This window comes from Anomaloglossus baeobatrachus, chromosome 8, assembly GCF_048569485.1.
Source record: "Anomaloglossus baeobatrachus isolate aAnoBae1 chromosome 8, aAnoBae1.hap1, whole genome shotgun sequence".
Classification (NCBI taxonomy): domain Eukaryota; kingdom Metazoa; phylum Chordata; class Amphibia; order Anura; family Aromobatidae; genus Anomaloglossus; species Anomaloglossus baeobatrachus.
In genome coordinates this window covers 56,469,363-56,582,959 of record NC_134360.1, presented here as the reverse complement: position 1 = coordinate 56,582,959, position 113,597 = coordinate 56,469,363, and the positions used below count along the sequence as shown (strand labels likewise).

The following is a 113,597-nucleotide window of genomic DNA, read 5'->3' as shown; positions in this document are numbered from 1 at the left end:
GACACACCAAACGTGGAAGAAGGTGCTCTGGTCAGATGAAACCAAAATCGAACTATTTGGGCACAATGCAAAACGATATGTTTGGCGTAAAATCAACACAACTCCTCACCCTGAACACACCATCCCCACTGTCAAACATGGTGGTGGCAGCATCATGGTTTGGGCCTGCTTTTCTTCAGCAGGGACAGGGAAGATGGTTAAAATTGATGGATGGAGCCAAATACAGAATGATTCTTGAAGAAAACCTGTTGGAGTCTGCAAAAGACCTGAGACTGGGATGGAGATTTGTCTTCCAACAAGAGAATGATCCCAAACATAAAGCAAAATCTACAATGGAATGGTTCACAAATAAACGTATCCAGGTGTTAGAATGGCCAAGTCACAGTCCAGACCTGAATCCAATCGAGAATCTGTGGAAAGAGCTGAAAACTGCTCTTCACAAACGCTCCCCATCCAACCTCACTCAGCTCCAGCTGTTTGCAAAGGAAGAATGGGCAAGAATTTCTGTCACTCGATGTGCAAAACTGATAGACACTACCCCCAGCGACTGCAGCTGTAAGCGCAGCAAAAGGTGGCGCTACAAAGTATTAACTTAAAGGGGATGAGTAATATTGCACGCCCCAATTGTCAGTTATTTATTTTTTATAAAAAAGTTTAAAATAAGCAATACATTTTGTTCAACTTCACAACTCTGTCCCACTTGTTGTTGATTCTTCACCATAACATTAAAATTTTTATCTTTATCTTTGAAGCCGGAAATGTGGGAAAAGGTTGAAAAATTCAAGGGGGCCGAATACTTACACAAGGCACTGTATAGTCTGGTCCCAGTGACCGGGTTTGGCACAGATGTAGATGTTTTGTGTGTTTTTGATCCACTTCACAGCTGCATTTTTATGGCTGCAAAACCTCCAACGTGGTTCTTTACAGATGAGTTGTCGGACCCTTGATCTGGCAATGTGGATATGGGCGCAGTAGGAAATATCTTGTGGGTTTTGTAAGAAAAACGAAATCCATGAAGAGTGTAGACAGTGACGATGCGCATATTGTAGAGCTAGGACGGCCTCATACTTACATGAAGTCTTCTGCAAGGACCGGCTCTCACACTCTGTCCATTGACTCTTTTCATGGCTCTGTAATAAATAAACCTGCATGATGTGGACACCATCATTACCCACTATTTTGGAGGGATAATCTTGATTGTAGGCTCCTGATAAACCCCGTATATGAAAGAAGTGTGCTGACCAGGAGCAGTGTGGCCCGAAGAGCTCCACGCACTGACCCAAGGGGACATGTAAAGGTATTCTGCCACCACTAAGGGTACTTGCTCACGATTGGTGTTCAGAGCGTTTTGGATGCAGCATGGTTCAACTGCATCCAGATTGCAAGTGGTTGGGATTTCTAGAAATTCCATGCCCGCTGTGCTTGTTTTTTCCACAGCAAACACTGAACTGCAGTACGGTGCGACGTTCCGAGCCGCAGCATGTCAATTGTTTGCTGCAGAGTCATAAGTGTTCTCCACAAGGTGAACAGAAGAGAGAGACTGCAACTGCCCATGCCCGGATCGTGGGCACACGCAGCTACAGTCTCCCGAGGAGACTTGCGGCCCCACATGTCAGAACCCACCAGATCCAGGACGCAGCGGGTCCTGATCATGAGCACGTACCCTATGTCTGTGATTGTGAAGTCTAAGGGCCAGTGGTCTGTATGTAGATTAAGAAGGCAGCTCTGCCGATGGTCAGTAATGTATATGAGTTTTGTATATCAAATGTCAAACATTACTTGATACTGTATATAAAAGATAGTGGACTAATAACTTTTTAGGGACTTTTTTGTGTGATTAGCGGGTCAATTATCGTGGCGTGGGGGTGCCATATATATATAATATATACAGTAATATATATATATATATTACAGTGCCTACAAGTAGTATTCAACCCCCTACAGATTTAGCAGGTTTGATAAGATGTAAATAAGTTAGAGCCTGCAAACTTCAAACAAGAGCAGGATTTATTAACAGATGCATAAATCTTACAAACAAACAAGTTATGTTGCTCAGTTAAATTTTAATAAATTTTCAACATAAAAGTGTGGGTCAATTATTATTCAACCCCTAGGTTTAATATTTTGTGGAATAACCCTTGTTTGCAATTACAGCTAATAATCGTCTTTTATAAGACCTGATCAGGTGATATTAAAACTTAACCTTTAATTGGGTTATTTAAAATAGATATACAAACTGTGATCCAAACACCATTAAAAACCTGGAAATGATGGGACCAATATGTATTGTGTGTATCTATGGCACCATGATTTACAGAAAAGGGGGGAACGGGTAACGTTCACCTAAATGAACAACACCGGAGACGTGCTGAGTTTTGCAACACACAAATAGCTGATGTGATATCACTGATTAGACGGATGCTGTGTAAGTGCAGCCTTCAACTTTGAAGGCTGCACTTAAGCTGGGGTCACACTAAGCGACAACGACGTCGCTGTTACGTCACCATTTTCTGTGACGTAACAGCGACCTTGTAAGTCGCTGTTATGATCGCTGCTTAGCTGTCAAACACAGCAGAAGCAGCGATCATAACGTCGCTGTGCTACATGTGCAGAGAGCAGGGAGCCGCGCTTAGCGCTGGCTCCTTGCTCTCCTAGGTACAGTACACATCGGGTTAATTAACCCGATGTGTGCTGCAGCTACATGTCACACTGCAGAGAGCAGGGAGCCGCGCGCACTGCTTAGCGCTGGCTCCTTGCTCTCCTTGCTACAGTATACATCGGGTTAATTACCCGATGCGTACTGCAGCCACAGGGTGCACAGAGCAGGAGCCAGCACTGGCAGCAAGAGCGGAGGCTGGTAACCAAGGTAAATATCGGGTAACCAGGGAAAGGGCTTCCCTTGGTTACCCGATGTTTACGCTGGTTACAGCTTCGCAGCTGCCAGACGCCGGCTCCTGCTCGCTTCATTTCGTCGCTCTCTCGCTGTCACACACAGCGATGTGTGTGTCACAGCGGGAGAGTGACGACCAAAAAATGAAGCTGGACATTCAGCAACGACCGGCGACCTCACAGCAGGGGCCAGGTCGTTGCTGGATGTCACACACAGCGACAGCGACGGGACGTCGCTGCAACGTCACAGAAAATGGTGACGTAGCAGCGACGTCGTTGTCGCTGTGTGTGACACCAGCTTTACACAGCATCCGTCTAATCAGTGATATCACATCAGCTATTTGTGTGTTGCAAAACTCAGCACGTCTCCGGTGTTGTTCATTTAGGTCAGGGGTGGGGAATCTCCGGCCCGCGGGCCGTATACGGCCCGTGACGACTTTTTATGCGGCCCCCGGGCACATTCCCGGGGACCATTGTGCTTTGGTGGCAGCCGCGCTTTTCCCGGCTGCCGGCCCTTTAAATCCCACAGCCTGATGCCCTGTGGGTAGATGCTAGAATGTACGGGCTCTCTCCAGATCCTGACTTCCAGGACCTGACTGCAGCCCATACATTCTAGGCTTATCCCCGGCCTGTGTGCTCTGGTGGGCGGGTAAGCAGCAAGCTGCGATAAAGTCACACAGAAGAGCTGCAGCAGGTTTACCAGCCTCCTGGACCTGCTGTGTGTGTGTGTGACTCTCCCTCCCCCTCACTGCGAGTACTCAACCCATCGCTGCCCCCCCCCCCCCCCCCCCCCGCTCAGTGCTGTGTACACCCTCGTACTGTGTGTACCCCCCAATGCTGTATGTACCCCCCAATGCTGTGTGTACCCCCTCGTGCTGTGTACCCCCTCGTGCTGTATGTACCCCCCAATGCTGTGTGTACCCCCTTGTGCTGTATGTACCCCCTAGTGCAGTGTGTACCCCCTAGTACAGTGTGTACCCCCTAGTACAGTGAGTACCCCCTAATGCTGTGTGTACCCCCTAATGCTGTGTGTACCCCTTAATGCTGTGTGTACCCCTTAATGCTGTGTGTACCCCCTCATGCTGTGTACCCCCTCATGCTGTGTACCCCCTCATGCTGTGTACCCCCTCGTGCTGTGTACCCCCTCGTGCTGTGTGTACCCCCTCGTGCTGTGTGTACCCCCTCGTGCTGTGTGTACCCCCTCATGCTGTGTACCTCCTAGTACAGTGTGTACCCCCCAGTGCTGTGTACCCCCAGGTGCTGTGTGTACCCCCTAGTGCTGTGTGTACCCCCTAGTGCTGTGTACACCCCAGTGCTGTGTGTACCCCCTCGTGCTATGTGCCCCCTAGTGCAGTGTGTACCACCTAGTGCAGCGAGTACCCCCTAGTACAGTGAGTACCCCCTAATGCTGTGTGTACCCCTTAATGCTGTGTGTACCCCCTAATGCTGTGTACCCCTTAATGCTGTGTGTACCCCCTCGTGCTGTGTACCCCCTCGTGCTGTGTGTACCCCCTCGTGCTGTGTACCTCCTAGTACAGTGTGTACCCCCCAGTGCTGTGTACCCCAGGTGCTGTGTGTACCCCCTAGTGCTGTGTGTACCCCCTAATGCTGTGTACACCCCAGTGCTGTGTACCCCCTCAGCGCGGTGTAACCCCTCACTGCTGTCCGTGCCCCCCCTAGTGCTGTCTGTACCCCCTGGGTGATGTCTATGCCCCCCCACCAGTGCTGTCCGCACCACCTAATGCTGTCCATGCTGCCACCAGTGCTGTCCATGCCACGGTGAGTGCTGCCTGTGTCCCCCTTATGCTGTCCATGCTCCCCAGTGCTGTGTGCCACCCCTCAGTGCTCTTAACTCGCTACTGCTGTCTGTACCCTCCCACTGCTTTCTATGCTCCCCAGTCCGTGCTCTCCTATTGATGTCTATGTTCCCCCAGACCTGTCTGTCTCCCTAATGCTGCCACCCAGTGCAGTCCGTGCTGCCACCCAGTGCAGTGCGTGCTGCCACCCAGTGCAGTGCGTGCTGCCACCCAGTGCAGTGCGTGCTGCCACCCAGTGCTGTGCGTGCTGCCACCCAGTGCTGTGCGTGTCCCCAGTCATGTCTGTGCCACCGCCAGGGCTGTCCATGCCCCCTACCGATGTATATGCCCCAGCCCCTCCTGTGATGTATATGCCCCAGCTCCTCCTGTGATGTATATGCCCCAGCCCCTCCTGTGATGTATATGCCCCAGCCCCTCCTGTGATGTATATGCCCCAGCCCCTTCTGTGATGTATATGCCTCAGCCCCTCCTGTGATGTATATGCCCCAGCCCCTCCTGTGATGTATATGCCCCAGCCCCTCCTGTGATGTATATGCCCCAGCCCCTCCTGTGATGTATATGCCCCAGCCCCTCCTGTGATGTATATGCCCCAGCCCCTCCTGTGATGTATATGCCCCAGCCCCTCCTGTGATGTGTACTCCCAGTGTCTCCTGTAATTTATGCGCCCTGGCCCCTCCTGTGATGTGTATGCCCCCAGCATCTCCAGACAGAGACAAACCTGGAAAAGCAGCTGTGAGAAACAAGATGATCAATATCACCGAACATTACAATCGCACCAAAGAGAAGCAGCTCCGGCCACCACAATAGGGGTGAGTTAATCGTTTGACCAAATATAGCAGGGTTATTTTTCAGGTTGATAATGTTGTGCGGCCCCCAAAGGTTAGTAGGAAATTCCAAATGGCCCCCGGCAGTAAAAAGGTTCCCCACCCCTGATTTAGGTGAACGTTACCCGTTCCCCCCTTTTCTGTAAATGATGGTGCCATAGATACACACAATACATATTGGTCAAATCATTTCCAGGTTTTTAATGGTGTTTGGATCACAGTTTGTATATCTATTTTAAATAACCCAATTAAAGGTTAAGTTTTAATATCACATGTTGCTATATCTAGACTAATTGTACATGTTGGAATTCTTTTCTAATACCTATTGGTTTTGAATTGGTGCTATATTCAAGACCTGATCAGGCCGGCACAGGTCTCTGGAGTTATCTTGGCCCACTCCTCCATGCAGATCTTCTCCAAGTTATCTAGGTTCTTTGGGTGTCTCATGTGGACTTTAATCTTGAGCTCCTTCCACAAGTTTTCAATTGGGTTAAGGTCAGGAGACTGACTAGGCCACTGCAACACCTTGATTTTTTTCCCTCTTGAACCAGGCCTTGGTTTTCTTGGCTGTGTGCTTTGGGTCGTTGTCTTATTGGAAGATGAAATGATGACCCATCTTAAGATCCTTGATGGAGGAGCAGAGGTTCTTGGCCAAAATCTCCAGGTAGGCCATGCTATCCATCTTCCCATGGATGCGGACCAGATGGCCAGGCCCCTTGGCTGAGAAACAGCCCCACAGCATGATGCTGCCACCACCATGCTTGACTGTAGGGATGGTATTCTTGGGGTCGTATGCAGTGCCATCCAGTCTCCAAACGTCCCGTGTGTGGTTGGCACCAAAGATCTCGATCTTGGTCTCATCAGACCAGAGAACCTTGAACCAGTCTGTCTCAGAGACCTCCAAGTGAGCATGAGCAAACTGTAGACGAGCCTTGACATGACGCTTTGAAAGTAAAGGTACCTTACGGGCTCGTCTGGAACGGAGACCATTGCGGTGGAGTACGTTACTTATGGTATTGACTGAAACCAATGTCCCCACTGCCATGAGATCTTCCCGGAGCTCCTTCCTTGTTGTCCTTGGGTTAGCCTTGACTCTTCGGACAAGCCTGGCCTCTGCACGGGTGGAAACTTTCAAAGGCTGTCCAGGCCGTGGAAGGCTAACAGTAGTTCCATAAGCCTTCCACTTCCGTATGATGCTCCCAACAGTGGAGACAGGTAGGCCCAACTCCTTGGAAAGGGTTTTGTACCCCTTGCCAGCCTTGTGACCCTCCACGATCTTGTCTCTGATGGCCTTGGAATGCTCCTTTGTCTTTCCCATGTTGACCAAGTATGAGTTCTGTTCACAAGTTTGGGGAGGGTCTTAATTAGTCAGAAAAGGCTGGAAAAAGAGATAATTAATCCAAACATGTGAAGCTCATTGTTCTTTGTGCCTGAAATACTTCTTAATACTTTAGGGGACCCAAACAGAATTCTGTTGGTTTGAGGGGTTGAATAATAAATGACCCTCTGAATAAACTTTTCACAATTTAAAAAAAAAAAAAAAAAAAAAAAAGAAATAACATTCTTTTTTGCTGCAGTGCATTTCACACTTCCAGGCTGATCTACAGTCCAAATGTCACAATGCCAAGTTGATTCCGAATGTGTAAACCTGCTAAATTTGCAGGGGGTTGAATACTACTTGTAGGCACTGTGTGTGTGTGTATAATATATATATATATATATAATTATACACACACACACACACACACACACACATGAGGGTCAGCACGGTAACTCAGTGGTTAGCACAGTACAACAAAGTTGGGGTCCTGGGTTCAAATCCCACCAAGGACAACATCTGTAAGTAGTTTGTATGTTCTACCCGTGTTTGCGTGGTTTTCCTCCCAGACTCCAAAGACATACTGATAAGGAATTTAGATTGTGAGCCCCAATGGGGACAGTGATGATGTCTGTAAAGTGCTGCGGAATATGATCGTGCTATATAAGCAATGCATAATAAATCTTATTGCCTAGAAATGGTCCTAGGATGTTTTTGAAATTTGCTGACATGGTCGCTAAATCGGACCTGACGTAAAGTCACCCAGACATACAGTATAACCCCACTATTGGCAAAAATGGTGATCGGTCCCCAAGGCTGAAATGTCAATTTTTCGAAATGAGAAGCAGTTGAGGTTTCTGATCATAAATTATGATGGGTAAATTAGTTTAACGTATACCCCTTGTCAGAAAGATGGCGTAGGATGGAGAAGAGAGGTGTACATCAGGGGAATTCACCTTCTACCTACTCTCAGTGGTATAATGGGAGTCTCCGGACGGCGCTGGGATCACCTTTTTTAATGTAATCACCATTTCTCCACCACTGACATTTTACAGATGGTAAGGAAACTCTACGTCAAAGGTGGAGGGGCCACTGGCAGAGAGGGGATGAAGAGACACCCATAGCATCACTCGGCACAGATTTGCAGGCAACATTGGACTTTCTATAGAACTATTTTTCAAAGCAATAGTGCACTACTGTGGACATAGAGGTTGTAGGGCTGTGCACCGAGGTTTCGGCATCCGTATATAAACAAAAATCTACAGACTCTCTTTTAAAGAAATTGTCCAAGATAAAAAAAAATAAGTCAGTCATATTTTATTCCTAGCTTTCATACCCTGTAAATCGATAAACCTTTATTGTCTTTACACAGCATTTGTGTGACCACGCTGCCACCCACTGTCTGTATACCGTCTACCTTGCATACAGCTTCTCACCAGAACCCACTAGATATAATGATTCTCACCTACACTTGTGGTTTTCAATTTTTACCTGTTTTTTTTCGTTGTTTTTTATTATTAAATCTCCTTCTCAACCTCCTTTACCTATTTTACCTTTCTGTTGATCTTACAAGGAGTTCCACATTCCACTTTAAGACTCTGATATCTCAAAAGCCTCAGATGAACAGTGTCGCTCACAATCCTACATCACGGTATTGTGAATAAGATATGTGAGATGTGCGTCCACTTTCACCACTGTCGGGTAATTCAGGACGACCACCTGGGTTCTTTTCCAGAGATGAAGCTTCTTTTTAATTAACTAACCCCAATGTGATGGTCGGAGCTGCTTCTCTTTGGTGCAGCGTGTGGTGTTAGGTGGGTACTAATGATGTTGCTAATCACAACAGCTTTTTCAGGTTTTGTGTCAGTCTGGAGCGGCTGACTCTTTGCAGCAGTAATTTGTTCCAAGCACGGATGCATATCTTAAGGCAGGACTCCTCAAAGTGGAAAATTCATCACTACTCACATAATATCTGAAGAACTCAAGAAGTTTGAGGACTGCATTATACAGCAGTCTTAGAATCTCCTATGTGTTGTATACAGCAGTCTTACTGTCTCCAATGTAATGTATATAGCAGTCTTAGAACCTCCTATGTGATGTATACATCAGTCTGTCTCCAATATAATATATATAGCAGTCTGACTGTCTCTTATGTGATGTATACAGCAGTCTAAATATCTCCCATGTGATTATACAGCAGTCTCATTATCTCCTTTGTGACGTTTACAGCAGTCTGTCTCCAATGTAATGTATATAGCAGTCTGTCTCCTATGTGATGTATACAGAAGTCTGAATATCTCCTATGTAGTTATACAGCAGTCTCAGTATCTCCTATGTGATGTATGCAGCAGTCTCTTGCTGTCTCCAATATAATGTATATAGCACTCTTACTGTCTCCTATGTGATGTATACAGCAGTGTTACTGTCTCCTATTTGATTTATGTGCATCAGTCTCCATGTGATGAATACATCAAGTAGGAAACATCACAAAAGGAGCTCTATAAAAGACTGCACTCTGACATTGTGTGACCAAAATAATGGGACCGACGGTGTGAAACCCAAGAGCAAAGGCGGGTTGATGGGAGAGCCTTAAGAGCAGAGGACGCCTCTACCACACTGTTTAGGAATATGGATGTTTCCTGTGATCTTCTGACCTTAGACTCTGAAAAATAAGCGCCATTCTTGACTGAAATCATTGTAACAGTAATCATCTGTTTAAAATATGTGTCCGTAGACGTTTGAGAACAGGGTTTCGAACAATAAAATATACAGTATATGTATCTATATATATAATTGCCTTATTCTGTCTGTCTGTCTGTCATGCTCCAAAATTGTGTCCTTACGGTGACATTGTGTCCTTACGGTGACACAAAGCTGATTAGCCGCTGGGCTCGCCATGGCCCCGCCCCCCCACACGGATTGGCCGCTCGCCCAGGCTGCGCCCCCACACGGATTGGCCAGCCGCTCGCCCAGGCTCCGCCCCCCCCACAGATTGGCCTCTCGCCCCGGCACCCTGCAGGCATTGGCAACTCGGCCACGCCCCGCCCCCCTCACGCAATGCACGCTAGCTCTGGCCCCGCCCCCCCCCCGCGCATTCCCCGAACTGACACGGTCCGGAGCCACGACTCCCAGGTGAGTACTGTACTCCCCCCCCCCCCAACGGGAGCCCACATCAGCGTACGCCGCCAACCCAGCCGACACTTACCCTCGCATTGCTGGCCTTGCCGCCGTATGCTGGTGTGGGCTCTCGTGCGAGCGGGGGACGTGATACGTTGGTAACCATGCTAGCATAGTTACCAGCACATCAAGGTCCTGCAGCGGCGGAAGATCCACACGCACACACATAACAGCACACACACACACACATACACACACATCAGATCACACTCACTCTCACAAACACCTCACACACACATCGCATCCACACACTCACAGCATCCGGCGATATCGCTTGCTTCTCGGCCTCGATACTGTGCTGTTGTGACCTTCCAGGACCTGCCGGAAAATCACATGGCCAGAAGCATGTGGTATCTCCGGATGTTGTGAGTATCAGCGCGTATGTGCAATATCGTCAATGTGTGTGTGCGTGAGTGTATGCGATCGGGTGTGTGTGAGTGTATGCGATCGGGTGTGTGTGAGTGTATGCGATCGGGTGTGTGTAAGTGTATGCGATCGGATCTGTGAGTGTCGGCAGAGGAGCATGGCGTGCTGGAGGAGGCTGGGAGGAGAGAGGCTGATCCTGGGGAAGGCTGGGATGGGGAGGCTGATGCTGGGGACAGAGAGGCTGATGCTGGGATGAGAGAGGCTGATGCTGGGATGAGAGAGGCTGATGCTGGGATGAGAGAGGCTGATGCTGGGGACAGAGAGGCTGATGCTGGGGACAGAGAGGCTGATGCTGGGATGAGAGAGGCTGATGCTGGGGACAGAGAGGCTGATGCTGGGATGAGAGAGGCTGATGCTGGGATGAGAGAGGCTGATGCTGGGGACAGAGAGGCTGATGCTGGGATGAGAGAGGCTGATGCTGCGGACAGAGAGGCTGATGCTGGGGACAGAGAGGCTGATGCTGGGGACAGAGAGGCTGATGCTGGGGACAGAGGGGCTGATGCTGGGGACAGAGAGGCTGATGCTGCGGACAGAGAGGCTGATGCTGGGGACAGAGAGGCTGATGCTGGGGACAGAGAGGCTGATGCTTGGATGAGAGAGGCTGATGCTGGGGATAGAGAGGCTGATGCTGGGGACAGAGAGGCTGATGCTGGGGACAGAGAGGCTGATGCTGTGATGAGAGAGGCTGATGCTGTGATGAGAGAGGCTGATGCTGGGGACAGAGAGGCTGATGCTGGGGACAGAGAGGCTGATGCTGGGGACAGAAAGGCTGATCCTGGGGACAGAGAGGCTGATGCTGGGGACAGAGAGGCTGATGCTGGGGACAGAAAGGCTGATCCTGGGGACAGAGAGGCTGATGCTGGGGACAGAGAGGCTGATGCTGGGGACAGAGAGGCTGATGCTGGTGCAGCTTGGGGGATGGAGCACGATGGGGGGTGCGCAGCATAGGGGATGGAGCACGTTTGGGAGTGCGCAGCATGGCGGATGGAGCACGTTTGGGAGTGCGCAGCATGGCGGATGGAGCACGTTTGGGAGTGCGCAGCATGGCGGATGGAGCACGTTTGGGAGTGCGCAGCATGGCGGATGGACCACGTTTGGGAGTGCGCAGCATGGCGGATGGAGCACGTTTGGGAGTGCGCAGCATGGCGGATGGAGCACGTTTGGGAGTGCGCAGCATGGCGGATGGAGCACGTTTGGGAGTGCGCAGCATGGCGGATGGACCACGTTTGGGAGTGCGCAGCATGGCGGATGGAGCACGTTTGGGAGTGCGCAGCATGGGAGATGGAGCACGATGGGGGTGCGCAGCATAGGGGATGGAGCACGATGGGGAGTGCGCTGCATGGGGGATGGAGCACGATGGGGAGTGCGGAGTATGGCGGATGGAGCACGTTTGGGAGTGCGCAGCATGGCGGATGGAGCACGTTTGGGAGTGCGCAGCATGGTGGATGGAGCACGATGGGGAGTGCGCTGCATGGGGGATGGAGCACGATGGGGAGTGCGCTGCATGGAGGATGGAGCATGATGAGTAGTGCGCTGCATGGGGGATGGAGCACGATGGGAAGTGCACACCTCCCCCCAACACACACGCGCGCACTGCACAACACACCACACACACACACTGGGAACCACAAACAACTGCCGTACACAGACACCCACACCCACAGACAACGCTGCACACACACAACACCCAACACACAAACACCGCGGCACACACAAATATACGCACATACCGCACAACACACACACATTGCACAAAACATACCTCCCCCCAAAACACACCACACACACACAAACCGCGCAACACACACACACACACAACGCCACAGACACACAGCGCTCCACAAACAACGCAACAAACGCAACACACATACAACACCGCTCTCACCCCCCGCCACACCCAGACAACACCCAGAACATGTACAGCGCCCTACACAAACACTTGGTAACTACACACAACAACATCTATATATATATATATATAACAAAAATCATACATGAACTACAAAATACGTAAATTCTAGAATACCCGATGCGTAGAATCGGGCCACCTTCTAGTATCTATATAAATGAGGAACATAAGTATTTGATATACTGCGAATTTTGCAAGTATTCCCTTCTACAAAGAATGGAGAGCTCTGTAATTTTTATTGTAGGTACACTTCAACTATGACAGACAGAAAAAATCCCCAAAACTCCAGAAAATCATATTGTATGATTTTTAAATAATTAATGTGCATTTTAATGCATAAAATAAGTATTTGATAAAATAGAAAACCAGAACTTAATATTTGGTAGAAACCTTTATGTGCAGTTACAGAGGTCAGACGTTTCCTGTAGTTCTCGACCAGGGTTGCACACACTGCAGCAGGGAGTTTGGCGACTTTTGCAGATCTTTCAGGTTTGGGGTCTGTCACTAGCAACATTGAGTTTCAGCTCCTCCAAAAAATTTCTTTTGGGTCCAGATCTGAAGACTGGCTAGGTCACTCCAAGACCTTGAAATGCTTCTTAAGCAGCCACTCCTTGGTTGTCCTGGCTGTGCGTCTTGGGTAATTGTCATGCTGGAAGACCCAGCTGTCACGCTTCCCGGTCCCCGGCGCCGCCTGCCACTCACCTCTTCGGTACGGGGTCCCTCTACCCGCGGCTGCTCCTCTCACTCCCCCTCCTCTGCGTCCTCAGTGCCTCCCGCCCACCGGCTCCGGCGTCCCCCTGCGATCCAGGACACGCTGTCTGGCTCCCCTGCATCTCCTTCACAGCGTTCTGTACTGGCCTCCGGCACCCAAGCCTCACACATGCGCATTAGGGCGCGCGCGCGCTCACTCACCTTGTCTTAAAGGGCCAGCGTCCCGGGAACAGGATATGACAGATACAGGTACAGGGTATATAAGACTTCCCTTTTATGGTGGGCGGTGCCTGTTCAACGTGTTCCCTAAGCTAGGTGCTCAGGTCCCCTTGTGCTTTGTCTCTCCGTTAACACTGTCTCGTCCACAGACTCCGTCCGCTGGTCCGGACTACCGATTCTCCAGGAAGTGTCCCAGTGACTGTCTGCTGAGGATCCCGTCATCTTCCGTCAGCCTATTCCCGTCACTGATCCCCGACTCCACCTGGAACATCCGCCTGCACTGGACCCGGGCCCTGTCTGCTGTTGCTACCCGGCAGCTGAACCTGGTTCCCGCCATCCGTCCTGCCCACGGTGCCTTTGGACTCAGAGACATTCCCTGCAAATTCCTGAAGGACTCGTAACCCTAGTGTTCCAGCTACTGTGCATCTAGGCCCTCTGGTGGGGTGATAGGACAGTCCCTGTATAGGGCTTAGCTCCGGGTTGCCTCACTGGGGGAGTCCGGTGCACAGCCTAGTGAATCCACCACCAGGACGTTACACCAGCCAAGACCCATTTGTAATTCTCTTACTGAGGAAAGGAGGTTATTGGCCAAAATCTCACAATACATGACCCCCATCCTTCCTCCCTTCAATATGGTGCAGTCATTCTGTCCCCTTTGCAAAAAAGTACCCCCAAAGTATCATGTTTCCACCGAATCTGTAACAGTATCCAGGGACCAAACGACGAGGCAGCAGCCAAGAGGCACACAAGCTACTGAAGAGCAACATTGCAAAGGCCTCTCCCAAAGCAGAGGGAGCCTTCAATACCTGCTACTCCCCAGCAATAGGCTGAGGACACATCAGGTGTCGTACCTGGTACTTCACAGCACTAGGCTGGGAACGCCTCAGATGTGTGTTCACTGCGCCTTTAAGAAGTGGGGAGTACATGCGCATCCAGGAAACCCACATGCAGTGCATGGGTCCTAGATGCCGGGAGCCGCGGCAGACACAGAAGCTGGTGACACAGGGGCGGAGAGTGGTTTGTTGACGTCTCAGCCGATTAATGCAGGAAACGCCTGCGTTACAATATGGAGCCTGAAAGTCTAAAGTTCAAAACACTGTTTTGTGTATATCTGTGACCGAGGGATACAATTGCTTGTGGGGCCTTGGGAATTTTCGGCCTTGGGAAACCACAAATATAATATCAATTCGAACTATGGACATATAGTCGTAGTTGGCGTCTCTAGAATGGTGAAAGTCTGCTCGGAAATATGCTGCTCATATTAGTCACTAGGACCTTCCTATTGGAAAATAATCTAAAATAGAATTATGCCCTGCACCTACTTAAAAAAAAAAAAAAAAAAGTTTCAGCCTTCTGAGAATGTTCTTTGAAATGTTATATATAATATAAACAATTCAATGGCCATCATCCCCCCCAAAAAATTGAAATGGATATATAAATAAAAAAATTCATGCCATCAAAAAGGAAACATATGGTCAATGGTAACAATTTTTGTGTGATAACTAAATATTTGTAATTAGTTTTTGTTTTTTTTTTTCAATAAACTTAAAGCACCACTGATGGTTTTGTTTTGATTGCACCGTTGGGAGTAGGGCTTTAAATTTATGTCCCCTGCCTCCTGTCTTATACTGGACTTCTGGCATCTTCATCTTTTTCCAGCGTCACTCCCAGTGGTCTCCTGTGATTTGTGACCTGCTGGCAGCTCCACTATTTCAAGTAACACACCGGAGGCCACAAGTCCATGTAACTCTATGACAGCCTCATTCCGGCTCTTAGAGATGCATTGAACACTTGTGATGTAACGTTTGACTTTCAGCCAGTCAGAAGCTACGGGCACAAGATGGTGCCGTGGGACCGGAGCAGCATCGGTAAAAGGTGAAGACGCTGGAAGGTGAGTATAAGACAGGAGGCAGGGGGCCTAGATTTATATATAGCACCATGCTGACGCTGAAAAAAAAACACGCTGGAGTGATGCTCTAATTCTGCAACCACAACAGAGTGACTGTTTACACGAACTACAGTCCCTGACAGAAGTTCTGTCGCTTATCCATGTTATGTAAATAAAAGCCTATAACCTGACTTTAAATTCATCCATTGGTTTTATAAATTACTCTTTTGAAAGCTGAAACCCTCCCAAATTTGGTTTAGGTTATGAAATAAAGTTGCTGCAAAGCTGAAATATTGATCATTTAATGAACACAGAAAGGTCAGATTTAGGCAAGACAAAAGTTTTGTGGCCTTGTCATATAATGCACCCAATCCTAGTTTACATCCTTACCTGTGCTCAATAAATGATCGGTTAATTAGCGGGTGTGTATAAAAAGAAACCCAGCACCCCAGACCACTTGAAGTGCAACTTGACCTCTGACAACATGCCAAAAATCCACCCTGTGACCAAAGCCTTGATTATCAAGAGGCTGAAGACCAGATCCACTGCAGAGGTGGCTGGCACCTTTAATGTGTCTCAGCGTCAAGTACAAAGAATTCAAAAAAATATTTGAAGAGACTGGAGATGTTTTTGACAAGCCCAGGTGCGGCAGACCCCGCAAGACAACTGCTCAGGAGGAAGGTTTGTTGGTTAGAAAATCCAAAGCCAGCCCCTCTTCCACTGCAGCAGAGCTCCAAAAGGCCTGGTCATCTCAAATCCCTGTGTCAACTAGAACAGTTTGTAGGATTCTGTCTCGAAATGGCCTCCATGGTCGAATCAGTGCCCAGAAGCCAGCACTAAACAAAAGGCAATTAAAAAACCGTGTGGCATTTGCCAAGTCCCACGGCCTGCTAAACAGATGGACGCTGGAAAAGTGGCAGAAGGTGGATTTCTGTGATGAATCTTCAGTTGAATTACACCACAGCCACCGCAAATGCTGCAGGAGACCTACTGGAACCCGTATGGATCCAGAAAACCGTTAAGTTTGGTGGTGAAAAGATCATGGTCTGGGGTTACATTCAGTATGGGGGTGTGTGAAATATTTGCAAGGTGGAAGGCAATATTAATAGCCTAAAATATCAAGAAGTATTAGCTACCTCTTACATTCCCAATTATAAAAGGGGTTAAATTCTGCAGCAGGATGGTGCTCCATCTCATACATCCATCTCTACAACAAAGTTCATCCTGGCAAAGAAGATCAAGGTGCTCAAGGTCTGGCCAGCCCAGTCACCAGACATGAACATCATTGAGCATGTTTGGGGTAGGATGAAAGAGGAAGCTTGGAAGACAAAACCAAAGAATCTAGATGAACTCTGGGAGGCATGTAAGACTGCATTCTTTGCTATTCCTAATGACTTCATCAATAAATTGCATGAATCATTGTTGAACCGCATGGATGCAGTCCTTCAAGCCCATGGAAGTCACACAAAATATTAAATATGGCTCTAATAGCACCACAGCTTCATTCACCAATGTTATGCAACATATCTTTGTATTAGAAGTTAATTATTTGTTTGAATTTCACATTACTTTCTGTGGGCGACTAAACTTTTGTCTTGCCAAAATCTGACCTTTCTGTGTTCATTAAATGATCAATATTTCATCTTTGCAGCAACTTTATTTTCATAACCTAAACCAAATTTGGGAGGGTTTCAGCTTTCAAAAGAGTAATTTATAAAACCAATGGATGAATTTAAAGTCAGGTTCTAGGCTTTTATTTACAGAACATGGATAAGTGACAGAACTTCTGTCAGGGACTGTACAGGCTCACAGGGCATCATGGCACAGCCAGACAGTTCACTACACCATCCCACCTATTTGCTTTCATGTTTCTTCCTGTCTCTGGCTCTATAAAGCCAGAGCTGTTAATCAAAGAAGGGGTGAATATAGAAAGGAAAGTTATGGGTGGGAAGCGGCACTTTAAGGAGTTGTCTACTTCTTTGACATTGATCATCAATATCTGATCGGCCGGCGTCCGACATGCCGCAACCCCGCCGATCATTTTCCCGGTGGAGGCAGCAGGTGGCCAGTAATGCTCAGGTCTGTAGCTGCTCCACCTTCTGATAGCGGCCGCGGCCAGGTATTGCACATCTGCTTCCTATTGATTAGAATGAGAGGCGGATGTGCAGCACCTGTCCGTGGATGTTATTAGAGGACGGAGCAGTGCCGGAGATGCTTTTCCGGCCACCGCCTGCCGCCGCCGTGACCGAGATCAGCTGATCGGCGGGGTGCAGTGTGTCAGACCTCAGCCGATCAGACATTGATGACCTATCCTATCAAAGTAGTGGACAACCCCTTTAAATGTTTGGTTTGAACAGTCTTTCTGTGGTGACAGAATCCCTTTAATATATACGGTCATATGAAAAAGTTTGGGCACCCTTATTAATGTTAACCTTTTTTCTTTATAACAATTTGGATTTTTGCAACAGCTATTTCAGTTTCATATATCTAATAAAGGATGGACTGAGTAATATTTCTGGATTGAAATGAGGTTTATTGTACTAACAGAAAATGTGCAATCCGCATTTAAACAAAATTTGACTGGTGCAAAAGTATGGGCACCCTTATCAATTTCTTGATTTGAACCCTCCTAAATACTTTTTACTGACTTACTAAAGCACTTAATTGGTTTTGTAACCTCATTGAGCTTTGAACTTCATAGGCAGGTGTATCCAATCATGAGAAAAGGTATTTAAGGTGGCCACTTGCAAGTAGTTCTCCTATTTGAATCTCCTATGAAGAGTGGCATCATGGGCTCCTCAAAACAACTCTCAAATGATCTGAAAACAAAGATTATTCACCATAGTTGTTCAGTTGTTCATCTGCTGCAGATGGTGTCAATGTGCATCGGTCAACAATACAGCGCACTTTGCACAAGGAGAAGCTGTATGGGAGAGTGATGCGAAAGAAGCCGTTTCTGCAAGCACGCCACAAACAGAGTCGCCTGAGGTATGCAAAAGCACATTTGGACAAGCCAGTTACCTTTTGGAAGAAGGTCCTGTGGACTGATGAAACAAAGATTGAGTTGTTTGGTCATACAAAAAGGCGTTATGCATGGAGGCAAAAAAACACGGCATTCCAAGAAAAGCACTTGCTACCCACAGTAAAAATTGGTGGAGGTTCCATCATGCTTTGGGGCTTTGTAGCCAATGCCGGCATCGGGAATCTTGTTAAAGTTGAGGGTCGCATGGATTCAACTCAGTATCAGCAGATTCTTGACAATAATGTGCAAGAATCAGTGATGAAGTTGAAGTTACGCAGGGGATGGATATTTCAGCAAGACAATGATCCAAAACACCGCTCCAAATCTACTCAGGCATTCATGCAGAGGAACAATTACAATGTTCTGGAATGGCCATCCCAGTCCCCAGACCTGAATATCATTGAAAATCTGTGGGATGATTTGAAGCGGGCTGTCCATGCTCGGCGACCATCAAACGTAACTGAACTGGAATTGTTTAGTAAACAGGAATGGCCAAATATACCTTCATCCAGGAACTCATTAAAAGCTACAGGAAGCGACTAGAGGCTGTTATTTTTGCAAAAGGAGGATCTACAAAATATTAATGTCACTTTTATGTTGAGGTGCCCATACTTTTGCACCAGTCAAATTTTGTTTAAATGCGGATTGCACATTTTCTGTTAGTAAAATAAACCTCATTTCAATCCAGAAATATTACTCAGTCCATCAGTTATTAGATATATGAAACTGGAATAGCTGTTGCAAAAACCCAGATTGTTATAAAGAAAAAAGGTTAACATTAATAGGGTGCCCAAACTTATTCATATGACTGTATAAGTATTTCAGAATTATTGAAGATGCATGTCAGATATAAAAATGGAGGAGCGTCCTGATAACAAAAAAGCTGCACCATTAAAGGGAACTTGATGGTAGATTCATGCTGCCCGAACCACAAGCAGCATGAATCTGATGCTGTTGTTGCAGCTGTTTATATTGTTAGTCTCAAACACTGTGGTGGTACAGAGAAGACATACTAAGACAAGCCAGTCACGCTGAGTCTCAGATGACTGATCCGAGGCATGCCTCTTGCAGACTCTCCCTGCCCCACTACCCATGACTTGCAGGTATTGCTTTATAAACTCAGGTTCTCTTTGCCCCTGCAGTCAGTCCGACCACTTTGTCATGGGATTTCACCTAATACTACAACAGTGAAGGTGCTACCAGCGTGTGAGCTAATAAGTCTCAGGTGTCGTGTACAGCATGGCTCAACACTTGCATCATTCCTGCTCGCTCAGTGCAGAACGCACGTCTGATGTTTACAAAGTGGAATTACATACGATACCGTCACATTGTAAAATAGAAAAACGCCCCAGAATCACAAGTGACCCAAGAGTAGAAAGTCAGCCAGGGATCGGTTTGGTCATTTCCAAGTTTCAGTCACTCAGCTTAGAACTAGGCCCATGTATCCGGCCTCGGTCACAGACTTGCCCATCTGAGCGGCAGACTTTTGCCTGGCTATCCAATGCCACATCCATCAAACTCGTGTCGCCGCGTAATAGGTTTTGATGTTGAAGAGTCGTGGAAAGTTGGGCTGTAATGGGGAAAGAAAACCATTCTTTGTGAGCATCTGGGAAAACTTCATGATAGGGAACAACCCTTTAAGCTGATATATCTAGGTTTTTTTTTCATATTTTCCTGAGCATTTTTCTGATTGTTTTGGCTGCCATTGGTTTATTGGTGGATCTTCCCATGGTTTTTGTAAATAACAATGTTATCGTTTTTTTCCCCACTACATTGAATAATGAAGATACAGTTAGCGGTTATTTAAAGGGAATCTGTCACCAGGTTTTTGCTACCTAATCTGAGAGCAGAATAATGTAGAGGCAGAGATCCTGATTCCAGCGATGTGTCACTTACTGGGCTGCTTAGTGTAGTTTTGATTAAACCACTATTTAATCAGCAGTAGATTATCATTACAGGACTACTTGGCGTGCTGCAGGTAGCCCAGCATATTCATGAGTTCTGTATAACTTCTAGATCTGCAGCAGAGAAAATATCGATTTTATCAAAATGACAGCAAACAGATCAGTAAGTGACACATCACTGGAATCTGAGTCCCTGTCTCTACAATATGCTGCTCTCAGATGAGAGGGCAAAATCCTGGTGATAGATTCCCTTTAAGCAAAACCTCTATAAAACACATCCGGGTGTCTTTTGTGCTTTCCCCTTGACTTGTAAAGTACGGAGCATCTTAGGAGCATAAAACGCCAGAAGAATGGCGATGAGACATTCAAAAGCCTGAACATATGCACAACGAGTCATGTATATGTTCATTATTCTGAGAGTTTTCTGATTTTCATTTCAGAAGTTTTTCAGGTGGAATCTGTCTGAAAAAAGACGTTGTGTGCACAAACCCAAATTGTGCAGCGTTTGTGATAATACAATCCTCTCACTGACCATACACCCCACTAAATACTCTGGCTGCTATACAGAGATCCTAGTACGACTGCCTACAGCAGACTGGAAAAGGCACTGAGTACACAGGGCGTGCGGATCTATGCGGCTTCTGAAGATTATGTAGCTTGATTTTACTTTTACTTGGTGGAATCTTCTGCACTGAGACGACACCAAGGAACATCACAAATCGCACAATCAACAGAAACCGCACACAGCTCATCTGGTTGTCCTGATGTAGAAGACTGTTCTGATATAAGACCCAACTGCCTCCATATTACATAGTTAAAGATGCTGTTTGGAATAAAATGTAGCCATCGCATTGTAGCTGCAGACAATCACAAACACGGCTTTACTCAAATTCTCCACGTCTACTGCTGCCTCTCCATTACTGCAGCATATGTGACCGCTGCAGCTAATGACTGCTGAGCCCACTGATTGGCTGCAGTGAGCACTCAGCAGCTTCTCAATAAAGACCAGGTCAATGGTAAAGAGGCAGCGCTGGACCTGGAGAGAGTATGGCCGAATTCACACCACTGCGAAACGAGTATGGTGTTAGGTTTTTAATATATGGACCTACCGGTGGGTCTCCAACCCTGAAATGCCTTGTATACCAATAAGAACGGTATTAATGGAAGGGAAGTAATACGCATGAATATAAGATTTCTTCTTCTTTAGTGAAAATCCATTAAAAATTACATACAATCAGCTCCATGGAAAATTAATTAAAGGGAACCTGTCACCAGATTTGGCCCCTATAAGCTTCGGCCACCACCACTGAGCTCTTATGTACTGCATTCCACAATACTGTATATATGAGCCTAGACCGTGCTGTAGAACATAAAAAAACACTTTTATAATGCTCACCTAAGGGGCAGTCCGATCCGATGGGTGTCGCTGCGCTCTGGTCCGGTGCCTCCTCTCTGCTGCGCTCTCCGTCCTCCTCCTACCTAGTGTAGGTTTCTATCTTCCCTAGGTTTGGCATTAATCCTATCTAATCCTGCATTAATGAGAGATTTATTATAGCCTCTATCCGTCGGTCTATCTCATATTATTTTAGTCTCCTGAAAATATGTCTTTATCTGAACAAATATTTTTAGCTCATATCAATTCTCTATATGGAATTGATCTGCTGGTGTGAGGTGGATGGCAACTGCAAGACAATAATATAATGTTCCCTGAGACATCTTTTCTGTACAAAAACAAATGTACTGTGGCATGTAAAAGTTTGGGCACCCCTGGTCAAAGTTTCTGTTATTGTGAGCAATTAAGCAAGGTGAAGATGAAATTATCTCTAAAAGTCATAAAGTGAAAGATGACAGATTTAATTTGTATTTTAGGCAAAAAAAATATATATTTTCAACTCTTACATTTTAAAATTAACAAAAAGGAAAATGGGTCGATGCAAAAGTTTGGGCACCTTGCATGGTTAGTATCTAGTAGCACCCCCTTTGGCAAGTATCACAACTTGTAAATGCTTTTTGTAGCAGCCAAAAGTCTTTCATTTCTTGTTTGAGGGATTTTCATCCATTTTTCCTTGGAGACATCTTCCAGTTCTGTGAGATTCCTGGCTCGTCTTTCAGTTCTGTGGGATTCCTGTCTCGTCTTCCAGTTCTGTGAGATTCCTGGCTCGTCTTCCAGTTCTGTGAGATTTCTGGCTCATCTTCCAGTTCTGTGAGATTCCTGGCTCTTCTTTCAGTTCTATGAGATTCCTGGCTCGTCTTCCAGTTCTGTGAGATTCCTGGCTCGTCTTCCAGTTCTGTGAGATTTCTGGCTCATCTTCCAGTTCTGTGAGATTCCTGGCTCTTCTTTCAGTTCTATGAGATTCCTGGCTCGTCTTCCAGTTCTGTGAGATTCTTAGCTTGTCTTGCATGCTCTGCTCTTTTGAGGTCTAGCCACAGATTTTCAATGATGTTCAGAGCAGGGGACTGTGAGGGCCATTGTAAACCTTCAGTTTTTGCCTTTTCAAGTTCTCTAAATTATTATCATTTATGTAGGAAACAAAATTGGCTATGGCAGATGTGTCACCGCCCCATATAAGGAGCAGGTCATCCACATATCAGCCATACCATGTGAGATTGTCAAAAAGTGGGTTGTCACTAGTGCAAATGAATTTCTCCTCCCACCCTGCCATAAACAAGATTGCACGTGAAGGTGAAAATTTTAGCTCATCGGGGGTTCATTCTGCCTGTAAAAAAAACTCAAAATTGAATGAAAAATAGTTATGGCCAACTAAATATTTTAGTGCAGTGATCATAAATTGTTCAAGTGTATAGTCACTGTATTGATCCAAATGATACTGAATAGAATCAATAGCTAGGTGGTGGAGAATGGTAGAGGATAAGTGTGCAACATTTCAGGTAACAAAAGAAAAATCATTACTTCAGGTAAAATGGTCAAAAACCCGCAGAACCGCAGAGCTACCTTTGCAATAGCCCAGAATTTTGCACAGCAGTGGCTGTAGATGGTCAGTCACCCGCTCATTCAATTTTTCATTGAGAGACCCAATCCCTGAAACAATGGGACCCAAATATTTTTTGTGGGTTTTGGCTAGACTGTTAGGGGCACTTTGCACACTGCGACATCGCAGGTGCGATGTCGGTGGGGTCAAATTGAAAATGACGCACTTCCGGCATCGCATGCGACATCGCAGTGTGTAAAGGCTGGATGATACGATTAACGAGCGCAAAAGCGTCGTAATCGTATCATCGGTACAGCGTCGGCGTAATCCATAATTACGCTGACGCAATGGTCCGATGTTGTTCCTCGCTCCTGCGGCAGCACACATCGCTGTGTGTGAAGTCGCAGGAGCGAGGAACGTCTCCTACCGGCCTCACTGCGGCTTCCGTAGGATATGCGGAAGGAAGGAGGTGGGCGGGATGTTTACATCCTGCTCATCTCCGCCCCTCCGCTCTGATTGGCCGCCTGCCGTGTGACGTCGCAGTGACGCCGCACGACCCGCCCCCTTAACAAGGAGGCGGGTCGCCGGCCACAGGGACGTCGCACGGCAGGTGAGTGTGTGTGTGAAGCTGGCGTAGCGATAACTTTCGCTACGCCAGCTATCACCACATATCGCTGCTGCGACGGGGGCGGGCACTATCGCACTCGGCATCGCAGCATCGGCCTGCGATGTCGTAGTGTGCAAAGCCCGCCTTAAATATGGGGAAAATTGCATGTTCTGGTAGTATTTATTTTTTCTCCTTGCTCTTTATCACATCAAGAACGACACCCTCATCTAGACATTTAGACAAATTACCGTATATGCCGGCGTATAAGACGACTGGGCGTATAAGACGACCCCCAACTTCTGCCCTAAAAATATAGAATTTGGGATATACTCACTGTATAAGACTACCCCGCTCCCAAATGAAAAAAAGTCTGCTTTGATTGCAACATGTTAATTTTAATTCCGCGAGAGCCGTACAATATGTTTTTAAAGGGCCATTGACAGATCAATTGCTCCAATGTTCACTTAGTACAGCAAGGAATGCTCCTCCCTGCTGTATAAAGCCACATCTGGACTGAAACAATGGTACTACACTCTGCTACAAACAGACACACACAACTCTACTACAAACAGACAAACACACACAACTCTGCTACATACAGACAAACACACACACACAACTCTGCTACATACAGACAAACACATACAACTCTGCTACATACAGACAAACACATACAACTCTGCTACATACAAACACACACAACTCTGCTACATACAGACAAACACATACAACTCTGCTACATACAGACAAACACACACAACTCTGCTACATACAGACAAACACATACAACTCTGCTACATGCAGACAAACACACACAACTCTGCTACATACAGACAAACACACACAACTCTGCTACATACAGACAAACACACACAACTCTGCTACATACAGACAAACACATACAACTCTGCTACATACAGACAAACACATACAACTCTGCTACATACAGACAAACACATACAACTCTGCTACATACAGACAAACACATACAACTCTGCTACATACAGACAAACACATACAACTCTGCTACATACAGACAAACACGTACAACTCTGCTACATACAGACAAACACATACAACTCTGCTACATACAGACAAATACACACAACTCTGCTGCTCTGTGGGGCCTGCACCCGCGGCTCGGCGGGTACAGCACCCGCGGCATCGGCGGGGGGGGGATTGGCAGGGCATACATCTGGGGGGTTAGAAGCAGCTCACCGGGGCCCATAATGGGCACAAGTCCCCCTGTGTTAGATATCTCCCCCATAGTGCTGCCCATGGCCCCTATATAGATCGCACAAGTCCCCCGTGTCAGATATCGCCCCCATAGTGCTGCCCATGGCCCCTATATAGATCGCACAAGTCCCCCTGTGTCAGATATCGCCCCATAGTGCTGCCCATGGCCCCTATATAGATCGCACAAGTCCCCCTGTGTCAGATATCGCCCCCATAGTGCTGCCCATGGCCCCTATAGATCGCACAAGTCCCCCTGTGTCAGATATCGCCCCCATAGTGCTGCCCATGGCCCCTATAGATCGCACAAGTCCCCCTGTGTCAGATATGGCCCCTAGGCTGCTGCCCAAAGTAAAATAAAACCCTCTTTCCTTATCTCCTCCAGCGCTGAGCTCCCTCCTGTCTGGCTCCGTGCCTCTGTTCTTCCACTTCCTGGTTCTCAGTGCGGTCATGTGATCGGCACAGCAGCCTGAGCTCTCTGCCTGATCACAGTGGAAGCAGGGACACGGGGAGAAACGCTGCAGGGGGTAAGTAAGGCTATGTGCGCACTAGGCGTTTTTTTCACGCTGCGTTTTTATGTGCGTTTTTGTCTAAAAAACGCACCCGCGGCTAAAAAACCGCGGCAAAAACGCATGCGTTTTTGCCGCGATTTGGTGCGTTTTTTGCTGCGTTTTTACTCACTGCGTTTTTAATCAGTGCACAATGCCATTAAAGATTGTTGATGAAAAAAAAAAAAAAAAAAGGTCTGATGTCATTTCCTTCTTCAAAATGTTCATTGTATGCAGGAGAGCAGACAGCTGCAGAACTAGTGTATGCAGGAGAGCAGACAGCAGCTGCAGAACTACAAGTCTCAGCATCCTCCATTCACTAGTGTATGCAGGAGAGCAGACAGCAGCTGCAGAACTACAAGTCTCAGCATCCTCCATTCACTAGTGTATGCAGGAGAGCAGACAGCAGCTGCAGAACTACAAGTCTCAGCATCCTCCATTCACTAGTGTATGCAGGAGAGCAGACAGAAGCTGCAGAACTACAAGGCTCAGCATCCTCCTTCCAGGACTGTATGCAGTTTTTTGCCCAAAAAGAAAAAAAAAATGACATGGGCTTCGCCATATTTTTGTATGCTAGCCGGGTACAGCAGGCAGGTACGGGCTGCCCCCAACCCCCAGCTGCCTATTTGTACCCGGCTGGGAGCCAAAAATATAGAGAAGCCCTTTTTTTTAATTATTTCATGAAATAATTAAAAAAAAAAAATGACGTGGGCTTCGCCTAATTTTTGAGTCCAGCCGGGTACAACTAGGCAGCTGGGGATTGGAATCCACAGTGCAGGGTGCCCATGCTTTCTGGGCACCCCCACTGCGAATTGCAGTCCGCAGCCACCCCAGAAAATGGCGCTTTCATAGAAGCGCCATCTTCTGGCGCTGTATCCAACTCTTCCAGCTGCCCTGAAGCCGGGTGGCTAGCCAGGTAATAATGGAGTTAGGGCTAGCTGTATATTATCAGCTGGCCCTAAGCCCGAAATTCATGGTGTCACGCCAATATTAGACATGGCCACCATGAATTTCTAGTACAGATAAAAAAAAACCACAACACACAGAAAAATATTTTTATTAGAAATAAAACACAACACAATTAGTGACTCCATCTTTATTGAAATAAACCCCCCTCCGCAGTAATCCTGGGTCAGGGTCCCGCGCCGTCCAATCAGGATCCAATATCATCTGATCGGTTTGCTGGAAGGCAAAGCGATCAGATGATGTGTCAGGATCAAGTGCCTGAATCACATCACACATCAGCTGATTGTATAAAAGCCGATTATACAATCAGCTGATGCATCAGTAGAAAAAAAAAAAAAAAATAATACTCACTTATGTGCTGTGGTGATTACCGGCAGCTCCTGGAGCGATCGATTGGACAGGAGTCTGATCCTATACGATCGCTGCTGGAGCTGCCGGTAATCAGCTGATGAAGTCCCCTGACGGCAGGATCAGCTGATAGCCGGCCGGGCGCGAAGAAGCCGGCGACACCGCGATCAGCTGATGCGTCAGGTGACTGCATCAGGTGATCCACCGCCAGGTCCTGCAAGCAAGGTCCTGCCCCGGGGAGACTGCACACAGCCAGAGCGGCGGGACCGGGAGGAGATGGGAGCGGGCATGGCACCGGGACCCTGCGGACAGGTGAGTATATGACATTTTTTTTTTTTTTTCTACTGTTCACTTTGGTTTTCGCCGCTGCCTCCACCTCCCGCCCAGACATGGCGCCGCACGGAGCTGACGTGCACAGGACGGGAGGTGGACGCGGCGGTGACGGTACCGGGAGGATTCCTGCTTCTGTGTTTACCAACAGAAGGAATCCTCTTCCTGTACACGTCACTGTAGTACCCACCCCTTGCGTTTATAGCTGCGTTTTTAGTCATAGAAACGCGGCTATATGCGTTATTCATTGCGTTTTTAACATCTCATTGAATTCAATGAGTGAAAAACGCAGTGGAAAACGCAGAAATAATTGACATGCTGCGTTTTTGTGGTCACCACAAAAACGCAGCTAAAAAAAAACGCTGTGTGAGGACAGCACTTCTGAAAACCCATTGACATTGCTGGGGAAGCAATGTCACTGCGTTTTCAGCACAAAAACGCGGTAAAAAACGCCGCTAAAAACGCGGCAAAAACGCCTAGTGCGCACATAGCCTAAAGGTTTTTTATTAGAATGAGCAGCAGCCTGGGGGCCAAATCTAACACAGGGGGGGCATGTGCGATCACACTGGGACGCAGGCTCATATAATATGCACCGCTGCCCCAGCCCCTCACTGCGTGCGATTTCAGCACCATTGGAGATGGACAGCGGCTGTGCATATTATATGAGCGGGTGCAGGAGATCAAAGGATGCAGGCCGCAGCGTTCCCCTGTGCTCCAGAGCTGCTGCCCCCACCTCCCCTGGACGCTGCAGTGTACATATATATATATATACACACCCCCCCCCCCGTATATCCGGCGTATAAGACGACCCCCCACTGTAGCCATTATTTTAAGGGGGTAAAAAGTCGTCTTATACGCCAGTAAAAATTGCAGTGAGATGAAAAATCAATTGTCTGCAAAGTATTTTCTTTATAAAGAATGGAAAGTGCCTGTTTTTTTTCTTAATGTGTATAGGTTGTTTGCATATATATAAGAGCCTATATGGGGCTCATAATTTCTATACGAGCCTATGTGGGGCTCACATGGCATATAGGAGGCTGTGCGCAGACTCATAATGTATTGGAGATGTGGGGGCTCCTTCTGTATATAGGAGGCTATGTGGGGGCTCACACAGTAAATATACAATATATAGGGGCTGTGTTAGGGCTCATCCTGTATGTTGGAAGCTATGTGAGGGCTCGTGCTGTATATAGGGGTACTGTAGATGGGCTTATACTGTGTTTTACGAAGCTATGTGAGGGCTCATACTATATAGAGGGGCCAGGTGAGGGCTAACACTGTACATATATACGTGCTATGTGGGGGCTCTCACTGTATAAAGAGGGTCTATGTAGGGTGCTCATAATGTATGTTGTGGGCTCATACTGTATGAAGCTGGCTGAGTGGGGGCTCATTCTGTATATGGGGGGGCTTTCTGTGGGCTCAAACAGTATATAGCGGGGCTGTGTGGGAGCTCATCTTGTATGTGGGGAGCTATGTGAGGGTTTATGCTGTATATAAGGGGAGCTGTGTGTGGGCTTATACTGTATTTTAGGAAGCTATGTGAGGGCTCATACTGTATTTAGGAAACTGTGGGGGCTCACACTGTACATAGGGGCTATGTTGGGGGGTCATACTGTATATAGGATGGCTATGTGGGGGCTCACATTGTATATAGAGTGGCAATATGGATGCTCACACTGTATATAGAGGGGCTATATTGGGCTTCATACTATATGTAAGGTGCTATGTGGGGGCTCATACTGTATATAGAGGTTATATGGGGGCTCATACAGTGTGTAGGGTGCTCATACTGTATATAGAGCCTGTGTGGTGGCTCATGCTGTATATAGGGGGGCTGTGTATGGACTCATACTGTATATAATGGGATATCAGTATACTTCTGTTTATTATTAAGATATAGTTATTATTTTAATATTAATCAGAATTAATTTCAGCCCATTGATTCGGCCCTCCACACCAGCCATGGTCTCATGTGACCGCCCACCCCTGCATTATACTCATCATTACTGAGGTTTTTCCTGTGTGGCCGGTATTCGACATTGTCATAAAGTGATTTTAAAGCCTGTTCAACAAATGATTGCAATAAATCTTTTCTTGTTTTCACTTTCAATAAGGAAGTTAGATTATGTTTGGAGGCCCCCGGGCCACGGACGTGTAAAGTCAGCCAATAGAAAAATAAAGTAATAGCTCTAGAAATGGGATTGGGGAAAAATGAGACTGCAAAAAACTAGACAATCACCATGCCTAGAGCAGATTTCTTTTTTTTTTTGCCTGTTTCTGGTCATTCCTTGAGCACGTGCTTTGTTTTTGGGTTGTATTTTTTTTAGCGGTGGTTTCCAGCTGCCATTTTTTCTTTATACATCAATGAAGAAATTGCTCAAAAAGACATTGGCACGAGTCTCCAGTTTCCTTATTGACTTGTAGGATAAGATAAGAGCAGAATCTGCCCAAAGAACAGACCGGACACATATTATATTGAAGTCTTCTGAAACCTGAAGTGGTTAAAAGTTGCTCAAAAGCCTGAAGATGTGAACGAGTCGTGTTTTCGGGTAAGTGCAGATGTTTAGTCTTTAGAGCGTTTTGTCAGGCAGAAGTCACCTGAAAATACTTTGCCTGCACAAAGATTCAAAGAAAGAGGGTGACGGGCGCACTACCACAGCGAGGACTCAACCAAACCAACAGGAAGCTTGTGGTCAACGGATATGATGCTTTACAAAATTGTGTATTTCACAAAGAATCTGTGACCTTAGCCGTGTGTGAAGTATCCCTTAGACTAGCGTTATGTGACCATGCTCTGCACACGGGGCCGCTCTCTCTATACGAGGCCGCACTCTCTACATGAGGCCGCTCTCTGAACATGAGGCCGCGCTCTAAACACGAAGCCGCGCTCTCAACATGAGGCCACGCTCTGCACGCGAGGCCGATCTCTGAACACGGGGCCGATCTCTGAACACGGGGCCGATCTCTGAACACGGGGCCGATCTCTGAACACGGGGCCGATCTCTGAACACGGGGCCGCTCTCTGAACACGGGGCCGATCTCTGAACACGGGGCCGATCTCTGAACACGGGGCCGATCTCTGAACACGGGGCCGATCTCTGAACACGGGGCCGATCTCTGAACACGGGGCCGATCTCTGAACACGGGGCCGATCTCTGAACACGGGGCCGATCTCTGAACACGAGGCCGCGCTCTCAACACGAGGTCGCGCTCTCAACACGAGGCCGCTCTCTCAACACGAGGCCGCGCTCTCAACACGAGGCCGCGCTCTCAACACGAGGCCGCGCTCTCAACACTAGGCCGCGCTCTCAACACTAGGCCGCGCTCTCAACACTAGGCCGCGCTCTCAACACTAGGCCACTCTCTGCACACGAACACAAAGCCGCGCTCTCTACATAAGGCCGCGCTCTGCATGCGAGGCCGATCTCTGAACACGGGGGCCGATCTCTGAACACGGGGGCCGATCTCTGAACACGGGGGCCGATCTCTGAACACGGGGGCCGATCTCTGAACACGGGGGCCGATCTCTGCACATGAGGCCGACCTGCAGAGCTTTCTTGTGGGCAAATATCGGGCGGTGAGCACGCCTCCAGGTTTCCGGCAGCCGGATATGTGTGCGGTCCGTGTTTCGCACCGATGTGGACTCACCCGTAATCTCACGTACTGAGATTTGACGCAGTTGTTCCGACTTTTTTTTGAGGAATAAAAATCTGACATTTTTCAAGCTGAATCTGATCCTTTTACCTGTTGGTTTCCTGAAGCATATTGAAGAATTTTTGTAGCGTTTTCTGAAGCACTTCTCACAGGTTTTTTTGGCTTCTCCGGCATCTTAGGCGCAGCCGCCATCACTGGGAATCACCTTGGGGAGACGCTGCTCACCAGTCTCCTCCACAATCTGCAGAGGGAATTTACCATTGAAGCAAATTGGAACCGTGTTGGAGAAGCAGATCTGCTCCTGTCTGTGTGAACAAAGCCCTACAGGTGCGGGATTGTACCTGCGTTACCTTAGTGTGTGACACATGTGTCCGGTCACAGCTTTATCACAGCTCGGATACTTATTTAGGCTACTTTATCATTAGGGCCACACAAATACGAACTACAAGTCTCAGCAGAGACAGGGGTCAGAGGCGGTGACGGGGTCAGAGGCGGTGAGGCGCAGGCAGCAGCCTGGTCCTGTGTCCGTCCCGTCAGGAGGTGTCACTTCGATCTTCCCGCCTTTCTTAGTCAGCGCGCGGTCACCTGATGCGGTGACGTCAGAGGGCGGTCACATGACCGTGTGTGGCAGGTACGGGCAGAGCGGGGACAGGTAGTGACAGCCGCGGCTCCTGCTCCGCTCTCAGCCTCCTCTCGCCGCTCCCCCGCCGTGTCCGGGATGGGCGCTGTCCCGGAGTGGGTGCTGATCTCCCTGATCGCCGCGCTGGTCGCCCTCCTCCTCCTCACGCTCTTCGGGCTGGCCGTGTACTCTGGGCTGCTGACTGAGGTGGAAGTGAGAGCCGGGCCGCCCCCCATCCGCGGGGTGGTCGTGGCCTACAAGTTCCGTGTAGGGCCGTATGACGAGAGCGGGAATCTGTACACGGAGAGCGTCAGCCTGGCGCCGAAACTCGTGTCCCTAGGAGTCTACTACGATAACCCCATGAAGGTGAGGGACGGGGGCTGCCACACTGTGTGGAGGGGGGACGAGAGCTACCACAGCCTATGAAGGAGGGGGGATGGGGGAGACCACTGTGTATGGAGGGGGCTTCTGTATATGAGGGGGGATGGGGGAGACCACTGTGTATGGAGGGGGGATGGGGGAGACCACTGTGTATGGAGGGGGGATGGGGGAGACCACTGTGTATGGAGGGGGGATGGGGGAGACCACTGTGTATGGAGGGGGGATGGGGGAGACCACTGTGTATGGAGGGGGATGGGGGAGACCACTGTGTATGGAGGGGGCTTCTGTATATGAGGGGGGATGGGGGAGACCACTGTGTATGGAGGGGGGATGGGGGAGACCACTGTGTATGGAGGGGGGATGGGGGAGACCACTGTGTATGGAGGGGGGATGGGGGAGACCACTGTGTATGGAGGGGGGATGGGGGAGACCACTGTGTATGGAGGGGGATGGGGGAGACCACTGTGTATGGAGGGGGCCTCTGTATATGAGGGGGGATGGGGGAGACCACTGCATATGGAGGGGGGGTGGGGGAGACCACTGTGTATGGAGGAGGCCTCTGTATATGAGGGGGGATGGGGGAGACCACTGTATATGGAGGGGGATGGGGGATGGGGAAGACCACTGTGTATGAGGGGGACATGGGGGAGACCACTGTATATGAGAGGGGATGGGGAGACCACTGTGTATGAAGGGGGGACACCACTATGTATGAAGGTGGGGACTGGTGAGACCACTGTGTATGGAGGAGGGGACGGGGGACACTACTATGTACGAAGGGGGGACACCACTATGTATGAAGGTGGGGACGGGGGAGGCCACTGTGTATGGAGGGGCATGGGGGAGACCACTGTATATGAGGGGGGATGGGGAGACCACTGTGTATGAAGGGGAGAGACCACTGTGTATGAAGGGGAGAGACCACTGTGTATGAAGGGGGGACACCACTATGTATGAAGGTGGGGACGGGAGAGACCACTGTGTATGAGGGGGATGGGGGAGACCACTGTGTATGTAGGGGGGACACCACTATGTATGAAGATGGGGACTGGGGAGACCACTGTGTATGGAGGAGGGGACGGGGGACACTACTATGTATGAAGGGGGGACACCACTATGTATGAAGGTGGGGACGGGGGAGTCCACGGTGTATGAAGGTGGGGGGGATGGGGAGACCACAGTGTATAGAGGGGGGGGTGTGGGAGGCCACTGTATATGAAGAGGGGAACAGGGGAGAGACCGCTGTGTATGGAGGGGAGACCGCTGTGTATGGAGGGGAGACCGCTGTGTATGAAGGGGAGAGACCGCTGTGTATGAAGGGGAGAGACCGCTGTGTATGAAGGGGAGAGACCGCTGTGTATGAAGGGGAGAGACCGCTGTGTATGAAGGGGAGAGACCGCTGTGTATGAAGGGGAGAGACCGCTGTGTATGAAGGGGAGAGACCGCTGTGTATGAAGGGGAGAGACCGCTGTGTATGAAGGGGAGAGACCGCTGTGTATGGAGGGGAGAGACCGCTGTGTATGGAGGGGAGAGACCGCTGTGTATGGAGGGGAGAGACCGCTGTGTATGGAGGGGAGAGACCGCTGTGTATGGAGGGGAGAGACCGCTGTGTATGGAGGGGAGAGACCGCTGTGTATGGAGGGGAGAGACCGCTGTGTATGGAGGGGGGGGATAGGGGAGACCGCCGTGTGTGGAGGGGGGGATGGGGGAGACCGCCCTGTGTGGAGGGGGGGATGGGGGAGACTACTGTGTGTGGAGGGAAGACCACTGTGTATGGAAGGGGGGACTGGGAGACCACTGTGTATGAAGGGAGAACAAGTGAGACCACTGTGTATGGAGGGGGACTGGGAAGACCACTGTGTGTGGTGGGGGGAATGGGGAAACAACTCTGCCCTGTCCCTCGTCTCCCCTCCTTCCTGCGGCCGCTCTGCCCCGTCCCTCGTCTCCCCTCCTTCCTGCGGCCGCTCTGCCCCGTCCCTCGTCTCCCCTCCTTCCTGCGGCCGCTCTGCCCCGTCCCTCGTCTCCCCTCCTTCCTGCGGCCGCTCTGCCCCGTCCCTCGTCTCCCCTCCTTCCTGCGGCCGCTCTGCCCCGTCCCTCGTCTCCCCTCCTTCCTGCGGCCGCTCTGCCCCGTCCCTCGTCTCCCCTCCTTCCTGCGGCCGCTCTGCCCCGTCCCTCGTCTCCCCTCCTTCCTGCGGCCGCTCTGCCCCGTCCCTCGTCTCCCCTCCTTCCTGCGGCCGCTCTGCCACGTCCCTCGTCCCCCCTCCTTCCTGCGGCCGCTCTGCCCCGTCCCTCGTCTCCCCTCCTTCCTGCGGCCGCTCTGCCCCGTCCCTCGTCTCCCCTCCTTCCTGCGGCCGCTCTGCCCCGTCCCTCGTCTCCCCTCCTTCCTGCGGCCGCTCTGCCCCGTCCCTCGTCTCCCCTCCTTCCTGCGGCCGCTCTGCCCCGTCCCTCGTCTCCCCTCCTTCCTGCGGCCGCCCTGCCCCGTCCCTCGTCTCCCTTCCTGCGGCCGCCCTGCCCCGTCCCTCGTCTCCCTTCCTGCGGCCGCTCTGCCCCGTCCCTCGTCTCCCTTCCTGCGGCCGCCCTGCCCCGTCCCTCGTCTCCCTTCCTGCGGCCGCCCTGCCCCGTCCCTCGTCTCCCTTCCTGCGGCCGCCCTGCCCCGTCCCTCGTCTCCCTTCCTGCGGCCGCCCTGCCCCGTCCCTCGTCTCCCTTCCTGCGGCCGCTCTGCCCCGTCCCTCGTCTCCCTTCCTGCGGCCGCTCTGCCCCGTCCCTCGTCTCCCTTCCTGCGGCCGCTCTGCCCCGTCCCTCGTCTCCCTTCCTGCGGCCGCTCTGCCCCGTCCCTCGTCTCCCTTCCTGCGGCCGCTCTGCCCCGTCCCTCGTCTCCCTTCCTGCGGCCGCTCTGCCCCGTCCCTCGTCTCCCTTCCTGCGGCCGCTCTGCCCCGTCCCTCGTCTCCCTTCATGCGGCCGCTCTGCCCCGTCCCTCGTGTCCCTTCCTGCGGCCGCTCTGCCCCGTCCCTCGTCTCCCTTCCTGCGGCCGATCTGCCCCGTCCCTCGTCTCCCTTCCTGCGGCCGATCTGCCCCGTCCCTCGTCTCCCTTCCTGCGGCCGCTCTGCCCCGTCCCTCGTCTCCCCTCCTTCCTGCGGCCGCTCTGCCCCGTCCCTCGTCTCCCCTCCTTCCTGCGGCCGCTCTGCCCCGTCCCTCGTCTCCCCTCCTTCCTGCGGCCGCTCTGCCCCGTCCCTCGTCTCCCCTCCTTCCTGCGGCCGCTCTGCCCCGTCCCTCGTGTCCCTTCCTGCGGCCGCTCTGCCCCGTCCCTCGTGTCCCTTCCTGCGGCCGCTCTGCCCCATCCCTCGTCTCCCTTCCTGCGGCCGCTCTGCCCCGTCCCTCGTCTCCCCTCCTTCCTGCGGCCGCTCTGCCCCGTCCCTCGTCTCCCTTCCTGCAGCCGCTCTCTGCCCCGTCCCTCGTCTCCCCTCCTTCCTGCGGCCGCACTGCCCTGTCCCTCGTCTCCCTTCCTGCGGCCGCTCTGCCCCGTCCCTCGTCTCCCCTCCGTTCTCCGGCCGCTCTGTCCTGTACTTTGCCTCCCCCTCCCTCGGGGCTATTTGCCGTGCGTTCTCTGTGTTGCGTGTGTAATTGCGTGTCATTAGGCTTTTTCTGGTGTAATAATTTACACTCGGTTGCACCCAGGACTGGTGGGTACAGAGCAGAAATTCCAGCTCGTCCGCAGGGGCCTCCGGCTTATTATAGCAGCAGCTCTTCCCATGGGGCTGATGTACAAGGTCTCCAGGGCAGCATGAGGCACAGCGCAGGAGCACAGGTGCACAGCACTGCTAAGATGTAGATATCACCACGACTGTCACCCCAGATATGAGGGGTGATGGGGAATGTGGCCCTGGGCCCCAGCAGCTGCAGTAGACCCCTCAGAGCAGAAATCTCCAGATCACTTTCTGCAACCTGTACACCACTTGTCTTACCTACAGTTACCTTATGTCTTCTGTTCTAGTCACATCCACAGCTGCAGTCGAGATATATATGTTATATGTAAACATGTTATATGTAAACATGGGGAATATGGCAGGGGTCGAGGCTCCTCACTGCTCCATCTGTCATCAGCCCCAGGAGGTGCACTGCATTAATCTTTTATACAATTTATTACTCCCTGTTATCAGCCATTTCAGGCTGACAGAGGCGACTGTAGGTTTACTCTTACCAATTATGGAGGCGCAGTGTCCATTGTCTTCTCTGGGTTGTCGTTAATGTATTATCATTTTTTGGCAGGTCCCGGTGGAGTTCTGTCGGTACATTGTTGGCAGCATCCTCAGCGAGGGCGATGAGAAGCCGCTGCCCGATCACGTCCGAATATTTCGGAAACATGGCTTCAAGTTCTGCGTGTTGCCTGAGGTTAACCACGCTGTGATGGCCACGTTCCCCTATACGACCCCTTTCTCCATACAGTTGGCCACCACCAGGGTGCACCCCGCGCTGGAGAAATACGTCAAGGTAGGAGCGGGGCGCAGTGCATGCACATACATGTGGGGTACGCTTGTACATACAGCTGCACCTGACATGCACAGTTGTGGCCAAAAGTTCTGGGACGGTTGGTTTTCACATTTTGCAGCTTCGTGTTTACGCTCCTTTAGTTCGATGTTTCTATGGTTACTGAAGTCCAATTATAAACATTTCAGAAGTTTTTACACTTTTGTTGATAAATATACATGAAGATTTTGTAAAGACTGAATATTTCCAGCGCTGACCCTGATGTCTTCACACTTATGGAAAAAACTTATGAAATACTGATAATTTTACTTCTGTAACCATAGAAACATTCAATTAAAAGATAGAAAAATATGAAGCAGCAAAATGTCAAAAACAAAATTTGACGGTCTCAGAACGTTTGGCGACAACTGTGCATCATACGTTGGGCGCGTCTGCATGTGATGGTCTCGGGAACTAAGCTGGCTCCATAAAGGGCAGGTACCTGCTGGGTTATACAGCCGTCACCTGCTTCTAAGAGCAGCTCCTTATCACTGATGTGAACAGTAACATGCTGATGTCAGTCTCTATTGCAGCATTTCACTGATTGCTAAGTGGTTGTAGGGGGCCAATGTGCTATTATGGCAGCCAGGGGTCTTCTGAAGAGCTCCTGTCACTATCATCCTGGATAAGAGATGATAAATTATATGTATAGCAAGGTGAAGATGAAATAATCTCTAAAAGGCATAAAGAGGACACATTTCCTTTGTATTTTAGGCAAAAAAAATATGTTCCTCTTTTACATTTTAAAAATTACAAAAAGGAAATACGGCCAATGTAAAAGTTTGGGCACCCTTGGAGATTTGTGGGGTCAGATAACTTTGACCAAGGTTTCACACCTTAATAAGCCTGTTATGGCTTGTTCATAGTTAGGAAAGGCCAGGTCATACAAATTTCACAACTTTATAAAATCCCGGCCTCCTCTAACCTTGTGCCAAAACCAGTGCCATGGGTTCTTCTAAGCAGCTGCCTGGCACTCTGAAAATGGTGGAGACTCACAAAGCAGGAGAAGGCTATAAGAAGATGGCAAAGTGTTTTCAAGTTGCCCTTTCCTTATTTGAAATGCAATTAAGAAATTGCGGTTACCAGGAACAGTGGAGGTCAAGATAAGGTCTGGAAGACCAAACAAAATTTCTGTGAGAGCTGCTGGTAGGATTGGTAGAGATGCAAATCAGAATCCCCGCTTGACTGCAAAAGACCCTCAGAAAAAAATTAGCAAACTTTGGAATTGTAGTTACATTGTTCTGTTCAGAGACACCGCACAAACATGTCCTTCATGGAAGAGTCTATCAGAAGAAAACCTCTCCTGCATCCACACCATAAAATTCAGAGTCTAAAGTATGCAAAGGAACATCTAAACAATCCTGTTGCATTGTGGAAACAAGTCCTGTGGACTAAAGAGGTTACAAGAGAACTCTTTGGTCACAATGATCAAAAGTATGTGTGGAGAAAACAGGGCACAGAATTTCAGGAAAAGGACATGTTAATTGTCTCTTCAGTGAGGAACTCTAGTGCCACCCGCAAAGTATGAGATCTGATCTGGCTGTATGAGAGGCTAAGACGGGGTCTAAAGGGAAAACTATTTCCCTTGCGGACACTGACACACCATTCCAGCATGCCAGTGGTGAGGAGACTTTAAGCCACAATGCTCCTCTGGGAAATATGTAAATTGTCTCTTCAGTGAGAATAACTTCCCCTTTAGGCTCTGTGCGCACTGGGAAATGGAATTTTCTTGTGAAAATTCCGCATGTCCTCAAAGATTACCGCATCCGCGGTAAAAAACCGCGGGAAACCGCATCCGAAAACCGCATGCGGTTTGCCGCGGTTTTACCGCGGTATTATTCGCGGTATTGCCGCGGTTTTGCCGCGTGCGGGTTGGGATGTGCTTTATTGCATTCAATGCAATAAAGCACATTGAAGAAAAAAAAAAAAAGTCCCTTAATTCTGAGATAGTAGATAGACAGAAGAATAGATAGAGGGATAGATAGATAGATAGACAGATAGATAGAGGGATAGATAGATAGATAGACAGATAGATAGAGGGATAGATAGAGAGATAGATGACAGATCGCTGCATTTCCCACGGTCGGCAGTGAGTTCACATTACCGGCCGTGGGAAATGACCGGTAATTACCTCTGCTGTCTGCTGCATTCAGCCTGTCTGTGACAGTCGCGGCTGGATGTCAGCAGTGCAGGACCCTGTGGATTACGCCAGAGCTTTGTTTGGGGGGGGTTAATAAAATGGTGAACGAGGCTTGTTTGTTTTATTTAAAATAAAGGATTTTTCGGTGTCTGTGTCTTTTTCACTTTACTTACGGGTTGATCATGTCAGCTGTCACATAGACGCTGCCATGATTAAGCCTGGGGTTAATGGCGGTGTTCCCCCATCACCATTAACCCCTTGTATTACCTTGCCACCACTGCTACACGGTGGCAAGAAGAGCCGAGGACACGCCGGTATTGTCGCATAATACATGCGACAGTGCCGGGGCAGCTGCGGCTGATATTCTAGGCTGCGGGAGGGGGAGTGAGGCGGGGGACATTATCCCTGCCCCTCTCCCTCCCCAGCCTGAGAATACCGGGCCGCCGCTGTGTGCTTACCTCGGCTGGACGGTGAATATGCAGCGGAGCCCACGTTCTTTTTTTTTTTTCTATATTTCCGTTTTCTTTCTATGTGTGTTCTGTGTGTCTGTGTCTATGTGTTCTGTGTCTATGTGTCTGTGTCTGTGATGTGTGTGTGATCTGTGTTTGTGTTTACTCTCTGCACGGCTTCCTCTTCCTGTAATAACATCACTTCCCTGCAAAACCGCAAGCAAGTGATGCACATTACCGGAGGTAAACCGCGAAATACCGCAGGGAATAACGCAGGAAAACGCAGTGAACCGCACAGAATTTGCTGCCTGCGTTATTCCCTGCGGGATTTCATGATTAACATTGAGTCAATGGAGGGAAATCCCGCAGCGATGTGCGGAAAAGAAGTGACATGCACTTGTTTTTGCTGCGGGATTCCCGCAGCAAAACATGCAGCTGTCAAATTCCGCCCAGTGCGCACAGGATTTTTTTTCTCCATAGGATTTGCTGGTGATTCACTGCAGAGATGTTATGAACATTTTCTGCAGCGAAACATGCAGCAAATCCGCGAAAAATCCGCGGCAAAATCCGGTAAGTGCGCACATAGCCTTAGACAGAGTCTTAGCTTCTCATACCACCAGGAGTCACCAACCCGTCGCTCACGAGCCACATGTGGCTTGCCTGCTCCTGACATGTGGCTTGCCGACGGTCCCTAGAAATGTAGCTGTACAGAGCCGCGGTCTGTCTGTTTCTCCGGGACAGCGGTTATTGGTGGGCATCTGATTCAGGGCCCCCACGCTCTGAGGGGGCTTCAGCCTTTCAATCATAAACTTCAGTGATCGTACAAGTTCTGTACGATCACTGAAGCTTCTACAGTTGCAGAAGGACCTTTTGGTGACATCACAATCATGTGACTCACCTAAGGTCCTAGCACTGCTCTGCGGGAGTCCCCACACCTACACATATGCGGTGTCAAGGACCTGGAGACCCCGTCTCTATTCAAATGTATGCGTGTCCTTCAGGCGTGCAGACATTTGAACAGTGCGATGGCAGGACTGAGGCAGAGGAGCTCGTCTGTCTGTGACATATCGTCATCACCGGGGCTGCAGAGAAGAGGACGACGCACAGGTAAGCACTCCAGAGGAGCCGAAGAGGACATGTAGGCAGGGGTGTAACTACCGTGGTCACAGAGATCGCCACTGCGACCGGGCCCAGGCCTGCCCCAGCCCCTGATTCAGATGGATCTGTGTCCACGGGCATGCATGCAGCTGAAATACATCTCAGCACAGAGACCTGTTGGGTCTCTGCACTGCGATGTGCCGGCAGCCGATTAAGGCCATGAATATTCATTGTTCCCCACCCACACAATCGTGGGCATAGGGAGCAGAGAATATACTGACAGCTGCCAGTACTGTAAGTGGCCGCGCATCACAATGACGTCATGTGCTGCGCCGATTACACGCTGGTCAGTTGCCGGCATGCCAGTGTGGCAGGATGATGCTAGGAAAGCGCAGGGTAGGTGAGTATAATTTTTTTTTTTTTTTAACCGTGTGCTGGGGTGGGACTATGTACCAGGAGGATGGGGAGGCTGCGTACCAGGAGGATGGGGAGGCTGCGTACCAGGAGGATGGGGAGGCTGCGTACCAGGAGGATGGGGAGGCTGCGTACCAGGAGGATGGGGAGGCTGCGTACCAGGAGGATGGGGAGGCTGTGTACCAGGAGGATGGGGAGGCTGTGTACCAGGAGGATGGGGAGGCTGTGTACCAGGAGGATGGGGAGGCTGTGTACCAGGAGGATGGGGAGGCTGTGTACCAGGAGGATGGGGAGGCTGTGTACCAGGAGGATGGGGAGGCTGTGTACCAGGAGGGAGACATGATGGGGCCATATATCCCAGAATGGGGCCATATATCCCAGGTTATATCCATGATCGGGGATATGATATGTGATCTGTTTATAGTGTTGCGGTTTTTCTCCCTTGTATGTGGTAATATTTGGTTACTACATGGTCTAATTATGGTGTGGTGGGTTGTATTTGACCACTGTGTTGGTAAAATGTTATCTGTCATAGTGTTGCGGTATTTCTCCCTTGCATGTGCCTGTATTCGGTCAATATGTGGTGGTAATATGTTGTCTAGACACGGTGTGGTGGTATTTCTCCCTTGTATGTGGCATTATTGGTCTTGGTATAGTGGATTGTGTTGTGTCTGGAGGTCACTTTTTCTCTCTATCAATATGGGGAAGATTCTTTATTTCCAATTGTTTTTTCCTGTTTTCTACTGCTAAATTGGCTTCGACTATGTCTTCATCTCTACAATGTGGTTCTCGACCAACTTTCAAAGTCGAATGTGGCTCTCATGGTCAAAAAGGTTGGAGACCCCTGCTTTACACTGTCGAGGAACAACCATCCCGAAATGCCATGTCTGCAAATTGAGGTTCTGATCTGGCATAAATCCTAAGTTGTGATAACTCGTTAAAGAATCAGTTTTGACTTTTAGGATTGCTACCTCCAATAGGTGGCACTAAAGTTTGTTTCCTTCCTCACTGAAGAGACAATTTGCATATTTCCCAGAGGAGCATTGCGGCTTAAAGTCTCTTCACCACTGGCATCATGGAATGGTGTGTCAGTCTCGGCAAGGAGAATAGCTTCCTCAGGAAAAGAATATAACATTAAGCATTGGGGTGGATTAATCATGCTTTGGGGTTGTGTTGCAGCCAATGGCACAGGGGACATTTCATGGAATCCATGATTAAGCCCTCTACAGGGTGAAACGCGTAGGAAAGAGCTCCTCTGTCCTCATGTCTCCATGTACTATTTTATTTGATGGTAAGAAGATTTTTATATGAATAAAGAATTGTCATTTTATCTTCTGTAAGACGCTGGAAATATTTTTTCTATTTGCCTTCGTGATTACACACCCGGGCCAGGGTGTTTCCGTGCGTCGGGGGTGAGATCTGGGAGTGAAGAGGGGTGAGCTGAAAATCCTTGTTTCTGCAGAATTAATGACGTTACACATGTTTATTTCTGTTGTGTGTGTATTAGAAGAACAAAAAAAAAAAACTGAGAAAAAAAGACAAATTGTACCTCATTTCACACACAACTCCAAAAATGGACCAGACAAAATTGTTGTCCCTCTCACCTTTAATATTTGGTTGCACAGCCTTTGGAATAAATAACTGCAATCAATCGCTTCCTATAACCGTCCACAAGCTTCTTACTCCTCTCACCTGGAATCTCGGACTCTTCTTTATAGACTGGACCAGGTCGCTCAGATTTGAAGGCGTCTTCTCCCAACAGCAATTTTAAGATCTCGCCACATTTCTGCACCAGTAACCATGGTCCTCCCCAGATTGATTATACCAGACCCCATTTGTCCGCTTTTATCTTGGCTTGGTATCAAAATTGGGGGGAACTGCACTCTGTATTTTACAATTATTTATTTAAATAATAAAAATATGATGGGGTCCCTCGTATTATGATACACAGCCAAGATGACACACACACAGCTGGGGGCTGCAGCCTGTAACTATCTGCTTTATCTGCGAAGGGTATTAATATACAGGCACCCTACACCATTTTTTCCAATTATTTATTCATTTTTTACACCCCACAATCAATCACAGATGACTGCTCTCTGGCTGCAACCAATCACAGACAGTGTCAAGGAGGGTGGGCTGGGGAAGCAGTGAATATATATCAGAGCTAATGAGCGCACCTGGAAGTACTGTGAGAGCTGCGCGGAGACTCAGTAACTGTCCTGTTTTAATCTCTATTTTGCTTCCTTTCAACATTATATTTTTTTATACGTTTATCCAGACGTCCAAACAGTAATATGGACTTCCCTGAGCAGTCCATGTGTGGTTTGCAGTTCAGGTTCGCCCATCACTACACAAGACCCTTTCCCAGAAGGATCTTGGTTACTTGATGCCATTTTGGCAATCGGCAGTTTAGCTTTTTTCTGTCTGTGTCAGCAGCGGGGTCCTCCTGGGTCTCCTTCTCTATAGGTTTTCATTCATATGTCGATGGATAGTTCATGCTGACCCTGATGCCCCCTGACCTGCAGGACAGCTTGAATTTTTTTGTAACTTGATTGGGGCTTATCCACTTCCGCACTATCCCATGTTGCAACCTTTCATGAATGTTTCTGTGCCGTCCACATCCAGGGAGATTAGCTACAGTGCCATGGGTGGTAAACTTAATTATGTTGCAGCCCATGGACAAAGGAATATCAAGATCTCTGGAGATGGATTTGTAACCTTGAGATTTGTTGATATTTTTCAACAATTTTGGTTCTCAAGTAATCAGACAGCTCTCTTCTCTCTCTGTTCTCCATGTTTAGTGTGGTGCCCACACAATGCAAAGATTGAATCAACAGTTTTGGCAGCCCATTTTTGAGTGTTTGTGTGAAATTATATTCAATTTGCTTTTTTTTTTTCTCCTGTTGTTGTGTTTTTTTATTTTTTGTTTTTGTTCCAATACACCCTAAGGAAATAAACGTGTATGATAAAATATGTGCAAATGCAATAATTTTCTGAGAGAATTATCTTATTTTCTGGAACATTTTTAATGGTGCCATCTTTCGGCCGTGTGTGTATGTATATGTATGTATGTATGTATGTATGTGTGTGTGTATATACATGGTGGTTAGCACTATTATTTTGTCATGAGCAAGCACTCTGCTGCCTCCAGTCGTCAGGACAATTATACAATTGGCTGCTGATTAATGGACGAGGTGACAGCTGCTTTCGCTACTAAGTAGGTTATTGGGCACTTGACAGTGAGTGTGTAGTATATAAATTCCTGATTCCAACACACAGGTAGGTGGTCACTGCCAAGCTCTGCAATAAAGGAAGGAAAGCTATCTGCCACCACCAATAGTTTATACAGGTCAATTGGCTTGGCCTCGTGTGGCTTCAGGGATGCAGTTTATAGAGCAAGAGGAAAGACGCTATTACATTTTATATATTCAATCCAAAAGAAGGCAGTCTTTTATAAAAGATATACAAAAGATATTACAAAGGGGACAAAATAATACAGTATATACACTGCTGGCCAAAAGTATTGGCACCCCTGCAATTCTGTCAGATAATACTCAGTTTCGTCTTGAAAATGATTGCAATCAAAAATTCTTTGGTATTATTATCTTCATTTATTTTGCTTGCAATGAAAAAACACAAAAGAGAATGAAACAAAAATCAAATCATTGATCATTTCACATAAAACTCCAAAAATGGGCCAGACAAAAGTATTGGCACCCTTAGCTTAATACTTGGTTGCACAACCTTTTGCCAAAATAACTGTGAACAACCGCTTCCGGTAACCATCAATGAGTTTCTTACAATGCTCTGCTGAAATTTTAAACCATTCTTCTTTGGCAAACTGCTCCAGGTCCCTGAGATTTGAAGGGGCCTTCTCCAAACTGCCATTGTGAGATCTCTCCACAGCTGTTCTATGGGATTCAGGTCTGGATTCATTGCTGGCCACTTTAGTAGTCTCCAGTGATTTCTATCAAACCATTTTCTAGTGCTTTTTGAAGTGTGTTTTGGGTCACTGTCCTGCTGGAAGACCCATGACCTCTGTGGGAGACCCAGCTTTCTCACATTGGGCCCTACATTATGCTGCAAAATGTGTTGGTAGTCTTCAGACTTCATAATGCCATGCACACTGTCAAGCAGTCCAGTGCCAGAGGCAGCAAAGCAACCACAAAACATCAGGGAACCTCCGCCATGTTTGACTGTAGGGACCATGTTCTTTTCTTTGAATGCCTTTTTTTTCCCTGTAAACTCTATATTGATGGCTTTTCCCCAAAAGCTCTACTTTTGTCTCATTTGACCAGAGAACATTCTTCCAAAACGTTCTAGGCTCTCTCAGGTAAGTTTTGGCAAACTCCAGCCTGGCTTTTTTATGTCTCAGGGTAAGACGTGGGGTCTTCCTGGGTATCCTACCATACAGTCCCTTTTCATTTAGATGCCGACGGATAGTACGGGTTGACACTGTTGTAACCACTGCGCACCGTAGATACAGGAACTTTCAGGTCTCTGGAGATGGACTTGTAGCCTTGAGATTGCTCATGCTTCCTCACAATTTGGATTCTCAGGTCCTCAGACAGTTCTTTGGTCTTCTTTCCTTTCTCCATGCTCAATGTGGTACACACAAGGACACAGGACAGAGGTTGCGTCAACTTTAATCCATATCAACTGGCTGCAAGTGTGATTTAGTTATTGCCAACACCTGTTAGGTGCCACAGGTAAGTTACAGGCGCTGTTAATTACACAAATTAGAGAAGCATCACATGATTTTTCAAACAGTGCCAATACTTTTGTCCACCCCCTTTTTATGTTTGGTGTGGAATTATATCCAATTTGGCTTTATGACAATTTTTTTTTTTTTTCATTGAAGACAAATTATATGACGATAATAATACCAAAGAATTTGTGATTGCAATCATTTTCAAGAAGAAACTGAGTATTCTCTGACAGAATTGCAGGGGTGTCAATACTTTTGGCCAGCACTGTACAGTTACATAAAATGGATAAAGAAAGTACTAGATCTGTGGTCTCAGGAATGGTGCTCATCATTATATAAGGGAGCTCTCCAATTGAAAATGGAACAATCCTACAATGAGCTGTATCCTCCAGCACTGAACAATGATTATAATTCACAAATCTGTATTTATTATATAAGAGTCGCCCCCACATACCTCCCGTTGGTGACCTCAGATTAGGGCAAGTCAATGGGATATGCTCGAGTTCCAAAGATTGACATCCCCCAACCTTAACCCCATTACGACCTAGAATGTACTTTTATGCCCTAGGTCACCTCCCTCCATTTAATACTGGCTCGCTCAGCGAACCCCCAGTATTCCCCGAACATGTCTGCTCATCTGATAAGAAGAGATGTGCAACTAACAGGCGCAAGAGGATCTCTGATCCACCCGCACCTGTTAACCAGTTACATTGCACTGTCAAAATCTGACAGCGCAATCTAACGCGCTCTGGCGGGGATTGCGCCATATCCCTGCCGCAATTGGTGGCCCCGTGACACGATCACTAAGCTCCAATAGGTTGTCATGACAGCGTGGGGTCATCTGATGACCCCTGTCACTGCCATAACTCACTTCCTTTGAATGCTGGCAGAGCGCCGGCATTCACAGGCGAACAGCATTTTTGCTTTCTGGAGGGATGCTGAATCATCACTATCAACAGCGAGAGAGCAGGCATAACGTCCCCTAAGGTGTCACAGGTAACAGTCTTGTGGTGTCCGGCTATAGAAGGTCACAGCGTATGGCTGTGCAAACTGCTCTCTGACCTTCCATTATTCCTGCTTGTTGTGTTTGGTATCCTATGTATCTCCTCTGCTTGGTTTTCATCCCTTTCCTTTAAAGGCCCTGTGGATTTCCTCACCTTTTCAGCTGTTTTTCATCAGCACTTCCCTTGGTGTCTTTATATACTCTCATTCCCCCTTACTCCGTGCTGGGGTTAGATATAATACCCTTAACAAGTCTTCAGTGCAAGCAGTTGGCTTGTATACATCTGGAGAATCTTTGTGGTTGTTTCAGTTCCTCTCCCTGAGTCATCTATACATAAGTTATTCGTTAACTTTCTCCCTGTTTGTGATCCCTGTGTCTTCTCTAGAGCTTAGTGGGGTTGACTAAGTGCTCATCCCATCTGCTTCCTACCTAGGGTCAGGTATCCGTTTTGGCACATAGGTTCGGAATCTATTTAGGATGGTGAGAGAATCCAGAAGCCAGCGGTAGGTTTGGTTAGGGGTCACCATCTCCCCCTTCTCTAGACACAGAATTTCCTTTCCCTGTCGCCATTCACTTCGTACTTACCCATACCTAGCGTGACATAAGGGGACTAGTAAAATCAATAAAAAATAAAAAGTTTTTAAAAATGTGAAAAAAACAAGCAAACCCTAAGTTCACATCACCCCCTTTTGTGCTTCATTGAAAATAAAACCATAAATTAAAAAAGCAGCAACTCATATTTGGTACCAGAAGTATCCCATCTATCAGAATATAAAATCAATGTGATCGGTAAAGAGCATAGTTCGAAAAAAAAATAAACCGCCGGAATTAATTTTTTTTTTTTTTGTTCCGCAACATTACATTAAAAAGCAATAACAGGCGATTAAAACTTTGCATCGCCCTAAAAATGATGTAATTAAAAACCTCAACTCAAGATGCAAAAAAAAAAACTCACGCAGCCCCAGATCCTGAAAAATGAAAATGTTAATTTAATTTAATTTTATTTATTTTATTTTTTTTTTTTTTTTACAAATTTCTGATTTTTATTTTATTTTTTTCACCACTCAGATAAAAGTAAAACCATGTTTGGTATCTATGAACTCATACTGACCTGGGGAATCATACTGCCAGGTTAGTTTTACCATGTAGTGAACATTGTAAATGAAAAAACAAAAAAATAATTGTGAAATTGCACTTTTTTTTTTCCTTCAATTTCACCTCACTTGGAATCTTGTTCCTGTTTTCCAGTGGGATATAAATAGGAGTAGGGAGGGGTGATTTAATGCCGCCGCGCCAAATGATCACTGTTCAAATGTCAGATTAACGTGGCTTTATTGTTGGCATAGGTCTACGCTTTTCAGGAGCTCTGCTTCCTTCCTCAGGACTTAACAGAGAGGAGTAGAGAGGGGTGATTTAATGCCGCGCCAAATGATCACCGTTCAAATGTCAGATTAACGTGTCTTTATTGTTGGCATAGGTCATGTCCTGAGGAAGGGAGCAGAGCTCCTGAAACGCGTAGACCTATGCCAACAATAAAGACACGTTAATCTGACATTTGAACAGTGATCATTTGGCGCGGCGGCATTAAATCACCCCTTCTCTACTCCTCTCTGTTAAATCTGCCATTTGGGTGGCTACAGCCTTGATCAAAGTTATACACGCGAGTAAAGTAGTTGTGACTGTCACAACTGCATCTGGTGAGTATATTACTCCCCTCTCCTCACCCCGCATATATTGGGGTAATACCCTATCTGCGCTTTTATTTCCACAGTTTTTTCCTGTTTTCCAGTGCAATATAGGGCAGAGTGAATGGTGTAATTCAAAAGTACAACTCGTCCCACAAATAACAAGCCCTCATATGGCTATATTGACTGAAAAATAGTTATGGCTCTTGGAAGAAGGCGAGAGTAAAAACGGAAATTGCCGGGTGGTTTACTACATATCATACTGACCAGACATCGATCTGAGCCTCATAAAGAAGGCTTTTTTCAAATACCTTGTTTTGTCAATTTTGCCTTTGAGCGGCGCTATTGTGGCCCACTCATCCTCATCATGTGACCTCAGATCTGGTGATATCAAGTGAACTTTCAGTTGACTCTACATCATGGGCGGGCCCCAGCCTTCCTTGGTGACTGGGCTGTGGCCGAGTTTCAGTGCTCATCACAGCCCAGCATCTTGCGCGCTCTCTCCTTCGCCACAAGGCTCCGTGATGCTGGCCTGTGACGAGCGGTGAAACTTCACCCACAGCCCAGTCATTCAGGAAGACTGGGGCTGGCCTCAGTGATATCGTATCAACTGGAAGTTGACGTGACCTCACCAGATCTCAGAGGTCATTGAGCCCGGGAGTCACATGATGGGGATGAGTGGACCACAATAGCGCCGCTCAGAGGCATAATGTACTACACCAAGTATTTGAAAAAAAGCCTTTTCTGTGAGGTTCACATCATTGTGTGGCCACTATACGGAGTAGTAAACCACCCCTTTAAAGATATCTGACCTCTGGAAGTCCCAGGAGGGAGGCATTAATTCCATGTTTCCTATTATGATTTTAGCTATCCATATATATGAAACATGGTATATACAACTCCATCCATCTGGGTGTTATTAATTTGGGACTGGTGCGCAGGACACACTGCAATGAAAGAACATGCATTTCGTTCGTCATGGGGTCACAATGTTGAAAATGTACGGTATCCCCCATAACAATAGAACATACCGATCACAAAAATCTAATTATATCTAATCTTATACCGTATATGCAAAAACAAGCTCTAATAAAGCTGAGGAGAAGGAGAAAATATGGTTATGGCTTTTAGAATGAGGGGATGAAGAATCTAAAACAAAGTGCCCGGTCTTAAGGGTGGTTTTGGGGAGAAAAAAACACACGTGTCAAAAAATAGGAATATCCTTCTAAATATAAGGAATGTTTTAAGGGTTTGCCATAATGTCTGACTGAAGCAGATCTTCCACGACCACGAACCATGTCATTCGCTGTCCGTGTGCCCTGCACTTTCCAATTATTTCCAAAACATCACTGAATGCAGCAACGATTTTAAGTTGTTAAGTGAAAGGTTATTTTTCATTTTTACACTTTGGTTTTTGCGCTTTTGGTGATGATCCTGCACCAGTTATATTGGCGACGTGGTGATGATATTGGCGACGTGATGATCCCGCTCCAGTTATATTGACGACGAGGTGATGATCCCGCACCATTTATATTGGGGACGTGGTGATGATCCTGCACCAGTTATATTGGCGACGTGATGATGATCCTGCACCAGTTATATTGGCGACGTGATGATGATCCCGCACCATTTATATTGGGGACGTGGTGATGATCCTGCACCAGTTATATTGGTGACATGGTGGGGATATTGGTGACGTGGTGATGATCCCGCTCCAGTTATATTGGGGACATGATGATCCCGCTCCAGTTATATTGGTGATGTGGTGGTGATGATCCCACTCCATTTATATTGGAGACGTGGTGATTATCCTGCTCCAGTTATATTGGGGACGTGGTGATTATCCTGCACCAGCTATGTTGGCAATGTGATAATGATCCTGCACCATTTATACTTGCAGTGTTTCACTTGGACCAGTGCAGTACCAGGCTGTCACCTGTAGGTGGAGGTAGAGGTTTTCTCCCGTCTCAGCTCCTCTAGATTCTACTTTAACTGACTTTTAATTTTAGAGTATGGCATCTTTGCCCCTGCGGACTTATGGCAGGCTCTATCTGGGGTACCGCAGACTTTTTTTGGGTTCACTTCTCCATCTTTTGGAATTAAATACAAATATTTTTTTTTTTTCACCCATCTGAGACGTTCTCACTGTGTAAGAGCAGCTGGTAGATGTTGCCGCTCGTCACTTGTGCCGCTTCTCTTCTTTTTATGTAATGTATCAGATACCCTGGATATCAGTCGTACTCAAGGAAATCCCGCACCTCTGTGTTATTACCCAGACCCCTGCCAGACCCCTCAGGTGCCTCTTATCTTGTCACCATTTTGGAGCCCTGTGACATAATATTTTCTTTCGCACATAAAGCTGAAGTTTTAATTTGTAGAATTTTAGGTACATGCAATTTTTAATTTTTTGTTTACTGCATTTTTTAACTAAAAATATAAATTCTGTTGCGTTTTGATATTCCTCAGTATTTTTTACACCACTCCCCATGGGGAGAGAGATTCTCATATTAGTTGAGGCAGTGAAGTGTGTTCATATGTGTGTATGTGTGTATATGTGTGTGTATATATATATATATATATATATATATATATATATATATATATATATATATATATATATATATATATATATATATATATATATATATATATATATATATATATATATATATATATATATATATATATATAATAATTATTTTTTAGTGCCTTGCGAAAGTATTTGGCCCCTTTTGAATTTTTCAACCTTTTCCCACATTTCAGGCTTCAAACATAGAGATAAAAAATGTTTATTTTATAGTGAAGAATCAACAACAAGTGGGCCACAATTGTAAAGTTCAACGAAATTTATTGCTTATTTTAAACTTTTATAAAAAATAATAAACTGAAAATTGGGGCGTGCAATATTATTCAGCCCCTTTCCTTTCAGTGCAGCAAACTCACTCCAGAAGTTCATTGTGGATCTCTGAATGATCCAATGTTGTCCTAAATGACTGATGATGATAAATTTTAGCCCCTGTGTGTAATCAAATCTCCGTATATATGCATCTACTCTGTGATAGTCTCAGTGTTCTGCTTAAAGCACAGCGAGCATCATGAAGACCAAGGAACACAACAGGCAGGTCCGTAATACTGTTGTGGAGAAGTTTAAAGCCGAATTTGGTTACAAAAAGATTTTCGAAAACTTTAAACATCCCAAGGAGCACTGTGCAAGCTATCATAATGAAATGGAAGGAGTATCATACCACTGCAAATCTACCAAGACCCGGTCGTCCATCCAGACTTTGATCTCAAACAAGGAGAAGACTGATCAGAGATGCAGCCAAGAGGCCCATGATCACTCTGGATGAACTGCAGATATCTACAGCTGAGGTGGGAGAGTCTGTCCATAGGATAACAATCAGTCGTACACTGCACAAATCTGGCCTTTATGGAAGAGTGGCAAGAAGTAAGCAATTTCTCAAACATGTCTATAAAAAGTGTCTTTTAAAGTTTGCCACAAGCCACCTGGGAGACACACCAAACATGTGGAAGAAGGTGCTCTGGTCAGATGAAACCAAAATCGATCTTTTTGGGCACAATGCCAAACGATATGTTTGGCGTAAAAGCAACACAGCTCATCACCCTGAACACACCATCCCCACTGTCAAACATGGTGGTGGCAGCATCATGGTTTGGGCCTGCTTTTCTTCAGCAGGGACAGGGAAGATGGTTAAAATTGATGGGAAGATGGATGGAGCCAAATACAGGACCATTCTTGAAGAAAACCTGTTGGAGTCTGCAAAAGAACGGAGACTGTGACAGAGATTTGTCTTCCAACAAGACAATGATCCCAAACATAAAGCAAAATCTACAATGGAATGGTTCACAAATAAACGTATCCAGGTGTTAGAATGGCCAAGTCACAGTCCAGACCTGAATCCAATCGAGAATCTGTGGAAAGAGCTGAAAACTGCTGTTCACAAACGCTCTCCACCCAACCTGACTCAGCTCCAGCTGTTTACAAAGGAAGAATGGGCGAGAATTTCAGTCTCTCCATGTGCAAAACTGATAGACACTACCCCAAGCGACTGCAGCTGTAATCGCAGCAAAAGGTGGCGCTACAAAGTATTAACGGGGTTATCCGGCTTCTTTGACATTTTTTTTTTATTTCCCTATTGGGCTACATTGGGGCAGGTAAGTAGATAGAGACCACTTACCTGCCCTGCTGTCAGCCCCTCTCCCCCGGCTCAGAGCGGTCATGTGACCGCTCCTGTCGCGATTTTGCTGCTTCCGGTCATTTCATGTCAACATGGGCAGGGCCATGTTGACATGCAAATGTGGAACAGCATGTCGCCTCCCTGCTGGGTGTCTACAGTGTGAGCCCCGCCCCCTTCCCTGCACCCTCCCATACATTCCCCCGCACCCCTTACTCTCCAGTAACCTCCCCCTGCACTGCTGTGGGGTCCGTGACCTGGGGGCGGGGCCTGGCGGCAGCTGCCGTGGTGTCAGCTCCAGCACCAGGCCCCCTGCTCAGGATCACACATTCAAATGTACCGGCATCACAGATCACCGATGCCGGTACATTTGAAAGTGCTGATGAGAAGCAGCGCAGCGCTGCTTCTCATCACTGTCCCTCCGGCTGTCTGTGCTCTCTTCAGCACAGCGGTGACGTCACTATTGTGCTGAAGAGAGCACAGACAGCACACGAACGTGCAGGAGTGGCGGGGACCGAGGACAGGTGAGTATGTACTCCACATGTGTTCCTGATGGGGATGGGGGGAGGTTGCAGAGCCATATGTGTGCGTGTGCAGAGCCATATGTGTGCGTGTGCGTGTGCAGAGCCATGTGTGTGCGTGTACGGTGCAGAGCCATATGTGTGAGGTGCAGAGCCATATGTGTGCGTGTGCAGAGCCATGTGTGTGCGTGTACGGTGCAGAGCCATATGTGTGCGTGTGCGGTACAGAGCCATATGTGTGCGGTGCAGAGCATACGTGTGCGGTGCAGAGCCCGATGTGGGGCTGTTATTTGCAATGCTGTAGTGATACCAGGTCAGGTGCTGGGGAAGAATACTGACAGGGAATGTGTGTGTAGGGGGCGGGCAGAGGGCGAGGCTGGACACTGGGGTGGGTGGTGACAGCTCTGACTGAGGTTTTGCACAGGAAGTGGTCAGTTTGCTGGATCTGAATGTAAACAAGAGCTGCAGAGAATAAAGGGTGAATTCAAGAGGAACAAAAGTTAGAAAACAAAAAATAACAATGTAGGGGTGATTTATATGACAATACAGCTCAGATAAACTCAACAATTTTTGTTAAGCTAATGTCGGGCAACTCCTTTAACTTAAAGAGGACGAATAATATTGCACGCCCCAATTTTCAGTTTATTATTTTTTAAAAAAGTTTAAAATAAGCAATAAATTTCATTCAACTTCATAATTGTGTCCCACTTGTTGTTGATTCTTCACCAGAGCATTAAAATTCTCAGTCAAAGAGTTTTCTTTATTTTCATGACTCTGAAACTTGTAGATTCACATTGAAAGGCATCAAAACTATGAATTAACACATGTGGAATGAAATACTTAACAAAAAATTGTGAAACATCTGAAAATATGTATTCTTTTCTAGGTTCTTCAAAGTAGCCACCTTTTGCTTTGATTACTGATTTGCACACTCTTGGCATTCTCTTGATGAGCTTCAAGAGGTAATCACCGGAAATGGTTTTCACTTCACAGGTGTGCCCTGTCAGGTTTAATAAGTGGGATTTCTTGCCTTATAAATGGGGTTGGGACCATCAGTTGTGTTGTGCAGAAATCTGGTGGATACACAACTGATAGTCCTACTGAATAGACTGTTAGAATTTGTATTATGACAAGAAAAAAGCAGCTAAGGAAAGAAAAACGAGTGGCCATCATTACTTTAAAAAATGAAAGGCAGTCAGTCCGAAAAATTGTGAAAACTTTGAAAGTGTCCCCAAGTACAGTGGCAAAAACCATCAAACGCTACAAAGAAACTGTCTCACATGAGGACCACCCCAAGAAAGGAAGACCAAGAGTCACCACTGCTGTGGAGGATAAGTTTATCCGAGTCACCAGCCTCAGAAATCGCAGGTTAACAGCAGCTCAGATTAGAGACCAGGTCAATGCCACACAGAGTTCTAGCAGCAGACACCTCTAGAACAACTGTTAAGAGGAGATTTTGTACAGCAGGCCTTCATGCTAAAATAGCTGCTAGGAAACCTCTGCTAAGGACAGGCAACAAGCAGAAGAGACGTGTTTGGGCTAAAGAACACAAGGAATGGACATTAGACCAGTGTTAATCTGTGCTTTTGGTCTGAGTCCAAATTTGAGATCTTTGGATCCAACCATCGTGTCTTTGTGCAACGCAGAAAAGGTGAACGGATGGACTCTACATGGCTGGTTCCCACTGTGAAGCATGGAGGTGTGATGGTGTGTGGGTGCTTGGCTGGTGACACTGTTGGGGATTTATAAAAAAATGAAGGCATACTGAACCAGCATGGCTACCACAGCATCTTGCAGCGGCGTGCTATTCCATCCAAACCCAATCGAGATGGTTTGGGGTGAGCAGGACCGCAGAGTGAAGGCAAAAGGGCCAACAAGTGCTAAGCATCTCTGGGAACTCCTTCAAGACTGTTGGAAAACCATTTCCGGTGACTACCTCTTGAAGCTCATCAAGAGAATGCCAAGAGTGTGCAAAGCAGTAATCAAAGCAAAAGGTGGCTACTTTGAAGAACCTAGAATATAAGACATATATTCAGTTGTTTCACACTTTTTTGTTAAGTATTTCATTCCACATGTGTTAATTCATAGATTTGATGCCTTCAATGTGAATCTACAATTTTCAGTCATGAAAATAAGGAAAACTCTTTGAATGAGGTGTGTCCAAACTTTTGGTCTGTACAATATAATAATTTGCAGTGGTCAGAGCTAATTATGAAGGTATCCTCTCCCTCCACAGTCCCTTGGGCTTCCATACACCCCATGATACCTGACTGGCTGCTGCAGCGCTGCTTGGATCTGTCAGGGCAACCTATATATTATGTCCCTATATCCTTATCTTGGCGCCTCGTGGCCCATGCCCTCCGCTCTCCCTGACATGTTGGGTACATGCTGTATACTTGGGGAGACGTCACTGCAGCTTTCTGGGGAAGGTGGTCTCTATAAGGAGCCATGTTAACACTCTGCAGCCGCTCGCGTTTCGGGCCGTCGATGGCTGCGGTAAGGGAAGTGTGAATTGCCACCTGCTGTTTGTTCTCAGGTGAAAATGAGATCTGAGACCAAGAGAAGTGAGTGGGGGAGGAGGGGAGAGGAGCGCTGTTGTTCTGTTCCCCCGTGGTGCGCTGTCTCGCCTGCCGCTTCTTCCCATTTTCTCACGTCTTGTTATTTCTTGCTTGTCCCTCATCTTCTCATCCATTTCCCATCTTCTTCCATCAGGCTGCCTGCAATCGCTCCTTATTGTTTCCATCTTGCTTTATGTAGTTTTCCTGCGGCTTGTCGTAGCGGCGGGGGAGGAGGGAGCGCGGACACTGAAGGATGAAACTGACCCCAGGGGAGAGAGGAAGGAGGGGGACAGTATTACCCTTAATCTGACTCTCGGAGCCTCAGGAAGGTGCTCCGGACAAGTTCTCTCTATTTTTGAAACCTTTTAGGACGGAGAGGATTCCCCTCTATAAGATGCATGCCCTGCGGTCTCCTCATTGTTCCGCTTCTCTGCTCTCCTGATCACACAAACCCTATGTACCTCTATCCTCGCGGAACAGGAGACCCTCATTTCAGGAACTCCTTGTGGCCTGTGCCCTATGGTCATAAGGCACAATACAATCGATGTGGACGCCCTGCAGTCCATGCCCTACGCCTTATACCTTGCGCCCCCCACACTCGTCACTATCCTCATTAGTGCCCCTCTGTACTGTAACCACTTTTTTTTTTTCTTTTTTTCTTCTGCTCCCCTAATATCTCCACTTTTTTCCACCCCACCAGAGGCGTTCGGCGCCCTCCCCAGGCGTCATTGGTCGGGCCGCCCGCGCCGCTCCTGTCAGGATCGAACTTGTATTTAATGAGTCAGATCCAGCTGGGAATAAAATTTTAATGAGTTCGTGGTGAATAGTGGTGTCTCAGCTACCGAGGGAAGAACAGCTGCCCGCCGGCCCCCCCGTTTACTATATATATAATATATATAATATATATATATATATATATATATATATATATATATATATATATATATATATATATATCTATATATATATATATCTATATATATATTATAATATATTATATATGTATGTGTATATATATATATACTAGAAGGTGGCCCGATTCTACGCATCGGGTATTCTAGAATTTACGTATTGTGTAGTTCATGTATGATTTTTGTTATATATATATATATATATATATATATATATAGATGTTGTTGTGTGTAGTTACCAAGTGTTTGTGTAGGCGCTGTACATGTTCTGGGTGTTGTCTGGGTGTGGCGGGGGGTGAGAGCGGTGTTGTATGTGTGTTGCGTGTGTTGCGTTGTTTGTGGAGCGCTGTGTGTCTGTAGCGTTGTGTGTGTGTGTGTGTTGCGCGGTTTGTGTGTGTGTGGTGTGTTTTGGGGGGAGGTATGTTTTGTGCAATGTGTGTGTTGTGCGGTATGTGCGTATATTTGTGTGTGCCGCGGTGTTTGTGTGTTGGGTGTTGTGTGTGTGCAGCGTTGTCTGTGTGTGTGGGTGTCTGTGTAGGGCAGTTGTTTGTGGTTCCCAGTGTGTGTGTGTGTGTGTGTGTGTGGTGTGTTGTGCAGTGCGCGCGCGTGTGTGTGTGTGTGCATCAGCCTCTCTTCTCTCAGCCTACCTCTCCCAGCCTCCCTCCTCCCAGCCTCCCTCTCCCAGCCTCCCCAAGCATCAGCCTCCACCAGCATCAGCCTCTCTCCTTCCAGCCTCCCCCAGCATCAGCCTCCGCCAGCATCAGCCTCTCTCCTTCCAGCCTCCTCCAGCATCAGCCTCCCTCTCCCAGCCTTCCCCAGGATCAGCCTCTCTCCTCCCAGCCTCCGTCCTCCCAGCCTTCCCCAGCATCAGCTTTCCCCTCCCAGCCTCCCTCAGCATCAGCCTTCCCCAGCATCAGCCTCTCTCCTCCCAGCCTCAGCCTCTCTCCTTCCAGCCTCCCCCAGCATCAGCCTCTCTCCTTCCAGCTTCCCTCAGCATCAGCCTCCCCTTCCCAGCCTTCCCCAGGATCAGCCTCTCTCCTCCCAGCCTCCTTCCTCCCAGCCTCCCCCTCCCAGCCTCCCTCAGCATCAGCCTTCCGCTCCCAGTCTCCCCCAGCATCAGCCTCCCCATGCATCAGCCTCCACCAGCATCAACTTCTCTCCTTCCAGCCTCCCCCAGCATCAGCCTCTCTCCTTCCAGCCTCCCTCAGCATCAGCCTCCCGTTCCCAGCCTTCCCCAGGATCAGCCTCTCTCCTCCCAGCCTCCTTCCTCCCAGCCTCCCCCTCCCAGCCTCCCTCAGCATCAGCCTTCCCCTCCCAGTCTCCCCCAGCATCAGCCTCCCCAAGCATCAGCCTCCACCAGCATTAGCCTCCACCAGCATTAGCCTCTCTCCTTCCAGCCTCCCCCAGCATCAGCCTCCACCAGCATCAGCCTCCCTCGTCCCAGCCTCCCCCTCCCAGCCTCCCCCAGCATCAGCCTCTCTCCTCCCAGCCTTCCCCATGATCAGCCTCTCTGCTCCCAGCCTCCCCCAGCATCAGCCTCTCTCCTCCCAGCCTTCCCCATGATCAGCCTCTCTGCTCCCAGCCTCCTCCAGCACGCCGTGCTCCTCTGCCGACACTCACACACCCGATCGCATCCACTCACACACACCCGATCGCATCCACTCACACACACCCGATCGCATCCACTCACACACACCCGATCGCATCCACTCACACACACCCGATCGCATCCACTCACACACACAGACACTGACGATATCGCACATACGCGCTTATACTCACAACATCCGGGGATATCACATGCTTCTGGCCATGTGATCCTCCCGCAGGTCCTGGAAGCTCACAATACAATATCGCCGCCGAGAAGCAAGCCATATCCCAGGATGTTGTGAGTATGTGGATGCGATGTGATGTGTGTGTGAGAGTGAGTGTGATCTGATTTGTGTGTGTGTATGTGTGTGCTGTTATGTGTCTGTATTTTCCGGCGCTGCAGGACCTTGATGTGTGGATGCGATGTGATGTGTGTGTGATGTGTGTGTGAGAGTGAGTGTGAGCCGGTGTACACTGGTAACTATGATACACATCGGGTAACTAAGGGACCTTAGTTACCCGATGTGTATAATGGTTACCAGCTTTCACGGCCTCCGTCAAGATCCCAGCATCGCAAGGTTATGTCTGGCGCTGCCGGGATCCTGACGGAGCCGGTGTAGAAGCAAGCGATATCCCAGCATGTTGTGATGTGTGAGGTGTGTGTGAGAGTGAGTGTGAGAGTGAGTGTGATCTGATGTGTGTGTGTGTACTCACCTGGGAGTCGCGACTCCGTGTCAGTTGGGCCAGAGCGAGCGTGCATTGCGTGAGAGGGGCGGGGCCTGCAGAGAGCCGGGGCGAGAGGCCAATCCGTGTGGGGGGGCGGGGCCATGGAGAGCCCAGCGGCCAATCAGCTTTGTGTCACCGTAAGGACACAATTTCGGAGCATGACAGACAGACAGATAGACAGACAGACAGACAGACAGAATAAGGCAATTATATATATAGATATATATATAAATATTAATAAAATGTGCGTGTGTATACATTTATATGAATGTGTGTGTGTATATATTGTGTGTGTGTGTGTGTACATATATGTGTATGTGTGTGTGTGTGTGTGTGTGTGTGTGTGTATGTGTATGTGTATATATATATATATATATATATATATATATATATATATATATATATATATATATATATATATATATATATATATATAATATATATAATATATATATATATATATATAATATATATAATATATATATATATATATATATATATATATATATATATATATATATATAATCTCATTTTATTTATTTGCAGTGGTCAGAGCTAGTTATGAGGTCATAACTATGCATCCATAGAGGATGGGCGGACTAGTCCTGGTGAGTGTCCGCCTCTGCCCCAGCATTGGGGGAGACGGTAGCTTTCCTGACCAGGGGATCTCGTTCACAAATGTAAATATGGAGGCATCTCATGTCCACAAGTAGGAGCTAACCGGCTCTATGTGTCCAGGTGGCCATAAAATAGTACTGAGTGCCACGTTTTCCCTGACACATCCTAGGTCAGCGTTGGACGTGGCTGCGGGATGTGTAGTGTACAATGTATCACATGATTATACTGTGACGTGGTCCGATTGGGGTCTACATTGACACTGGCCAGATGCGTCCATTCTTAGACCTTTTACCATCTCCAGCAATGGTAGGATTACAAAACCCGCCATGCTTCGGGTAACTATCTCCCCTCTTCCTTCTCCATTTTTTTTCTGGACCAGTTGATGCCCTTCACCCCCATCATCTAGATACCAGGAGACAGATCCTATACTGATAAAGGTGACGACGTATGCACTGATTGTGGTGGCTAATGGCCTTCATTCCTCTATTGTTAGGATTTAGCCTGTATTATCCCCACCCACCATGTATCTGAGCGGAAGGGGCCGCTAATGAGAGGACTAAGCCTCTGCTCTCCTGGGTAGAGCTCCAGCATCACCGCAGGGCTCAGCGGGGCTGCCGCCTCTAATTAGGCCATAAGGGGAGCTGAGAGATATTGCAGAAGGAGGAGACCCCCGCACGGGCACGCTCGGCTGCGGAGAACCCTTAATCCGCTGCCATGCAGATTGCTCTGAGTCTGTGACCTTAATATGTGAACGTCTTCATGTATATAATGTGACCCCAATGATATTTGTGACCCCCTTCCCCCCCCCCCCCTCTCTGTTCTCTTCCAGGAGAGGAAGCTGTGTGCCCACCCTTATGTGGAGATCTATAAAGGGGATAAGATAATCTTCATGTGCCCCCTGTCTCGCCAAGATGACTTCTATGTACCTGAAATGAAAGAGCTGCTGCGGAAGGAGAGGGGCGAGGCACCGCTGCCCGAGGCTGAAGGTACGTGCGGTGTACCGGGAACCTCAAGCTAGACCTTTGGGGCTGTAATACAAGCTTCTTAGCATGGTGGGGGAGAGGGGGAGCCCTAATGACGTAGAACGTAGCCCTCAAACCATAACCCCCAAATATACAACGATTATAGGACTGTGAGTGCAAATGACCCAATAATGGAACCAATCGGCTACAGGGAAATGAAAGCCTTCAAAGCGGACCTTCGTCTGTGAGGGGCAGAGAGACCACCCCTTATTCTACAGCGGTTTCTGAATTCTCTATGCCTCTGGTCATCGTTGATCTGGCGAGGTCTGTAATCTGTCCTGTGACACTATGATGGCACGACTATTGATTCTGAGAAGTTCAGTTCTGTAGGAGAACGTCAAATTAAGTACCGTATTTTTCGTTTTAGAAGACTCACCCCAAATTTAGAGGAAAAAATGGGTTCAGTCTTCTAATCCGGTGGTGTCATACCGGAGGGGCAACAGCGGGGGTCACAGGAGGCAGGGGCGCTCGTGGAGCAGGGCAATGCTGCGGGCGGTGCAGTGGGTGTCCCAGATCCTCTGTGGTGCTGTGAGGCAGAGTAAACGTACAGGAACTGTCAGCAGTGCGGGCTTCAAAGAAATGGCGCCCAGAGGCGGCGCGTGCACAGATTGAGTTATCGGCTCAAGATCTCGGCTTGTCATTATCTGGCACGCGCCACCTCCCAGCGCCATTTTTAAGTCAGTGGGCCAGCGGGTGCGTGTGCGCAGATGAGATCCATTTGCGCACACGCCACGCGCCATTCTTGAAGCCCGCACCACCGACGTCTTCAGGATGACCCCTGCCTCACCGCCCACCACACAGAGCAGCCTGCACAGCGCCCGCAGCTCACAGCCCTCAGCATTGCCCTGCTTCCTGTGACCCCTCTCCACCTCCCCTAGTAAGCTACATTCGGATTATAAGACGCACCCCTCATTTTCCTCCCAAATTTTTGGATAGGAAGAGTGCATCTTATAATCTGAAAAATATGGTATTCATGTCATCCTCTATGTGGCTCCCTGCAGACTGTACAGATTACAGGTGTCAACAGGCTGTAAATAAAATCTGGTATAAGAAAATGGTCATTTCTCCTGAGACCCCGAAGTTCTCCATCCCCTGAATCACCGGTGTGATAAGTGCCCCCGCACGGGGTTACACATGGCGGACACCCTATTGATCTGCCATGTCACTGTATGCCACATTTCGGGTCAGGTCGTGCATGTGTTAGGGCTTTCGACTTTGTTCTTATCAGAAGTAAAAAGCGTCCCGAGACAATGGAGTCCGCCAGTTATAGGACGGGTCTGTTTCTTACAGGAATTTCTGTGAAAAGAGCCGTTTATAGGACCCAAAGCAAGCCATTATTTCTAGAGCGGCTGGGAACCTTTTTAGAAGTGGATGCTGCCAAAATGACTATGTTCACACAGGTTGTTTTTTTTTGGTTTTTTTAGTGCGTTTTTTTTCCCTGACCAAAACCTGATCTTGTGGCAGAAGTCTCCTGGTGGTTTTCTGCGTTTTTGGTATTGCTTTTGGCCAGGCTTTTATGGTGTTTTTATAGCCTTTTTTTTTGCACTTTTGTGATGTCCAGACCAAGGCAAAACTCGTGGGGTTTCAAAAGTACCCAAGTGCCGGGCCCGGGCCGGGATTGACCTGGATCCGGCACTCTGGTAATTAAAAAAAAAAAAAAGTAAAGCAAGCACGCTATACTTTGTCAGTCTCCGGCATCGCTGTACCTGTTCGGTAGATGCTAAAGTATATAGGCTCCTTTCAGGTATGCGACTGACTGCAACCAACCAATTTCTGTAATCTCATAGACTTTGCTGGGACTGTGAAAGGCAGTGTTTTTATTTGCGTGGATTTGCATAAAACAAAGGCTAAAAGCATGCTATTAAAACGCTGCAAAAACCGCTCTGTGTGAACATAGTCAAAGGAACCGAAAGTCCTGCATCTGCTCCACAGACAGAGCTGTGCTCGTGAAAAAAGAGGCTGGAGGCCCACAAAGATTTTTGTGAGGATGACGTATGGGATCGATATTGGCCGAACATCGGTGATCAACCTCTAGAGCGTCCCTGAGCCACAGGGAATAAAGCGTGTGGATGGCGGAGGAGTTAGTAGTGGTAGTGATCTCCACGGACAACATATTGGCTAGATCTCTATGGTCTCCTCTGCTTGCACCATGCTACCAGTATAATGGATCCATCACTTTTTTTGCAGGCTTTCACATGTTAGGTTCCCTACCCCTGATCTAGTCTTTTTGGCTGAGAGAGCTATGAACGCCACATATTTTAAAATGTAATTCCGTGAGAGCCATACTCACCAGGGAGGACCAGTAGTGGTGGAGCGGCTCAGAAGGTCCCAGGAGGCAGGATAGGCGATGCTTCGGGCACGGAGGAGGGGGTGTCACGACTCAGGAGGGTCAGTGTGTGGAGGGTCGTCACTACTGCTGCGGGCTCGTGGGGTGTCATGGAGCTGGGCGCCATTGATCTGACGGTGTGCAGGTTTGAATCTCCCGCAGTTGACGAGATCAATTTCAAGAAAATGGCTGCGGCGCATGCGCAGATCGACGCGATGGATTTCAAGAAAATGGCCGCAGAGTTAGATCTGTGCATGCTCCACAGCCATTTTCTTGAAGTCGATCTCGTCAACTGCGGGAGATTCAAAGCAGCACGCCGGCAGATCAATGGCACCCGCCTCTGCGACATCCCACGAGCCCGCAGCAGTATCGCCGACCCTGCGCCACCACTGCCGCCTGGTAAGCCATATGCGGTTTGTAAGACGCACCCCCATTATTTTTTTAAGAAAAAAAAGTGCGTCTTACAAACCGGAAGATTTGTCTGCAAGCCAGATGCGGCCATCAAAAGAGCCACATCTGGCCCGCGAGCCGTAGGTTCCCGACCCCTGGACTAGATATAGGCTGGGTGACCTCTGCTGCCTCGATGGGTGGCACATACCTTCCCAGCTCTCGGGTCAGCGCGGGGCTCCTGACACAAGGACTAGAAAGGTTGTGTCTCTCCTAATTGCCTTCTTTCAGATTCTGTACCTCCCGGGGTGCAATGTTTTGCTTCCTGCCGCCCTCCTGATGGGGGGTCTGGGACGTGGCACAGTCAGGATGGTAGACAGAGTCCTCCAGCTGTGTCAGCCACAATTAACATTATTTTGCACTTAATGACTCCCTAGAGCTGTGTCAGCGGCCGTGGGCAGTACCAGCTGTCACTGTCACCTCATCGTGTTACGTTGCCCTCTGCCCCGGCTCCAGGCACGTTCCCCAGCCAAGGTCATTACTTGTCCTGGTCGTCAGGCAGCATGAGAGGCGCAGATTCGGTTAATGTGCAGGCGGGGGGGCAGGACGTGAAGCTGACACCCCTTATCAGCTCCCTCTATTATTATCTGCGTCTGTTATTAGGCAGCTGGAAGCTGACGCACCACATGGGCGTTGGGTACAATAAATGGCATGGTATAATCTGCCGGGTTGGGGGCCCACCTGTGAGCGAGAGATGGGGTAGTCGTACTAAATTTAGGGATGTTACATCAGAGAAATGATGGTGAGATGGAGAGCGGCCATAATGGGAATGTAAAGAATTGGGTAAGAGGAGGAAAAGACGGATCCTAGAAACAACAACCCCTCCTCGTAGATTGCAACCACCGGGAAGACAGCATCCGCCTGGGTCCCAGCTTGAATTAAGAAATGAAATATAGGGACAGTGTGCAGTCCCATGTAAATAAAGACTTAAGAGTGACGCTTGCTGCCTTCATGCCGTAGAATCGACAACGGCTGAGAGCAAAGTGAAGAAACGTCAGAACTTAGGTCCGTAAAGTTCTGCTACTTCGTGTTTCATTCTCTCCATTGTCAGGGTCTCTGCTTCAGCTTTGTTACAGTGTGCCAGTGCAGTGAAAACTCACACCTCTTCCCAGTCATGCTACAAATGTGAAAATCCTCAGAATGCAGTTTTGCTACTTGCAGAAGTTGTTTTCATGTATCATGTTATGCTCTAAGGCAGTGTACCCCAACTCCAGTCCTCAGGAGCCACAAACAAATCATGTTTTCAGGGTTTCCTTAGCATTGCACAGGTGTTGGAACATCTCCCGTGCAATACTAAGGAAATCCTGAAAACATGCAGTGTTGGTGTCCCTTGCCTGGAGTTGGGGAACACTGCTCTAAAGTTTTGCAGTCTATGATCTCATCCTTAGGTCCCCTTCACACGTCAGTGATTCTGAAACGAATGTTGCTGTTTTTACACGTACCGGAATCACGGACATACGCAGACCCATTAAATACCTGTGAGTCTAATCCTGTCCCCCATATTCCCTCAGTTGCAGAGCTGGACCCCCTGCTTGAGGACACGCTAAGCCTGGAGCTGGTATCGGAAAATCGGGAAGAGACTGAGGCTGAAGGTTCCCAACGAAAGGAACAAACCGACAGCGAGAAGAGCCCCAGTGAATCGGGGGCAAGCGCATCCTCCTTTGAAGAACTGGACCTGGACGGCAACACTGCGGCCGCCAAAGCTCAACAGCACGCAAAAACAGAATGGAGTAAAATGCCGGAGAGCTGGGATAAAGAAAGAGCGGAGGAATGACAGACAGTAAATGAATCCTTGTAGACGTCACCATGATTATAGCAGTTAGTAAATCCTTCAGTGCGCTCCTCCCACCGTGAGCATCCGGAGGCGGAAGGGCACATTACTGCCATCCTGCATGGAGGTTTAGTTTACTGACAGTCTCTAACTTTTGTTTTTGCAGAGAAAGTTTTTTTTTGTTTTTGTTTTTTTGCATTCAAGATCTTCACTTTCCAGCCAAGAGAATTGATTTTTTATTTTTTTTGGCAAGGCAAATCTTATCTGAGCGAAGAGTTCGGGCCGTGATACCGGGGAGACGAGCGTCATGTAAAGACTGCGCCGCTTTGCTTCACACGTATTGATGAACGCACAGAGCGGGCAATTTAGTCCTCAGGGAGTCGGCAGCTTTCAAGGTTGAAGAAGAAGGTTTAGAAATAAACTGCACACGATGAAGACGCGGCCTCCAGATCCTGCCGCTCCCCTGTTGTGTCATGATAGAGTTACACAGAAATCTATGTGCACCAGAAAGAGCCGAAGGAGGGGACGACACAAAATAGTTATAAACACACGTGTATTTGTGGGGGAGCTGTAGAATTCCAGATTATCAAATATTCTGAATTGTTGGATGTCCATAGGTCATCTTTATAGACTTTTCTATCTAGAAAGAGATCCACCAAAGCCATCAGAGGAGCTTCCTCGCTGTTCTACAGGTTTTCCGATCATTCTGGTTCATTCAATACCGGAATATAAAAATACCGCTCTACATACTTGATCACATATGTCAGATCTGTGACGATATTAAAGGGATTCGGACCAAACCCGCACTGCATGTAAGCCTAGAGGGTTGTTTAGGTCTCTGAGACGTTGCCACATTTCGGAGGAAACAAAAGCCTCAACACATCAGTTTTGCCAGAATTGTGGAGTAAAAGTTTGCCAGTCCCGTCCAGCATTGCACCATTTTTCAAAAGTTGGGGCGAGTGCAGCCAAACATTAACTACACTTTATGCCATATGTACTGTGTTTTTTCCAAAAATAAGACCTCCCCCAAAATTAGGCGATAGGAGGGATTTTCAGCGTCTTCGGAGCAAGGCTTAAATATAAGCCCTACCCTGGAAATAAGCCCTAGTCGCTGTTCAATAATGAAGTGTCCGTGCAGCTAAAAAAAGCTATAGAATACAGCAGGACAATTTATTATAGACAGCGGACACACTGCAATCTCACTCAATTGACGTCGAGCAGAAGTTCTGCAGTGATCGCACACATCAGATCGCACACATCAGATCGCACACACACACTCACCACATCCAGCGATACCAATTTCTTCGGGCCAGCAGGATCCTGAAACGCAGTGTGGTGGAGCACAAGGACCTGTGGGTGGAATACTTACAGGACCTGTGATGTGTTCCATCGCCAAGTCCTCCATGCGTTGCACTGCACTCCATCCCATCTATCCATACAACGGAGGCATTCTGTACCGCTGGATGTGGTGAGTGATTAGTAAGTGTGAGTGTGTGATCTGATGTGTGTGTGTGTGCTCGATTTGAACGGTAGTTGTGTATGTGATCTGATATGTGTGTATGTATACGAGTGTGTGATCTCATGTATGTGAGTGTGTCGGCCAGAAGCAGGGGAGGACGGTGTGCAGCACACCTGCAGGGAGCACCCACCGGAGATCACAGGAAGGACCTCAGAGCTGCGCAGATGTCCACGGTCTGGTAAGTATGAGTCTCCTGGAGAGGGGGGGAGTGTTATTTATTTTATTTTTTTTTTTTTGGGGTGGGGGGGTGTAAACTTACCCCCAACCATGTTTCTCTAACAATAAGACCTACACCAAATATAAGCCCTAGCGCTTTTCTTTGGGGCAAAAAAAAGTATAAGACAATGTCTTATTTTAGGGAAAAACACGGTACTTCCGCCTCTGACTGAAGTCCATCTTTTGTGGTGGCGCACGGTTGCTGCAAGTTTTGCCGACTTCATGGAGCGATATGCTCCTCTTAACACTAGAAGTCCCAGAGAGGGGTCATTTAACATTTCTACCTTTGGAACCCAGAGACTGGTCGAATGACCTGAAGGATTTTAGCTAACATCCTATAATCACCGTCTTTTGTTCTGTAATTAAGGCCATTACTGTCGCACCACAGGAGGTTGTTGTTTTCTATTGAGTTTAGCCATTTAGTTTCTAGTTAGTTCTATTCAGTTTGAACTAAGGGTCATTTGACCCTCTTTCGGGACTTCAGGGGGAGCTCGAAATTTCTGGGACTTCTAGTGTTAATGAATTTGGCGCATTTTACTCCAATGCTCCCTTTTCTATGATTGGCACACAAAGCACCAGTGGTGATGATTCTGACCCATAGTTTCTGTAAAGAAGCCAGACCCAGGAAGGCAGCCTAAACCAATGCATCTTCTCCTGGTTCAGCTTGAAAGACAGGCTTTTCTTTTTTTTTTTTTTTTGTGGATGAGAAGCTGCATCACAGATCTCCTCACCCAGACTGGTCGTTTTCCTGGCCTCTTCTCTTCCTTCCCCATAGTCTGAAGATTCCTGTTAAGATTTAATTCTGCCTGTTGTTTGGGTGACCCAAAGCTGATGACCGGTCTGTTACTTTTATGCACAATTCTGAGCTCTGATGCAAGCTTGTGCTTTTGTATCAAAATGCTGGAAAACCAAACCAGTAGACCTGTAGCAAACGCATGTAAATTCCTGCTAACTGGTCTGGAGACTTTTTTTTTTTTTTTACATGCCAGATTAGGCCTAAAACACACTTCCGCAAAAAAACGTCCGTATGACACGGTCCGTTTTTCGGGTCCGTGTTCCGTATTTTTGGGGCGTTTCTCCGGTACGTATGGCATCCGTGTGATGGCGTATGCGAGCCGTGTGTGCGTGTGGAATGTCCGTTTTGACATAAAATACGTACGTGTGCTGTCCGTGTGCTGTCCGTTTTTAAAGGCCCGCATTCTTACCCAATTAACGATTTTAATCATTCATCATGAGATCCTGGTGTTGTTGTTTGCTTTCAAATGACCTGATAGATTGGAAACAAGTGTTTCAAATTTTGTGATGAAAAACGGACACGGACGATACGTGCTGAACACGGACATACTCCGTGTGCAATCCGTGCAAGCACAGACCCATAGACTAAAGCGGGTCCGTGCCTGCGTGTTGCCGGCAAAAAACGGACATGTCGTCCGTGCAGAAAAGCGCACACACGTACTTACGACACGGACACACGTTCCGTGTGATTTTACGTGCTTGTGCCATCTACCATTGAATAACATGGGTTTCCGTGTGTACGTGTCTCCGGTACGTGCAAATACGTACCGCACACGTACAAAAAAAACGGATGTGTGTTGCGGGTCTTAGAGATAGATAGAATATCCAAAACAAAAATCCAGAAAATCACATTGTTTAAATTAAATAAATTTATTTGCATTTTATAGAGAGAAATAAATATTTGATCCCCTACCAACCATTAAGGCTCTGTTCACACTAGAAAAAGGATTTTTGTCGAAACTTCTTGAGTCTGAAAGATTAGCGCACTTGAGGTAAAAAACGCACCAATGACGCACTGAAAACCGCATGCGTTTTTACCGCGTTGTTGTGTGTTTTTACCGCGTTATTACCACAGGTTGGTCCCTGCGGTTTTTTTACTATTATCTATGGGAAAAAAACAGGTACCTGCAGAAAAGAGGTGACATGCACATTCTTTTTCTCAAGAAATTCTGCAGAAAGAATGTTCCTGAGAAAATAATGCACTGTGCACACAGCTATTTTTTTTTTCCATAGGTTTTGCTGGGGAATGTCTGCAGAAAGGTTACAACCATTTTCTCAAGAAATTTCTATAGCAAAAAAAACGCGGGTAAAAATGCAGTGTGTGTACAAGACCTAAGCATTCTGGCTCCTACAGACACTCAGACCCTCCTAATCAACTTGTTACCTGCATTAAAGACAGCTGTCTTACATTGTCACCTGTATAAAAGACTCCTGTCCATAGACTTAATAAACCAGTCAGATTCTAACCTCTACAACATGGGCAAAACCAAAGAGCTTTCTAAGGCTGTCAGGGCCAAGACGATAGACCTGCACAAGGCTGGAATGGGCTACAAAACCATAAGTAAGACGCTGGGTGAGAAGGAGACAATTGTTGGTGCAATAGTAGGAAAATAGAAGAAATACAAAAAGTGTCAATCACCAACGATCTGGGGCACCATGGGAAAATCTCACCTCGTAGAGTGTCGAGGATCATGAGGAAGGTCAGAGATTAGCCTAAACTACACGGGGGGAACTTGTTAATGATCTTAAGGCATCTGGGACCACTGCCACCAAGAAAACCATTGGTAACACGTTACGCCTTAATGGCTTAAAATCCTACAGAGCCCGCAAAGTCACACTGCTTAAGAAGGCACAGGTGTAGCTGGCCCGTCTGATGTTTGCCAATGAACACTTGGATGATTCCGAGAGTGATTGGGAGAAGGTGCTTTGGTCAGATGAGACAAAAATGGAGCTTTTTGGCCTTAAAGGGAACCTGTCATCAGAAATTTTGCTTTAATCCTAAAAGTTTCCCCCTCTGCAGCTCCTGGGCTGCATTCTAGCAAGGTTCCTGTACTTTTTGTGGCCCCTTTTAAACCAAATTAAATACTTTATAAACTTGTTCCTTTTGCTATGTAAATTTTGTAAATCGTCCATGGGGGCGGGCTCTCTGCTGACCGTTGCTGTTCCTCCAGCAGATTGACGCCGCCCCCCACGCTCGATTTCATCCATCAGGACGCCGCCCACTGCGCCCGAGGTGCCGCCCACGGCAGGATCGCTGGTGACGTGTGTCACAAGCACGAGATTATGGGCGGCGCTGTGATTGCATCGCAAGTGCCCGCCCATAATCTCGAGGACGCGCTTTCCCCCACTGCCTCCAGCGTTCTGCGCAAGCGCTCGCCGGCCAAATGACTCGACGTCACCTCCTTCCCATCTTACCCTGCAGCAGGGCAAGATGGGAAAGAGGTGACGTCGGGTCATCTGGCCAGCAAGCGCTTGCGCAGAACGCTGGAGGAAGAGGGGAAAGTGCGGTCACGAGGTTATGGGCGGCACTTGCTGATGACACTCACAGCGCCGCCCATAACCTCGTGCCTGCGCAAAACGTCACCAGCGGTCGCACAGCGCATGCGCGGGACCACGGGCGCCCAGGGGCGGTGTCCTGAGATATGAAATTCAGCGTTGGGGGGCGGCGTAAATCTGCTGGAGGAACAGCAACGGTCAGCAGAGAGCCCGCCCCCATGGACAATTTACACAATTTACATAGCAAAAGGTACAAGTTTATAAAGTATTTAATTTGGTTTAAAAGGGGCCACAAAAAGTACAGGAACCTTGCTAGAATGCAGCCCAGGAGCTGCAGAGGGGGAAACATTTAGGTTTAAAGCTAAATTTCTGATGACAGGTTCCCTTTAACTCAACTCGCCGTGTTTGGAAGAAGAGAAATGCTGCCTATGACTCAAAGAACACCATCCCCACTGTCAAGCATGGAGGTGGAAACATGTTTTGGGAGTGTTTCTCTGCTAACGGGACAGGACTACTTCACCGCATCAATAGATGGAGCCATGTTTTGTAAAATCCTGAGTGACCACCTCCTTCCCTCTACCAGGACAATAAACATGGGTCATGGCTCGGTCTTCCAGCACGACAATGACCAAAATATACAACCAAGGTAACAAAGAAGTGGTTCAATAAAGGGTGCATAACACGCTGCGACATCGCTAGCGATTGCTAGCGATGTCGCAAGTGATAGCACCTGCCCCCGTCGTTCTAGCGATATGTGTTGATCGCTGCCGTAGCGAACATTATCGCTACGGCAGCGTCACACGCATATACCTGTTCTGCGATGTTGCTGTGGCCACCAAACAATTCCTCCTTCAAGGAGGAGGGACGTGCGGCGTCACAGTGACGTCACAAAACGGCCGTCCAATAGAAGAGGAGGGGTGGAGATGAGCGGCTGGAACATGCCACCCACCTCCTTCCTTCCTTCCTTCCTGATATTTGGTAAAGGAGCGACGTGTCAGCGATCCATGATTTTTGCCGTTTTTGTGACCGTTGCACGTCGCTCCTTGGTGTCACACTCTGCGATGACTGTAACAGCGCCGGATGTGCGTCACTAACGACGTGACCCCGACGATATATCATTACCAATGTTGTAGCGTGTAAAGCACCCTTAAGAAGCACATTAAGGTCATGGAGTGGCCTAGACAGTCTCCAGACCTTAATCCCATAGAAAACCTATGGAGGGAGCTGAAGCTCCGAGTTGCCAAGTGACAGCCTCAAAATCTTAATGATTTAGAAATCTGCAGCGGATTGGACCAAAATTCCTCCTGACATGTGAGCAAACCTCATCATCAACTACAAAAAATGTCTGACTGCTGTGCTGCCAACAAGGGAACGGCCACCAAGTATTAAGACTTGTTTGCCAGAGGGATCAAATACTTTTTTCTCTCTGGAAAATACAAATACATTTATATAATTTATATTGGATATTCTATCTCACTGTTAAAATTAACCTGCCCTTAAAATTATGGACTTTTCATGTCTTTGTCAGTGGGCAAACTTATAAAATCAGCAAGTGATCAACTAAATATTTTCCCCCACTGTATTTGATAATCTGGTATCTGCTCAGTCCCATTATAAGACGGATCCTTTTACCTGCAGACAGTTGACATCTGCCAATTGATGTGCAACCCCCACGTCTACCTGGAGGCTTCTTGCTCTCTCTGATGGCTGTACTAGGAAGAGGCTGAGCAATGTGCCTTACTGCTCACCCGCATAGCCGCTCTTCAGTGTCTTCTCTGTAGTCATGGACCTGAACTGTGCCTTTGTGCTGAGCTCTGAGATGGACTGTGTATCCTGGTGATGTCCAAGTTGTTGACTTTGCGTACTATGCATGGATTGCTTCCCTGCTTTGCTCCATGTCCAGCCGTGATGGGTCCCTCCAGACAATGCACAAGTGTTGGGCACAGCCATCAGGGAAGCAGCAGCAGATCGGCATCCGAATCCTTCATCAACGTCACCAACTTCCATCTGAATGGCTGCGTTTCCTCCATCTTTGTTTTGTTGATTGGCGCGATTTTCATGTCGAGTTTTGTCTATATTTATTGACTTGTTCTGTTTTGTTGTTTTTTGGGGGTTTTTTAAATATATGTTCGGTTTGGTCTTCTTCTGAGTATTGCTTGTGTTTATACCTATAGTATACTTTTCGGTAATTGTAGCCTTTCTGAAATAAAACACACCTCATTCTGTGACATGTTCATGTCTCTGCTTTCTGTGCTGCTCAAGGTGAGACGTGTTGTGCCTCATGCAATTGTATTCGGATTAGTAAAGCATTTACATGAGGGAGGCATCATCCCATCACTCATGGAACCGAGTGGAGACATCTGGATGTTTCCCAACTAGCAAACGACACCAAAGCAAAAAAGCTTAATTCATTGTTCTAGGTAGTGGCATTGTCTTTGGACGACTGTGCATGTTCAGCCTCAGTCACATACTTGGTGCGACGGTTGGCAGGATGGGTGGACCCAGTGTGCCACGGGACCTGGGCTTACTCTGGAGGGGCCCAGCTAAGTTACTACCTAATTTTCAGTAGACCTTCTGATGATGAAAGGCTGGGCCACAAGTGGTCACCAGGTACCACTCTTGGACAGTCCCTGGGCCTGCAACAGCTGACTAGAGAGTCAGGTGAAGGAAATGTAAGGTGGAATCAAGAGATATAGGAAACCTGGACAAGGACAGGACAAACAGCACAACTACAGGACAGGACAAACAACACAGCTGCAGGACAGGACAAACAGCACAGCCTCAGGACAGCTGCAGGACAGGACAAACAGCACAGCTGCAGGACAGGACAGCTGCAAGACAGGACAAACAGCACAGCTGCATGACAGGACAGCTGCAGGAAACTGATGAGGAATAGAGAGGAAAGGTCAGGAATAAACAAGATTAAGCCAGGGCAAAATCAAGCGAGGCGAAACGGAAAGAAAAATGCACTGACCAGACAGCCAAACAGGCAAATATGACGAGTGGACAGACAGAACAAAACCTAGTTTGCAAACAAATAGGCAACTAAGTAAATTAAAGGTCAGACAACAGAGTGGAGGGAGGGGCAGGCTAATATGGCACCTGCTGGCAGGGGATTGGCGAAGGGTGCAGAACCCCGCTGGATACAATAATATAAATTTCAGCAGATTCTGGCTGCGCCTCCCTATAGCCAGGTGGAGAGTTTCCAAACAGGAGGATGCAAGCAGCTCAGCAAAAGACCAGCCACTAGGGGAAGCAGAGCGGAGAATGCGGTGAGTAGGACGTGCTGAGAAGGCGTGCTAGACACCGGCATGAATGACACTTGGCTCTTCTGACTCTCTAGAGACCGAGATCCCATTTTATGGCAATTGATAGAAGTACCAGCAGTCAGTACAGGCCTGCCTAGAATTTGTTTACCTGTGTACAGTATGTACATATTAACGCCACCATCAGAATAGTGACTCCAGCTCTGAAGTATAATACAGGGTGTTACTTAGGATCAGTACAGGATAAGTAATGTAATGTGTGAAGAACTGCACCTCGGAGCTCCGCCTAAGGTCACTAATACATCAGGGTTACACTGCACAGTCTCCCCTCTTTCACCAATGTGACGTGCCGCACCTCCTGGGGATGCATAATGTCAGCTTGGCACAGTTTTACACAGACACCCCCTGCCCACACCAGGTACAGGGTGAGGATGGCCCATGTGACCACTGGAGTGGAACAATACTCACAACCCTGAGAGACCCCTTTCACTAGCACCAATGAAACAGAGCCTTGCCAGCCCGGTAGGACTGCCACCAGTTCCTCTTTAGATATAAGCCTGGTCCATCAGCGAGATTATATCAGACCAGAAACCAGCCGCGGTAGCATGCAACGTTAAACCGAGAGCAAAGGATTTGTGGATCAAGATAAAAGAGCAGCCCAAGGGTTAATTGGATATTTAATTGCCTTAATAGCACACTAGACAAAGCACCATAAGCACAATGTATATACATGCACAATGATCAGATATGAAAATACAGGTAGTAGTACAATAAGTATAAGCAGATGATAGAAAAGTCAGTTACCAGTTGAATGTTAGACCTTGGCTCTTTGCAGCCACATAGGAGGTGTGTGGTGCCAGCGGATTCTGGTTTCTTCCAACACGATACAATGACATGACCCCCCTTCAAAGAGAACACTGGTCCACTGCGTCGCTCAAGCAATTAACCTCACTGTCGGTCACTCCTTTTTCGCCCCCGGGATGGTCCTAGTTTCCTTCCCCTTGGGTCTGGTAGCTAAAACTCCAAAACATATGATGGATCATAACTTCTCAACTGAAGGGCATATAGATGCAGTTTTGGTGAAATCGGTTCTGGCCGGATCCTTGTTACGCTTTTGAGAACAAATATGGCTTTACTACATGGCTTCTACTAGCCATTCTATGTATCACCCCACCCGTAGGTGCTAGAACAGATCCATGCCAAGCCTTGGGCTCCCAGCAGGGCTTCGTCTTATCAGAAATTGGTCCCAGCTAGGTTGCCAAGTGTGAGATTTTCACTTTGAGCTTTTGAAGCTGGACCACCTCCTGAGCCAGGTGTCCTGTCTCAGCTCATATTTTGAAGACAGTCTATAGTCTCGGACCAGATATGATTCAGTCCATTGGCATGAAATTATATCCCCCGTATTCTTCAGCTCTCTCCCTTTTAGAGGGCGCAAGGGGGCAGCACTTTCCTGTGTTCCCCCACCTGGCCGTCTGCCATCTTCCCTCATCGGGATAACAGGTTGGTGTTACACGACCCTTGTTGTGGCAAATCGCAAAATGGTATTCCTCGAGTGGTGCTCCAATATAGCAACCTTCCATTCTTTCCAGATAACACTTTGTAACCAGCATTGTGGTTGATCTTCACGGTAAATTGGCACCAGTGCAAATAGGGCTGCAGGGCCCACACCACTGCCAGGTTTTCCTTCTCCATCATGGAGTAGGCCATTTCCCTTGGCAAGAGCTTTTGATTCAGGTACAAAATGGATGTTCCTGGCCGTACAGTTGACTTGGCTGAGCACGGTTTTGAGGTGTTGGTCTGTACTACAAACACTTGCATGAAGTCGGTTGCTTGTAGTACCGGGAAGCTGGAAATGTCGGTCTTCAGCAATCAACTGCGGAGGAGCTTCGTTTTGGTGAAATCCGTCAGGGGCTTTGCCAGACTAGTATAGTGGGGGACGAAATTCCTTATAGTACCCAGTGGTACCCAGGAAGGACATTACCTGTTTCTTAGTCCTGGGGTGGGCCATGACGCAATGGCATCTACTTTTCTGGCTTTTACGGGCTCTCAGAGCCCCCCCCCCCCCATCTGCTTGGTTGACCATGGAATGTACAATGGTCAGATATGCAAATACTGGTGGTAGTACAAAAAGTATAAGCAGATGATACAAAAGTCAGCAACCAGTTGGATGTTAGGCCCTGGTGCTGTGCACCAATATGGGAGGTGTGATGCTAGCAGGTTCCATTTTCTTTTCAACATGATACGACGGCATGACCTCTTTTAGAAGAGAACGCTGGGTAACAGCCTTGCACAAGCAATTAACCCCTTGGTCAGTTACTCCCTTCCCCGTCCCTGGGATGATCCTAGTTTCACTCCCTTTGGGCCTGGTGCTCCAAAACCTTATATCTTCTCAACAGAAGAATATAGGGAGGAGGTTTTGATGCCATCTGATCTGGCCAGGCCCCTGTTACGCTTGGAGACCAAACACGGACTCACTACCTGATTTCTGCTAGCCGTTCTATGTATATCCCCACCCCGGGTGCTAGAACGGGTCAAGATGTGGGCAGACATTCTTTACGTGCCCAAGATCACGAATGTAAACAGTACATAGTTAGGATGTTGTCACGCTCCCCGGGTCCCGTCGCCGCCTGTCACTCACCGTTCTGGTCTCCGGTTCTCCTGCCCACGGCGGTCCCTCTCACTCCCCCTCCAGTACGTCCTCTGTGCTCTTCATCAGCCGGTCCCAGCGTTCCTCTGCGACCCCGGACACTCCCTCTGGCTTCCCTGCTTCTATTTCACCTTCCCCGCCGCTTCCTACTCTGGTCTCCAGCACTTGGGCCTCGCGCATGCGCATTAGGGCGCGTGCGCGCGCTCTCTCACCTCTTCTTAGAGGGCCAGCGTCCCGGGAACAGGATATGGCTAATTACAGGTACTGGGTATATAAGACTTCCTTTTCCCTGTGGGCGGTGCCTGTTCAACGTATTCCCATAGCTAGGTGTTCAGGTCCCTCTGTGTCTTCTCCCCAGATTAACCCTGTCTCTTCCGCAGAGCACGTCTGCCGTCCTGACCTGGTCCCAGAGTGCCGATTACCCAGGAGGTGTCCCGGTGACTGTTTGCTGAGGATCCTGCCATCTCCCGTCAGCCTGAACCAGTCACCTGGACTTTACCTGGAAGCTCCAGCCTGCTAGTCCTGCTGGATCCGGACCCCGTCGGCTGTGACTACTCGGCACCTGTACCCGGTTCCCGTCATCTGTCCTGCCTCCGCTTCCCGTTGGACTATTAGTCATCTCCTGTGCCGATCTCTGAAGGACCCGTACTCCCTGTGTTACGGCTGCCGTGCATTTAGGCCCTCTGGTGGGGTGACCTCCAGGACGTTACAGATGTATGGTAACTACAAAGCCCCCTATGAGCGCCCATTCGCCTGGGACGGGGGAGGGGGGGGGGTTCTTTTGAAGCAGCTAGGCAGCTTGGACTCTTAGCCAGCCAGGTTAGTTCACCCTCTGAGAAAGGCCTTGGTCCCAGCTAGGCTACTAGGAGTGTGAGTTTTCCCCCTTGGAGCTATTGAAGCTTCCATTTTGAAGGAGGCCTATAGTCTTGGACCAGATATCATTTAGATGACTGGCACAAAATTATATTCCCTGTACTCTTCATATAATGTATGTACACAGTGACTCCACTAGCAGAATAGTGAGTGCAGCTGTGGAGTATAACACAAGATGTAACAGGATCAGTACTGTAATGTATTGTAAGATGGCAGCCGGTATGCATCACAGAAGTGGTGTAAACCTGGATGTCTGCTTTGGTACCCATATTGCCATGACACTTGTTAGCGTGTCCCAGGGTCAGGTTTCACAGCCAAAGAGTCAGGTGGCTCTGGCTATCAACGTGCCTCCGCCCATGGTTGTGTTTCATATGTTAAAATTGGTGTCTGTTTGATACGTGGTCAGTGTGGGGAGGTTGTTATATCTCCAGAAAAAACCTCAGAGAGAGAGGATTCGCTGCTCCTCTGAATGGGGTTAGTGTGTGGAGGCTGCTGAAAACTCCACGAGGATACTTCTGGGGAGAAGTCTTATTTGAACATGTGTGGGCAGACCGCAAGTGAAACGGACTGTGATACCGTGTAATGTTCCTTGATACCGTTAGAGGGCTGGTGTTACCTTTCTGGAGAATGGTTTATGTGCTGTTTAAAAAACCTGCTGGACTTTTTAAATGGAAATTGTTCCTGTCGTTACCTTGAGAAGCAAGCTGAGTAAATAACCCCATAACCCCATCACATTTGGTGGAGAATGCAGGCACCATTCCAGGAAGCACATGTTATTGCTGCAGCCGGGGCTGTGGATCTTGGTGGAGTGATGCAGTGCAGCACATCTGGACAGCATGGAAGACTAGATTAAGCACCTGATGCACGTCTAGCAGCAGCCCCGACAGTAGCAGGCATTTGAACAGCAGCAAGCCCGGGACCAACAGATTGATCTTCTGGTTGAGGCAGTGCGAGAAGACAAAATCAAGGAGCTAGAGATCCCTGGGACGCTGATAAACTGATCCAGTAGGTGGGACGACGCCAGGTTGAGGGAGCCACAGAACTTGCCCTCTGTCCTGCGTTTCCCAAAAGGGGGTGGTGACCCAGAAGGGGGTGAAGCATCCAAAGGAGCAGCTGCAGTAGTGCCAAAGGACTAAGGTGAGGACATATTCAGCTGAAAATGTTATGGTCCCGGTGTAATAATTATAATGGATAACACAGGAATCTATTTGCGGGGAGCAAAGACACAACTGAACCCGGTTTATAGGTGATAAAGTGTGTATTGTAACCAACGGTCATTAGCAAACAAGTGCAGAGGAAAAAACAATCAAGTCCATAAACACACAGTGAAAATATCAAATGAAGCCTTTAAGGAAAGTCTCATGAAAACCTCACAAGATAACGTGATTTAGCAATGCAGTCTTTGAAGCTCCGTAAGGAAGTCTCAAAGTCCGAAGCGAGATGCAGAGCAGTATACAATGGTCAGAAAACAAATGCAGAGCAGTTTCTAGTGTCTATAACAGTCCTGTGCTCTGCTACTGCATCAATTCAATAATGAAAGCAACAGAGCAGTTAATTAAGCAAGCCAGCTTACCTGACAGCAAGGCAGGTCAGGCTAGAACCACAGCAGGGGCTAGGCATCAGCAGCAGGTGAGCAGAAGGGAGCAGAACCTCTGAAGAGCAGCAACAGGAGTTTCACACAGGATTTGCTGAAGTAACTTGAGATGCCACTAGGAGTAGGAAACCAGGCAGAATACTCAAGCAGAGGACTGGAGGCTGGACTGTGATTATAAAGGCAAAAGGACACAGAACACATGGAGAAGAATGAAGCAGAGGACACCATCTTGGAAAAGGGCAAAAAAACAAAAAGGATAAACAGATAAACCAGAGTCCTGACACCAGGCCTGATAGCAGCGCAATGTCCCCTGAACAGTGAGGAAATGGTTTGTGGCCAGGGATAACAGTGTTACCTCTATGCTGGTCAGGCTTGCCGTAGAGACTACCAATCCGATGGGGGTCCACAAGTGGGTTCCATGGAGTTAAATGGAGATCATGACTGGTCTATTAGACTTTGGGAGCTTGGTAACTCTAGTAAGGGCCAGGCTCGATGTCCACCTAATTCCCAGAAGGAAGATTGAAATCAGCTGCAGTCATGGGGACAGTAAAGAGTGTCCAGAGTGGTCATTGAGACGGCCAAGGGTATTAAGATCCATGATGTTCGGGTAGTTCCAGACTTACCCTATCCAATAGTATGACCATTTGGAAAGAGGATAGCTCCAGAAAAGGGGGCTGACACCAGGTTGTGTGAGGACTTATTGGTCCAGCATACTGAATGTCGTAACAGTGACTCCACTTTACACAGTAAAGGCCCTGTCACACACAGAGATAAATCTTTGGCAGATCTGTGGTTGCAGTGAAATCATGGACATATTGTTCCATTTGTACACAGCCACAAACCTGGCACTGATTGTCCACAATTTCACTGCAACCACAGATCTGCCACAGATTTATCTCTGTGTGTGACAGAGCCTTAACTCTAATGGATTGGAAAGAAGTTGCAGAAAAGAGAAGCCAAGAAAAGAAGGAAACTCCTCTTCCCAACACTGGCAACTCAACAGACACAAAAAGGTAGAACCAGCTGCACCCTCCTGAGTGTGCTAGAAAAGTTGAGCACCTTGCTGAGGAAGTCACATTGCCAGCAGTTTCAAGGCAGAGAGCAAGATGCTAAAAGAAAAATTGAAGCTGAAAAAACACAGTGGAGTGACAGAAGTTGGCAGAATGAAATCACAGGAAAGGAACTGACTGCGGAAGCAGGGTTTGTGTCCTCTACGATTTATAAGCGTAAAGTAGAAGGTTTATTGGTTGTGAGCACTGTAGGAGAAGGAATCCTGGAGAGCGCTGGTGGAGGAGAAATCCACAAAGGTCTCGCTATGCAGACCGATGATCCTCACCATGCTGGGGTGGCTGACAGTGGAAACTGCGTCAAAACTCTGAAAGGAAAAGAGTGCTGCATTGCGGGAGCTGTCATCCTGGCAGAAAGAGAAATCTGAGAAGGAAAATGGAGAGGACTCTAAATATCCTGAAGCTGAAGGTGATGTAGAAAGTGAAAATGCAGAGACCCAAGAGAAAGCTGAAGGTAACATTGCAGGGGACCTAGAGAACGTTGAAGGTAATGCCATGGAGACCCAAGAGAAAGCTGAAGCAGCAGAAGTGCAAAAAGCTACTGAAGAAGTAAAGTATAAAACCAGTGGTCTCATTAGGAGCCGAAAGCTCAACTGAACCTGCTGATAAAGACAAGACCGAAGACTAAAGGGTGCTTTACGCGCTGCGACATCGCTAACGATATATCGTCGGGGTCACGGTGTTTGTGACGCACATCCGCCGTCGTTAGCCACATCGCAGCGTGTGACAGCTAGGAGTGACGATCAACGATCACAAAAAGGCAAAAATCGTTGCTCGTTGACACGTCGCTCCTTTTCATATCATTGGTGGTGCATGCCGCTGGTTGTTCGTCGTTCCTGCGGCACCACACATCGCTGTGTGTGACACCGCAGGAACGGCGAACAACATCCTACCTGTGTCCACCGGAAAGGAGGTGGGCAGCATGTTCCGGCCGCTCATCTCCTTCCCTTCTCTTCTATTGGACGGCCGTTTTGTGACCCCGCTGTGACGCCGAACGCACCTCCTCCTTGAAGGAGGGATTGTTCGGCAGCAACAGCGACGTCGCTGAACAGGTATGTGCGTGTGACGCTGCCGTAGCGAACAATATCGCCACATGTCGCACGAACGACGGGGGCGGGTGCTATCGCTCGCAACATTGCTAGCAATCGAAAAAACCTAGCAAATACAAAATGGATACAGCCTTACACTAAATGCCATCAATGTATAAGGGAACTCTGGTACCATTTTGTATTTGCTAGGTTTTTTCAGCTGGCACCTATACACACTTGTAGGATGTGCAGGTCAGTCTTTTGAAATATTTGCAGTGAGTTTTTTTCTGACTGAGCACTCCGCCCTATAAACCAGGCTGTGTTCACAATCCTTATACCAGGAGTCCTAGCTGCCCAGACATGGAGGTTAGTCCAGATAGTGGCATTTCAAGTTAGATGTTTAGTCTAGCTGCCCAGGCATGGATGTTTTTAACCTAGATAGTGGCATTTTAGTTAGGGACCCGGAATATTGAGATTTACCTTGCCGTTTGGTTTCCGGGCTTACATGCATTGGCCAATTCATAAACTAAAAATCTCATTTTTTTCATATAGCAGTAATGCAGTACCAGAGTTCCCTTATACATTGATGGCATTTAGTGTACAACTCTGAAGGAGTCTAACAAACCAGAGGTCAAGGCTGATGATAAACCCAAGGACTCTGAGGAAACTGCAACTAATGAGTTATATAGTCTTTGGAAGAAGAGGAAGATGCCGAATCAAAGGACAAAAAGTGGAAGGTCAGTGGAAAGAGCAGAATGCGAGAGATGGTAGAAGGTGAGTTTCAAAGACCATAGGAACTGTCTCATGGCAATGAAGGAGAGGAAATCCGTCCTATAGCCAGTTGCAGTTCCAACATAGAGGATCTGATGTTGGAGGTGCATGGCTTTGATGGACTTTGCTACGGCAGACTTCTCAAAGATGTTACCGAAGACTTGAGAGAGATCTCTGCCAGGGAGATGGTGCATGAAAAATTTAAGAAAGCCGTGTTAGTATGTAGAGTATACTTTACCTCAGAGACTAATCAACTGATTATACTGTCTGCAAATCAAACCATGGTGAAGCAGGTAAATATCTTGAGTGACATGCACTTATATTTGCAAAAGAAAATATAGAAGGAATTCAGCTCACCCCTCTTCACTCCAGAGCACACCACCGGCGCACGAAAACGCCCTGACCCGGGCGGGAAATCACTTGAAACAGAGGAAAATCCAGCGTCTCCAGGAGGATTGAAGAATATTTTAAAAGTAAATTCTTTTTATTAGATCCTTAAAAACATCCATCATGAATACAAAAAGAGGCACATAGGAACAGGACGGAGGATCTTTCCGTCCTGTTCCTATGTGCCTCTTTTTGTATTCATGATGGATGTTTTTAAGGATCTAATAAAAATAATTTACTTTTAAAATATTCTTCAATCCTCCTGGAGACGCTGGATTTTCCTCTTTTTCATATATTTGCAAAAGCTTATGCTCATATCAAGGAAGGAAGAAGCCACCAGAGGGCTAGCGCTTGCAAAACAGCTGAACACAGTTTGTCAGGAAAAGGTTGTAGTTAGAAAAGAATTATTAGGCCATCAAATACGTATTGTCATGGTTCTGATCCGTGGTGCTCTGTTCTCCAGCAGAGCCGGTGTTCTGTTTTGTATTTTGTGCCAGTGGACGGGGGTTTCCTGTCCTCGATTCCTGCGCTGGTGTTGGGAGGGGACTCTTTCCAGGCGCCTCGTTCCAGGTGCCTCGTTCCAGGTGATTGTTCTGCTTTATCACGGAGCAACCTCACCTGGAACACTGCCAGTCGTAGTTCCTGTCTGCAGTAAGTGCTCTGACTCCCGTTTGTGCCTTGATCTTGTGCTCCTACCCTGTATAAGACCTCCAGCTTATATCCTGACATCGGCTTTGCTTTTACCCAGTGTACCTTACGTGACTTCCTGGCTTCTGACCTACGGATTGTGCTCTGACCTCGGCTTTGCTTCATCCTTGTGTTCCATATGTGATCTCCTGGCTCCTGACCTCCAGTTTGTTGGACTTCCCCGTCACTAAGTGCTTCTGGTGACACCTAGTGGTAGTTCGTCACACGTATACTCCGAAATAACATTCAGCAAGCCATGGCAAATCCAGGTGTCACAGCTATCAAATTTAAAGAAGCTACAGTAACGTTTCAAATTTATAGAGAAAGTAGTTAAGAGAGTGCAAAGTGTATTGGCATTTGTGGAAGCTTCCATCAAGGCGCCCAGAAAATTTGTCAGGAAACTTATTGAGAAGAATGGAAAAGTCCTCCAGGTGTTTATCGATAAAGCTGGAGTTGTGAGAATTGAAAATTGTAATGAAGCCAAAATACCACATGGAGATGTTTCCATTTGTCGTTGCAGGAATGAGGGAAAATATTCAAAATGTACGGGTTCTTCTAGAATAGATAACTGCATACATAAAAGACATAGAGCAGTTAAGACAGAAAAGATGGAAGATTGAGGAACAACTTCGTGAAGTTGGAATGAGGTGGCGACCACTTTCAAGACGAGGCCCAGAGAATGAAAAGTGTGATCCACCTGATAAACGTATTCCCCCGTTTGTCCGGGAAAGCAGGCCCTACAGTGGAAGGAACCAAGGACATAGAGAACCCAATTACACATCACACTATGGTACAAACTCTGAAGTGTCTTAGCCCTTTGAAACTGAATCTGAAAGGATGATTGAGTGACTGGTCTCAAGCTGGGAATGTTGATAGAAAAATGCACCGACAGAGAGACAGCCGAAGACGCCCTGGAAGAAGAGGCCATAGTAGATCTGCAAAAAGAAGATGTGGAGGATCTAGAAATGGCAATTTTTCTTGTCAGCTCAATGCTAAAAGACACAGACCGTATCCTCTATTGCGTTCTTGATAACCGAGAGTCAGACCAGACAGCAGATTCAAGGGTAAGTGAACCTCATTACCGCACTAACCTTACAACATGGTCATGGGAGAGGTCTGACAAAGGTGCTTACCTAATAGATGTGATAACGGAAAGAAAGAAAGTTCATCGCATACCTAAAAGGGTTTAGTGACAGTGACAAACTGTCTCAGGGGGTGAAGCTTAAAGTCGACTGAGAAGACCCTCTGGTCTCATAGAGAAAGGTGCCAAGCCTCATGGTTTTGGGTAGAGGGGGGAAATATTTAAGAAGGTGGCCAGTATGTATCACAGATGTGTTGTAGACCTGGATGTCTGCTCTGGTACCTGTAGAGCCACAAGACTTATTAGGGCATCCCATGGGCAGGTTTTATGGAGAGTGTGAGAAGCGGGTAGGTCTGGCTAGCTACATAAGCCCATGGATGTGTCTTATACCTTTTTAAAGTGTTTTTTCTGCTTGTTTGACACATGGTCAGTGTGGGGAGGTTATTTTACCTCCAGAAGAAACCCCTACGACAGAGAGGGTTCACTTGACCTGACCAGGCTAGGTCAGTGTGTAAAAGTTGTTATGCCTCTGTCTCTGGAAGGTACCTCAGAGACAGAATTTGCTTGTCCTGACCAAGGTCAGTGTGTGGAGGCTGCTGAGAACTCCACGGGGATATTTCTGTCGAGAAGTCATATCTGAACCTGTGTGGGCGAACCGCAAGTGAGATGGACTGTGAAGCCGTGTAATGTTCCTTGAAGCCGGAAGAGGGCTTGTGTTGCGTTTCTGGAGAGCAGTTTAGGTGATGTTTAATAAACCTGCTAGACTTTTTAAATGGAAAATGTTCCTGTCATTACCTTGAGAAGCAAACTGAGTGAGTAATCCCATCACAATATGTACACAGATCCTGCTCCAGTAGAACAGTGAATGCAGCTCTGGAGTATAATACAAGATGTAACTCAGGATCATTACAGGATTAGTAATGAATGTACACTGTGACTTCGCCAGCAGAGTAGTGAGTGCAGCTCTGGAGTATAATACTGAATGTAACTTAGGATCAATACAGTATAAGTAATGTATGTACACCGTGACTGCACCAGCAGAATAGTGAGTGCAGCTCTGGAGTATAATACTGAATGTAACTCAGGATCATTACAGGATTAGTAATGGATTTACACTGTGACTTCGCCAGCAGAATAGTGAGTGCAGCTCTGGAGTATAATACTAAATGTAACTTAGGATCAATACAGTATAAGTAATGTAATGTATGTACACCGTGACTGCACCAGCAGAATAGTGAGTGCAGCTCTGGAGTATAATACTGAATGTAACTTAGGATCAATACAGTATAAGTAATGTATGTACACCGTGACTGCACCAGCAGAATAGTGAGTGCAGCTCTGGAGTATAATACTGAATGTAACTCAGGATCATTACAGGATTAGTAATGGATTTACACTGTGACTTCGCCAGCAGAATAGTGAGTGCAGCTCTGGAGTATAATACTAAATGTAACTTAGGATCAATACAGTATAAGTAATGTAATGTATGTACACCGTGACTGCACCAGCAGAATAGTGAGTGCAGCTCTGGAGTATAATACTGAATGTAACTCAGGATCAATACAGTATAAGTAATGTAATGTATGTACACCGTGACTGCACCAGCAGAATAGTGAGTGCAGCTCTGGAGTATAATACAGGATGTAACTCAGAATCCGTACAGGATAAGGAATGTAATGTATGTACACAGTGAATGCACCAGCAGAATAGTGAGTGCGGCTCTGGAGTATAATACATGATGTAACTCAGGATCAGTAAAGGATAAGTAATGTAATGTATGTACACCGTGACTGCACCAGCAGAATAGTGAGTGCAGCTCTGGAGTATAATACAGGATGTAACTTACATTACTTATCCTGTACGGATTCTATGTACACAGTGAATGTAGCAGCAGAATAGTGAGTGCAGCTCTGGAGTATAATACAGGATGTAACTCAGAATGTAATGTATGTACACAGTTACTCTACCAGCAAAATAATGAATGCAGCTCAGGAGTATAATATAGGATGCAACTCCGTATCACTACAGGATAACTAATGTATGTACACAGTTACTGCACCAGCAGAATAGTGAGTGCGGCTCTGGAGTATAATACAGGATGTAACTCAGGATCAGTAAAGAATAAGTAATGTAATATATGTACACAGTGACTGCACCAGCAGAATAGTAAATGCAGCTCTGGAGTATAATACAGGAGGTAACTTAGGATCAGTTATGTATGTACAGTGACACTTCTGTTTAAACTTATTAACTCTGTATATAGTCTGTAATATGACAATTAGAGCTGGCTAGTTATTTTGTGTGATTTCCTTTCATTGTTTTTCTCCTATTTTTATAGCAGGGGTTGTAGAGGTGAATCTCCTGGGTGCTGGACAGTGGGTCCAGTTCTCAAAACCAGTGTGCAGCAGGATCCTCTCCCCTCTCTCCATCCCTCTGATCCTCTGTATACAGCTACAGTCACATTGTGAGTCGTTTTTTTTCCAATGTCACATTTTATAGCATCTTCTGGAATGCAGTAACCTTGTATCCACATTTGGGAACAGAGGGATGGTAACAGATCTGCAGTGCCCTTCCTCATTACACAGGTTTGTGTCGTTTGTAGTTTTTAAGTACGATACCCTCCCTTTAGAAGCCATTCAGGGATAGTTTTTTCCTTCTTTATCGGTAGCATAACATGGACTATTCTGTGAGTGATGTAATCATGAGAACAACTGCAGCATAAAGCTGTGTCTGAACCATCGATGATTGTTGTCACATGGAAGATAACAGAGAGAAATCAATGCTGCTAACCCTCGCCGGACTAGATGAATCCCACAAGGGAGTAATTGCGCCAATTACTGGGTCAAAGATTCCGACATCCACCGCTGCCTGTAATGAATCAATCTGGGCTCTGAGTGCATGTTAAGAAATATTATGGTGTGCACTCATACCAGTATCTGATGGAGATACAGTATATACACCTAAAAATGCTGTAATCTTCTGGAAAATTATATGATGGACCTTCCGTTATGGGAGAAAACAAAAATCATAGTTCCTGTATGTTCAGACACTTAAAGGGAACCTGTCACCAGATTTGGCGACTATAAGCTGCGGCCACCACCACTGGGCTCTTATATACAGCATTATAACATGTGTAGAACGTAAAAATTACTTTATAATACTCACCTAAATGGTCAGTGCGGTGCAGACTGGTTGGATGGGTGTCTCTGTTCTCCGGGTCCAGCGTCTCCTCTTTCGGCCATCTTTGTCCTCCTTTTTCTGAAGCCTGGGTGCATGACGCGTCCTACGTCATCCACACTAGCCGGTATAGAGGTCCCAAGTAGGTGCACTACAATACTTTGATCTGCCCTGCTCAGGGCAGATTAAAGTGTGCCTGCGCAGGATCGCAATGTTGGCCTGTGTGAATGACATAGACGTGTCATCCACACTGGGTTAGGAAGAAGGAGGATGGAGTTCACAGCAGAGAGGAGGCGCCGGACCAGAGAGCAGCGACACCCACCAGACCCAACCGCCCCCTTAGGTGAGTATTATAAAAGTCTTTTTTATGTTATACAGCGCGGCCTGGACTCTTATATACAGTATTCTGGAATGCTGTATAAAAGAGCTCAGTCATGGTGGCCCAAGCTTATAGGAGTCAATTCTAGTGACAGGTTCCCTTTAAGAACCATAAACATTAGATAAATGTCAGGCAAATCAGTTTTGTCATATCTAATGGGTATGGGTTCTATCAATTCTAGATGTCAGGGGAAAAGGAGGATCAGCAGTTGTATTTTCAGCATGGCAGATCAATGTGTCCTCACTGTAGATGAGTCTGAAAGTCACATACTTGAAGAAGGCACAGGTGGGAAAGAAACCAGGTGTCCATGAGATTGGAGGGGTCTGTTGTTGGAGAGCGGAGTTTGGTGAGAACTAATGGTCTGCAGGGGATGTGAGAATCTGATGGAGGAACCAGAGGTCTCATTAGGAGCTGAGAGCTAAACTGAACCTGCTGATAAGGACAAGACTGAAGACCTAAGGATTGACTCTGCTCAGGAGTCTGAGAAACCAGAGGTGTCACCGAAAGCTGAGAGGAGGACACAGGGGTCAGAAGAGTCTGTCAGCATGTTAATATCTTTTCCCAATTAGGAATGCTTGCTTGGCCAACTGTAGCAGCCTTGTTTATTAGGAGAGCATGAGGAATATCAGAAGGCGGAATATGTCTGTCTCAGGATGGTCTCATGTGAGGTCAGGTCCTCCCCTCTCTCCCAGAATCTGTTATATCCTGGGTAGAATCGTCCTCCTGGAAGGTGGACTCTTGATGGACGCTTTTCATCTCTTTATGAAAAAAAAAAAACAATCAGAAGAACACAACCCCATCTTGTAACCTCCTCAGACTGACTCAAGTCTTTGGTACAGTCTAGTGGATTTCGAAGAATTTTCTAAGAAGACTGTCGGGAGTTTTAGTTGTGGGTGTCTTCTACCATAGAGGTAGACCATGCCGCTGAGATGGGACCATGCAGGTGTGGGGTGCTAGGTCAAGTTCTTCTCTGTGGGTGGGGATGACTTGGCTATGGCTGCTACTATAAAGAAACCTTCCTGACCCTCTCTTCATTCATTCTCTGTGGATGGGGAGAACTTGGACATGGCTGCCCCCTAAGGGCACCTCCCTGACCCCGTCGTCTATTCAGAATTGGTTGATGGTCTCTTTGGATTGTCTACATACTTTCTGTTTATCAGAACCTTCCTTTGTGTTCCCCTTTAAGATTTTTACTCCGTCTTTGTTTTCTCTGTTTTTGTAAAAGTAAAAACCTTCCCTAACAGCTTCTTAATGCATCCCGATCTCAGGAGGAAAGGATGCGGTTCCCATGGAGACAGGGTACGGAGCCGATCGCTCTACACTGCACCTTTGACTTAATGCACCACTGATGAAGTCACATATTGAAGCCTGTGATCTCACAGTGCCCTGCCGGTGAGGTGGTGGGATGATTCCCCCCACGATGTCTGTGGGGTGAGTGATCGCCGGCACCCACCATGAACATCATTTGATCTCGGCTGCAGAGTCTGGAGCGGCGCACTTCTCCTGTGTACAGTTTCTGTTAATTATTTTCCCTGTTATTAAAGTTGCAGGAATGCTGCGAAGAGAGAATCTGGTGGGCGAACAATCAAAGTAATATCTAAGATATAAAACAGGAGTAGAGCTCATCGGAGGGGGGAGAAAACATAGATTATACATGGCCGAGACAAGAACACGGGGGAGGGGCGGCATAAGAGTATACACTGTACATCAGAGATACACCAAAGAGGAAAGGATCAACAGCAAGATGATACATATGAGATACATGGATATTAAATACTTTCCAACATATAGTGTACGGTACCCCTCCCCCCCCCCATTCACACCTGTCCTCCATCTTCATCCCGAGATATTAATATGGAGTCGCTCCTCCACAGATATAATGGCTCCTGCTCTTCTGGGAATAATTTCTACAAGATTTTGGAGGGGTTTGTGGGGATTTTCCTTTCATCCAAAAGAATATTTGTTAGGTCAGACCCTGATATTGTGGGGAGGCCGGGCTCAGAATCTCAGTGGTGTTGGATGGGGCTGAGGTCCGGGCTCTGTGCAGCCGGTCGTGTTCTCTCACCTCCATGTCTGTATGGAGCTCGTGCCCTGGGCACAGTCATGGGGAACAGAAAAGGGTCTTCCCCAAACTGTCCCCACAAAGCTGGAAAATACAATTGTCCACAATGTCTTGTGCTGAACATTAAGTTTTCCCTCCCTTGGAATTAAGAGGCTTCGGCTGACCCCTGATAACAGCCCAGAGCATTATTCTCCTCCACCAAACTGTACAGCGAGCAGAATGCCGTCAAGTGGGTAACGTTCTCCTGTCATTCACCAAACCCAGACGCAGGTAGAGAAGTGTGACCCGTCACTGCACAGGACACGTTTCCTCCAGAGTCCAGTGGTGGCAGCTTTATACCACTCAGCATTGTGCTGGGTGATGTACAGCTCGGTATTGTGCTTGGTGATGTATGGCTTAGCATTGTGCTGGGTGATGTATGGCTCTGCATTTTGCTGGGTGATGTATGGCTCTGCATTGTGCTGGGTGATGTATGGCTCGGCATTGTGCTTGGTGATGTGTAGCTTGGCATTGTGCTTGGTGATGTATGGCTCTGCATTTTGCTGAGTGATGTATGGCTCGGCATTGTGTTTGGTGATGTACAGCTCAGCATTGTGCTCGGGGATGTACGGCTCCGCATTGTGCTTGGTGATGTACGGCTCAGCATTGTGCTCGGTGATGTACGGCTCGGCATTGTACCTGGTGATGTACGGCTCAGCATTGTGCTTGGTGATGTATGGCTCGGCATTGTGCTTGGTGATGTATGGCTTGGCATTGTGCTTGGTGATGTGTAGCTTGGCATTGTGCTTGTTGATATATGGCTCAGCATTGTGCTGAGTGATGTACGGCTCGGCAGTGTGCTTGGTGATGTACGGCTCGGCAGTGTGCTTGGTGATGTATGGCTCGGCATTGTGCTTGGTGATGTACGGCTCAGCATTGTGCTTGGTGATGTATGGCTCTGCATTGTGCCTGGTGATGTATGGCTCAGCATTGTGCTTGGTGATGTATGGCTCAGCATTGTGCTTGGTGATGTACGGCTCAGCATTGTGCCTGGTGATGTATGGCTCAGCATTGTGCTTGGTGATGTACGGCTCGGCATTGTGCCTGGTGATATATGGCTCGGCATTGTGCTTGGTGATGTACGGCTCAGCATTGTGCTTGGTGATGTACGGCTCAGCATTGTGCTTGGTGATGTACGGCTCAGCATTGTGCCTGGTGATGTATCGGCATTGTGCTTGGTGATGTACGGCTCGGCATTGTGCTTGGTGATGTATGGCTCGGCATTGTGCTTGGTGATGTACGGCTCAGCATTGTGCTTGGTGATGTACGGCTCGGCATTGTGCTTGGTGATGTACGGCTCGGTATTGTGCCTGGTGATGTACGGCTCAGCATTGTGCTTGGTGATGTACGGCTCAGCATTGTGCTTGGTGATGTACGGCTCAGCATTGTGCTTGGTGATGTACGGCTCGGTATTGTGCCTGGTAATGTATGGCTCAGCATTGTGCTTGGTGATGTACGGCTCAGCATTGTGCTTGGTGATGTACGGCTCGGCATTGTGCTTGGTGATGTACGGCTCGGCATTGTGCTTGGTGATGTACGGCTCAGCATTGTGCTTGGTGATGTACGGCTCAGCATTGTGCCTGGTGATGTACGGCTCGGCATTGTGCTTGGTGATGTACGGCTCGACATTGTGCCTGGTGATGTATGGCTCAGCATTGTGCCTGGTGATGTATGGCTCAGCATTGTGCCTGGTGATGAATGGCTCAGCATTGTGCCTGGTGATGTATGGCTCGGCATTGTGCTTGGTGATGTACGGCTAGGCATTGTGCTTGGTGATGTACGGCTCTGCATTGTGCTTGGTGATGTACAGCTCAGCATTGTGCTTGGTGATGTATGGCTCGGCATTGTGCCTGGTGATGTATGGCTCAGCATTGTGCCTGGTGATGTATGGCTCAGCATTGTGCTTGGTGATGTACGGCTGCTTGCAGCTGCTCAGCCATGAAGCTCCCAGTGTGTTTGTGCTGAGGATAATACCACAGGAGGTCTGGACTCTGCAGTTATGGAGTCAGCAGAGCGATGGTGACTTTTCAGGGGCCATAAAAATGTATGTTATACACCGGTGTGAGGGGGCGGGCTCGGGACAGAAGGAAGAACCTACATGAAATGATTAAGATGTGTGCACAATACTTTTCTCCATACACTGTAGTTATAGATATGAGATATATGATAGATAACGGACGTTCATGAGATCTGTGACTGCCCTCTCCCTTTCTATGATATTTTGTACGTTCTGTTCTTCCGCCACTGCCGATCGTCTGTTTGCCCAGTGGGCAGGTCAGCCAGTCTGAATTAGCCATAAGAGCGAGGATTGGAGTTTTTTCTTTATATATATATAGCACATTCTGGAGGCTGCACATTAACCACTGATGTCGCGCACAGCCCCGCCGCCGCTCGCTTTCATGTTCTTCTCCAATTCATCAGACAAGAAGAGGTTGATGGTTTCTTGCATCCTTTATCAGGTGTATTACAGATAAAGTGATGACATGGGAGGGTATGTAATAAGCCATAAGTGTCTCCTAGAAGCTCTGCAGGGGTCAAACATGGCAGTTATGTGAATCCTTCCCAGGATGAAGATGTTCCAGTTCCCATGTCCTTAAGGGATCCTGTCTAAGCTATTGAGGATCAGCCAAAGTCACAAGCAGTGGAGAGGGCAGAGCAGGTTGCTCGGGATCTAGCTGCAAGGAAGGGCTGAAAAAGCAAATCTTCATATCATTATATGTCATGGAGACAAATTATCACGCAATACGACCAGGACTTATGATGCACACAGTCAGCTGGTGCTCTATGGATCATCCACTATGGCTGGAAGTCCTTGGCCATCCGCCTCAAGCCTATATACTGGTGAAATATCTACTGGTGTAGACTGGGTGTTGAGTTATGTACCATTGTAGACCATCACCCATGTACTGGTTTAGAACGTAGAACCATGTACTGGTGTAGACCCATGTACTGGTTTGATCCTGTGTACTGGTGTAGACCCATGTACTGATATGATCCTGTGTACTGGTGTAGACCCCTGTACTGGTGTGATCTTGTGTACTGGTGTGATCTTGTGTACTGGTGTAGACTCATGTACTGGTTCAGCCCATGTATTGGTGTAGAGCTATGTACTAATTAGACCTATGTACTGGTGGGATCCTGTATACTGGTGTAGCCACATATACTGGTGCAGCCCATGTATTGGTGTAGAGCTATGTACTAATTAGACCCATGTACTGGTGGGATCCTGTTTACTAGTGTAGACCCATGTACTGGTGGGATCCTGTGTACTGATGTAGCCACATATAGTGGTTCAGCCCATGTATTGGTGTAGAGCTATGTTCTAATTAGACCCATGTACTGGGGGGATCCTGTGTACTGGTGTAGCCACATATACTGGTTCAGCCCATGTATTGGTGTAGAGGCATGTACTAATTAGACCCATGTACTGGTGGAATCCTGTATACTGGTGTAGCCACATATAGTGGTTCAGCCCATGTATTGGTGTAGAGCCATGTACTAATTAGACCCATGTACTGGTGGGATCCTGTGTACTGGTGTAGCCACATATACTGGTTCAGCCCATGTATTGGTGTAGAGCCATGTACTAATTAGACCCATGTACTGGTGGAATCCTATATACTGGTGTAGCCACATATAGTTGTTCAGCCCATGTATTGGTGTAGAGCTATGTTCTAATTAGACCCATGTACTGGTGGGATCCTGTGTACTGGTGTAGACCCATGTACTGGTGTGATCCTGTGTACTGATGTAGCCACATACAGTATAGTAGTTCAGTCCATGTATTGGTATAGAGCCATGGACTAATTAGATCTATGTACTGGCATAGACTAATGCAAAATCTGAAGTGGCTCCTACCAATCTAAGGCCATTAAAAGTCTTGATAGCATTGGGACCCTGCTCGCCCTGCATCTTCTGCACCCTCTTTGGTTATACCTATGACTGTGCTGTTTATGGCCCTTTACTATAGGAGGGTGCACCGATGAGCATTTTTCAGCCCTCCAGACTGAAATTTGGGGTCCGTGCCAGCCGCACTTAGTTAGGGACCTTGTTAGGGTCAGTTGTGTTATATGGACTCTTGCATGATTTTTCCTCGTGCCTATTGTTTTCTTGCTTTAGCAGATTTGCCTTTTGCTGGTCGTCTCTGTGAGGTAAATCCGGAGATATGACGATAAATCATGATATTCAAGTATGTCAGGAAGCCCTCTCCTGGTGTCACCCCCCCTTTCCTTCACACAACTGGTTTAGCAACAAATCCCATGGCCATGTCCTGTGATATGGAAATTAGGTGGCTTAGGGACAATGGACACAGGATGACTCCCTGCCGTGACCCTGTAGTGGGGGCTGCTAGCTAGTTAGCAAGGCTATGGAAATAGCCAGACAGAACGACTCCAGTAAAAAATGGTTCATATCTCGCAAGCCATATTTCCGATAAATATGGCAACCATAAAAATGGTGTCTCTGCATGCGGACGATGCCGGCACACCCTTTTTATGGGAGCAGGACATTGGGAAATGCCCCAGGCGTGATATCAGCCAATGGGGAACTGGCAGACAGGTCATGAGTCCCCTCGTTCTGTAGCTAAATTCATAACTGTCACAATGAGAGCATTGGCGTCCGCCTACGACGCTCCCAGGCAAAGTTATGGCCCATATTCCATGTTGGGATATTGTCCATAACTCAAGCCAGGGGTGGAGCAGTGCTCCCTGTGAGGTCACGAAGGTAGGAGGGGACCTGGATTTGGCCAGGTTGATAACCCTACTTCGGCCATTTTCCAGGGTTCTTCTCGCTGGGGGCACGTGTAGGAAACATCTGTGGGAAGGATCCTAGAAACCTGGGTACAGCGCCCCCCTGTGGCCAGACGCAACAAGGTAACTGCTGGAACTGTGTATGCCTGTTTGTAACCCATGCTTTGATTGTAACTGTACTCTGACATATGTATATTCTGTAGATTCCCTATTGTATATATTGTAGTTTCTAGTGTGCTTTAGGCTGATTAAATTATATAATTAATCTTGGGCTGTTCTGTTATCTCGATCTTGAATCCCACGTCTGTGTGTTCGGCTAATAGTTACCGTAAATCGGTTGGTGGCAGCGAATTGTGCCAAGGATTATTGTGGGGAGGCCAGTGAGATTCGGGGAGATTTTATATATTCCGCCCGCGGAGGTCGGGGGAATATATACCTTACTCTCACCGGGGACCCTTCAATAATCGGCATAAGTAGTATAGCGGCCTCCTTGCTTATTGTCGGGCAATTCCATAATTGGCCTGACTATAAGAGGGGCGCTAGAGAGCGCGTCACGTGCTCTGTCTGTCGGTCGGGAGGTATAAAGGAGGGGTGACCCCCACTTGTTACCCCCCGATTGTGACGTACTGGTAGCCAGCGCGGGGGATTTCTGAGTGACCCCCCCGGTGGTTTGTGACATATTGGTGGCATAGCGGTGGGATCGAGATAATAGTGTGTGTGAGTGTGAGACCCATACTCCCAGACACTAAAGACTGCCTGCAGCAGCTGTGGCTGCTGGGGTCTTCAGACTAGCTCAACACTAGAGTGTCAGAGTGCAGATACTGTAAGGTGTGTGGAGGCATCAGGTGTCAGTTCTGTGTCAGTGACCAAAGTCTGCAAGAATGGCTGAGGGCACCAGGAGCAGAGCTATGCAACTGGCCAATGCTAAGGCAGGAGCCGAAGAGAGGGAGGACGGTGCTGTGGACAGCAATGAGGAGGTTGCCCACGAGTCCTCCAGGAGCTCGACGCCAGAAAACCGTTCTGCCGAGGACATTGCACAACCTGGCACTGCTGGACAAGATGAGGAGGAGCTCACCCAAGGTTCCTCAACGAGCCAGATGCCAGCCCTCCGCTCTGAAAGGGACAGTGAATCGCCTAGCTCTGCAGCGTGCCGCAGATCACCACGTGCCATTCCACCGAGCCTGGGAGGCTCGGATAGCCTTCTTCAAATGGCTATGGCCCTTCTCCAGGCTGGAGACCAGAAGGGCTACAAGGAACTCCTGGCAGAGCGCAGGGCAGAGCGGCAGGCAGCGCGTGACGCTGAGGCTGCGGAGCGGCACGCAGAGCGTGAGGCTGCGGAGCGAGAGCGGCAGGCAGCGCGTGAAGAGCGAGAGCGAGAGCGACAGGCAGACCGTGACTACCAGCTGCAGCTAGCTCAGCTCCGGCCCTCATCAGCCACACGTGACCTTCGAGACACCAAACTTCCAAAGGTCCGTGTTGAGGACTTCCCAGTGCTGGAGAAGGATGGAGACTTGGACTCTTTCTTGACTGCTTTTGAACGGACTTGCTTGCAGCACCATCTGGACAAGGAGCAGTGGGCCAAATACCTGACCCCCCGTTTAAGGGGTAAGGCCCTGGATATCCTTGGGGACGTGCCTGCTGAGGCAGATCAGGGCTACGACACCATCAAGCGGGCCCTGATCCAACAGTACAACCTCACCCCAGAGTCCTACCGCAAGAAGTTCCGGAGCCTACAGAAGGGACCAAAGGACTCCTGGGCTGACCACCGGCGGGCACTTGCCCGAGCTGCCGACCACTGGACCCAAGGCCTGCAGCTTTCCACCGGACCGGAGATCCTGGACTTGTTCATCACGGAGCAACTCTTGTGGAACTGCCCTGAGGATCTCCGCCAGTTCATCCGAGACCAGAAGCCAAAGGGGTCCACGGCTACAGCTGCCCTTGCCGATGACTACACCAACAACCGGGCCCCTGAGGCCAGGAGAGCGGCCACCAGCAGCACCTGGAGAGGGGGTAAGATGAATTCTGCGACTGCCCCACCTGCCCCTAGACTGCAGGGGGTGTCCCCCTCAACTCCCCTCTCCAGGCCCGTGGCAGAGCCAAGACGGTGCCACCAGTGCAACCTACCTGGACACTTCAAGGCCATGTGCCCTCAGCGTCCCAAGGCCCCGGCTCCGTCCCCGTCCCAAGGGCCGCCCAAGGTGTATTGTGTGGGTGGGGGTGGTGGTAGGTCCCTGGACAGCTTCCAACCTGTCACCGTCGGCCGGTCTGTGACCATAGGACTGCGAGACAGCGCCTCGGAGGTGACTCTGGTGCGGCCTGAGATGGTGTCCCCCCAAGACTTGATCCCTGGAAAAACCCTCGCTGTCTCCGGGATTGGAGGCACTGACCCGGCGCTGCCTGTTGCTGACATTTATGTGGACTGGGGCGCAGGGCGAGGGGTGAGGGAGGTGGGGGTAACTGATCGGATCCCTGCAAACGTGCTACTTGGGACAGATTTGGGGCAGATAACCTCCCAGTTTGGGCCCCAACCAAGGGCTGAACCTTCAGCCAGTACTGACATGCCTCCGGACAATGTTAATGTGTTATCTATGAATGATGTAAGGGAGGAGGGAGTGAACTCTGATATTTCTGCTTGCATAGACACCATAGACACACACACAGCTGCAGCTGTGACAGGGGAGGGGGTCAGAGAAAGGTGTGACAATGCCTCTACAAGTAACCAGCCTGTGAGCTGGGATCTGCTGCCCTCTGCAGGGATAAGCAGAGAGCAGGGTGCTGCAGGGGGAGGACCAGTGTGTGGGGTGGGGGCTACCACAGCAAATGTGGGGTCCCCAGAGATTTCACAGCGGGGTTCTGTTGCTGCAGGAGGGGAACAGGCAGGTGAGATTGGGGCCGGTCCAGGAGCGGAAGTGCTCCCAGGTAAGATCTCGGTGCATGGTTCCCCCACAACCGGGGTGTCAGGAAGCCAGGTAGGCCTGCCTGAACCGGCGACTTGGTCAGGAACGGAGGAGGAGCAGGCACGACCCACGGTCGCAGCGGCTGTGGCCGCTGTCACCCGCAGTGGGAGTGCTGGAAGCCAAGGGGCCTCCCGGAGGTCCGATAGCTCTTCCCCTTCTGACCAAGTGGCAGCCGAGTCAGGTGGAGGCCAGGACACAGGTCCCGGGGTACTGACTGAAGATGTGACAGTCTCGTCGATTCTGGCCACATCTAGTCAGGGGTTTCAGGCAGCGTTAGAAGCTGACGACAGCCTGAAAGCTCTTAAGGAGCAGGCGGCACAGCCTCCCTCGGACTCGGACCCGGAGCGAGTGGTCTGGGACCAAGGACGGCTGTACCGGGCCACGGTCCAGCAGGGTTCACCGGAGGCGTGGCCCAGGGACCGACAGTTGGTGGTACCCTATCCGTTCCGGACGGAGTTGTTGCGGATCGCACATGAGATTCCGATGGCCGGACACCTAGGGATCGCTAAGACCAAGGCCAGGTTAAACCAGCATTTCTACTGGCCAAAAATGGGGGCCGATGTGGCTGCCTACTGCCGTTCGTGTGAAACCTGTCAGAGAGTGGGGAAGGCGGGGCCACGCCCCAAAGCCCCACTGGTATCTCTGCCAATCATCGATGAGCCTTTCAGGAGGGTGGCTGTGGATCTGGTCGGCCCGCTGGCCATCCCCAGCAGCTCTGGGAAACGCTTCATACTGACGGTAGTGGACTATGCCACCCGGTACCCAGAAGCAGTGGCCTTGTCGTCCATTCGGGCTGACAAGGTGGCCACCGCATTGCTGGAGATTTTCTCCCGAGTGGGTTTTCCCCAGGAAATGCTCACTGACCGGGGGACCCAATTCATGTCCCAGCTGATGGAGGCCCTCTGTAAGCAAGTCCAGGTGCGACATCTGGTGGCCAGCCCGTACCATCCACAGACTAATGGCCTGTGCGAGCGGTTCAATGGCACCTTAAAGCAGATGCTTAAGATGTTGGTCGACTCCCATGGGCGTGACTGGGAGCGGTATCTCCCACACCTGTTATTTGCTTACCGGGAGGTTCCACAGGCCTCAACAGGATTCTCACCGTTTGAGCTCCTGTACGGGCGACGTGTGCGGGGCCCCCTGGCTCTGGTGAAAGAGGCTTGGGAAGGGGATTTGGCCACCCCTGGAGTGTCGGTTATCGAGTATGTCATGCGCTTCCGGGACAAAATGCAGGCCTTGACGCAACTGGTACACGACAATATGGCTCAAGCCCAGGCCGATCAGAAGCATTGGTACGACCAGAACGCTTGTGAGAGGACCTACCAAGTGGGTCAAAAGGTGTGGGTACTGGTCCCCGTACCACAGGACAAGCTTCAGGCAGCCTGGGAAGGCCCATACCTCGTGTACCAGCAGCTCAACCCTGTGACGTACCGGGTCACCCTGGACCCTGCCCGTGGGAGGCGGAAGCCCTTCCATGTGAACATGATGAAGGCACATCATGAGCGGGAGGCATGTGCGCTCCCCGTGTGCAACCTGCCCGAGGAGGGAGAAGCGGAAACCCTCTTGGATATGCTAGCCCAGGTTAGGGCAGGCGGATCCATTGAGGATGTGGAGGTTGGCCACCAGCTCTTGGAAGACCAACGGTCCCAGCTGTGGGCCACCCTCCTCCCCTTCCGGGGGTTGTTTACCAACCAGCCCGGAAGGACTGACTTGGCTGTCCATCACGTGGACACTGGGGATCATCCCCCGATCCGGCGTTCAGCATATCGGGTCTCCCTGGAGGTGCAGCAACACATGCGCCAGGAGATTGACGAGATGCTGAAGCTGGGGGTGATCCAGGCATCCAACAGCGCTTGGGCCTCGCCTGTAGTCCTCGTCCCTAAGAAGGACCGAACCACTCGGTTCTGCGTGGACTACAGGGGGCTCAATGCGGTCACGGTCGCCGATGCGTACCCAATGCCACGCATCGATGACCTGCTCGATCAGTTGGCCGGGGCTCAGTACCTGACCATCATGGATCTGAGCCGGGGATATTGGCAGATCCCCCTGACTCGCAAGGCCAGGGAACGCTCTGCCTTTATTACCCCATTTGGACTGTACGAGTCCACGGTGATGCCATTCGGGATGAGGAATGCCCCTGCCACTTTCCAGCGGATGGTCAACACCCTGCTCAAGGGACTTGAAGGGTACGCGGCCGCGTACCTGGATGACATTGCCGTCTTCAGTCCCACCTGGGAGGACCACCTAGAGCATCTAGCACAGGTGCTCAGGCGGATCCACCGGGCAGGTTTGACCATCAAGCCGGGAAAGTGTCAGCTGGCCATGAGCGAGGTCCAGTACCTCGGTCACCGGGTAGGTGGGAGAACACTGAAGCCCGAGCCTGAGAAAGTGGAAGCCATCGCATCCTGGCCCACCCCCAGGACCAAGAAGCAGGTGATGTCCTTCTTGGGGACCGCTGGGTACTATAGGAGGTTTGTTCCATGCTATAGTAGCCTGGCAAAGCCCTTGACGGACCTCACCAAGAAGAAGCTGCCCTCTGCAGTCGATTGGACAATGGACTGCGAGACAGCCTTCGGGGCCCTAAAGGACGCCCTGTCCAGCCCGCCCGTGCTACAGGCAGCCGACTTCACGCGGCCGTTTGTAGTACAGACCGACGCCAGTGACTTCGGCCTCGGTGCGGTGCTCAGCCAGGTGGACTCTGCGAGCCAAGAGCACCCAGTCTTGTACCTGAGCAGGAAGCTGTTACCAAGGGAAGTTGCCTATTCCACGATGGAGAAGGAGTGCCTGGCCATAGTGTGGGCCCTGCAGCGTCTGCAACCCTATCTATACGGGCGCCACTTCATCGTGGAGACGGACCACAATCCCCTCAGCTGGTTGCACACCGTCTCTGGGACGAATGGGCGATTGATGCGATGGAGCCTTGCGCTCCAGCAATACAACTTCACCATTCGCCACAAAAGGGGCCGTGACCACGGTAACGCAGACGGGCTGTCCCGACAAGGAGAGGTCGCGGACGGGCGCACGGGGGAACACCGGAGTGTGCTGCCCCCTAGCGCCCTCAAAAGGGGGGAGGTGTGAGGTAAATCCGGAGATATGACGATAAATCATGATATTCAAGTATGTCAGGAAGCCCTCTCCTGGTGTCACCCCCCCTTTCCTTCACACAACTGGTTTAGCAACAAATCCCATGGCCATGTCCTGTGATATGGAAATTAGGTGGCTTAGGGACAATGGACACAGGATGACTCCCTGCCGTGACCCTGTAGTGGGGGCTGCTAGCTAGTTAGCAAGGCTATGGAAATAGCCAGACAGAACGACTCCAGTAAAAAATGGTTCATATCTCGCAAGCCATATTTCCGATAAATATGGCAACCATAAAAATGGTGTCTCTGCATGCGGACGATGCCGGCACACCCTTTTTATGGGAGCAGGACATTGGGAAATGCCCCAGGCGTGATATCAGCCAATGGGGAACTGGCAGACAGGTCATGAGTCCCCTCGTTCTGTAGCTAAATTCATAACTGTCACAATGAGAGCATTGGCGTCCGCCTACGACGCTCCCAGGCAAAGTTATGGCCCATATTCCATGTTGGGATATTGTCCATAACTCAAGCCAGGGGTGGAGCAGTGCTCCCTGTGAGGTCACGAAGGTAGGAGGGGACCTGGATTTGGCCAGGTTGATAACCCTACTTCGGCCATTTTCCAGGGTTCTTCTCGCTGGGGGCACGTGTAGGAAACATCTGTGGGAAGGATCCTAGAAACCTGGGTACAGCGCCCCCCTGTGGCCAGACGCAACAAGGTAACTGCTGGAACTGTGTATGCCTGTTTGTAACCCATGCTTTGATTGTAACTGTACTCTGACATATGTATATTCTGTAGATTCCCTATTGTATATATTGTAGTTTCTAGTGTGCTTTAGGCTGATTAAATTATATAATTAATCTTGGGCTGTTCTGTTATCTCGATCTTGAATCCCACGTCTGTGTGTTCGGCTAATAGTTACCGTAAATCGGTTGGTGGCAGCGAATTGTGCCAAGGATTATTGTGGGGAGGCCAGTGAGATTCGGGGAGATTTTATATATTCCGCCCGCGGAGGTCGGGGGAATATATACCTTACTCTCACCGGGGACCCTTCAATAATCGGCATAAGTAGTATAGCGGCCTCCTTGCTTATTGTCGGGCAATTCCATAATTGGCCTGACTATAAGAGGGGCGCTAGAGAGCGCGTCACGTGCTCTGTCTGTCGGTCGGGAGGTATAAAGGAGGGGTGACCCCCACTTGTTACCCCCCGATTGTGACGTACTGGTAGCCAGCGCGGGGGATTTCTGAGTGACCCCCCCGGTGGTTTGTGACAGTCTCCATAGATCTTCTGCAGAGCATAGGACTCTACAGAGTTTATTCCATATTCTTTACTCTCCCTGGAGATCACCACCTCCTGTGAAATCCTCCTTGTTTGCATCCCCTCCATCATGTAACTTGGTCATTATTATGTTGGGTTCAGTTTTTCCGCTGGAGTCAGGAGGGCAGGACGAGGCATGAACCCTCCAGCACCTCATTCACACAGTCAACGGCTTCAGACAAAGGGGTTCATTACCTGTAAGGATTTGTATAGTGTAATAGATGAGAAGACAGCTGTAAATTGCCCCGTGCGGCAGGAGGATGAGACGTCACACTGTCATCATTGTACTTGTAAATTGTTTCCTAGATGATTGACAGGTCCAGAATCTCCGAGAACCGAACATTCTAAATGCAAAGGATGGAAAATCCCTGCATCTGCTGCTGGGATTTATCTATTGACCTTTGCATCACTTTTTGTCGTAAAAAGTCCCAAATATTGGTGCATGTTGGTTTTGTACAAAGCATAAACATCAACATGCAATTTTTATTACAGCTATATCCTCTACACGACTGTGTGCTTGGTTTATATACTATCATTTTGGGCTGACAATCTCCCTTTTATGCTTGCGAACAGCAAAACCACTGAATATATGGTTGTAGTTTACTTGGCTGTAGTTTACTTCTCCTGTGTTACATCCTGTATTATACTCCAGAGCTGCACTCACTATTCTGCTGGTGCAGTCACTGTGTACATATACTACATTACTTATACTGTACTGATCTTGAGTTATATCCTGTACTAGCTGTAGTACCCGGGCGTTGTCCGGGATAGTCTCTCTGTCACTCTCCCAGTCTTTGTCTGTGTGTCGCTGTCTCTCTGTCTGTCTCTTTCCTTGTCTGTCTGTCTATGTCTCTGTCTGTCTGTTTCTATCTCTCTGTCTGTATTTGTATCAGTCTGTCTGTCTCCATCTCTGTGTCTGTCTCTATGTGTGTGTCTGTCTGTCTCTCTATATGTCTGTGTCTGTCTCTTTCCCTATCTGTTTGTGTCTGTCTCTTTCCAGGTCTGTCTCTTTCCAGGTCTGTCTCTTTCCAGGTCTGTCTCTTTCCAGGTCTGCCTCTTTCCAGGTCTGCCTCTTTCCAGGTCTGCCTCTTTCCAGGTCAGTCTCTTTCCAGGTCTGTCTCTTTCCAGGTCTGTCTCTTTGCCCGTCTGTCTCTTTGCCCGTCTGTCTCTTTGCCCATCTGTCTCTTTGCCCGTCTGTCTCTTTGCCCGTCTGTCTCTTTGCCCGTCTGTCTCTTTGCCCGTCTGTCTCTTTGTCCGTCTGTCTCTTTGTCCGTCTGTCTCTTTGTCCGTCTGTCTCTTTTCCAGGACTGTCTCTATTCCAGGGCTGTCTCTTTTCCAGGGCTGTTTCTTTTCCAGGGCTGTCTCTTTCCCCGGTTGTCTTTTTCCAGGGCTATCTCCTTGCCTGGCTGTCTCTTTCCAGGTCTGTCTCTTGGCAAGTCTGTCTCTTGCCAGGTCTGTCTCTTGTCAAGTCTCTCTTTGCCCATCCATCTCTTTCCAGGGCTGTCTCTTGCCCGGGCTGTCTCTTTGCCCGGGCTGTCTCTTTGCTAGGGCTGTCTCTTTGCCCATCTGTCTCTTTGCCCGGCTGTCTCTTTGCTCGGCTGGTTCAGCCCATGTATTGGTGTAGAGCCATGTACTAATTAGACCCATGTACTGGTGGAATCCTGTATACTGGTGTAGCCACATACAGTTAGGTCCAGAAATATTTGGACAGTGACACAATTTTCGCGAGTTGGGCTCTGCATGCCACCACATTGGATTTGAAATGAAACCTCTACAACAGAATTCAAGTGCAGATTGTAACGTTTAATTTGAAGGTTTGAACAAAAATATCTGATAGAAATTGTAGGAATTGTACACATTTATTTACAAACACTCCACATTTTAGGAGGTCAAAAGTAATTGGACAAATAAACCAAACCCAAAAAAAAATTTTTATTTTCAATATTTTGTTGCGAATCCTTTGGAGGCAATCACTGCCTTAAGTCTGGAACCCATGGACATCACCAAACGCTGGGTTTCCTCCTTCTTAATGCTTTGCCAGGCCTTTACAGCCGCAGCCTTCAGGTCTTGCTTGTTTGTGGGTCTTTCCATCTTAAGTCTGGATTTGAGCAAGTGAAATGCATGCTCAATTGGGTTAAGATCTGGTTTGGCCATTGCAGAATGTTCCACTCTTTTTGCACTCATGAACTCCTGGGTAGCTTTGGCTGTATGCTTGGGGTCATTGTCCATCTGTACTATGAAGCGCCGTCCAATCAACTTTGCGGCATTTGGCTGAATCTGGGCTGAAAGTATATCCCGGTACACTTCAGAATTCATCCGGCTACTCTTGTCTGCTGTTATGTCATCAATAAACACAAGTGACCCAGTGCCATTGAAAGCCATGCATGCCCATGCCATCACGTTGCCTCCACCATGTTTTACAGAGGATGTGGTGTGCCTTGGATCATGTGCCGTTCCCTTTCTTCTCCAAACTTTTTTCTTCCCATCATTCTGGTACAGGTTGATCTTGGTCTCATCTGTCCATAGAATACTTTTCCAGAACTGAGCTGGCTTCATGAGGTGTTTTTTAGCAAATTTAACTCTGGCCTGTCTATTTTTGGAATTGATGAATGGTTTGCATCTAGATGTGAACCCTTTGTATTTACTTTCATGGAGTCTTCTCTTTACTGTTGACTTAGAGACAGATACACCTACTTCACTGAGAGTGTTCTGGACTTCAGTTGATGTTGTGAACGGGTTCTTCTTCACCAAAGAAAGTATGCGGTGATCATCCACCACTGTTGTCATCCGTGGACGCCCAGGCCTTTTTGAGTTCCCAAGCTCACCAGTCAATTCCTTTTTTCTCAGAATGTACCCGACTGTTGATTTTGCTACTCCAAGCATGTCTGCTATCTCTCTGATGGATTTTTTCTCTTTTTTCAGCCTCAGGATGTTCTGCTTCACCTCAATTGAGAGTTCCTTAGACCGCATGTTGTCTGGTCACAGCAACAGCTTCCAAATGCAAAACCACACACCTGTAATCAACCCCAGACCTTTTAACTACTTCATTGATTACAGGTTAACGAGGGAGACGCCTTCAGAGTTAATTGCAGCCCTTAGAGTCCCTTGTCCAATTACTTTTGGTCCCTTTAAAAAGAGGAGGCTATGCATTACAGAGCTATGATTCCTAAACCCTTTCTCCGATTTGGATGTGAAAACTCTCATATTGCAGCTGGGAGTGTGCACTTTCAGCCCATATTATATATATAATTGTATTTCTGAACATGTTTTTGTAAACAGCTAAAATAACAAAACTTGTGTCACTGTCCAAATATTTCTGGACCTAACTGTATAGTGATTCAGCCCATGTATTGGTGTAGAGCCATGTACTAATTAGACCCATGTACTGGTGGGATCCTGTGTACTGGTGTAGCCACATATACTGGTTCAGCCCATATATTGGTGTAGAGCCATGTACTAATTAGACCCATGTACTGGTGGAATCCTGTATACTGGTGTAGCCACATATAGTGGTTCAGCCCATGTATTGGTGTAGAGCTATGTTCTAATTAGACCCATGTACTGGTGGGATCCTGTGTACTGGTGTAGACCCATGTACTGGTGTGATCCTGTGTACTGATGTAGCCACATACAGTATAGTAGTTCAGTCCATGTATTGGTATAGAGCCATGGACTAATTAGATCTATGTACTGGCATAGACTAATGCAAAATCTGAAGTCTCTTTGCCCGGCTGTCTCTTTGCCCGGCTGTCTCTTTGCCCGGCTGTCTCTATCCCGGTCTGTCTCTATCCCGGTCTGTCTCTTTCCCCGTCTGTCTCTTTCCCAGGGCTGTGTCTTTTTTCAGGTCTCTCTTTGCCTGTCTGTCTCTTTCCAGGGCTGTCTCTTTCCAGGGCTGTCTCTTTCCAGGGCTGTCTCTTTCCAGGGCTGTCTGTTTGCCTGGGCTGTCTCTTTCCAGGTCTGTCTCTTTCCCCGGCTGTCTCTTTGCCCAGGCTGTCTCTTTGCCCAGGCTGTCTCCCCACTGACGTCATATTACCTCACACATAAGCTTCTTATACTAACAGTTTATTTTGTTCTTATAGCAACCACTGATAGTTGCTATTAATAACCTATAGCTCCCACCTCCATTCAGTTTAATTGAGGCATGTTTTTTGGAGAGTAACTGTAAAGCGAAGGGTTAAATTTTCCCGTCAAAACATAGTCTATGACGTTCCCTGAGTCACATGAGAGACACACACACACACACACACACATACACACATACACTCAGCTTTATATATTAGATTATACTCCAGAGCTGCACTCACTACTGCAACTTCAGAGCTGACATCTAGCTTTTCCTACTACTTTTTGCTCTGATGAGTTCCATTCAGTCCTTGTGCAGTCACCTGTTTTAGGATAAACGTACCGCTCTCTCTTTCGTTAAAGTTTCTCTTCTGGGCAGTGCTGGGGTTGCCTGTTATATAAACTTTGGCACTGACTCCTTGTTTTATTATCTCTGGTATTAGGAGATTTTTTTGACCTGCTTGGGAAATCCTGGATATCACAGACTCCTGCGGTGTTCTTGTAAAGTTCTGGAGAGAGAAGCAGGCGACGGAAGGAATAATAAAGTTTTATTAATGCAGATAAGTCTTGATCATTGTGCTGTAAAGTGTAGCAAAAATTTCTAAAAACAATTCAAGCATCTTTGTAGAAGAATATTCATCGGAGGACAGTATCTTCATCCTTTCACACAATGACTTGTCGCCTGTGGCTCATCGGCTGTATGAGGACTACAACTCTTAGCATATGTGGCTTTTCATATTACAGACCAATGCTGCCTGAGCAATTCCCTCACCAGTAAAAGCCACTGCACAGCTCTGTACTGTAAGAGCGGTCACACTGCGGAGCTCTGTACTGTAAGAGCGGTCACACTGCGGAGCTCTGTACTGTAAGAGCGGTCACACTGCAGAGCTCTGTACTGTAAGAGCGGTCACACTGCAGAGCTCTGTACTGTAAGAGCGGTCACACTGCAGAGCTCTGTACTGTAAGAGCGGTCACACTGCAGAGCTCTGTACTGTAAGAGCGGTCACACTGCGGAGCTCTGTACTGTAAGAGCGGTCATACTGCGGAGCTCTGTACTGTAAGAGCGGTCACACTGCAGAGCTCTGTACTGTAAGAGCGGTCACACTGCGGAGCTCTGTACTGTAAGAGCGGTCACACTGCGGAGCTCTGTACTGGAAGAGCGGTCATACTGCGGAGCTCTGTACTGTAAGAGCGGTCACACTGCGGAGCTCTGTACTGTAAGAGCGGTCACACTGCGGAGCTCTGTACTGTAAGAGCGGTCACACTGCGGAGCTCTGTACTGTAAGAGCGGTCACACTGCGGAGCTCTGTACTGTAAGAGCGGTCACACTGCGGAGCTCTGTACTGTAAGAGCGGTCACACTGCGGAGCTCTGTACTGTAAGAGCGGTCACACTGCGGAGCTCTGTACTGTAAGAGCGGTCACACTGCGGAGCTCTGTACTGTAAGAGCGGTCACACTGCGGAGCTCTGTAATGTAAGAGCGGTCACACTGCGAAGCTCTGTAATGTAAGAGCGGTCACACTGCGAAGCTCTGTAATGTAAGAGCGGTCACACTGCGAAGCTCTGTAATGTAAGAGCGGTCACACTGCGGAGCTCTGTACTCTAAGAGCGGTCACACTGTGGAGCTCTGTACTGTAAGAGCGGTCACACTGCGGAGCTCTGTACTGTAAGAGCGGTCACACTGCGGAGCTCTGTAATGTAAGAGCGGTCACACTGCGGAGCTCTGTAATGTAAGAGCGGTCACACTGCGGAGCTCTGTAATGTAAGAGCGGTCACACTGCGGATCTCTGTAATGTAAGAGCGGTCACACTGCGGAGCTCTGTAAAGTAAGAGCGGTCACACTGCGGAGCTCTGTAATGTAAGAGCGGTCACACTGCGGAGCTCTGTACTGTAAGAGCGGTCACACTGCGGAGCTCTGTACTGTAAGAGCGGTCACACTGTGGAGCTCTGTACTGTAAGAGCGGTCACACTGCGGAGCTCTGTACTGTAAGAGCGGTCACACTGCGGAGCTCTGTAATGTAAGAGCGGTCACACTGCGGAGCTCTGTAATGTAATAGCGGTCACACTGCGGAGCTCTGTACTGTAAGAGCGGTCACACTGCGGAGCTCTGTACTGTAAGAGCGGTCACACTGCGGAGCTCTGTACTGTAAGAGCGGTCACACTGCGGAGCTCTGTACTGTAAGAGCGGTCACACTGCGGAGCTTTGTACTGTAAGAGCGGTCAAACTGCGGAGCTCTGTAATGTAAGAGCGGTCACACTGCGAAGCTCTGTAATGTAAGAGCGGTCACACTGCGGAGCTCTGTAATGTAAGAGCGGTCACACTGCGGAGCTCTGTACTGTAAGAGCGGTCACACTGTGGAGCTCTGTACTGTAAGAGCGGTCACACTGCGGAGCTCTGTACTGTAAGAGCGGTCACACTGCGGAGCTCTGTACTGTAAGAGCGGTCACACTGCGGAGCTCTGTACTGTAAGAGCGGTCACACTGCGGAGCTCTGTACTGTAAGAGCGGTCACACTGCGGAGCTCTGTACTGTAAGAGCGGTCACACTGTGGAGCTCTGTAATGTAAGAGCGGTCACACTGCGGAGCTCTGTACTGTAAGAGCGGTCACACTGCGGAGCTCTGTACTGTAACAGCGGTCACACTGCGGAGCTCTGTAATGTAAGAGCGGTCACACTGCGGAGCTCTGTAATGTAAGAGTGGTCACACTGCGGAGCTCTGTAATGTAAGAGCGGTCACACTGCGGAGCTCTGTAATGTAAGAGCGGTCACACTGCGGAGCTCTGTAATGTAAGAGCGGTCACACTGCGGAGCTCTGTAAAGTAAGAGCGGTCACACTGCGGAGCTCTGTAATGTAAGAGCGGTCACACTGCGGAGCTCTGTACTGTAAGAGCGGTCACACTGCGGAGCTCTGTACTGTAAGAGCGGTCACACTGCGGAGCTCTGTACTGTAAGAGCGGTCACACTGCGGAGCTCTGTACTGTAAGAGCGGTCACACTGCGGAGCTCTGTACTGTAAGAGCGGTCACACTGCGGAGCTCTGTAATGTAAGAGCGGTCACACTGCGGAGCTCTGTAATGTAATAGCGGTCACACTGCGGAGCGCTGTACTGTAAGAGCGGTCACACTGCGGAGCTCTGTACTGTAAGAGCGGTCACACTGCGGAGCTCTGTACTGTAAGAGCGGTCACACTGCGGAGCTTTGTACTGTAAGAGCGGTCAAACTGCGGAGCTCTGTAATGTAAGAGCGGTCACACTGCGAAGCTCTGTAATGTAAGAGCGGTCACACTGCGGAGCTCTGTAATGTAAGAGCGGTCACACTGCGGAGCTCTGTACTGTAAGAGCGGTCACACTGTGGAGCTCTGTACTGTAAGAGCGGTCACACTGCGGAGCTCTGTACTGTAAGAGCGGTCACACTGCGGAGCTCTGTACTGTAAGAGCGGTCACACTGCGGAGCTCTGTACTGTAAGAGCGGTCACACTGCGGAGCTCTGTACTGTAAGAGCGGTCACACTGCGGAGCTCTGTACTGTAAGAGCGGTCACACTGCGGAGCTCTGTACTGTAAGAGCGGTCACACTGCGGAGCTCTGTACTGTAAGAGCGGTCACACTGCGGAGCTCTGTACTGTAAGAGCGGTCACACTGCGGAGCTCTGTAATGTAAGAGCGGTCACACTGCGGAGCTCTGTAATGTAATAGCGGTCACACTGCGGAGCGCTGTACTGTAAGAGCGGTCACACTGCGGAGCTCTGTACTGTAAGAGCGGTCACACTGCGGAGCTCTGTACTGTAAGAGCGGTCACACTGCGGAGCTTTGTACTGTAAGAGCGGTCAAACTGCGGAGCTCTGTAATGTAAGAGCGGTCACACTGCGGAGCTCTGTAATGTAAGAGCGGTCACACTGCGGAGCTCTGTAATGTAAGAGCGGTCACACTGCGGAGCTCTGTACTGTAAGAGCGGTCACACTGCGGAGCTCTGTACTGTAAGAGCGGTCACACTGCGGAGCTCTGTACTGTAAGAGCGGTCACACTGCGGAGCTCTGTACTGTAAGAGCGGTCACACTGCGGAGCTCTGTACTGTAAGAGCGGTCACACTGCGGAGCTCTGTACTGTAAGAGCGGTCACACTGTGGAGCTCTGTAATGTAAGAGCGGTCACACTGCGGAGCTCTGTACTGTAAGAGCGGTCACACTGCGGAGCTCTGTAATGTAAGAGCGGTCACACTGCGGAGCTCTGTAATGTAAGAGCGGTCACACTGCGGAGCTCTGTACTGTAAGAGCGGTCACACTGTGGAGCTCTGTACTGTAAGAGCGGTCACACTGTGGAGCTCTGTACTGTAAGAGCGGTCACACTGTGGAGCTCTGTACTGTAAGAGCGGTCACACTGCGGAGCTCTGTAATGTAAGAGCGGTCACACTGCGGAGCTTCTTTACCGGTTCGGTCTCTGCTGAGCTTAGTGCCGTTGCTCGTGTACTTTACCTTCATCAGCTCTCATGTCTGTCAGGCTAATCCGCAACCTTCCATATTCAGAGGTGTCCTGTGTCAGGTCCGGTGCTGGTGATTGATGCAGTCTTTGTGTGAATGTGACATTGATCCCTCCGCTCTCTGCCTCCTGCTTCCCTCTGACTTTGAGCTGCAGTGGACATTGCTTCCCTCGTGTCTTATCATGGTGACACTTATTTACACTGCCCGTGCTGATCAGAAGCTGGCACTGGCAGACAACATGCAATTAGTTTACAATATAATAAGAGGGCAGAGACGGGCACATCACATTACTACAGTCATACATTTGGATGAATGGCAGCAATTTCCTTATTAAATAAACAATTCCCATCGCCGGCTTTATAATATACTGGAGTCACAGCAATGACTCAAAGGAATCATACTCTGCAACCTAAACAATCAATGGTTCCCCGAAGTTACTAACTCCAACCTCTACACAAAGAAGAGCTCATTCCCAAAATAGTCATTGTCAGAAATCACATCTGCAAACCTGAGAGACGTTTACAATTATTTACTGCACTTCAGAGCCGCACTCACTATTCTGCTGGTGGAATCTCTGTATACACATATTACATTACTTATCCTGTATGGATTCTGAGTTATATCCTGTATTATACTCCAGAGCTGCACTCACTATTCTGCTGGTGGAGTCACTGTGTACACACATTACATTACTTATCCTGTACTGATCATGAGATACATCCTGTATTATACTCCAGAGCTGCACTCACTATTCTGCTGGTGGAGTCACTGTGTACATATATTACATTACTTATCCTCTATTGATCCTGAGTTGCATCCTGTATTATACGCCAGAGCTGCACTCACTATGCTGCTGGTGGAGTCACTGTGTACATGTAGCGCCCCTTAGACCAATGCTGGAGCATTCCTCAGGTGGGGGCATGAGCAGAAGTGAGTTACAGAACAAACAGTTTAGTTTCACTTTACCTCAGAACGGCTCGAGAGACCAGAGAGAGTGGACGCACAGTGAGCAGCTCCCTGAGGGAGGCAGAGCAGCAGAACAACAAGGTCTAGACCGGTACATACACCCTTCCCTCACCTAGGACCACGCTGGTGGATGGCTGAGGGCCCCTAAGCTGAGAGAGCGGATCCAGGTGGGTACTGGATGCTGCCAGTTAGGAGGTTCCCTGTCTATTAGCCGGTAGAGACCTGGAATGGGAGAGGACAGCCACACGAGAGCACAAAAGGAGGGAGCCCACAGACTGCCCTACCAGACTTTGACCTCTGCCCTGCCTGGGATCAACCGGAGCCCATCACAGTAAGGACCAGCATCCTGGGTGTGACACAAAAACAAGTGAGTAAAAGATCTGAAACCCGCAACCCAGTGACTCTGACTCTGTTTGTCATTGCCTTGCGCTCCAGTGATTCCCAGTCCCCCTGTTCTCCCTCCCAGGGGCCGCTCCGCATGTGGGGAGCGATATCATCCCGGCTGCACCCCAACATCTTCCCCGGCGAGGTACTTTGAAGCGGCAGCCTCTATCCCTGGCCGCATACCACAGGTGGTGTAGTCGACATCATCCGTTCCACCCCTGGAGGAGGAAAGGTTAGAGGAAGGGTTCGCAGCGGAGGAGGCCGGGACCCCAGTCACCACCGTAACTGGTGACAGCTTCTCCCAGAACAATCCTTGCTAACCCCCTTTTTACTGTGCACCACGGGGCCACGGAACCGAGCCAGGCCACGACCTCTGCAAACCACTGGCCCGGCGATGGGTACACAGGGTTAGGATTGAAGCTCCTATCTTGGGCTCCGTGGGGTGTCACATACTTACATTACATTACTTATCCTGTACTGATCCTGAGTTACATCCTGTATTATACTCCAGAGCTGCACTCACTATTCTGCTGGTGCAGTCACTGTGTACATACATTACATTATTTATCCTGTACTGATCCTGAGTTACATCAAGTATTATACTGTTATCCTGTAGTGATCCGGAGTTGCATCCTATATTATACTCCTGAGCTGCATTCATTATTTTGCTGGTGCAGTCACTGTGTACATACATTACTTAATCTGTACTGATCCTGAGTTAGCTCCTGTATTATACTCCAGAGCTGCACTCACTATTCTGCTGGTGCAGTCACTGTGTACATATATTACATTACTTATCCTGTACAGATCCTGAGTCACATTCAGTACCCAGAGCTGCACTCATTATTCAGCTGTTGGTATTGAAAATCATCAGGACTCCCCGGTGCTGATTGTTAGGGGGTGCCACTGTGTTATTGGCGAGGTATCTACCTAAAAAACTTTAGCAGTTAAATTAATTGGGAAAGTGTGGCTATGACTGATATAAGGGCAATATATGATATCCTATCATTCGTCTCCTCTGCACATCTTTTACAACCGCCTCTGGGATATCAGGAAGAGGTGATGCAGCAGCTGCAGCTGCACGATGGCTGTGTTGTAGATGGAGCATATTATCCCAGTCATGAGCAGGAGCCGATGGTTGACTTGATGCCACTGCGGGGCCTTCCACATGACAGCACACATCCGGCCATTTAAACAGTCGCCTCTATTTTCAGTATGACACAGACACGTTGCGGCCTGTAGCAGCACCCGCTCCCGCTGCACCGGGCGCAGCAATTCCCCAAATCATTAACACTTTTCACAGGGAGCAGCTATAACAAGAACCGGGAACTGAGGACATCCAAGAGAGTGACAGCCAGAGACAGGCAGGGACAGGGGAAGAAAGCTAAAGACAGGCGCAAACACACAGGGGGATAGAGACAGGAACAGGTGAAGAGACCCAGGGACCAGCGGGACAGCCAGGGAACAGAGACAGGAGTACACAGCAGGGACAGCAGAAGAGACACAGGGACGGGGGGACAGCCAGGGAAAGGGGAACAGGGACAGGAGTACACAGTCAGGGACAGCAGAAGAGACGCAGGGACGGGGGGACAGCCAGGGACAGGGGAACAGAGACGCAGGGACGGGGTGACAGCCAGGGATAGGGGAACAGGGACGGGGGGACAGCCAGGTACAGGGGAACAGAGACAGGAGTACACAGTCAGGGACAGCAGAAGAGACGCAGGGACGGGGGGACAGCCAGGGAACAGAGACAGGAGTACACAGCAGGGACAGCAGAAGAGACGCAGGGACGGGGGGACAGCCAGGGAAAGGGGAATAGAGACAGGAGTACACAGCAGGGACAGCAAAAGAGACACAGGGACGGGGGGACAGCCAGGGAAAGGGGAACAGAGACAGGAGTACACAGCAGGGACAGCAGAAGAGACGCAGGGACGGGGGACAGCCAGGGAAAGGGGAACAGAGACAGGAGTACACAGCAGGGACAGCAGAAGAGACACAGGGACGGGGGGACAGCAAGGGAAAGGGGAACAGAGACAGGAGTACACAGCAGGGACAGCAGAAGAGACGCAGGGACGGGGGGACAGCCAGGGAAAGGGGAACAGAGACAGGAGTACACAGCAGGGACAGCAGAAGAGACGCAGGGACGGGGGGACAGCCAGGGAAAGGGGAACAGAGACAGGAGTACACAGAAACAGCAGAAGAGACGCAGGGACGGGGGGGACAGCCAGGGAAAGGGGAACAGAGACAGGAGTACACAGTCAGGGACAGCAGAAGAGACGCAGGGACGGGGGGACAGCCAGGGACAGGGGAACAGAGACGCAGGGACGGGGTGACAGCCAGGGATAGGGGAACAGGGACGGGGGGACAGCCAGGGACAGGGGACCAGAGACAGGAGTACACAGTCAGGGACAGCAGAACAGACGCAGGGATGTGGGGACAGCCAGGGACAGGGGAACAGAGACAGTAGTACACAGTCAGGGTCAGGGGAAGATATCCAGGGAAAGGGGGAGAGAGATAGAGACAGGAGTACACAGCCAGGGACAGAAGAAATTTATAGCCAGGGACAGAGGAAGAAATCCAGGGACAGGGAGGACAGCAAGGGACAGAGGAAGAAATCCAGGGACAGGGGGGCCTGCAGGGACAGGGGGAGAGAGAGACAGAGACGGGAGTAAACAGTCAGGGACAGGGAGATAGAGCCAGGGATAGGGGAAGATACCCAGGGACAGGGGGGACAGCCAGGGACAGAGGGAGAGAGATGGGGCAGGCCGGGAATGGGGGAGATAGAGATAGAGGCAGGAGTAAACAACCAGGGACAGGGGGATACAGCCAGGGATAGGGAAAAAGACCCAGGGACAGAGGGGACAGCCAGAGAAAGGGTGAGAGAGATAGAGACAGGAGTAACTGACACGCTCGCGCTGGGAGTTAATCGTTACTGGGCAGCGGTTCTGCTCCTGGGACACCTCTGTGGCGTGGCCCAGCTCCGTGACCCCGGCGGTGTTAATCGAAAGGAAAGGGGAATGAATGGATGATGGGGATGGTAGTTCATGACGCCACCTGTGGTATTCGGCAAGTGAGGTGCCGCAGCTGCGGGATGG

At 48.5% G+C, this 113,597-nt stretch overlaps 1 protein-coding gene across 1 annotated transcript; it reads left to right on the top strand.

Moving 5' to 3' along the window:
• The first annotated feature begins 31,335 nt into the window (after nt 1–31,335).
• On the top strand, nt 31,336–68,972 carry TEX264 (testis expressed 264, ER-phagy receptor). The gene is made up of 4 exons (XM_075321641.1): nt 31,336–31,708; nt 35,990–36,211; nt 59,697–59,853; nt 64,174–68,972. Exons 1-4 carry the CDS (start codon nt 31,442–31,444, stop codon nt 64,434–64,436), a joined length of 909 nt encoding a protein of 302 aa, XP_075177756.1. The 5' UTR covers nt 31,336–31,441; the 3' UTR covers nt 64,437–68,972.
• Nucleotides 68,973–113,597: the final 44,625 nt, after the last annotated feature.

Bases quoted from the DNA above. Each gene is read 5' to 3' on its own strand.
- TEX264 (XM_075321641.1), top strand. From the start codon at position 31,442: ATGGGCGCTGTCCCGGAGTGGGTGCTGATCTCCCTGATCGCCGCGCTG. The intron at 31,709-35,989 runs GTGAGGGACGGG...ATTTTTTGGCAG, and splicing joins ACTACGATAACCCCATGAAG to GTCCCGGTGGAGTTCTGTCG. The intron at 59,854-64,173 runs GTACGTGCGGTG...ATATTCCCTCAG, and splicing joins ACCGCTGCCCGAGGCTGAAG to TTGCAGAGCTGGACCCCCTG.